A 144,179-nucleotide genomic window follows, 5' to 3' on the forward strand; every position below is an offset into this window, starting at 1 on the left:
AAGGAGGGTGATTCTTTGTTAGATTCCTATTAGGGATAGGAGTTGACATCTTAACTCTTATCTCATCTCTAGGTTTAGATCTCTTTTCTCCTCTTTGCTCAATAGTTAGCACATCATTCTGCAAATCATTTCCAATCTCAAAGAAAGCTTTTGCATTCTGTCTAACAATTTCAGAGTTATCTTCTTCTTCATCTGAATTATAATCTACATCTTTTCCTTAGTTCTAAACTTTTCATCAATCCTTACATTTGCACATTCTACTATTATCTTAGTTCTATAGTTAAAACATTTGTATGCCTTACTTTTCAATGAATAACTAAGAAACATACCTTCATCACTTCTTGGATCAAACATACCAATGTCATCATCTCTCTTAATATAAATTTTTCTTCCAAATATTCTAAAATATTTAAGTAACGATGAATGACCAAACCATAGTTCATAAGATGTATTGTATTGACCAAACCAAACTATTGTATTGACTTCATCTCTCCAAACTATCCAACACTTAACAAGTTATGCTTCAATCCATCAACAAAATAAAAATCATCAGTGTTAGTTTTACGAGCAAGAATAATGGATCCAATTCTTGTTATATGACAAGTTGAATTGTTACCAACTCTACAATAGCTCCATAATGATTCTTGAAAATAAAAAAATTATTCATATCACTAGTCATGCAATGTGGACAACCACTATTAATTATCCAATCAGATTTATTTTCCACATGGGAAACTAGAGCTCTTTCTTCTCTAATTTCTCTATCAATATCATCTTCCTTGATAGCCACAAATCCTAATTCATCATCACTTTCATTTTGACCTTTCTCAATAGATTCTTCATCCTCATGTCCATACAGAAAATGTCTATCTCTATCTCTTCTAGGCTTAAATTTTCCCTTATAATTTTTCTATCTTTTAGGACATTTAGATGTATGATGACCAAATTCTTCACAAGTCCAAAATTTAAATATTTTCTTACCATCTTTTTCTCTTCTCACAAGAAGGGCTATACCTTCCTCAATATTCTTTTCTTCATCAGATCTACTACTACCGGTAAAATCTCCATCTGTGCTTGCACTCCTTGTTAGATTAGATTAAATGTTTTAGTACACTAAAAGTTGTTTCAACTCTAGCTAGATCTCCAAACTATCTCATATCTACTTTGACATATTGTAATCTTCCAAGAAATATTTCCTTTGTGAAATCCTTAGTGCAAGGCATTACTAGCTAAATCATCTGAGCTACTTGTTTGAATGGTGGTGTCAAACTTTTCAAGATCTTCCATATAACTTCATCTTCTTCCTTGGTTCCACCATGAAACTAAATTCCTACAACATTTTTTGATATTCTACCTATATGACTTCTTATAGATTCATCTTTTATCATTTTAGCATCTTAAAATGCACATATTGAATTCTGCAATGTCATTCTCATTGCATGTGTATCATCTTCAAAAGCAGATTCTAATGCTTTCCAAATTTTATAAGATATTTCAAGTGACTTTACCTTACTATATTCATTCTTTGGAAGAATAGATAGTAGAGCTTCTCTAGCTCCCATGTTACACATGAATAGATCTCTCTCTCTACTTCACTACACCCTTCAAGTTTTTTTTCTTCAATGATTGTGTTCTTACTCTTTGTCAAGTTCCAATATCCCATACTCATGCACAATAGATGAGTCTTCATCTTCTCCTTCCAACTATCATAGTTGGCCCCATTAAATCTATGACTATCCTTTTTGAAAAAGATTCACTATTGATCTTCACAAGTTGTTAAGATTATCCTTCAAGGACCTGATGCTCTAATACCAATTGTTAGAATATATAGTCCACTGATATAATTGAGAGAGGGGGTGAATCAGTTATTCAACTATTACTACAATTAACAACCTTAAAAAAACTTAACCATATGAGTAATATAAGCTGAAACCACAACAAGATAATCATACATAATAACATTAGATATGTTAACTAGGGAAACCCTTGATTAAAGGGAAAATTGTAGGATTTGAGCAAATATGAAAATCAAATCCATGAAGCCCAAGAATAACTACATGAAGAAAACTTGTTATGAAGAAGAAAAAGACAAGAAGATGCAAGGGTTTGATATGAAAACATAAAAATTGTGTATTCAGAAGAAGAATAGATTATTCAAGAGATAATAATTACAAAGAGATCAATCCTTATAAAAGGAGATTGAAACCCAAAAAGGGTAACCTAATAAGTTACAAAGGGTAACCTAAAGGTGAAAGCTATTTAATAATTATTAAATAATTATTAAATAGAGAAAGCTAAAAAATGCATAAAGAAAAATCTTAAGAAGGGAGGAAAGGTAATTTAATAAATTAAATTAAATTATCATTTTTCTCTAATACCCCCCCTTAAGATGAGCAATAATGCAGCTACAGACAATGTAGAAAGAAAACTTGGGTCTCAGCAACAAGGCCTGATGAGGATGAGGTACCCAATCACAACAAAATCTCTATGAAATGGAGAAATATAGAAAACCCAATGGGAAAAACTCTACTCCAAACAAGAGATAGCAGAAAATCTAGCGAAGGACTACAGAAGTTTCCAACTAGAGGAATGTTCTAGAAAATAGGAACAAGGAGAAGATCATGAAAAACATCACTGAAGCATGAAGAAGCTGCAAACCCTGTCAAAAAGAAACTTCTAATTTGTAGAACCTCCTTTGAATTAGAATGAAAAGAAGAGTGTCTATATGGTAGATGATTCATCTCACTAAAATGCGTAGGTATCTAGCCACTACAATTTCCTAGTACATAGGATCAAATACTAAATGCATAGCTCACTCCATTGAACCAAGGAAGCATTAGTAATAATAGAAGAACCCCCCCTAATGCACACTAGGGTGAGGTGATAGGCAACTAAGAAAGTGGGACATCTCCTGTAAAATAGAAAGAACCAAGAACACCAAGAGTAAGGAAGAGATACAGACACCTATAAAGGCACATGTCACTGACACATCATGGAGCTAATTTCATGGAAGGTACACGCACTTGACAAAGGAAGAGTGCCTAAATGGCAACAACTATCCCACCATGACACTTTATAATATAATGTGAATACAATAAATGACAATGATGAAAGAGATCTTGAAAAGCAAGGAGTGGCACTTTATCTCAGTGTATTTGCATAAAAATGCTTACAAATGATATCAATAATGACTAGAAAGGGAAAAAATATGATGCAATAGATAGTACAGCCCAAAAGAAGAGACCCCATGCCATGAAAATGATCCCCAAACTTGAAATAGCCAAGATATCCACCATAGAACAAAAAATCCAAAAATAGGATAGAAAGAGCATGGAATAGAATTTGGAAGAAATTACATCATTTCTGAAAAGTAGGCTGAGCAAGGTTTCAAAAAATATAATGTTTTCAAAAAATGAAGATGGGACACTCAAGATATGCCCTCTAGATTGAAAAACTAAACATCTAGCTTTGATTTCCAAAATAGGCAACCAAACTACATCAAAACCAAAAAAGCCTATACCAATGTCTATGTCTTAGAACCAGCTTTCATGTGCATTTTTTGGATTGAAAAAATACATCTGTATGTTCAAGTTACAAAGAAAAAGCTAACAGGGCCCTTGGAGATACACAAAAAAAAAAAATTAAATAAAAAATTTAAAATTAAAAAACCCCCCACCACCAGCGGAGCTGCGGCTAGGTGGAGGGGTGGGTGGAGGGTCACCACAAAGCAAGGCCATGGTAGAGCCACTACAAAGCCATTGGCAGGTTGCTAAGCAATAACCGTGGCAGTTAAAAATGGCCTTTTTAATTTATTTTTTATTTTTATAAAAAACTTGCATTGGAATGTGTGCAAAGGTTGTACGACCCTACCAAGCAAAATAATTTTTCCTCCCAGATCAACATTGTCCAAAATGGACAAACTTTATATGGAAATAGGGGTTTTAATGCCTTCTAAATCCATCCGTAAAGTTTGTTTTGCCTCAAACTACTCCAAAAAATAGTGAACCCCTTATTTTCTTAGAAAATACCTGAAAAACACTAGATCTGATCCACCAAACTCTTGTTCTCCCTTTTTCTCCAAATACCAAACAAGCTACAGTAGATCTAGCTCTAATACCATGTAGGATTTGAGAAAATATGCAAATCAAATCCACGAAGCCCAAAAATAACTGCATGTAGAAAACCTGTCATGGAGAAGAAAAAGACAAGAAGAGGTAAGGGTTTGATCTAAAAACATAAAAATTGCATATTTAGAAGAAGAAGAATAGATTATTCAAGAGATAATAATTACAAAGAGATCAATCCTTATAAAAGGAGATCGAAACCCCGAAAAGGGTAACCCAATAAGTTAAAAGGGTAACCTAAAGGTGAAAGCTATTCAATAATTATTAAATAATTATTAAATAGAGAAAGCTAAAAAATGCATAAAGAAAAATCTTAAGAAGGCAAAAAAAGTTAATTTAACAAATGAAATTAAATTATCCTTTTTCTCTAACAAAAACCCCAGTGGAGTTGGTACCCACAAGATGATGTACTTATATAAATATTCCTTGTTAGTGGATGGACCCTATTAGGAGTCTATGAATACATTCAGTACATATGAGTCCCTACTAAGAGACTTTGAATCCTTGTTATGAGATTCCAACCCTATTAGGAGTTGTACCAACCCTATTAGGAGTTCTAGAAGATAGTTGGACCCATTGCCCAAATAGCTTAAAGGGAAAGACCAATAAACCCACTATCCAAATGATCTATGTATTACTCCTTGAAAAAAATAGAATTGTACTATATTGTTCCTTCCTCTTTCTCTATCCTACCAATCAGACTTTTTCTCCTAATCTTGTAACTAGATCACAAACCTCACATCCAATAATCCCTTGGATCTCTTAAACACATTCCTTAAACACTCTGCTCCTTTTTTCACTTTGTATTCCATAAAAATGATCACCATGTTTTCTACTCACAAACAAGTAAAACATCTTTCCTTTATACCATATCTTCAAATTATTTCCTTGAGTCAACCTTGAGGATTTCCTAATTAATTATAAGATAATTAATTAATTAAAATTACAATAGCATTGTTGGCTCACAATCCATACAAAACTTCACATGTGTGATACTAGGGCTTGTACATTCACTAACATCATCAGTTGAATGTCCCCTATCACTACCTGACTATGCATCCCTTCATTACATCTCAGATGTAAGATAGCTAATAAACATCAGGAACTACTTTCCCAACACTTTGTCACTGAAGTTCTCTTTATAAATTAGTTACAACTTTTGTATGTCTTTGAATTTGACTCTACTCACTTGACCAAGTCATCAGGAAATAATGTACAACTTGTCCATGATTATGCATTACCAAAGAATCAAAACATTGTCTATATTTGACAAGGGCACAACTCCAGACAAAATGAAAACAATAAGAGAAGGGAAATATTATTATCAAAAGTGATATTCTATTACATTCAATACAAGAAAATAGACTCAATGTCGTGCCCTAGGGGCTTACAATGTTGTCTGATTCTAGAGAAAAAATTCCTCTCAATACCTTCTCCCAAACTCCACCAAAAAACTGTGTTTACAATTCTAGAAATGACCTTAAGTAACTTGATTTAGGTTTACAGTAAGGAATAAATTTTAGAATATCCCATTTGGCAACCACTTCCAAAATAGAAGGTACTAGAAAATACTTCAGAATTCAGTGCAAAATTAGAAGAATCCAAAAATGGTAGTCCAACTACCAAGAGGCATAACTTTTGATCTGGGACTCTAATTGACAAACCATTTACATTTTCAAAAATCAATCCAAGTGCTCTATAGCCCTATGGATTAGATTTACACATCTCCAATTTTTTGGGCTTGTATGAGACTAATTAGTGCCTCAAATCTAACTTTGAAGCACTCTTAGGGGTTCTCCAATTAGCTTAAAACTACAATAACTTTCAAACCATTAAACCTTTTGACCTAACTCTTTTGTTGGAGTGCTTTAAATTAAAAATATAATCATCTCTCCAACTTACACCCTCTAACTATAATAATTATCTCTTATTTACAAAATAATATATTTTCTACATTAGCACATGATATCTCGAGGTGCTAAAAAACACTAACCCAAAAAACCAATAGTGGAACAATGAGAGTTGGAATCTCTATTTGACCCAAATGGGTATCTAGAAATAGAAACACATTAATAGAAACTAACACTAACCATATTTTTGGATGATACAGGATTGCCCTTACACTATTGGATGCTCCTACATTAGACACCCAAGGTAAATTGAAAATTGACCTTGTCATTTTATGGATAGTAGAGGAAAACCCAAATGGGAAACCTTCAACATGAATATGAAAGTTGAATCTTCCATTGGTCATCCTTTCCCTTTCATCGAGTATTCTTCATACTACATGTTTTTGGCACTCCGGCCAACATGACTTTCCAAAATTTCTTCAATCACTTCCTTCTCAGAAGTAGGAATTGGACATGGCTCCAACATCAACTCCTCTAAACGATCATCATGATATTCTATTAAGTTTGCAATATTAAAAATAGGAGAAATGTGAATCCCATCTAGCAACTCCACCTCATATGCATTTCCTAAATCATGTTTCTTCAAAATTTTGTAGGGACCAAATTTATTCATCTTTAGCATGTTGTAGGTACCTACTAGAAATTGCTCCCTCCTCAAGTATATCATAACCAAATCCCCAAATTGGAACTTATTATGTCTCCTCTTTTGATATGCTCTAGCCTTATACTACAAGTTCATCTTGACAATATGTGCATGTAGCTCCTCATGTAGGTTCTTGACATGTTCAGTAAAGTCTTCTACCTTAGCACTTGTCCTCTCTCCTTGCTCCATCTTCCTTAACTCTGGTGTAGTCCTTGGACTACTCCTATACACAATTTGGAATGGTGATCTACTACTACTCCTATTCATAGAATTATTGTAAGAAAATTATGCTTGTGGTAGAATTAAATCCCATCCCTTGGGCTTATCTCTTACTAAGCACCTCATCAAATTTCTTAGAGTTCTATTCACTACTTCCATTTGTCCATTAGTTTGTGGATGATGTGCAAAACTAAACTTTAATTTTGTCTTCAACTTCTTCCACAAAGTCCTCCAAAAATACCCAATAAATTTAGTATACCTGTTAGAAACAATACTTTTTGGAAGACCATGCAACCTCACCACCTCTCTAAAAAGAAAATTTGCAATATGCACTACATCATGAGTCTTGTGGCATGGAATGAAATGTTGCATCCTGGAGAACTTATCAACCACCACAAATACTAAGTTATTGTGCCTTTGCACTCTTGGTAATCAAAGAAAAAATCCATACTTATGTCTGTTAGTCTAATTTTTCATAGTATAGAAAAATTCTGAAAATTTGGGTGAAAAATCATTTAGGTCTTTGAATTAAGCAAATTAGGGTCTTCATTCCTCATTTTTTTTTAAAATTTTAGGTTTCCCTAGTCGTGCCCTATTTCATGTGCTGTCAAACTCTATTAAATTCTTAAGATTTGTCCCTTAAAGCAGGTATGAAAATGCCCTAAGTATGAAAAACTCTAGGTTTCCTTTCATATTTTTGCTTAAATTTCATCCTTTATGGTCTTACGATGTAGGGTTTCATGTAAGAGCATAGCACCATTTCCCTTTTGTTTCCATGGTCGCATTTCATAATGTAGCATAACAATGTAAAGGATTTCATGTTCTATGGGGATATGCTTTTGCTTTTCATAATAGAGGAATGGTGTCTCAAGAGGCTTCCCGACCATATGAATGGTCTTAAAGTGAAGAAGAGTAAAGGTCTATTGTGCTTTAAAGGATCTTATTATGGGGTTACGAGTAAGCAGTTTGAGCAAAAGGGTGGAGACGTTTTGAGTTATGACTTATGCATATACATTTCAATGGATACCATAAGGGCATGATACCTCGGCATGGCATAAAGCTTGATCTGAAAGGGTGTATGAAAATTTTTATGGTTCTATGGGTAAAAGGATTTCATAAGAATGAAAGTAATGTTCAAATGTGTTTATGTGCATACATTTTTGAGCTCACAGATAACCATAAAGCCTTGTTCTGGTAGTAAAAATGCCAAGTGGGACCTGTTCAAGTGTCAAATAGGCCTTGGTGCAAGCAAATCAGATGAAGACACGACATCTATTTTAGATTGGCCCAGCCCGCATGGCATATAACTTAAGGTAAGCATATGAGCGAAGGATTGTTTTATCTTTTCTTCGTGGTTACGAGTTCAATCTTAGCGTATAAGCGTAAAATGGTCAATGAAGGAAATAAAGGAAAGGGCTTTACACTTTCACGAGACAGGGTAAATGTAAGAGTGGGTGTCAATTGAGAAGGCTCTCCAAGCATACGAGGTAAAGCTGTTGTCACTTAGGTTTGCACCCTTGTCTAGAGCCTATGCATGAGGACAACCTAGTGAAACATGGAAACAACCTCCAAGCTTTGGGACTTGAACTGTGAGGTTGAGTCTCCAGAGAAGGCTGACTTCATCTTACTATCAGGGTGCACCTAACTACTCTTGGAGGGGAAAATGGAGAAGGAGAGCATGAAACAAATCTACCTAGCCTAATCTAAAGAGGCGATGCACCAAAATAGAGTGTTCAAACCAATCTCTACCCATATATGCACTATTGAACTAGAATAAAACTAAGGATATACACATTCAAACTTGCTTTAATCAAATAACCACATGCAAATCAATATGATCAAGATGAATGTCACAAGGAAAGAGAGATTCACTTATATACCATTCACAAGCCAACAGAGATACAGTCATGCAGATTACGGACTTTCACAAAACAATGGCAAAGGCAAAGAGTTCTTGCACTTTCATACCAATGGTTGAAGGAGATAAAATAGAGAATCATACATTTTAGAGGCATAGGGGAATTTACACTAGAATTGCAGAGCAATAGCAAAGAAAAGCTAGAGAAAGGTTTGACCACAACAAAATCTACAAAAGTTACCTTTATAATTCAGGCATAACTGAGATCTCTTCTAGCTGAAGTGACTTCACAGCTACCTGCCATTAAGTTCTATAGAGAACAATCAAGGGGAAATCTGATCTGGATGCAGATCCAAACACAATGATTTGGAATAGGGCCCTAAGAAGATAGAAATGATTCCATAACTGCGCTCTAACCTGGTAGATGCATCAAAAGATGGGAGGTGGAGTGTTCATCTTGTTCTGCATTCATTTCATGGTAGTTGGAATCTATCATGAAGATCAGATTGCGCAACAAAATTGATTACCTTCATTTTTTGGGTTGTGAATCAGCAGAGTCAGTGAGTCAACCTATTTTTGTAAGTAGGATGGACCACGTGGACCAATAGTCTCTTTTTATTTTGCCACCTCGCGGAAGTCCTACATAGTTGACCATCTCTTCATCACTAACCACACCAACTCCTCCAACTCCAGCTACGACAGTTACACTAATTGCCAACCGTTAACTATCAACCTTGGCTGAGCTCGCGAGACACATGTCACCAAGGTGCTATGTCGCTATGGTTAAAATTCTCATAGTTCTCCATAGTGAGATAGCGCCCATCATTGATCTTTCTCAATCTGACGATCGTGGAGACTCGTCATGTTTTGCGCTTTGCTTTTCAACTTTTGGGCCCGCAAAATGCTGTCAGCACACTTGGTATCTACCTGGCACAACCTTGTATCATCCTTGAGGTTCATGAGATAACACAGGCCCATATGACATGTGTCACTGAGGCGCTATGTTGCTATGGTATATGGTGTGCAACTTTCAATAGTGCGATAATGCCAACTATCAATCTTCTTGAAATCTGACGATCGTGAAGACTTGTTGTAATACTATGCTTGTTCTTACCCAGGCCCATCATACCTGGCGCCATCTCAGCAACTACACCACACTCAGCTGACACCTGGCAATCCTTGGCACACATACCTTGGTGAGACCTGGTCCCCTGGTCCACGTGGTGAAAGGGCGCTATGTCGCTATGGTTAAAATTCTCACAGTTCTCCATAGCGAGATAGCGCCTGTCGTAGATCTGCCTTAGATCTATGGTGGTCCACAAAATTGTACAACTGTGTCTTGAGCTGGCTAAATGGACCAATGAAAAAATGCCACTGTATTTTTACCCGTCTGACAACTGCCATGGAAGATAAGTCACTTGTTCATCTTGCAGCCCACAAGATGAAAATGGACCCACATGCCATGCGTCACCGAGGTGCTATGTCACTATGGTTAAAATTCTTGCAATTCTTCATAGCGAGATAGTGCCCATTGTTGATCTAAACTGATCTAATAGCGAGCAAGATAGATCTAACCTCTTAGTGCATAGCCAATAGGAATTGGCTGCGCGCCAACTGTCTGACAAATCCTCGTCAATATTTGACAAGGCACACTTGGGACCAACTGGACATGCGTCAGAAAGATTCTATGTCGCTAACGGTGAGAAGCTCAATTTTTTTTGTAGTGCCATGGTGCCCATCGTAGAACTGGCAAAACTCGACACTAGAGAAACAATCGAGAAAAAGGGGACCCACCGAACATGCGATAGAAGGGTGCTATGTCGCTAACGTATCCATTGTGCAACTTCCCATGGTGAGATAGCACCAACCATAGATACTCTTTAGATCTGACGATGAAAGACTTGCGGGCCGCAGAACATATTATAAGGTTTGATCAGGTATTTAAAATAATATTAACTCTACACACTAGCCGTTGGTGGGTAAAACATTTAAAATTTGAATATTGGCGGGTCATAAAAAATGATAACAAAAGCTAACCCATTAAGGTGTAAAGGATTAACAAAAGAGAGCTAATAGGTAGTTCGATGCTACGGGTGAAACTAAGAGTGTATGAGTAGAAGTTAAATTTTGAAGTCTCATGGTATCCTGGGTAATGAAGTAAGTGAAGCAACATAGAAGAATTTTTCAGGGTTTCTGCTTATGCGTGCACGTCTAAGATTAAAGGGTAAAGAGAAAGTCTTAATGAGGGTTTTTTACGCTCATACATGGAGTGGTTAAATCATAACAGTAAAGGTGTCAGTTGAGAAGGTTTGAGATCTTATGATGTATAGGGTTGCGTATAGGTGTAAAAGGTGAAGAAGTCTAAGATAAGGGTTTAAGGTCATACGGGGTAAAGGACATCATAAGAATGTAAAAGGAATTTTCAACATAGTTCCAGGACATCATTACATTCTTACGATTAGGGTATGTTGAAGCATCTTTAAATGATCATAGAGATTCATCAAAGGCACTTCTGGTGTTACAAAGATTGGAGGATTGACTCAGCATAAGAACGGGAGACCAGATTTTGAAAGGAAATTTGCTAATGTGTCATACCAAGTAAGAAAAAAAGATAGAATCACCATAGCCAAGTAAAATAAAGCATTGAAAAGTACACCTAGATTAGAATTCGCAGTTCATATACCTTGCTGACAACTTGCATTAACAGTTTCAAAGCTCGTGCATGCTAAATTTATTAAAAAAGCTAGTAGTTGTATGATTAGAATATCAAAGATTTGATTGAATGTCATCATGTTTGCCACTGTGAAGAATCTTTTTTTTTGGTCCACTCTAAAATTTGAAAATTGTACAGCTTTGTGTGTTCTGTGTTACTGTGGAAGAAGTCAAAATATAATTTGAAGAGAACATGGTTGACAAAGAAGTTGAAGAGATGCATGAAGAAGAAGTCAAAGTCAAAGATGAGGGTGATGATGTTGTAGAGGTCACAACTAAAGGAGAAAAGAAGAAATCTTCTGCTAAGATTGAGAAGAAGACAAGAATCAGGAAACCAAATTAGCATGCTGAGGATTGGTTGAAAATTCTCCAAGGATCATCAAACGCAATTTTTGCAAATGATCATATTTTTTGAGACCCATATGTTTTTTTTTGGGATGTTAAATGCCCTAGAGTGACTTGTTATGATCTTTTATGTACTTTTATCAGAATAGAATAGAAAATGTGCCAGGGTGTAACCCATGGAACAGAAACATGGAAAATTTGATATTTCCAGAAGTATTCATTGATGTTGATTTGTTGAAGGCCCTAATGAATTCCTACAATCCAATATCTATAAAATTCTATAGGCATAATGGGAGTGTATTATGCACATTGGATAGAACTTCTTTTGTTGAAGCCTTTGGATTAATAGGACAAATGGATGTACCTATTGACATTGCAAATTTACAGGGAAAGTTTGACAAGTATAAAACCTATTTCTTGAACAATGTTATGCTGCCACATATTCCTTACAGGGTAAAAAAGGTAGGGTTACTTCTAAAAAAGGTGGGAGATTTTTTGGCTCTGAGTAGGTTTAAGAATTATTTCAAAAACATAGTGTATGGGTTGCATAAGTTGTTGGGAAGTGATGATGTAGAAGATCTTGTGTATGGTTCTCTTTTTTTGATGGCATTTGATATATAGGACCCTTTCCACCATAAGGAGTATGATTATGTGGCCTTCATCATTGACAGTATACACATGCAGATTTGTGACGCAAAGAAGGGAGAGTTGAAAGACTTCAAGTTCCACCATTATTCACTATTGATGCACCTTATCCTATATAACAACATTGGATACATTAGTGGGGACTTCATTGATCAAACTTCTGATGAATTTGGTGAGTTACCTATGCAAATTTGGACTCGTATTTGGCATAAGGATTTCTATTATTCAAATGCCTTGTGTTCTTTAATTTGTTTAGTTCAGCTATTATGAGGCAAATAGATCATACTTTCTTTAGGGCACCAAATGTTTTGAAGCCTTTGCTTAGTCCCCCATTCTTAGATGAAAAAACCAAATTAGATCATAAGTGGGGGAGTATCTTTTTGTTTAAGGAGTGCACTTTAATCAAAGTATTTGCATGCCCATAACCTCCTCATCTTCTGCCTAAATATTTACCCCCTAGATTGGCTATTATTGAATTCTTTTGCAAATTTTTATTGATGAATAAAGAAATGATCCCTCCCTCTTTTCATAAGCCTACTTTTTTCTATAGAACCTTTAAAGTAGGAGATTTTGAAATAGGCAAGAACATTTTTGAGGAATTAAGTGAATATTTAGGTCAGTAAAAATTTGCTACTGGGCCCTATAGGATGTATGACCCTAACAATTACATTACCAATGAGGTCAAGGCCACTAGAGGTTACATCCTACCTCCAAGCAAGCCAATCCCTGTAGAGGACCTAATTGCCAACATAGTAGCAATAGGGGAGGCAGATGAGCTATTAAGGAAATATGAGGAAACAAGGAGAGTAGAGGAGGCTTTGAAGAGGACCAACCATGATTTTAAGGGTTTTTATAAAAAAACTTCCATATCCTAATAACTTGAGAAGAATGGTGGATAGTTTTGACCACATTATGTCACAAATGCCTCATGAGCTAGAGGGAGAGGAAGCCATTGTAAATAGAGAATCCCCTGAGCTAGATACACAATTGGAGATTGAGTTAGAAGAGGAGCAACCATCAGCTTCAGCCTGGGTGCCAAAAGGAAATAAGAGACAAAAAATAATGCAAATCCCAGAAAAGGTGGTAAGCAAAGCCCTACAAGTAATGTCAGAGAGTAGTGAGTATTTTGCTGATATTAGGCTAAATTATTTTTACCAAAGGGGTACAAAAGCAAGGAAGGCCTCTATTGATCTTCAAGTTGCAACATCAAGATTGGATGATAGGCTCATTCAATCTAAAAAGTTCATGGAAGATGATGATTTCATTAATTCATCAGAGTTTAAAAGTTTTCTTTATAAAATCAAACAAAATGAGCTCACATTGAGTCTCATGCCATGAGAGGATCCAGAGAAGAATAAGGAATTAGTTGAAAAACTATTGGCTAATGATCCTAAGAGTGAAACAATGACCCCTGCAGAAGCCAAGGAGTTGGTACATAGGAGTGGTATGATTCTAATACCACATTGGGATATTGAGAAGGCCTTTGTCCTGGAACAAATGAGAAGATAAGACAAGGCCATCAGTTATGAAGCCACTAGCAGTGAAGGTTTCAAAAGAGGGTTAGGTTTTAATGTAGACACAAAAACCCTAACAGTATGGAGTGTGGCCCCTAACACTAAGAAGCCCAAAATGATGGATATAGAGGAGACTGTGCAGGGCAATATGATTGTGTGGACATTGGAGAGCACTACTAGGAAAGAGATTTCCAATTTGATTAAATAGTTCACCCTCTTGAATGAGGAAAAAGTTGATGAAATTGAGGATAAGTTAGCTGCAATGTGCAATGAGTGCCTTGACATTAGAAGAATGTATGAAGAAGAGCTCAAAATGAGCCATGTATAGAAGCAGAGAATAGAAGAGTTGGAGGAGAAAATTAAAATTCTAGAAACAAAAATAATATCCCTCAAGGAACAACTCAAGACAGTAGTAGAGGCAAAACATCCACCAAGGCAAGAGGAAGAAAGAAGGCACAATGTAGAAGAAGAGGCCCAAACAGAAGAAATGCCTATAGGTGTAATAGTGCCTGTGCCTGTGCTCAGCATGGAAACAAAAGTTACCCAATCTGATTGTGCCACCAAGAAAAATGCCTTGATAAATGTATTAAATCATAGAATAAGCATTCTGAAAAGAATATCTCAAGATGTTTATAATGCATTCATCAATCTACAATCTTTAAAATAGGTATGCAAGGATGCAATTATATGGCTTGAGCCTATTTTTCAACAATGGGGGCCATATATGCAATTATTTGACAGGTTGATACCCTTGTTAGCCAAGAACCCAGATCTCCCAAATAAAGTTATTACTATGAAGGAAGGTATGGATAAAGTGAAAGACTTATTGCAAATCTTCACAGGGAAGCTGGTAGTAATTCAAAGCAAATTGAAAGTGCTCAGAAATGGTTTCTATTCTTTAATTTTTTCTGTTATTAATTTTGATGACAACATAAAGGATTTTAGTGAGTGGTCTAGTTCTTTTGATCACATTATAGACTTGCCACAAGTGGTATCCATTTTCTAAGATGGTATTGATGAGTGTCTTTTCAATGAACTAATTGATACCCTATTTAAGGTTGAAACTGAAATGAATAGGTTTACCATAAAAGGAAGGGTGATTACTGATGCCAGGTGGCAGAAAACTGTTGATGAATTAACAATAGTCAAAGAATGGGAATGGCAGACCAAAAGAGAAGTATTTTTCTAGGAAGCAATCATAGAAATCAAAGCATTACCAATAGAGAGTAGTTAGAGAAAAAGACAAAGTTAAAGATTTCATGCTCCAGCTATCATCTGCAATTTGTTTTTATTGTTTCTTTTTGAGTTAAGGTGTCTGGATTTCTTGTAAAGGGATAATATATTCATTTTTGTAAAAGGACACCTGTCAATCACATTTTCCCTTTTCTTTTCACAACTCATGCTTATATAAGTGAGTTTTCAAGGCAATCTAATGGTCCAAAACTTGTAGAATTTTTGTGTTTCTCAAGAAAAGTACATTCAGTTGATCCAATAGTATGCAAGTGTTTTGAGTTTACCTCCAATTGTACTTTCTAATAACATACTGAAATGACAGAAAAGGCAATCATTTCTGGGTTTTCAATTGGTTTCTATTGGTCATTGTATTAGTCATCTGAAAGGATAATACAAAGGGGTATTTACAGTATATTTGTGTTATCAATTTATGTCTCCTTTTTATGGGTTTGTCTACTTTGAAGTCATTTTAAATAAGGTTTAATTTGGTTGAATGCAATCTATATGGGTTGCATACTGATATCACTATTGCTTTTAATTCAAGGAATTATATAAATGCTTCAATGAGTGAATAGGGTTTTCGAATTTATAAAAAGGATATCTCATAAGAATAGAAATGGGTGATTGCAACTGATTAATTCATTTACAAGTTATTTGAATTAGATATCCCACCAGTAGTCAATTTTTTTCCCAATGGATAAGGCACTGGTCATATAAGTCAGAAGTGAACAAGGATAAATTTTGCTACTGCATATCAAAACAATTATAAAATCGAAATCATTTTTCATTCAATTGTGTTTAAAGTTGTAAATGCTGGTCAATACTCGTTTATATCTATTCTCTAAGTCTTAGGTAGATGCTACTATCAGGAATATTTGTAAATTCAAGGAGAAGGATGATCAAATCTGCTAATAAGGGATGCATACAAGTTTGAGAACATTAAAAGAAGTGAAGTAAACTGCTCATGTGTTAGTGGTTAATAGATGAAAATTAGAATGAAACTAAAAGAATCTTTACATAGTAGTTTATGTTAGAATCATCCCTAGGTATACCCACCTTTGTTTTGCAGAGCCTAAAGAGTAGGAAACCACCAATGGTTTTGTTCAAGTTGGTCCAAATGGTTTACTTATGTAGCTAATAATAGGAATTAGATGATCCTTAGGTTATATGAGTGATATCATTCTAGTATTGAACATTTTTTTGTTCAGTAGTTTTCAAACACCAATAAAATGGTGACTCTATTGGGGAATTACACTTAGTATTGTCATAAAAAGTGAATTATTAGAGATCTGTGTGCCCTTGGGTAGAGTTGCAGATTTTTATGCTGAAGTTTCTTGTGGATTTGGAATTTGTATATATTTTGCCCGAGATTGTCACTAAAGGATTTATTATTTGTTTAGTTCTTTTCCCATTCTAATAGAGTGCGTGGCGACTCAAAAGGTTTTAACCAGTGTCAAGATTAAGAAATTTTTTGTCTTAAATTATGGAGAATAAGAAAAATACATGGGCAAATGTGAGGAAAAATTTGGCCATCAAACTACAAACTAATCTCCCTCCTAGAGGAAGATAGAATTGGGCTATGAAGGGAAACCAGATGCAAAAAGGGAGCTATTCATAGGAGCAGGTAGTAGGTAAAATAAGTGTTCACCATTCTGCTATTGAAATAGTGCCTTTCTCCAAAGGTCTGAGATCTCATCTAGTTTTGTCTGATGACGATTTCGATAATACCCTTGAGATGATATGTCAAGAGAAGATTATGAAACCACATTTTTTAAGTTTGGAGGGTAGGACTAGTAACAATCTTTTCCAGTGTAGTACAAACCCTTTCATGTCAGATTATTCCCCTGAGAAGGTCAAACCTAGACACCTAGAACATGAAAGTTTTAATGATGAGAAAACATCTGGGTCTAAGTTCACTATCCCTAATCCTGATGAGAATTAAATTTTGAAAGCACAACTTGCTGAGAAAGAAGCTATAAATAGGATATTTCAAAAGGAGAGGGAAGAAGTGATTACAAAGAACTATGAAGAAAAACAAGAATTACTAAAGCGAATTGCTGCTCTAAAGAAGAAAAATGAGATAGCAGCTAGTGCTTGTCAGCCTGAGATTGTGGGACAAGTTGAAAAACTTAGGAGGCAAGAGAAAAATTTGCTGGAAACTTAGAAAATGAATCTAGAAGGACCTATGATATAGCAAGTTAAGAACTATAATTCTCTAGAAGCTGATAACAATAGAGTAAAAAATGTGGAACCTGTTGTAGGGGCTAAGGACAAAGGAAAACAAAATGAGATTGGTGTTAAGATCAATGAGCTAGTAAAGACAGTTCAGATCCATGATTCTATGTCATTCTTTGATATTGAATTGGAAAAGAGAAGGAAAGAAAGGGATGCTTTAGCCAAGATATTGGAGATTGCAAAAAATGAGGTGGCTATAGCTGAAATAAACATTAAGATCAAATTCTTGGAAAATACCAAGAAGCAGTTTGTAGCTCTGCCTAAAGATAATAATGGATCTAATGATGAAAATCAAAATACTATTAAGGTACCTTTCTCTTTCTTGTCTTCATCTTCATAGAAAGTAGATCTCAACAAATCTTTTGGTGATGCTAGCACTAGTAACACTACGAGTAATAATAAGAAAGATAGTGCTAATCAGCTTAAGATTGATGTACAAAGGAGACCTGTCCACTTAGAAGGTTATAGGAAAATATGTTTTGATGGGATCCCTAGTTCTCCTAATCCTATACGATAAGAAATGAGGAAAAGATTGTCTAAATTTGATGGAAATAATGCTATCTCTTGTGAGGATTATTTGAGGAGTTTCCTTGATATGATGAGCAATTATGAGGTTGAAGCTGAAGATGTCATTATGAAGTTGTTTGTTCATTCATTAACTAAAGATGCTAGAGAGTGGTTCAAGAGACTACCTGAATTATCTATTGTTGATTGGAAATATATTGAATATTGTTTTAAAGAGCAATATGGTGAGAAGAAAAATCAGAGTTATATTTTGAGTGAATTCAATAATATTAAGAGGTTGCCTAATGAATCTATTACTGTATTCAACACTAGATTCTAGAAAAGGATGTACAAGCTAATGCAAGCCATGCAGATTGATCACAAGGTATGTTTGATTACTTATCTAAATGATTTTGATGGTAAAATGGCATACCAGCTTAGGGATAAGGAGCCTAGGACTTTAAGAGATGCTTTCAAAATTGCTATTAATATAGAGAATAAATTAAGGATTTTAGGGAGGTTAGAAAGCAAAAGAGATGATCCTAGGTTATTTGGGAATAAGGGAAATAGAAAGGAAGAACATAAAGCTACTAGAGGGAAAAATAAAGAGCCTAGTGAAATGAGTCAAATTCTAAATGTTATAAAAGGTTTGAATCTTCCTCAGGTAAAGAATGATAGGAACCCTACTAAAAATAGGGTCCTTTACCAACTAAATTTTAGTAGACAAAATAGATTGCAGAATTTCCCTTATGGTGCTACTTGGAAGGATGGTCAGCCTAATGTTCCTCCCCCCAAGAACACTAATAACAAAGTGACTACTGATCCTTTATCCAAAAACTCTATAAATTTGGTAGATGATCTTGAATTCATTGTTGAACCTACATGGTGTTCTACTTGTCAACTACCTCATGTCCCTGAATATTGTGCAGTAGCTTTGTCATTTTTTGGAAATCAAAATATAGTGGAAAAATGTTAGGAATAGGAGGAAACCAATGATGATGTAGGATGTAACATGTTTGATTCACATTTTTCTTATAATGAAGGTTGTGACAAAGATGTAAATGATCAGAGATGTTTCCATAGTGTCAATCAACATCAAGTATTTTCTGATGAAAGTGATGTTGAGGATAATGTGTGTAACATGCTAGGTTCAAAGGAAGAAGTGACCCTGAGAAAACCCTCTAGAGAAGAAATTGACCAAATCACTGTTAATATGGTGGCTCAAGTTCAAACTAGGAGTATGCATGAAGGAAATGAGGGGAATAAGGTGGCTAGTATTTTTATAAAGGGGACCGACCTTAAGAAAGGGGAAATTGTAAAACCTAAATAGTCCCTTACTGTGAAGGGTAAATTTGCAAATAAAAAATGGGAACCAAAGAAAGGGGGCAACCCTGAGAATATAAAGTGCTCAAATAATATCTCCAAGAAAAGAGATGGGAAGATATCACAGAATATCATTGAGCAAGATAAGAGTCATCATAATCCCTTGAACACTTTGAGTAAGCATGATGAGAAAGGCAATGTAAACAATGATAACTTTTCTGATTCTTCTATTGATATGTTTGTTGTTTTGTCTTAGATTAATATTAAGGTTCCTCTGTCTGAGTTGCTGAGAATCCCAGAGCACTGAGATAAAGCCATCGCATGGTTGGAAAATACTGATGTAAAGTTAAGTCAAGAATGTAATGAAAATCATGTTCCCAAAAGAGTGAAAAAGGAAAAGATGAAGGAACAAGACACTGAAGTGGTGGTGTCTTAGATTTCTTAGATGTTTTTGGATAACTCTGTCAATGAATTTTTTGGAAATGTTGAACCAATTTTCTTAAGAATCCTAGTGAATGGTAAGACATTAAAGAATTGTGTGATTGATTCTGGTGCTTCTAGTATTGTTATGCCTTTTGTGATAATGAAAGAATTGGGTCTGAAGGTTGACACTACTCAAGGAAGATGTTGTGTCATGGATAAGAGGGAAGTTACAGTCATAGGCACTATTAGTGCCCTGCCCTATAGATTGACAACCTATCCAAATAAGGAACTCACTATCAACATACTGGTTGTTGACATACCACCTCAATATGGCATGTTATTATCTAGAAAATGGAGTGCTACCATGGGAGGAAGTTTACAATGTGACCTATCATTTGCTACTTTTAATATTGATGGAAATTTTGTAAAGATCAATAGAGAACCAAAAGGCATATATATTATAGTAGAGGAAGTTGAGGATGATATGACAAATTTTGTGGATACAGATGTAAATGCATTTAGAGTTGAGGTCCTAACTCTGAAGAAAAGCAATAAAAAATCTCAAATAGAAATGGAATTTGATACAAAGTCAACTAAAGGTGACTTATGGGCCATGTTCTTTGATGGTGCTTATAGAAAAGATGGAGCAAGTGCAGGTATTTTATTAATTTCTCCTTTTGGGATAACTTAAAAATATTCTTTCACATTGAATTTCCCCTATACTAATAACATAGAAGAATATGAGGCTCTGTTGTTAGGAATTAGACTAGCTTACAAGCATGGGATAAAATGCATACATGTAATAGGGGATTCTGAGTTAATTATATCCCAAGCGAGAAATGTTTATGTGTCAAAGAATAAAAGGTTAAAAAAGTATAGAAATGCAGTATAGGACATGATTGAGTGCCTTGATGCATTTGCGATAATTTGGAAGGATAGATCTAACAATAAGATGGATGATTTTCTGGCAAATATAGCAATAAAATCTAATGATATTACATTTTCTGGTATGTCTAAAATTGAAACTTAGATCAGGCCTTCTATTCTTGACAATGTCCAAAATTGGCAAGTATTTTGAGGATGATAAAGATATTTTAAGGTTCTTGAATTGTGAGTATATGTTATCAGTGCAAGAAATTGATTGTGTATCATATGTAGAAAACATAGATGGAAAAGATACTATTTTTGGACAAGAGGTTGTACAATTGAAAACAAAAAAAATACCAAAAGCTTTAGTTGTCCTGGAAACTATTTTTGACAATCATGATAGATTTCAAATGGATACTAGTGAGTATAATGCTAAGGATTTGGAGGAGATAAATTTTGGAACTAAAGAAAGCCCTAAGAAGGTGTATATTGGTAAAAAATTGTCTCCTAAGATAAGATAGGGTTTGATAGATCTACTAAGGAAATATAGACATGAATTTGCATGGTCATATGATGATCTAAAGGCCTATAGGGAGGATCTATTTCAACATGAAATCCCTTTGAAACCAGATGCTAATCCTTTCAGACAAAAATAGAGGCCAATAAATCTGACCTTGGCTCCCAAAATGCAAGAAGAGTTGATCAAGCTAAGAGATGTTGAGATTATAAAGCCTATTAGACATTCTTCTTGGGTATCTAATCTAGTACCAGTAAGGAAGAAAAATGAAGATATAAGGTTATGTGTTGATTTTAGGAATCTCAACATATCTTCATTAAAAGATAATTATGGTTTACCCAATATGGAAGCGATGTTGAAAAGGGTCATTAGTTCATAATTGATGTCCATGATGGATGGGATTTTAGGATATAATCAAGTGGTTTTAAAAGAATCAGAACAATTTAAGACTACTTTCACCACTCCATGGGGTACATATGTTTATGTCAGGATGCCTTTTTGGCTTACTAATGCTGGAGCTACTTTCCAAAGGGCCATGGATGTGGCTTTTGCTAATATTATTGATAAATTTTTGGTTGAGTATCAGGATGACCTTATTGCTTACTCCAAGGATGAAAATGATCATTGCATGCATCTAGAAAAGGTATTTATCAGATCCCTTAAATATGGAATATCTTTAAATTTGAGGAAATGTAACTTTGGTGTCACTGAAGGAAAATTGTTAGGACATCTAGTTGGTAGGCATGGAGTAAAGATTGACCCTGAAAGGGTAGAAGCAATAGATAAGATTCAAAAACCCAAGAGTGTCAAAGGCATCCAGTCATTTTTTGGATAGATAAATTTTCTTAACAGATTTGTGACAAATTTTGCCGAGATTAGTAGGCCCATATCAAAAATGCTAAAGAAAAGATCTGAGATAAAATGGGATGGTGAACCCAATATTGCATTTCAAAAAATTAAGCAAGCTATTAAAGATGCCCCTATCCTCAGAGCTCCTGAATATGACAAACCAATGCATATATTTTCTTTTGCCTCATTTAACACTGTTGTTGCAGTACTGTTACAAAAAAATGAAGAAGGTTATGAACAACCAATTGCATTGTTTAGCAAGTCATTGCAAGTAGCTGAGTTAAAGTATGATATTAATGAAAAAAAAGCATATGCATTGGTCAAAGGAGTGAAGGCTTTTAGATGTTATTTAATGGGGGCTACAGTTATTGCTTTTGTCCCTACTACTGTTGTGAAAGACATTTTCTCACAACAAGAAGTATCTGGCAAGAGGTGTAGGTGGATCAATAGAATACAAGAATTCAACATTGACATCCAGATTACTAAATTGGTCAAAGGTCAAGGTTTGGCCAAGTTGATGACAGAAGCAAATCTGGAGGCAAACCAAATTAATCAATTGGATGATAATTGTAGAGAAGACCTCTGTCATATGGACAACTCTGATTGTTACAAAGATGTGATTTATTATTTGTAGAATATGAAGTCCCCACCAAAATTAATAGATAATCAAAAAAGAGCCTTGAAGTTGTAGGCTATAAGGTATATTATAGTGCAAGGACAGTTATGGTGGAGAGACATGGAAGGAGTATTTTTGAAATGTGTAGATGAGACTGAGGCTGTGAAAATTTTAAAAGATATGCATGAAGGTGTATGTGGAGGTCATTACATGGCTAAAACCATAGCCCACAAAGTCCTTAGATCTAGTTTTTTGTGGCCAACACTTTTCAAGAATGCTCATGAATTGGTTAAGACTTGTGACACTTGTCAAAGATTTAGTGGAAAGTTAAAAAAATTTGGGAATTTTCCATTAAAACCTATAGAAGTACAGGCACCATTTCAATAGTGGGGAATTGATTTCATAGGTGAAATCTCAAACAAATCTAGTGGTGAACATTCTTGGATTCTGGTGGCAATTGATTACTTCACTAAATGGGTTGAAGCCATCCCCACCAAGAATGCAACAACCAAAGTGGTGATCAATTTCATCTTAAACATTATTGTAACTAGATTTGGTTGCCCACAAAAAATAATAACTAATAATGCTATGTGTTTTAGATCTCATGAATATAAAGAATTTTGCAGAAAATATGGCATTATAGAATATACATCTTCATCTTATCATCCTCAAGGGAATGGTCAAGCAGAATCTAGCAATAAGAGTATACTAAAGATTATTAAGAGGGTTTTGGGGGAAAACAAGAAGGCGTGGGATTCAAAATTGTCATTAGCCCTATGGGCTGATAGGGTTACTATAAAAAGGGCCATTGGTTGTGCCCTATTTGACTTAGTTTATGGTATACAGGCTAGACTTCTCCAAAATAATCTAAGGGAGATGTATAAATTAATTCAGCTATATTAAGATGACGTAATTGATGAGATGCAACTCAGAATGGATGACATTAAATAGTTAGAAGAGACAAGAAGAGATTCCTCTGTTCAGAATGCTAAACTCCAATCATAGATGAAGCACTTATATGATAAAAGGGCCATTGAGAAAAAGTTTGAAATAGGAGACATGGTACTGATGTGGAATGCTAGATTGGAAGATAAATGAAAGCATGGTAAATTTGACCCAATCTGGCTTGGTCCATATAACATTTGTAATAGAAATGGAGAAGATTCATATTTTTTGAAGGATTTAACTAGAGGTATTCTTGAATTGCGAGTTCATGGATAATTCTTGAAGAGGTACTTTTCTTGAAGTATCTATTTTCCATGAATAGTAGTTTTAGGGTCTTTGGTATTTTTGTACATTCTATATATTTTGTGAATCCATGTAAATAGTCTCTCTGTATAGTCTGGTTTCTTTGTACCTATGTGTGCTTTGTGCTCTCTAAAGAAGTTGTCATTTTTGCACCAAGTATGTGGTCTGCTCTCCCAAAGATTTTGAATTTTTGCATAGACTCAAGTAGTCTATCATCCCTAGACAGAGCCACTATTGGTCTGATTTTTCACAGTATAGAAAAATTTTGAAAATTTGTGTGAAAAATCATTTAGGTCTTTGAATTAAGTAAATTAGGGTCTTCATTCCTCATTTGTTTTTAAAATTTTAGGTTGCCCTAGAAATGCCCTATTTCATGTGTTGTCAAACTCTATTAAATTCTCAAGGTTTTTCCCTTAATACAGCCATGAAAATGCCCTAAGTATGAAAAACCCTAGGTTTCCTTTTATTTTTTTGAAAAGAGTTTGTGAAGTGCTTAAATTTCATCCTTTATGGTCTTATGGTGTAGGGTTTCATGTAAGAGTGGAGCACCATTTTCCTTTTGTTTCCATGGTCGCATTTCATAATGTAATGTAACAGCATAAAGGATTTCATGTCCTACAAGGATATGCTTTTTTTTTCATAATAGCAGAATGGTGTGTCAAGAGACTTCTTGACCATACGAATGGTCTTAAAGAAAAGAAGCATAAAGGTCTATTGCACTTTGAAAGATCTTATTACGGGCTTATGAGTTTGTAGTTTGAGCGAAAGGGCAAAGAAGTTTTGAGTTATGACTTATGCATATACATTTCAATGGATAGCATAAGGGCATGATACCCTGGCATGGAGTAAAGCTTGATCTGAAAGGGTGCACAAAACTTTTTACTATTCTATGAGTAAAAGGATTCTGTAAGAATGAAAGTGAGGTTCAAATGTGATTACATGCATACATTTTTGAGCTTGCAGATAATCATAAAGCCTTGTTTTGGCAGTAAAAGTTTCGAGTGGGACCTATTGAAGTGTCAGATGGGCCTTGGTCAATGCAAATCAGATGAAGACATGACATCTATGTTAGATGGGACCAGCCCATGTGGCATATAACTTAAGGTAAGTGTATGAGTGAAGGGTTGTTTTATCTTTTCTCTGTGGTTACGAGTTCAGTCTTAGTGTATAAGTGTAAAATTGTCAATGAAGTAAATAAAGGAAAGGTCTTTATACTTTCATGAGAAAGGGTAAAAGTAAGAGCAACGTGTTAATTGAGAAGGCTCTCCAAGCATACGAGGTAAAGCTAACCCATAAAGGCATAAAGGATTAACAAAAGAGAGCTAACAGGTATTTTGATGCTACGGGTGAAACTAAGAGTGTATGAGAAAAAGGTAAATTTTGAAGTCTCATGGTATCTCAGGTAATGAAGTAAGTGAAGCAAGGTGGAAGAATTTTTTAGGGTTTTTGTTGATACGTGCACGTGTCAGCATAAAGGGTAAAGAGAAAGTCTTAATGAGGGTTTTTTACACTCATATGTGGAGTGGTTAAATCGTAATAGCAAAGGTGTCAGTTGAGAAGGTTTGAGATCTTATGGTGTACAGGGTTGTGTATAGGCGTAAAAGGTGAAGAAATCTAAGATAAGGGTTTTACGCTTATATGATGAAAGCCTAAATCGTAAAAATGGAAGTATCAAGTGAAAGGGTTTAAGGTCATATGGGGTAAAGGACATCATAAGAATGTAAAAGGGATTTTCAACAAAGTGCCAAGACATTATTACGTTCTTACAATTAGCGTATGTTGAAGCGTCTCTGAGTGATCATTGAGATTCATCAAGGGCACTTCTGATAGTACGAAGATTGGAGGATTGACTTAGTGTAAGAACGAGAGACTAGATTTTGAAAGGAAAGTTTCTAATGTGTCATACCAAGTAAGAAAAAAGGATAGAATCACCATAGCCAAGTAAAATAAAGCATTGAAAAGTACACCCAGATTAGAATTTGCAATTGATATACCTTGCTGACAACTTGCATAAATAGTTTGAAAGCTTGTGCATGCTGAATTTATATAAAAGCTGGTAGTTGTATGACTAAAATATCAAAGATTTGATTGAATGTCATCGTGTTTGCCACTATGAAGAAGCTTGTTTTCTGGTCCACTCTAAAATTTGAAAATTGTAGAGCTTTGTGTGTTCTGTTTTACTATGGAAGAAGTCAAAATATAATTTGAAGAGAACATGGTTGACAAAGAAGTTGAAGAGATGCATGAAGAAGAAGTCAAATTTGAAGATGAGGACGACAATTTTGTAGAGGTCACACTTGAAGGAAAAAGGAAGAAATCTACTGCTAAGACCAAGAAGAAGACAAGAATCAGGAAACCAAATAAGCATGCTAAGGATTGGTTGAAAATTCTCCTAGGATCATCGAACGCAATTTTTGTCGATGACCATATTTTTTGAGACCCATATGTTTTTGTTTGAGATGCTGAATGCTCTAGAGTGACTTGTTATGATCTTTTTATGTACTTTTATCAAAATAGAATAGAAAATGTGCTAGGGTGTAACCCATGGAAAAAAAAAATGGTAAAATTGATATTTCTAGAAGTATTCATTGATGTTGAGTTGTTGAAGTCTCTAATGAATTCCTACAATCCAATAACAAGAAAATTCCATAGTCATAATGGGAGTGTATTATGCACATTGGAAAGAACTTCTTTTGTTCAAACTTTTGGATTAAGAGAATAAATGGATGTGTCTATTGACATTGCAGATTTGCAGGGAAAGTTTGACAGGAATAAAACCTATTTTGTGAACAATGTTATGCTGCCACATATTCCTTACATGGTAAAAAAGGCAGGGTAACTTCCAAAAAAGGTGGGAGCTTTTCTGCCTCTGAGTAGGTTTAGGAATTATTTCAAAAACACAGTGTATGGGTTGCATAAGGTGTTGGGAAGTGATGGTGCAGAAGATCATGTGTATGGTTCTCTTTTTCTGATGGCATGTGATATATAGGACCCTTTCCACCATCAGGAGTATGATTATGTGGCCTTCATCATTGATACTATACACATGCAGATTTGTGATGCAAAGAAGGGAGAGTTGAAAGACTTCAAGTTCCACCATTATTCACTGGTGATGCACCTTATCCTATATAACAACATTGGATACATCAGTGGGGACTTCATTGATCAAACTTCTGATGAATTTGGTGAGTTACCTGTGCAACTCTAGACTCGTATTTGGCATAAGGATTTCTATTACTCAAATGTCCTTGTGTTCTTTAATTTGTTTAGTTCAACTATTATGAGGAAAATAGATCATACTTTCTTTAGGGCACCAAATATTTTGAAGCCTTTGCTTAGGACCTCATTCTTAGATGAAAAAACCAAATTAGATCATAACTAGGGGAGTATCTTTTTGTTTAAGGAGTGCACTTTAATGAGAGTGTTTGCATGCCCACAACCTCCTCATCTTTTGCCTAAATATTTACCCCCTAGATTGGCTATTATTGAATTCTTTTGGCAATTTTTATTGATGAAAAAATAAATGATCCCTCCCTCTTTGCATAAGCCTATTTTTGTCTATAGAACCTTTAAAGTAGGAGATTTTGAAATAGGCAAGAATGCATTTGAGGAATTAAGTGAATATTTAGGCCAGTACAAATTTGTTACTAGGCCCTATAGGATGTATGACCCTGACAATTACATTACTAATGAGGTTAAGGCCATTAGGCGTTATATCCTGCCTCCAAGCAAGCCAATCCCTATAGAGGACCTAATTGCCAACATAGTAGCAACAGGGGTGGCAAATGAGCTATTAAGGAAATATGAGGAAACAAGGAGAGTAGAGGAGGCTTTGAAGAGGACCAACCCTATTTTTAAGATTTTTTATACAGAGATTCCATATCCTAATAACTTGAGAAGAATGGTGGATAATTTTGACCACATTATATGACAAATGCCTCATGAGCCAAAGGGAGAGGAACCCATTGTAAATAGAGAATCCCCTGAGCCAGATACACAATTGAAGATTGAGTTAGAAGAGGAGCAACCATCAACTTCAGCTTGGGTACCAAAAGGAAACAAGAGACAAAAGATAATGCAAATCCCAGAAAAGGTGGTAAGCAGAGCCCTACAAGTAATGTCAGTGAGTAGTAAATATTTTGCAGATATTAGGCTAAATTATTTACACCAAAGGGCTATAGAAGTAGGGAAGGCCTCTACTGATCTTTAGGTTGTTGCATCAAGATTGGATGATAGGCTCATTCAATCTAAAAAGTTCATGGAAGATGATGATTTCATTAAATCATCAGAGTTTAAAAGTTTTCTTTATAAAATCAAACAAAATGAGCTCACATTGAATCTCATGCCAGGAGAGGATCTAGAGAAGAATAAGGAATTAGTTGAAAAAATATTAGCTTATGATCTTGAGAGTGAAACAATGACTGGTGCAAAAGCCAGGGAGTTGGTACATAGGAGTGGTATGATTCTAATACCACATTGGGATATTGAGAAGGCATTTATCCTAGATCAAATGAGAAGATAAGACAAGGCCATTAGTTATGAAGCCACTAGTAGTAAAGGTTTTAAAAGAGGGTCACGTTTTAATGTAGACACAAAAACCCTAGCAGTATGGAGTGTGGCCCTTGACACTAAGAAGCCCAAAATGATGGATATAGAGGAGACTGTGCAAGGCAATATGATTGTGTGGACATTGGAGAGCACTACTGGGAAAGAGATTTCTAGTTTAGTTAAACACTTCCCCCTCATGAATGAGTAAAAAGTTAATGAAATTGAGGATAAGTTAACTGCAATGTGCAATGAGTGCCTTGACATTAGAAGAATGTATGAAGAAGAGCTCAAAATGAGCCATGTACATAAGCAGAGAATAGAAGAGTTGGAGGAGAAAATTAAAATTTTGGAAAGAGAAATAATATCCCTCAAGGAACAACTCAAGGTAGCAGTAGAGGTAGAACATGCACCAAGGCAAGAGGAAGAAAGAAGGCACAATGTAGAAGCAGAGGTCCAAACAAAACAAATACCTATAGGGGTAAGAGTGCTAAAGGATTTTAATGAGTGGTCTAGTTCTTTTGATCACATTATAGACTTGCCACAAGTGGAATCCATTTTCCAAGATGGTATTGATGAGTGTCTTTTCAATTAACTAATTGATACCCTATTTAAGGTTGAAACTGAAATGAATAGGTTTACCATAGAAGGAAGGGTGATTGTTGATGCCAGGTTACAGAAAACTATTAATGAATTAACAATAGTCAAAGAATGTGAATGGACCACCAAAAGAGAAGTATTTGTCTAGGAAGCAATCACAGAAATCAAAGCATTACCAATAGGGAGCAGTTAGAGAAAAAGACAAAGTTAAAGATTTCATGCTCCAGTTGTCATCTGTGATTTGTTTTTATTGTTTCTTTTTGAGTTAAGGTGTCTAGATTTTATGTAAAGGGATAATATATTCATTGTTGTAAAAGGACACATGTCAATCACATTTTCCCTTTGCGTGTCGCAACTCATTCTTATACAAGTGAGTTTTCAAGGCAATGTGATGGTCTGAAACTTGTAGAATTTTTGTGTTTCTCAAGAAAAGTACATTCAGTTAGTCCAATAGTATGCAGGTGTTTTGAGTTTAGCTCCAATTGCATATTCTGAGAACATACTAAAATGATAGAAAAGGCAATAATTTCTAGGTTTTCAATTGGTTTCTATTGGTCATTGTATTAGTCATCTGAAAGGATAATACAAAGGGGTATTTCCAGTATATTTGTGTCATCAATTTGTGTCTCCTTTTTATGGGTTTGTCTACTTTGAAGGCATTTTAAATAAGGTTTAATTTGGCTGAATGTAATCTGGATGGGTTGTATACTGATATCACAGTTGCTTTTAATTCAAGGAATTGTATAAATGCTTCAATGAGTCAGTAGGGTTTTTGAGTTTATAGAAAGGATATCTCATAAGAATGGAAATGGATGATTGGAACTGATTAATTCATTTACAAGTTATTTGAATTAGATCTCCCACCAGTAGTCAATTTTCTACCTAATTGATAAGGCACTGGTCATATAAGTTAGAAGTGAACAAGGATAAATTATGTTGCTATATATCAAAACAATTATAAAATCAAAATCATTTTTCATTCAATTGTGTTTAAAGTTGTAAATGCTGGTCAATAATTGTTTATATCTATTCTTTGAGTCTTAGGTAGCTTCTATTATCAAGAATATTTCTAAATTCAAGGAGAAGGATGACCGGATCTACTAATAAGGGATGTATGCAAGTTTGAGAACATTAAAAGAAGTGAAGTAAACTGCTTATGTGTTAGTGGGTAATAGATGAAAATCAAAATGAAACTAAAAGAATCTTTATGTAGCAGTTTACATTATAATCATCCCTAAGTATACCCACCTTGGTTTTTCAGAGCCTAAAGAGTAGGAAACCACCAATGATTTTGTTGAAGTTCGGTCCAAATGGTTTAGGTATGTAGCTAATAATAGGAATTAGTTCATCCTTAGCTTATATGAGTGATATCATTCTGGTATTGAACATTTTGTTTTTAGTAGTTTTCAAACATCAACAATGTCCTCCCAACACTTTGATGGAATAGAAAATGGTTGATAGAGTCTAGTATTTTGACTAAATCCCTTGGTTGTTTGACATACTTGACGAAAGTGTCCTGCCATACCTCCACTATGTTTCTCCTTGATCAAGTTCTACCTCATGGAACTCCTTGGAATACACAATTGATTGCCCTTGAACAACATACCATCCTAAATCATGTAATCTAGTCACCTAGTCCTATCTAGAGTAATAGGTCCTTTACAAGCCTTCCAAGCCTCTGCAAAGTCAGGGTTATAAGGGTATAGATTCTTGAGTTCATCAAACCCAACCACTTCAACCTTCATTTCTATCAATAACAATTCTCTCCTACTTAATGGATTGGCAACCCTATTAGACCTTTTTCTTCTATGTTTCAATACAAATGTATAGCTTTGCATGAACTGTACCCATTTCAAATGTCTTTGATTCAATTTAACTTGGCTATTTAGGTACTACAATTCTTGATGATCAGTATATAAGACAAAATCTTTTGGCAACAAATTATGCCTCCATTTCTTTAATGCATGAACTATTGTATAGAACTCTTGATCATAAATAGAATATTTCTTCTTTTCATCATTCAATTTTTCACCAAAATAGGCAATAGGTTTACCTTCTTGGTTCAACACAACCCTAATAGCATTGTCACTAGCATCGCAATCCACCTAGAATACTTTATTGAAATCAAGAACTGCCAATACATGTTGCTTTGTCACCTTCTTCTTTAGCAATTAGAAACTCCTTTTAGCTTTTGTAGTCCACTAGAACTCTTTTCTATCCCTCCTCATTGTTTTAGTTAGGGGTGCATATATACTACTGAAATTCCTATTGAACTTCCTATCAAAACCAGCCAAACCATGGAATGACCTCACCTCTATGATAGACCTTGGAGTAGGCCTTTCCAAGATTAACTTCACCTTCTTTGGGTCCATTTTGAGACCTTAAATTGATACAACAAACCCCAAATAGACCTTCAATTGATACAACAAACCCCAAATAGATTAACTCCCTTTTGACAAAGCTACCCTTCTTCAAATTAATCTAAAATTTCTCTTCCCTCAACCCTTTAAGGGCACTATGAATGTGTAATAAATGTTCATCCAAAGACTTACTAAGAATCAAAGTATCACCCAGAGAGACAATAACAAATTTTCTCAAAAAATTCTTTAGTCCCTCATTTATAAGCCACATGAAGGTGCTTGTCACATTAGTTAGTCCAAAGGACATGACTAACCACTAATATAGACCATACTTGGTCTTGAATGCACTCTTCCACTCATCTCCCTCTCGTATCCATATCTTGTGATAGCCACTCTTGACATCTATCTTTGTCAAGTATTGAGCTCCACTCAAGCAGTCCATAAGATCATCCATTCTTGGCAAAGGAAATCGATACTTTATGGTTATTTTATTTATAGCCCAAGAGCTTGTACACATTCTCTACTCTCCATCCTTCTTTGGTGTCAACACTACAAGTGTTGCACATCAACTCAAACTCTCTCAAATTAAACCTTTCCTCAATCACTCTTAAACTTGTCTATTTAGCTCCTCAATCTTAGTAGGAGTCATCCTATGAGAAACCTTGTTAGGAAAACTAGCTCTAGGGACTAAATATATTTGATGACTAATTTGCCTTGTTGGTAGCAACCCTTCTAGAACATTATCAGATATGATATCTCCATACTCACTTAATAGACCCAAAACTTCAAGTGGAACTTCACTACTACCTTCCTTATCCTTTCTAGGAATTAAAGCATAACACATGTGCTAATGTTTCATGCCATCCAAAAATTTTCTTCCATTGAAAATACATGCCCTAGCACTACAGCATACCTTTTCACCCTCCTTTATTAAGGTCTTCAATTTGTGGTGAACTTCATCCTTTGTTAGAGAGTATCTATTTGCATGAACATCATGTCTAGCATACCTATCAAACTACCATGGCCTTCCCAACAATAATTGGTAGACATCCATTGGGATGATGTCACAAAGAGCCTCATCATGGTAATTCCTAATCTTGAACTTTACCAAACATTTCTCACTAACCAGGACCTTATGATCATCCTATACCCAAGAAATCTAAGAGGGATGGGGATGTTTCTCCCTCTTGAGCTTTAGCTTTAAGACCATTTCTTCTAAACCAAGTTGTCAGTGCTCCCACCATCAACAATCACATCACAACATTTACCCTTACACTTGCACCTAGTATGAAACAAACTCCTCCTTTCTCTAGGTTCAGTCTCACCACTTAGAAAGACACTTACATTAACTAGAACCTCTCCTCTTTTTGCATCATGTTAATACAATGACTATGCATCACCATCCACATGAGCATACATTGGTTGAGCATCAGCTCTCCTATATGTCCTTCCTTGGTGTTGACAGTATTTGTAGGCACAATGATCTTCTTCATTGCAATGAAAATAGGTACCACAAAAGCCTCCTCTTCTTGAACCTTGTCCACATCATCTACCTCTTCCTCTTTGATCTCCAAATTTTTTATCATGGAAGTGGTTGAAACACTCGTTCCTTTGGTTTCAGTTGATACCCACATCTTCATTTTTCTTCTAGTTCTCATTTCGGCTTCCAAATGACCTACCACCACCCTTTCCTCCATGACCACACCCTCTTTTCCTTCCATAAAAATTTCTTTTTAACTTCTCCTCTTCTCACAAGGCAAACTAATATGCCTCTTCAATGCTAGTCATTCTAACCAGACTTAACTTCTTATGAATGCTAGGTCTTAACCCATTAAGATAATGAGCAACCTTCTCCTTGTTTGCTTCCATATGCCCCATGCTAATAAGGACTCATTAAACTCCTCTGTGTATTCCTGGACAAATTTTCCTTCTTTCTTTAACCCTTGCATCTTCTTGAAAAAACCAAGCTCGTAATCAATAGGAATGAACTGCTTCTTTAGTTTATCCACCATGCAATCCCATCTTGTGATTTTCTCCTTTCCTCTTCTATTTCTTTCCAACTAAACCTATTTCCACCAAATTTTTGCATGGCATTTCATTTTGGCCTTCACAAACTTAACCCTATCAGGGTCCCTGATATCTTCATACTCAAAATATCCCTCTAGCTCATTGATCCAGTTGATCAACTCATCTGGGTTTAGATTTCCCAAAAACATGCCAATGTCAATTTTAGGTCTTTTTCCCAGCTTGGAAATGGCCCTAAAAAGATTCTCTACCTCATTTAGGACTTCTCCATATCCTTCCCCTTCCTACACAATATTTTCTTCTTCTTCATTTTCCTCCTCACTTTCATTGCCTATGGCAATATTCATCCCTCTATGGGTCTCCTCTTGCAATGCCTAAACTTGTCTCTAGAGGGCTCTAACCTCAAGGGGAACAAATTTGGACCTTCCACCATCCTCTCTTCATAGAGACATCTTCTCACTATATCAAAATCCACAACCATGCAGTCCTAGGGCAAATTGCCTCATAGTTAGTGCTCTATCTATACATAGAAAAACCTGGCTCTGATACCACTTGATGAGGGCATAACCCAAGATAAAATAAAAACAAAAAGAAAAGTGGAATATTATTATCAGAAGTGATATGCTATTACATTTTTCACACTAAAAATATACTCAATGATGTGCCCTAGAGGCTCATATTGTTGTCTAATTTTAGAGAAAAAAATAGAAAAGCTACGTTTACAATGCTAGAAATGACCTTAAATAACCCAAATTAGGTTTAGCATTAGGAATAAATATTAGAATATTCTATTTGGAATCCACCACCAAAAAAAAAGGTTCTAGAAAATACATCAGAAGTTGGTGCAAGATTAGAAGAATCCAAAATTGGTAGCATATCTTTCGAGAGGCGTAACTTTTGATTTGCAAGTCTGATTGACAAACCATTTACATTTTTGGAAATCTCTCCAAGTGCTCTATAGCTATATGGACCAGATTTTCTTGTCCCCCATTTTTGGGCCCATACAAATCCATTTAGTGCCTCAAATCTAACTTTGAAGTGCTCTTAGGGGGTCTCCAAGCAACTTAAAACTGCAATAACTTTCAAATCGTAAAGCCTTTTGACCTAATGCTTTTTCTAGAGTGATTTAAATTACAATTGTAATCATCCCTTAAACTTACACCCTCTAACTCATCATACTTATGGCTCAATTACAAAATAACCTACTTTCTACATTGGCACATATCCTAAGGTGCTCAAAAATACTAACCCAAAAAACCAATAGTGGAATTATGAGAGTTGGAATCTCTATTTGACCCAAATGGGTATCTAGAAATAAAAAAACACATTAAACAAAAAAATTGCATAAGCATATTTTTGGGTGATATAGTATTGCCTTTACACCATTGGATTCTCCTGCATGAGAATCATCAAGATCTTCATTTACTACTCAATCAGTCTTTACAAAAGCAATACGATGTTGACATAAATGACAAACACAGTCATGAGTTCAACATGCCAATACTCTCCAATGCTTAGGATACTCCCCCAATATAGTATCATCAGCATCCATGCTAACATAGATACAAACAATGCCACTATCATGGGTGAGGTGGTATGCACTATGCACATTTAAAATCAACTTCAATCAATGAATCCAACACATCATTATTTTATTTTTATTTTTTTGCTAACTTTGAATAATAACATATGTGTTTTAACATGTCTCAATGATTATTTTTTGAAATAAACTGCTATAGTATGGATTAATAGCCACACGATATGCATAGACATTATGGTTCTCATGGGACTTCATCTTCCTGATAGGTAAAACTCATTTTTGTTGTACAAATTAGATGCAAGAAATATGTTAATGCAAAAATTTATTATGTTTTATTCTTCACTACTATTTTGAATTGATTTTAATTATAGCACTAATAATATTGTTCTCATAAATGAGTGTTGGTCATGAAAAAGGAAAGGAACAAGTAGTCCATGAGGAGCCGCAGGATGAGTAGGATCCATTTATTGTTGATTTTGCATCAATCATTGATTCTATGGTTGCACTACAAAATTTCCTCCATGCACTATCAAGAAAGTTAACTCGAATGGCATCAATTCGACCTCAAACTCCTCAGTTATAGATGAAAGAGGGTGAGTTAATGCACCTAGTTTAGACTTATATAGTAAGTATTAATGTAGTTTTTAATTATAACAAAAGTTCAATAATAGTTTTAATAGTATACTCTTTTATTTATGTCATTAAATAAAATTTATATGTATAATTTTATAGAGGATGTAGAATAGGTTAATGGGTCATGCCCTAGATACTAATACTTTAGGTGGTTCAAGTACATCACATTTTCTATCCTACACTTGTGTTTTGCTCGAACAACATTTTTTTAATAGATCTAACAATATTTTTTTTTTATGCTCTAATAATCTTATTTTTCAGCACCTAGCATTGATCTTATGTTTAGTACATTGCCTACTACAAGGAATAGAACTACAAATGTAATGTTGACTGCAATGTCAGTAACACATAGCATGGCCACAAATGTGATGGAAATCCTATTGGTAAGTAGATTCATCTTTTTCTCTCACATTTTTCATGTGTTTATTTCACTTGAACTATTATTTCTTAGGGGGCATTTTGGATTCATTCTATGTAAGAGGTGATGAGGACATTCCTGGATGTACCCATGTTAGATGTACAAGAACACTAAAGAATTGCAATCAATTGCTCGTGAGCAATGAATATGGACTTCCCCTAAGAGTAGCCCAACTTCCAGACACTTTAAATATTGATCAATTCTTTTACTATACAAGCTTATACTCATAATCAAATGCACTTACCTACTGTGTAGTCCCTTGCAATAAATACTAATCCCATTATTATTTTGCAGGGCATAATCTATTTTAATAAAAAAATTAATGATAAAATTTTGCGCATATTTGGGCTGACAATACACATAGGGTATCATATTTTGATTTCATTTCTAGATCAAATTTGCTTTGATCAATTTATTCAAGTAAATTAAAAGGTATATTCAATTCATTTATGAATGTAACAGTTTTTTTCTTTTCTTAAAAGGTGGAATTTACAAACTAAAAAGTTAAATAATAAACTCATTGATGCCATGACAACACTTTTTGGACCCAACATCTTTCAAAAACTTAGGCTCCTTGAGAAAGTGGGCCAAGATTTGAATTATATTAGGTACAAATACAAGACCCAAATGGAATGCAACCCTTATTATGAGTGGCCCCCCAATACTCCTTTTATTGAGTGGGAGAATCTTAAAAGGGATGTCACTAAGAAAAGGAGGAAAGAAGGTATAACATAATATTAACAATGAAATTTTGTACTAATTACTTTTAATACTTATGTGATCTAACATATTTCAAACTTTACATAAGTTTCCTGACATGTCAAAGGCAACCGAAGCCAAAAAACAAAAGGACAAGCAACACAAGCTCGACTTGGGTGGATATTCAAAACTTGTTGCACAAATTGTAAGTATAAGTAGATGAAAAATTATATGAAATATTTATAAATTGTAAAAAATTGGTCTTGATGAAATTGATTACACAAAAAAAAAAATCATGATACCAAGCAAAAATGTAGGCCTTGGAGTTTTAAAAAATAACTTCTAAAGAGGACAAGAAAATAGCCTATATACAAGGCTATACAGTCATGGCTAAATGAGTCTAAGCAATGAGTGAGCAAGGTTCATCTATTGGATCTATCGATGAGGTAAATAAGTCAATTAATTTTTATTTCAAATTGAGTACTTTAGCAATTACTATATTTGATATTAAATTCCAAAAATATAAGTCATTATATTTGTTTTAAGTAACGATACAATTATCAAATATTTGTTTAAAACTTCAAAGTAAATATATTTATATGTACTAAAATGAATGATTAACATTTCTCAGTATTTTTCTTGTGTTTATATGTATATATTGTTGATAAATGCTCTAATTATTTACATTGGATTGTAGCCTGTCAATCATGATACACCATCCGAGCACCATGGAGGTGTCAATTTGAATGTGCATTTTAATACTCAAGGTATATATTTCTATTCAAATTTTTATATCTAAATTATTTATACAATTAAACATTTTAAATTGAATTTGGTGTAGTAATACAAATTTAACTACAATATGTGTCGGGATTAAGAAAACATCTTGTATTGCAATTGCAAGGGATGTGAAGGTTGTTCCTGATGAGTGTGTTGAGGTTCAAGTCACTGGGCAAGATGATGTGGTTGGACAAGGTAAAGAGCACTCGCTTATGTTCTTTAAAGTCTTTAAAGTCTCAATTTTTTTTAATTTGACCCTTTTATTTGTTATTGTAGAGGACCCACCTTTGTAAAGGACAATGAGATCACATCCACTGGTGAGAAGAAATATCGATGATGAGATGGATATGCATTTGCAATAACATAGGAGAGGGAAAAAAAAGAAAAAGGCAAAAAAGAAATGATTCTCATTTATGTAACTTATTTGATAATGACTGATGTTTATGTCTTGATGTTTTAATTATGTTCTATTGAATGTTCATGTGAATGTTCTAATGAATCTTATGTTTTAATGTTCATGTGAATGTTTTAATAAAATCTCTGGGTTAATGAATTATCATGTGATAATTCATGAATGTTGCATTTTGTTAATAGAATGAATGAACTTTATATGTTACCAGGGAATTTAGATGTTGTTGGGGGTGGGGGAGTGAGGGTTGGCACTGATTAGTAGAGAATATTAAACTATTCTTGAAACTAGGTGAAGCTCAACATTATCGTATGCTTGCATGATAACTCGTTGTTTCAATCTCTTGGTTTCAAGAAATGTAGAAGGAGACCATATTTTTATATGCAATCTCAATTCACATGCATAGGACATCAAGTGGAGCTGAAAAATACAACATGTTTGCATTTTTGTTAGAGGTCTTTAATTAGGTAATTTAAGTTATAGACCATCATAAACATTGTAACATTGACTCTTATATGCAAGGGTAATGTCATTAGCATGCAAGAAAATCAAGAATATCTATGTGTTGGGTTGCTGAGGACATTCTCTTGGCCATAGAAGCTAGAGTTATAATGTTTATGATGGTCTATAATTATAAAAACATAATAGACCTATTAAATAAATGTAAATGTGGTGCATTTTTTTAGGTCCACCATTTTCCATGCATATAGAATGTGGTTTCATGTGCATTCTTGATTCAAAGTAGCATAATCTTATTTTGGATGCGAGGGAAAATTGACATACGCCAAAAGATGGGAAAATGATGTCACTTTTGTAGGTCTAGAACCTTTTTTGTTATATTTTGTCACACACATCCATGTGAATATGAATATGTTGTTACACATATCATTTAAGAACATTTTTTTCTTCATATTTTAGGTTGAAATAGGTTTATTTTTTCCATTGATAATCTTATAGTCCCTAGATAGGTGAGATAGCCCACTTCACCAAAGGACATGTGTTACAAGGTACATGTTCTAGACTATATATTTTTCATGGATGATGTAGGAATTCTTAGAGATGTACACTCTAGAAGAACTAACTTATCAATGTTGTATTATTTGGTTTATATATAGTTTCATCATTTGATGTGATATGAGAAAGACAAACAATCTCTAGATGCACATCATTTATTTTCACAATTTTAAAATAATTAAGTGGAGAAGTACACTCATCAAACATTAAATTATTCAAATATTGTAACAAAAATAAGAATGTGCCTTTTGATAGAGTAGTAGACTCATTAAACATTAAACCTAACAAACCCATCTTCAATATCTCTAGTTGTATTTAGGATAATAAGAAAAATGTAAATATATTATTAAATTTATGGTCTCATCACGATGCAAGACCATTATCCAAATTTACAACTCTTCAATTGTGTAGATGATAGCATTTTGTGTTTATGCAAAACTCTGAGTAAGAGATTTTAAATGCATTGGAAGTTTTTGACATTTATTGTTCTATTTTTGGGTCAAAGTTAGCACATCATAAAATTGAATTCCTTGTGACACAAACAAAAAATATACTTTGGTTTTAATCTAAAATTATTTTAGATTATTTTTATACATTCTCATTTGTATAAAGATTTCAAAGATGAATTAAAAAGCAATGAACACTTGGATAGAATCAAGCACCAACTTCTTCAACTTCATAGTTATTATACTTTATGTTCAAAATAGTTTCAATAAATGTTAATTAAAATTATGATCAAGAATTGTAAGCTCTTATTAAACCCCTTTTGTTACTAATTTATTGACTGTTATGCTTCAAGTTTCTGAATATTATTATGCTTTCTATAATGTTTTCAATCTAGACTTCATGTAATCTTGTGACACTAGCTCTCTTTTGGCAGCATGTTCTACCTTCCATATTTTTCTCTTATCCCCTTATTGTTTCAATTTTTGAGACTAATGAGGGCAAAATCAAAGACCAAAAAAACACAACAAGAAAAGGAGAATATTATTACTAGAAGTGATATGATATTACATTAATTACAATGAAAACAAACCCAATGACATGCCCTAGGGCTTACAATGTTGTCAAATTCTAGAGAAAAACCCTCTTACAGTACCTTCTCCCAAAATCTACCAAAAACTACATTTAGAACGCCAAAAACATTCTTAAGTAACTTGAATTAGGTTTAGGGTTAGGTGTTAGTGGTTTTTACATTTGAGTGCCAGCACACTTAACCACTTTTGAGCCGAGTCACAGCATGAGCCGAGTCAAAAAATCCAATAAGTGTCGAGTGATCTTCAGGTGCCGAGTGAAGATTAAGTGCCAAGTGACTTTAGGTTCCAAGCATGATACAAGTGTCGAGTAATATTTAGGTGCTGAGTCATAGATGATGTCGAGCAAAATAGGAATGCAACAGGAGCTGAGTGAGATAGTTCTATTATATGTGTTGAGTATTAGGAATTAGCAAGTGTTGAGTAACATAGAATGCATTTATGAGTTTGAAAAGGCACAAACTCAGATGTAAAACATTTTTATGGCCAAAATATGATGAATCTCGAAGGATCAAATAGATAAGATTGAATCTTTCATATTTCCTATGCAATCTATATGCAACCAATAAGAAAAATGGAGAAGGCATGCAACCAATAATAAAAGTGCAAGGAATGAGCAAGAAACAGATATTCAATCTGGATCGTAGATCCATATCTAGCCCTAAGTCTTTGAATATATTTATAAGGAAGATAAAATCTCATTGTATGAAGAGAGGATGAAGGAGTGCATGGGTAAACTCTAGTGAAGTTCAGCGTGAAGAGTAAAAAGACTTAGAGGAAAAGAGCAACAATTAAATATTCAGTTCATCAGAACTAAGCAAGGAATATGAATAGATATCAAATTTTAGAGAATCAAGATCAGAGAAAGAAGATCAAGTGCCTAAATTCAGAAATCAAGGATTGTAAGCTATCAGGTTTATTATACCTAATACTCTCTAGCAATTGTATTAGAAAGGAAATCCTATGTTGATAGGTTAGCTTAATAGCTAGGTTGTAGATCCTTTGAAGAGGTGATTAAATCCTTTAACAAGGTAACACTTCATGTAAAGTGTTTGTAAAGCTTTAACTAGGTCACTATTGACATAGTGTAAAGCCTTTAACAAGGCAGGTCTTTAATAGAGCAGACCATTAGAAGTGGTCAAACATTATTACTGTAGTGATTTTGTGGGTATCATCCCCACCCCATTTTTACCTTCTTATTCTTGGAGGGTTTTTGGGTTACCAAAATCTCAAGTGCTATGTGGTGATGCATAGTTGTTTCTCATGATTGCTTAATGTTTATATGTATACATGTTCATTTCAATCATATGTTATTAAGGCTTTTAAAATAGGCTAAAATCTAGTACTTCTTATTCACCCCCCCCCCCCCCCCCCCCTCTCAAAAGCATTCTTTCCATTAAGACATTCCAAAAATTAGTATCAAAGCCTAGTTTCTCTCAAGAAGAAGCCTAACAACTTGGAGGAAAAGATCTAAAGATAGAAGTTTTCAAACTTGGGAAGATCATTGAGAACTAAGTGATAGATGTGCATCTCACTCTACACAAGGCAGAGGAAGCTAGAGAGGAATTTTAAAAATCCCTAAAAAGAAGAAAGGAGATAGCCATAGCTAAAAATGATATAAACTACAAGGAGATTGACACCACACAAGTGTTTGCCAATGGAGACACTAAAGAGTTTGATGCAACAATAGTAGAACTGATGGAGAAAAATAGAGTTCAAGAAGAAGAGATAAGATCTCTCAAGATGGAACATGAATCACAGGCCATAATGTTATGTGAAATCACTGAAAAAAAGAAAAGAGTGATGAGTCTAAAAAATGCCTTCATTTTGTTATGTTTAAGATACTTTATGATACTCCGTTCATCCTTGTTTTAACACTTATAAGCTTATTTTTGATAAACCTTTGATGATTTATGGGGTAGAAAAACTATGTCATCCTTTGCCTAAATTATATCTAATATGCAGTATTTCATATAAATATCCAAATGTGCGTTCTTATGCTTGAATTTAGTTTGATAGATGTTTATTTGCAAACATGTTTTATATCATAACTAACATGATGATAAGGATTAAAGGATGAGCGGAAGAATCTAGAAGTTGGTTGCCGACAGCATTCAAGGAGAAATGAGCATCAAGGAACAACCACAAAAAGGAAGTTATAACCACTCCAGGAAACATGGCAGCGAATAAGGAGAAGTTTTTATGAGCCATTACCTTCTCTACATTTACATTGTAACAAGTGGATGCCACGACTTCATTGCTCCCTCCTTAATTTCGTTATCCTTCCTTTCCACTTTCAATTGTTCTCCTATATTCTCTCCTGCGGACTTAATTTAGGATAGTTACTTTTCTATTATGTAATAAAGAGTAGATTCCCTATATATTCGGGATCGACTCCTGTGTGTAAATTTTTTTTAGTTTTTCAGTTTTTTGGTAAGAGAAAACACTGATTCACAATTTGTTGCAGTTGTGTTTTACAATTCTAAATTATGTAATGACTGACTAATAAAATGAATTAGTTCTCTTTAGTTTCTATCTTGCGTTGGTAGATTAGAGAAGCCAACCAAGGGGGCCCACTTGGAAGGTGGATTAGATTAGAATAGAAAAGATTCATTTTACTAAGCATTAGCAGTATTTTAAATAAGACATAGCTAGTTAATTCCTTCCTGTAGCATCACACTTCATGAACGTTCCTGCAACATCTGTGAGAACAGTCTAATGGATGAGTCAAGATGGAATCTCTGTTATCTTGTCATTGTGTTTTCAACATTCATAGATTTAGTAGTTTCCTTTCTACAGTAGTAGTGTAGTTTCCTTTGCATTTTTACTTTCCTGCAGCACAAGCATAATGACTCATCAAGGTACCTAGTGCACATACTATGCCGACCATTTCAAGTATACGTCCCTGGGTTGACAATCTAAATGCACCTCATGGTAAGGGAAAAGTAGTCCTTAGCTTGAATAGATTATTCCTAAGCTAGGCCTAGTGCATGAATATGGAACACCTATTGTGAGGTGGTTCAAAGAGCAGTGGAGGATAGAGTCATGATGGAAGATGACAAAAGGAATCTTGAAAATAGACTAGAAGAAAAATGTACTAAATTAACAGGGATCTCAAACATGCAGATGGATACACTTGCCCAAATGATGAACCTTCATCATGAACTCAATAAGAAAGATATTGAGATCTCTACTTTAAGGATGCAGAATGAACAACTGCGAAATGAATTGAACAAAGAAAAAGAGATAGAAGAGAATCTCAACAAGTCAAGTGAAGCCATCAAGTACTTTGAACAGTTGCTGAAATTCCCAAGATCAGCCCATGATACATCAGGACTTGGATACAATAGCACTGAAGTTGGGGAATCATCAAAGAGTGTTGAGCAAAGAAGTGACAAAGGCAAGGTTTCTAAACCCACTTGTCATTACTGTAATAAAAAGGGGAATACCGCTAATGTGTGTAGGAGTAGAAGAATCAATCAGCCAAACAAACCCAAAAACAAGGGTTACTATCACAAGTGCAACATGCAAGGACATATGACACAAGATTGCAGGACTAAAGTCACAAGGACACAAAGATTTGATGGACATTGTCATAATTACAAGAAGTATGGACATAGAGCCTTTGAATGCAAATCAAAGCCTATGTGGACATCAAATCAACTAGCAAAAACAAAAGAAAATTACTAATGTTGGGATTATAACACCAAGTATAGCTATCAGTATTGTCATAAATATAGACATATACCTTAGAACTGCATAAGAACACATTTCAAGGGGAACTATAAAAGATGGTTGAACCAAACCACATGTTTCAGTTGCTTGAAGACTGGTCATATTAGTAGGAATTGCCCAACAAGGTCCAAGGCACCAAGTTTTGAGTTCAAAAAAGGAAAAGAAAAGGTAGGCATTGAACACATAAGAGAAGAGATGAATAAGACATGGAAGAAGAAAAATGAGGGCAGCACATCAAGTGAAGGGATCACTTCACCAAATGGGTCAAGTGATCACACTTCATCAAACTAAGAATAAGAAAGGTGCATAGGACTAATATACAAAGTTATATCATACACTAGTCCCAAGACAAAAGTACTAAAAAGAAGAAATCAGCATAAGCAAAGATGCCAAGTCATAATATGAAGATACTTATAAAACTGTCGAGTTGTCATCAGAGGCCGAGTAAAACTCTAGTGGGTGTCGAGTTCCTAACAGCGACCGAGTTGATAATTGATGCCAAGTTGAGTAATTCCAATGGAAGCCGAGTAATGGTAAAAATCCTTCAGAAGACGAGTGGGCAATTGAGCATTTAATGTGATGGAAATAGGGTATATTATTTAGATTTTAATCATTTTTCTTCATCCTGATCAAGAAGCAAAGAAGAGAAAGAGAGCAGAGTGACTTCATAGCAAAGAATCCAATGTTCCAAGTAGATTCCAACCTCTTACAACATGTTTTCATCGATCTTGAGGTATTTTCATTTGTGCTAAGCTACGCAGTCTAATATTTCTTTGTAAAGGAAACCCTAGTTTGCACAAATGGCTTTGAGTTCTAAGAAAACCCATGAAAAAGAGTCCTTCAAGGTCTAGCTAGTATCTAATGAGGTTAAGAAACCTAATTTTCATCCCATCCCTAAAGTTTCATATATGAACGATCCCATCAGAGCCCTTTCTCGTGTACCCCTGAAAGTTGTAATGGTTTAGGACATAAGGAGATGCTCTAACTATAAGATAGGAGCCATAGGAGATATGGAAATAAGGGAAGCCTATGAAAAGTTATGTGTTGATGGAGTTTTGAAGAATGAATACAAAATTGCTGAGAGGAAGGGTTTAACATGAGCTTTGAGTTTTCCCACCGTATTTAAGATAGAATGGATTAGACTTGTGTTAAGTAGAATTCATGATGGTAGTCTATGGCTAGAAGATGTTCCCACTAAGATCATGAAAAAAATCATTCATAGGATAACTAGATATCCTACCCTAGATTGGTACAAGACCTTGAGAAGTGAATCCAAAGAGGTTATTGAGAAAAACACAGGTGCCCAGTGGAATAAAAGAGGAATGACAATTCACACCATTCAAGATCCTCTTGTTGAATTTGCTATTAGAGTTATTGCCCATAAATTTTATCAATCTAGTAGACTCAACAGTGTGTCATGTATTGCAATAGATGTAGATTAAAAATTGGTGAAAAAGGATCATACTTATGATCTTGCAAAATTGCAACTACAACAGATCAATGAAAACCTAGCAGTTATAATAAGGACAAAGGGTGCCCAATGCAAATTTGGTGCAATTTTGGTTTGTGTGTTCTTCTATGTTTAGAATCAATTTCCTTCCTTTGGAAAAGTTGCATAGAGAAATGATAGAACTATCATAGCCCAAATTAATGAATATATAGAACAAATGGGAGATAATTTTGACACACTGATGACAAGTTATTTTGAAGATTTTAAGAAATCAATGAAGAAAAGACTCAAGATTTCAATTTCTCTAGTGGAGAAACATGTAAATGATGTTTTTTTTCCTATGGATATTGACTATGCCTATATTTAAGCTATCATACCAAGGGTGAGATGGTTGAGGCCTTTTAGTTATGAGATCAACATAGATGAGGCATCTGTAGCAATAACTACATTATTGGCAGAAGAAATAGATAAGAGTGCCCCACACTTTGGCACTTATGATGTAGTAGGGTCAAAGGTGAATATGGAGTTAAAGACTACCTCCACACTCAAGAAAAAGGATAAATTGGTTAAAAAGCTTAAGGAAAAACTTGGTGAAGGCATAGCAAAAGGGGATGAAGAGGATGAGGAAGCAAAAGAAGAAGAAGAAGAGCAAGAGCAAGGACCAACTGCATTAACCCAAGGCATGGGTGAAGATGCTGAAGAAGAGGAAAGTGCAGAGAAAGATGCACCCAAGGCTGAGCCCAAGAAAAGGAAAGAAAATAAGCAACCAATTGCACAGACTAAGGCACAAAAAATTGTGACAAAATCTAGCCCAGTTAAGCCAACTACAAGGGTATATACAAGGAGAACAACCCAAGCAGAAAAGAAACAAGAAAAGGAGAACACAATAGAGCAAGGTGGGCTTGCAGAGAAAAAGAAAAGAAAATTTGTTGCACCCCAGAAGTCGAAGAAAGAAGAAATAGAATTTGATGAAGAACAATTTAAGGTGGTAAGATGCTCTACTTCATCCAGATTAGAAATCATTTGTAATAATATTAGAGATAATGCAAATTTATCTAGTCTTAAGACCATAAAGTTTGATAAGTTGTCTATAGAACAGCAAAATATAGTTGAGGAATCCATCTACACTATGATGGAAAAGTTCAAGACTACTCCACTTGAACTTGATGACTCAATATCCAAGGAGCTAAGAACATTAATTGAGAATAAGTGGCATTACTACCTCAAAATGGAAAAGGAAATAAGAAAGTCAACTTTGGCTCGTGTAATGCTAGACCTTTCAAAAGGTCAAATCAGTAAGGCAAGCAAGAAATATGCATGCAAATTTGTACCTAAATATCAAGCATTCAGTATCTTGCAGAACCAAATTCAAGATGTCAAAAATTCAACACAAATATGGAAGGTAATCTATGGATTGAATAAAAGAAAGGAGGGAGAAGAGGACCCTTTTGAAGGGAGAAATGAAGAAGAAGATATTGATGAAATTGAAAAAGAAGAAGATGTGGAGAAAAATGCCCAAGAAGGTGAACAGGCAACAGCTGAGGAGCAACAATAAGAACAGAGTGTCCAAGACACTCAATTGCCACCACCTAGTCCTCCACATATTGCAACTACACCTAAAAAAAAATTAAAAATAAAGGATGTTCTTGACACCTCTTGTCATGAAAAATCCACTCACTATAGAGGATCTCAAGAAGATTCTTCACCAAACAACACTGCAATCACAATTGTGCACTAGCCTTGTTTTGGTGAGTGTAGATGAGTTGCAGAAGGTAGTAGCTGAAATTACTAAGGCAAATGTGAATCCACAAGAACCACCTTCACAAAGTCCTATAGTTACTAGAACTCAACCTAAAGAGCATGAGGTCAAAAATACAACTACCAAGGTTGACACTTCAGTAAGTACACCTACAGGAGAGATAGCAAAAGAGAAAACTTGACAAAAAGATACCTCTATATCTACAACACAAACACAAGGTGCATTGCCTAAGATAACTGTTATTGATCAAGGTAGAAAAGTATAGGACACAAAAGGGGAGATCCCTAAGGAGAAAGAGTAGTAGGAAATTCAAACTTTTGCCAACTTTTGCCAACTTCACAGTAGTCGAGCTCTGTAGTACCATTGTAGATATCTGTACCAGGCTTGAGTTCTACGAAGGTTGCAAGGGTACTTCACTATAAAGATCCTACTCTTGATGAAGAAATAGTCATTCCCAGGTATGACTATGACACCATGACCATTGCCCAAATGACTGAAGTGCAAGAGGCACTTGAAAGGAAGAAGAAGCAAGAGGTACTTAGATATGAGTACAAATAGAGACAAGCATTAGTAGAAATTAAGGATGTATTTCTAGATGCTTTCAATTTACAAGTACCTAATGAAAAAAAGCCCATAATGGAGCACCTAGCCAACATAGTGGAACGGGTACAAAGTGAAGACCAAGAGACCAATGTAAAACTCATGGAATGGTCAGAAAAGAAATTTCAAGGGAAAGAAAATGACAAGATTGCAAATGAAATAGCATTATCACAAGTTGAACTAGCTAAGAAAATTGAAAAGGTCAAACAGGTACTTGAGAATATATTCTCATTGTACAAAAAGTTGTGTGACTTCTCATATTTCACACAAGAGACCAGCCAAAAGATAATGAGCTTGGAGAGGAATCTGAATATTTCAAGCATGTAGCTACCTGAGGATCTAGCTCATAGTGAGAAGTATTTTTCTCAAATGTCACTTCACACCCAGAAAGAAGTAGTTGTGTTGATAGCAGAAGAGGCCACCATCAAGGCCAAACTAATATAGCTCCAATCCTCCATTACCCCACATTTGGAATTACTCCATAAAGAATGGGTCTATGCCGAAACTATTCTCAAGAAAGATCCTAATCTTTCTACTTTAGATGGACTTGTTCACCTTGCTACAGAGACTGCCATCTAGCACAAATCTCTTGAAATTTCTTTGAGTAATTGGGATGCTTCTCTTAGGATGATTATGGAGGTAAATAGTACATTTTTGGAAAAATATGGTCTTAACCCTTAGTACCCTTTGACATAAGTGTCAAAAAGGGGGAGATAAAGAAAAAGGGGGAGATAAAGAGAATGGGGAGATAAGATAAAGGGGAGTTGATATAATATACAACACAACATTCTGGTTACCAAGACAGCACAGTTAATGGCACAATCCACTCAGGGGGAGTTACAATAATTTTGAGGTATATATATTGTAAATTACAAAATTTTGATCAAGTTTTCTTTAACCTTTTTATATATACCAAGTAGATTAGTGAATGTACTCCTAAGGTCAGATAAATAATGCTTAGTTAAGTGTTTTTGTCACTCATGTCAAAGGGGGAGATTTTTAGTGGTTTTGACATTTGAGTGCCAACACACTTAACTACTTTTGAGCTGAGCCACAGCATGAGCCGAGTCAAAAAATCCAACAAGTGTCGAGTGCTCTTCAGGTGTCAAGTAGCCTTCAGGTGCCAAGTGAAGATCAAGTGCTGAGTGACTTCAGGTGCCAAGCATGATATAAGTGCTGAGTAATATTTAGGTGTCAAGTCATAGACGATGCCAGGAAAAAGAGGAACGCAACAAGAGCCAAGTGAGATAGTTCTATTATATGTGTCAAGTATTAGGAATCAACAAGTGTCGAGTAACACAAAATGCGTATATGAGTTTGAAAAGGCACAAACTTAGATGTAAAACATTTTTATGGCTGACATATGATGAATCTCGAAGGATCAAATAATTTTGATCGAATCTTTTATATTTCCCATGCAATCTACATGCAACCAATAAGAAAAATGGAGAAGGCATGCAACCAATAATAAAAGTGCAAGGAATGAGTGGGAAATAGAGATTTAATATGGATCGTAGATCCACATCTAACCCTAAGTCTTTGAATGTCTTTATAAGAAAGATGAAATCTCATTGTAAGAAGAGAGGATGAAGGAATGCATGGGTAAACTCTAGTGGAGTTCAGAGTGAAGAGTAAAAAGACTTAGAGGAAAAGAGCAGCAATTAAATATTCAGTTGATCATAACTAAGCAAGGAATATGAACAGATATCAAATTTTAGAGAATCAAAAACGGAGAAAGAAGATCAAGTGCCTGAATTTAGAAATCAATGATTGTAAGCTATCAGGTTTATTATACCTAATACTCCCTAGCAATTGTATTAGAAAGGAAATCCTATGTTGATAGGTTAGCTTAACAGCTAGGTTGTAGCTCCTTTGAAGAGGTGATTAAATCCTTTAGCAGGGTAACACTTCATGTAAAGTTTTTGTAAGTCCTTTAACCAGGTCACTATTGACATAGTGCAAAGCCTTTAAAAGGGCAGGCCTTTAACAAGGTAGACCATCATAAGTGGTCAAACATTATTACTACAGTGATTTTGTGGGTATCATCCCCACCCCAGTTTTACCTTCTTATTATTGGAGGGTTTTTGGATTACCAAAATCTCAAGTGTTATGTGATGATGCATATTTTTTTCTCATGATTGCTTAATTTTTCTATGCATATATGTTCATTTCAATCATATGTTATTAAGGTTTTAAAAATAGGCTAAAAGCTAGTACTTCTGATTCACCCCCCACTCTCAGAAGCATTCTTTCCATGAAGACATTCAAACATTAGGAATAGATTTTAGAATATGTCATTTGGAATCCACCATCAAAATAGAAGTTTCTAGAAAACTCATTAGAAGTCAGTACAAAATTATAAGAATCCAAAAATGGTAGTTCAACTTTTGGGAGGCATAACTTTTGATCCAGGGCTCTGATTGATGAACAATTTACATTTTTCAGAAAGCTCCTCAAGCACTCTATAGCCTTATGGACCAGCCTTGCTCGTCCCCCATTTTTTTTTCTTGTACAAGGCCATTTAGTGGCTCAAATTTGACTTTGAAGTGGTCTTAGGGGGTCTCTAGGCAACTTAAAACTAGATTAAATTTCAAACCACAAAGCCTTTTGACCTGATTCTTTTTCTAGAGTACTTTAAATTATAAGTGTAATCATCTCTCCAACTTCCACCCTCTAACTCATCATAATTATGGCTCAATTACAAAATAATCTATTTTCTGCATTGGCATGTATCCCAAGGTGCTAAAAAACTCTAACCTAGAAAACCAATAGTGGAACTATGAGAGTTGGAATCTCTATTTGACCCAAATGGGTACCAAGAAATGAAAACACATTAAACTAAAACTAAAACTAAGAAATTTTTTTGGGTGATAAAGAAGTGCCCTTACACCATTGGATGCTCCGGCATTAGACACCCAGGCTAGATTGAAAAGTGATCCTATCACTTTATAGCTAGTAGAGGAAAACCCAAATGGGAAACCTCCACTATGGATTTTTAAGTTGAATCTTTTACTTGTCATCCTTTCCACTTCACCAGGTGTTCCTCATACTACTTATTTCTAGTACTCTAGCACACACGACTATCCAAAAAAAATTCAATTTTTTCCTTTTTAGAAGTAGGATTTGTACATGGCTCCAACATCAACTCCTCATCTACATAATCATCATGATATTCTTTTAGGTTTGCACTATTAAAAATAGGAGAAACTTGAATCCCATTTGGCAACTCCACCTCATATACATTTCCTAAGTCATGTTTCTTCAAAATTTTGCAGGGATCAAATTTCTTCATCTTTAGCTTGTTGTAGGCACCCACTAGAAATCATCCCTTCCTCAAGTATACCATAACTGAATCCCCAACTTGGAACTCCTTATGTCTCCTTTTTTTATCTACTCTAGCCTTATACTATAGGTTCATCTTGGTAATATGTGAATGTATCTCCTCATGTATGTTCTTGACATCTTCAGCAAAGTCTTCTGCCTCAACACTTGTCCTCTCCCCTTGTTCCATCTTCCTTAGCTCTAGTGTAGTCCTTGAACTACTCCCATACCAAATTTGGAATGATGATCTACCTATACTCCTATTCAAAGAATTATTATAAGAAAATTATGCTTGTGGTAGAATCAAATCCCATCCCTTGCACTTATCTCCTACTAAACACCTCGGCAAATTGCCTAGACTTCCATTTACTACCTTTGTTTGTCCATCAGTCTATAGATGATTTTCAAAACTGAACCTCAATTCTATCTTTAAATTTTTCCACAAAGTCCTCAAGAAATACCCAAAAATTTAGTATCTCTATCATAAACAATACTTTTTGGGAGACCATGTAGCCTCACCACCTCTCTAAAAAACAAATCTGCAATATGAACTACATCATGAGTCTTGTGGCATGGAATGAAATGTGCCATCTTGCAGAACCTATCAACCACCAAAAATACTGAGTCATTACCCCTTTGCATCCTTGGCAATCCAAGAACAAAATCCATACTCACTAATACATTTGGCATCAATTTGCGATGGCTATGTGTTGCAACTACGACACCAATGTGTCACCACTGTGAAAGTAATAGATGTTGTTATTTTTTAGTCACAAATTATGACGTCTATCCTATGTCATTGCAATTATGATGCCTATCTGTCACTATACAACCACTTTATTGTGACATCAACCACATCACAATGCTTGTGCCGAACGTCACAATTGCGATAGCAGTTGGCGTTGTCGCCACAGTGACCCCATTGCAATGCTTGTGGCAAATGTTGCAATGGAATTTAATCAACCATGTACCTTCTCACAAGCATTGCACCAATAGTTGGTGTCATCACCACAATGACCCCATCGCAATGGCTATGGCAGACATCGCAATTGTGATGTCCGCAACAAGCATGATGACGACAGTTGAGATCATCACCATAACGACCATGTCACAATGCTTGTGGTAGACATCACAATGGAATTTAATCAACCATGTACCTTCTCACAAGCATGGTGATGGCAGTTGGCATCGTCGCCACAGTGACCCTGTCGCAATGCTTGTTGCTAACATCATCGCAATGGCATTTAATCAACCATGTACCTTCTCACCATTTTTAGTGGAAGGAAATGAAAAATTCACCAAAGGTGAAATTCTAGGTATAGCTATGTAGGGGTTACCAAGTGGTTATCTTTAGGTAGTTCAAAAAATGGTCATTTAGCATTTGTAACCCTGACATCAAACCATTTTTATCAAATAGGATATGTGCAACAAAGTTAATGAGCCAAAAATAAATACTTTCGTATTTTCCTACTCACAAGTGAGGCATCAACATCACCATTCATTCGATGCATGTAAGAATCATGCATCATGCCAGTCTTTGCATGGTGTATTAGGTAAATAGAATTACATTTATTCAAAAATTTGTGTTTTATGTCCTTGAGTAAACTTTTGGGCATGACAAAAATTGTAGACCATTTATAATTAGTTTATTTTTTCATTTACATAATTTAATGGCAAGGTTGAGGAATTTGATTAAATTTCCCATTGACTCCTATATTTTGGTTATTTTATGAACATAGGTAAATATTTTAAAGTTTATTTCAAAATGTTGCTCACTTGGTATGCAAATAACATCACTTCAGCTTGAGACATGATTTAATACCAAGATTTTTGTATGGGTACAAGAATGTTAACAAGGTTTGTAGTCAATGTGTCTAATCATGGGTTTAGACACCGCAAAAGTATGATCTTCTTGTGAAATATTACAATTTAGTTTGATGTTGTAGGTTGTAGTATGCTTTTGAATTTACTCAATTTTGTTTCGAGTCTTATAGAAGATGCTGCAAACCCAGGCTTCACACCTATATATCATAATGAAAACTAGGTTGCACACCTATATATAATAATGAAAATAATTGAAGTGTCAAAAATTATTTTTTGTTGCTAAAAGATATTTCAAGCATGTATCAAACAACTTATATGCTTGAAAAGTGTGGATTACACATGGATGTGGCTCTTCTAAATTTGACAATGTCTCACTACATATAATGGTTTAGTTTTATGTTTTATTAGATAAATTTGGTGCTTTCTTTTCCATAATTATGATGCTCACCTTTGTTTCAGGTGATTGAAAAACTTTACCAATTAAGGTGGTCTCCTGTTGATGGTGTCAGTGCTATTATTATCTCACCAACAAGAGAGCTAGCACTTCAGATCTTTAAGGTGCTACAGAAAGTTGGAAAGCACCATACTATAAGTGGAGGCCTTTCAATTGGTGGGCGAAAAGATGTAGACATTGAAAAAGAAAGGTGAATGCCCTCAACACCTTGGTCTGCACACCAGGGTGATTGCTTTAGCACATGGATGAGACTCCCCTCTTTGACTGTTCATAGCTCTTGGTTACAATTTCAAAGTTCTCTTTAGACTATTTATGACAACTTTGCAAATCATAAAGGATCACTAGTACATTAGGCCCCCATTTTTGACCAAAGGCCTATTTGGGTTGTTAAATTCATTTTTTTTGAAAAAATGGGGCACGATATGGTCCAAATTTTGACTATGGTAAAATTGTTTAAATTTTGACCTTTAGAACATAAGAAAAAAGGTCACGGTAGTGTTAATTTTGTTTTGGGGTGCACGGTGACTGCAATGGGCGAGAGTTTGGTGCAGGGTAAATAAGAGAGGAGAAAGGAGGTAAAAATTTGGTCATTAGATATCATTCTAAGTTTGTTATTATCTATCAAAAATTTTTAGAGGCGGATTCCAAAGCTATTCAATGCTTTTACATTTTCTCTTTCTCTTCTACTCATCGCAATTTAAAAAATAGAGCCACTGTTAATTCTTTCAAGTCACAAAGTTATTTTATAGATGATGTTTAGATTTAGGATTAGCATATATTTAAGTGCAAGGATGAAGCTATGGAAAATTTATGTTTTTGATATAATGCACTATTCATTTTTTGTATTTCTTTTGCATGCAGGGAATCTTGAGATGTCTTGGTGTTGGAAAACTCTGGATCAGAAACAAAGAATGTAATATGCCATAGCTGCTCCCATTTTCTTTTTCACTCAAATTAGTAGCATTACCTCTGACAGAATTTGATCCAGACCCATTCACACAGGTTTGTGGCCATTTTATTGTAGATTTCTTTGCAAGACATTAAACAAGATCTCAATCTTTGGGAGGATTGATATATTGTAGAACATTTGTATCTGCATTCCTTTCCTCTTCATTCCAGTAGTTTATTTTCATCTTTCTGTATGGCTTGCATCCACAACATGACCTTGTTGAGTCAGGAGTCTTTTTCACCACTTTATTTAAAGAAGAAAGGAAGCTTAGCTTGCAAGTTTTCAAAAGAACTTCATTGTAGAGTTTGGAGCCCCAACAATGTAAATACTATGAGGAAACTATACGAGATGCATTGTTATAAGTTATACAAGCTTTCTTGGTGCAATCTAGAAGTACCATTTTAAGGAACTGTTTCTCCAAAATAGAAAATGTAATGTAGTGATTCTAGCAGATGACGTGCAGATGGGTATGCTTGTATGGGAGAAAAAAGAAGAAGGAAAGAAGCAATTTTCCTTATCATATCTGGCTAAAGACACAACTCATACTCTTGAAGCTGTGTTATATTCTCTCATAGCTAGTCCTACTATAAATAATTATTCATTTTCCCCTCATGCTTGTGCTTTGAATGATTAGGTGTAGTGTGTATCTTGTTGGTGTTTCAAACTGTTCAAACTATCAAGCAACAAAATGCTTAATATCACAGTGAAATGACTCACACAATCTAGGGATTAGCCAATTCCCAATATCAACTATATGAATGAATCACTATAACCCAACTTCAACAAAACCAAACTATGGTTTCCTACTCTTCTAGCTCTATTAAACCAAGGCGGGTATACCTAGGGATAATTCTAATGCAACTGTGTATGAAATTATCTTAGTTTCATTCTGATTCTCATCTGTTATCTTCACATACGTACATAGCTCACTTCAATTCTTCAATGCTCTCAAACTTACACACATCCCTTATCAACAGATATGGTCATAATTCTCCTAAAATTTACAAATATTCCTGGAAATAACAGCTACCTAAGACTCAGGAATTAGATATAAATGAGTTGAGACCAGCATTTATAATTCTTGAATAGGATTAAAATAATTTTGATTTTATAAGATGACTTGATATGCAACAGCAAAATTCATCCTTGTTTACTTCTGATTTATAGGACCAGTGCCTTATCCATTAGGCAAGAAATTATCTATTGGCAGGAGATCTAATTCAAATAACTTGTATAAGAATTAATCAACTACAATAACCCCTCTCCATTCTTATGCAATATCCCTTTTATGAACTCATAAACCCTATTGATTTACTGAAGCATTTATATAATTACTTGAATTAAAAGCAACAATAAAACCAGCATACAACCCATCCAGACTGCATTTAGCCAAATAAACCTTATTTAAATGACTTCAAAGTAAACAAACCCATAAACTAGAGATAGAAATTGATGACACAGATATAGTGTAAATACCCTGTTGTATTATCCTTTTCATATGAATAATACAATAACTAATAGAAAACCAATTGAATGCCCATAATAGATTGCCATTTCTATCATTTTAATTTGCTTATCAAAAAGTACAATGGAAGCAAACTCAAAACCTTTACATACTTTTGGAACGACTGTATATGTACTCTTCTTGAAAGAAAACAAAAAATTACACAAGTCTTGGACCATCATAATGCCTTGAAAACTCATTTATATAGATATGAGTTGCAACAAGCAAAGGGAAAATGTGATTGACAGGTGTCCAAGGAACAAAACATTACACAAAAGACAAAAAGGTCACAACAGAATGCCAGGCATATCAAATATTCTTTTAGGTTGGGCTATTCCTATTACTACTGTACTTATCAACTTCTAATTTGTCTCTCATTGTTTTGAATCCTCAGAATATGTGGTTACTAGGATAGTCAATGAGGGGTGATCTTGTGATGCCTTCAGATCAGTTTGTTCCTGTGGGTTTTCACTGCTTTCACCTTGAGTAGGCACTATTTCCTTTTCACTTTCTTCTTCCTTCAATTCTAGTGTTGATGTGTCAATGACCTACACCTCATCTTCCTGTTCCCTATCATTATCTAAACTACCTTCCTCCAACTGTTGGTTTGAAGGAATATCTGCTATCCATTTGTTAAAATGTATGTCATCCGGCCAACTGAACCATAAGATATCATCTTGTTTCTTTAATATATAATCAGCCTCCTTTTCAAAACCAACAAATTCTTGCCTCAAAGAATCAAAAAATAACTGGACTTCAACCAATTCCTCTGTTGCGCTGGCCCACTAGGCATGCCCCTTTTCATTAACAACTTTATTTATCCTTATGCAGAAAAGTTCATCCAATTGTTTACTCCATTCATCCTTATTTTTCAATTGGTTCTTTCTATCCAAAGCACAAGGAAACAGATCAAATTTTTGGTTCTTGTATTTATTCAAATAAGAAACAATTTTTAGTTGCAAAGCAACTCTCTTGTTATCAAAATCTGTCAAGTCATTAGCAATATCATATAATTTTTCAATATGGTCATTTGAAGACATTATAACTAAATAACATAAAAGGGTGATTTCTTTTTCCCTTTTTCCCCACTTGTTAACCATAGGCTTGAGGATTTCATCATGGGTTTTTAGTTGCTCCCATATACTTATTACTCTTGCCAACTGATCAAAAAACAAGGGCCATTCAATCTTATCTACCAAATACATTAGGGCCTTTCTAAGCTTATCCTCATATTGTGTATTTAACTCTACATGTAAAGCCCATAGCTTTTTTTTTGTTCTTCAAAATCCTCAGCTATATAATATTCTAGCCTTTGAGGTGTGTTTGGTAGTTCTACAAGGGGGGTGGATTTAAAAGGTTCCACAGGAGGATGAGGGTATGTTATTCTTGGCCTTGTGGACTTCCCCATTACCTTGTTTTAAAGTTCAATTCTAATTTTTACCTCCCTATTATAGGCCTCAAGAAGTGTTTCATATTTACCTTGTAACTCAGACATGGCCTGTTCCTCCTTCTTTGCAGTATCCAAAAGAAACTTGGAAGATTGGCACATGTGAGGTATCATCAAATCTTCTCACAATTAAACTTCCCATCAAACCAGAGTCGTTTGACTACGATGATGTGGGTATGGATCCTCTTCTCAGTGACCAACTGACCAATGCAGCTTGATCTTCAACGAATGTAGTGCCTTGAAAGTTCTCTTTATTCTGGTCTTGCAAAGTAAATTTATTTGAAACAGAACTAAAAACTAAAGCATCATCAATATCCCAATTTGGCAACAATAAAATGTTAGATGCCTTGACCATTTTCCTCCCTTCCTCAGGGCTTATATTCTGCAATTCTTTTATCATTTCTTCTTTATTTTGGTTTTGAATGGAAGTTTCATCCATTTTTGGATGCTTTGTTTTCATCTTTTTACATTTCTCCTCAAAAATGTTCATGTTTTCCCTCCATGCAAACCGCTAAAAAGCCCTAGATTTAACAAAATTGTCATCAGTCAAAAATTTATGACTTGCCTGCTCTAACACAGGGTCCAATTCCCTGCCACTATAATCTGCTATAGTTAGATCCAAACATGGGAGGGAAGGTTCTAGAGGGTTACCCTCATGTAATTCTACTTGAGTAATAAAAATACCTCCTTGTGATCCCATCTACTCAATCTATTCACTAGTGAGATGTTCTTCTCCAATCCTCAGAGGGGATTGAGTGGGCAAATATTCCTTAACTTGAGGCCTTTCTTTTGTTATTACCTTCTGCCTCGTAGGACTAGGCTCATCAGGTCTCTCCTCTTGGGCTATACTAGTGGATCCTTTTATTTGTTTCCCCTTATCTAAAGGAACCCTTTTGTTCTAAATTATAGTATACCCAGGCCTCTTTTGTACAATTATTTTACCAGCTCCCACATTTGGTGTGAAAGCCAATCTCCTTATGACCTCTCTGGCCTTATCATGATAGGAATCAATAAAAATTTGTTTCTTTTCATTCATGACTTCCATTATTTCAAGGAAGGTATTCATGAGTTTACTTATTTTGTCAAGCGTTGTAACAACATTATCTAAAGGATCATATTTATTATCAAAACAATGAATGAATTCTAAGACCCAGGAATAAACTCTCCACTTTTCCTTTTTAGTTTCCTGCTCCTACAATGAGAATTCATTCCTTATAATGTCCTCTGGATAATAAGAATCGTGCTTGACCAGTACCAACTTGATTCTATGCCTCAAAATCTAATTGAAAAATCCCTCAGAATCACAAAAATGGGGATAAGAGACAGCCATCATATACTGCTCCAAAATTTTATGAAAAAAGAGCCATCCCCCTGTTGTAATCACAAACTAATGGGCCACTGTGTAGGTAGGGAAAATTGACCCTAATTGCCTTTTCAACAAAAACATTTCTTCAACTCCCCCTAACTGCCACAAAACTTTTGCCACTCCTACCTTCAAAGGTGCTTGGTAAGGAAAAACATGACGACTCCCTTTATGACCAATATGTGCCCTCAATGCACCTCCCTTGATTACATCCTTCTTTTCTTTATATTCATTCTCTAATTCTAGCAGATTGATTTGCACATGGTAATCTGATAATGGTTCCAAAATGAAAAACCTCTCTAATTTCTTCAAGAGTAATCAAGACCAGAGGCAGACCATCCTTTCTTCTTACAACCCTAATGGTTTGGTCATAATTCTTAGCAATGGCTTCAAGAAAATCCTAATCCATGAAAACACTTGGGACTACTAACTTTCTCAAATCAAAATTCCAGACATTAGCATGCGGGGCAAAAAACTTCCTTTCTGAAAACCACTTTTTAAACAAGATAAGACTAGTTTGAGTAGTTGTTGCATCCCTTACCCAATTCCCCTTGTCATACAGCCCATTCGCAATTTTAAGTCTAGGTTTTAAGGAAATCAATTTTTTAACTTGTGCAGGCTCTACAGTAGACTCTGGGAGTAATTCTAATAAATCATCATGGACATTCCTATCCATATAGTTAATTTGCACAGAAAATGGCTTCTTAGGAGGTATTTTGACAGTATTGAGAGAACTGGAATGCCACAGAGGTTATAGTATGAGTACTTACTTGACTTGCTGAACTTGTTCTTCTCTGAACCTCTATAATTGATCTTGAACAATTGAGGAATAGTTTTCACGTTCTTACCAAGCTTAACACGATGAAATCAATAGGCTCTTGTGCTCAAAAAATCTACAATCTTTGTTCACGTGGGACTAGAATTAATGAAAATCTCCTATATTATACTCTATTTTTTCCACAGGTGAAGCTATCATTTATCATAAACACGCAAGACAAAAAAATAGAGTGGCGTCACATTTTCTTTTTTAAACTTGCATTGTTGATCCATGAAAAATCCTACAACCTGGGAATGACAACTAGGCTAACTTAGCTTTCTTCTTAACACATTGGCAGTCAAACCAATAAAATACTCCATCTGTACCTTTCCTTCAAGGCTGGTGCTTCAAACTGTACCCACAGATGACCACGGACACGTGTCATCAACTCGCTAACTCATTATACATAACTCTCAAGCACATTTCCACAACAAGCTAGCAATAACCACTAATCTTACTTTAATCGTGTGGCAAATAATTGAAACAACCTTTAAGAACACAATGGTGGGTCCCTTGCTTGTTAACTTGCTATACTTATTTATTACACATCTCCTCATAGCGAGTTAACGAGCGTCATTGATCTTGTGGTCAGCAATTTACTGTAATAGTGGTGGGCCACCACGTGCCAGCTCACTATACAAACTTCCAAGCACTTCTTCATAGTGAGGTAACAATGCCCTTGGATCCTAGCTTGATCTCATGATCAAAAATCTTTGTACTTTATACACGGGAAGTGGGTCCACAATACCACTGTCGTTGAGCTAGCTCAACACACTAGCACATATATATATTTTTAAATCTCTGGATGACATCACATGTCTTGGGCCTCACCATGTTTATGAATTTCAGGTGGGTTGCTATGTCACTACTGGCAAAAAAACCAACAATCTAGCTAGTGACATGGCAAGCTCCGATGAATCAAAGTTTTTCAGCTCAAAGATATTTCAATAGGATGCCACCATATAATTTGATCTGCAAAGCTTAGCCTTATCACATCACTCATTCGAGGCCCACCTTTGAGGATTTTTTAGTTACATTACCATTTTTCGAGCAATTGCTACATCACTACTAGCATAAAAACCACAAATTCAGCTAGTGCTATGGCGAGTTTCGGTAAGCACTTTAAAAACAATGCCCGAAAAAAGAAACTACAAAAGATAATAACCTACAAAGCGAAAAAAGTGAAATGTGCACCATATCTTCCTTGGGATCCTCAAAATTACTTCTGATCTCAGAAAGACATCATCTTTGGAAAATTTGAGCATTCTCTATATCGCCATCGGCAAGTCACAAGTGTTTTCAGTTAGCGACTTGGCAAATTGCCGGATAAAATTATACTCCGGTGACACCACTCTAGTTTGGGACATAGTACATGGTCAATAGATCTTCCCACCAACACATTTTGTGGCACCAGACTCCACTTTTCAATATCACACATAATTCTTCAATGGTCACTACCTCACTATGCATAACACACGAGCATATTGCCATAGTGAACATGCCACAACTATAGATTTAAATCAGATCAGACGGCAAGATTAAAACCCCTTTTTCAAAAGACTCAACAATGGTGATCAAGTAGGCGGGAAAAGAATATTCGCTCCTTGTTGTTTGTTTTTTTTTTTTTTAATTTCACACCAAGAAAAACTTAAAAGGAAAAACCTAAGGCTTTTCACAGATTTTTCAAAGGTATAGAAATATACTATGCCAAAACCTAAAGCCCTATGACTTATCAAAAACTTCTCCTCTGATTTTTTTTATGATCCTAAGAAAAATTGATTTTCAAAAAATCAGACCAACATATCTGATGTACTCATTAAAAGATTAATTTGTCCTCAATTGAGGGATCATTTTTGTACAATTTAATGTGAATAGCACACAAATTGTATTGCACATTTATCTGCTAGATGTTGGGTATGTTGATTTGACATTATAAATTAGTGGCTGCTAGTTCTGACAAATTCAAACTTGTGAAAAAAATTCTAGAAAACATTTTTACTATCCAAAATAGTTAACTTGAGAAACCAACAACTCCATGGATATATCCACACAACCTCTGTAAGTTTTTTATATGCATAGCTATGGGTATTCTATTTAAATTTTCAAACTTAGTGCCATCGACTTAAGTAGTTCTTGATATGTTCGACTGATAAGTCAGTGAGTCATTACTGATAAGTAAGACATGGAAACAAATAGATTCTTATTATGGGCTGGCATATTTATTAATTTTGGGCACTAACATACTGCAGATCTTTACTTTTGCATTAGAAATATTGTGACTGTTAAGCAGTACAAACTTAATAATTTTACTACCTAGATCAGCGGGATCAAGAATGCTTTCGACCATAGATCTAGGTCATTTCTTGATTTCCAACTCTTCAACTATTTTTTGTCAAATTTTCACATAACTCTTGTATCACTTCCAGTCCTCCAATAAAATTCATGTTTACTTTGTGTTCTTGTGTTGTAACTTTTTAGGCTAAGCCAAAACTTTTTGATGTCTGGGTTACAGGCTTGCATGCTTATCTGTTCAATGAGATACATTATATGATCTTTTTCCTGTTGACATGATGAATTTTGAAGAATGCACTGGTTTAGGTCTAGCCCTTTTTCGTACTTCATTCCTGCATTTGTAGAAATGTTTCTTTCATACTATTACTTGAATTTGTAATAGTAGCTTGGATAGTTATGGACATTTTAATCTGTAAAATATATACCCCCACTTGGGTCTACTCACCATGTCATCATTCTATAAAGTTAATTTATAGCAAGGTAGTGCATTGTAACATTGTACATCTGTATTTTTGTTGTAGGTACATGTGTATTTCTATTGTAGTCGAGCAGAGGGATTTCTCTTCGAGCATATTTCCATAGGTACATGTATATTTTTGTTGTAGCTTTTTATGATAATATTGAAGATGGAAGTGAATACTATTACTATCATTATTATTTTTTATGCCAAAGTTCAGCCATTGTTGTGTAATATAAATGGGAGAGTCTCCGCTCAAGTGTTTTTTCTCAGTGATGTTTTGATGATAAGTGTTAAAAAGAGTCTAGTTGTAAAAAGAATGTAATGTACTTATTGTTTCATTTTATTGAAAGTGTATAGATGCAGATTTATCATTTGGAATGTTGGTCTATTGTAACAACTATTATACTTTTTGTTATAGTAATGAAAGAAAGGAAAGGAAATGTATATGCAGAAGTCGTAGTTGTAAAAGCTTAGAAGAAATAATCATGAATTTTATTTTGTTTTATAGATATAGTTGTGTTTTCTTGTATTTTTGTTTTAATAATACATAATTATATTGTATTATTTAGACAATAGTTTCATATTCAAAAAAAGAACAAAAAGAAAAAAAAGTTGAGTGTGTTTCTCTCTTCAACTCTAGAACAGTCAACTTAAACATCAACACATAAAGATAATAATTTGAAATCTGGTGTGTTTAGTGCTTGGAGTTGTACCCTCAATACCTAGGCCATGTGGGCTATAAAACATGATATTCATGTGATTCTATGTTAGATGATGATGATGATAATGAATAATTACCATCTACTACTAGCTCATGTAGTGATAAAAGGTCTTCAATGCACCTCTAACTACAAGTATGCCATGGAAAACTTGTGATGGAGATGACTCCTCAAACTAATAGACTATCATGGAAATTTTTTGATGAAGATGACACCTACAAATATGGACTATCCTCAAAAACTTATGATGAAGATGGCACCTAAATTTACTAGACTATAATTGAATTGATGTACTTTGGATCCTTCACCAAAAGTCTCTGTCATTTTGTTAGAAAATGATTTATCTTCTAGTTCAACCAAAAGAATCTCTCTCCTATATTTAAACATTACATTTAATGGTTGCATTGCAATTAGGTCTTCCCTACAAGGGTTTCCATTTGGATGAATAACAAACTATCATGGAAAAATTGTGATGAAGATGTCACCTGCAACTATTAGACTATCATAGAAAAATTGTGATGAAGATGACATTAAAAACTATTGGACTATCATGTGTACAAGTCACAAAATGATTCCAACATATGAAATTAAGTGTACTACATAGGATAGTGATGACTAAATTTCCATGCCCTCCAAATTTGGTGGTTGTAACATTTATACTAATTTCATTTGTGGGATACAGACTCTTGATAAGTTAGTTAGCCTTGCGACTAACGTCGATGGGGAATGTTGACACATGCAACCTAAGCATGAGTTTGAATTTGGTATTTCCTTGGGGATATTTACTTATTTGCCAAATAGAAGGTATCATCTCCATTTTTTCTGTCATGATAAGTTGTCACAAGTTTTTTGAATGAATTTATTTTCTTATGTGTATTTCTTCTCATAGATTTAACTTAGCCAAATGAAGTTGAACATGTGAATGCTTAATGACCCGGTTCAAGAATATTGTGTATATAGATGCCTTGTACATTCTAGTATAATTTCTCCCTCATATAAGGTCACTTATGGATTCAATAAAATGAAAGATGCATTTTCAAAGGGTGTCTTTTGTTAGTTTTGAGACACCAATAATTATTGAAATAAATAATTTATCCTCAACAAGATATTACTTCAAATTGTCATAATCTATGACTTTTGTTGATAGGTTTAGACATCTCTCTCACAAGTAGATCATTGAAGCTAATTATAGATGATACCAATCCAGATAATACATGCTCAAAGGAATTTTCTACTATTAACATTAGGTAGTTATTAAAACCATTTCAAGTGACGTGGTGATGGATGAACTCCCATTAAATTTCTCACATAAGCATGATTAAGATGTTGAATTGAGATCTCCAATCGAACATGTTCATGGTAGTGAAGCTTGCAGCTCCAACAAGAGTTGTCATACTGATAAATTAGGAGTACATCTAGAAAATCATCCTAGGTGGAAAGGGAGACATAATGAGAGTGAATCAGAAGGGAATTTAATGGTGGATTCTACCAAACAAAGAGATCATGGTTATCATTTCCTCTAGCAATTCTTATGTAAAACATCATTAAAATAATTTTTCCCTTTGACAACATCAAAGAGTGTATATATACAATATTTTAGAAGTCATTTTTTGCTAAATGAACCTTTTGTGATCAAGTCTTGTAAATATCTTGGTTGGTACAATTGCAAATTTCTTATTGGCTTTGTACTAGTACCCAAGATTAACATTAGTGACATTAGTAGAATTCCAAGTTTTTCTCTTGTATTCCTATTAATTGTACTTGATTTTTAAATATGTTAAAGAAGAAACAAATGCTAGTTAATTTACAAACTGGAACTAACTTGAATTACTTGATGTATTTTTTAAATGTTGAAATGCATATGCTAAGAATTTTTTTTTGCTGCAGGCCAAGCCACAGCTGACAAATAGGTCAAAGCTTCCAACTATTGTGGATCCTATGATTAAAGAGTTGCTAAACTTGAAATATCTTTAGCAAGTAAGTATATTTTCCTGTGAAGAAAGACCATGCCTGACAATATGAGCCCAGAAAAAAATAATGAGACAATGGGTGCATTGTGGGCTCAATTCTGAAGATAACCTAATAAATGTTATTTTCCTTACAAAAAGTGTAAAGGCTTAAAGAATTAAATAATTCTAATCACAACAGCCCAGAGTCATTGTAGGCAATATGGTCATGTTGAAGGGGGCCATGATTTTCGTCCATTGTTGAATGTGGATTTTCTACTGGAGGAACATGGAGGTGTGAATATCCAAGCTGAGGATAACACTCCCATGGAAGAAGATGATAATGTGCCAGAGGACATGATTGAAGAAGATGGTATTGAGGCAAGTGATGAAGAGGCTCACAATGATGGTACTAGTGAATCTGATAATAATGATGAAGATGGTCTTGATATACTTTTACTTGAGAAGGCACACGAACCCTTATATGAAGGCTCCCAAACAACTCTATTGTCGGCTATAGTGTTGTTGGTGAACTTAAAGGTTATGAATAGTATATCCAATGTAGCAATGTCACGTATGCTAAGGTATGTCATTTTTGTCATCTTCAATGTTAGCATACAATTACTATTCATTATATTAACAATGCATATTTGTTGTTGAAGGTTGATTAGTGAGTTTTTTTTACCACCATAAAACATTTTGCCTCATTCATATCGAGAATTATCTAACATTATGGATCAAATTGGAATGAAGTATCAGACAATACATGCATGTCTCAATGATCACATTCTATATCATAAACAACATGAATTTGCAACAGAATGCCCTGAGTGTCATGTTATTAGATATCGGTTAGATCAAATAACAAAAAAAGTGCCTCACAAGGTTCTTTGGTACATTCCCATTATTCCACGTCTTGAACGATTATTCAGGTGCACTAGCTTGGCACAATTTATGGATTACCATGCACGCAATAGAAGTTAGGATGACATTATGTGAATGCCTACTGATGGTTCTTCATTTAAAGAGATAGAAGAAACATGGTCACACTTTAAAGAAGAACCTCATAATCTAAAACTTTCATTGGCAGAAGACGGTGTCAATCCATATGGAGCTATGGGATCTGTTTACTCAGTATGGCCTATTTTTGTTATTAACAATAACATTCCTCCTTGGATGTCCATAAAGAAGGAGAACATAATGTTGTCAATAATTGTGGTAGATATTTTTTTATTTTATAGTTATCTAAATTAATTTATAAATAGTGCATGAAAATGGTTATAATAATTATGTAATGTTTATGTTCATTGATGAGCTATTGAAGTTATGGAATGGCATCACTATGTATGACATCTCTAGACCGATAGGACATCGACAATTTTAATTCCATGCAATGCTTGTATGGACAATACATGATGCCCCTGGGCTAACTCATTTTTGTGGTATGTTATATTGTTAAGTTTACATATTTTTGGTATGTTATAGTGCTTACACATTACTATCGAATGCTTAAGTTGTGTGTGATCATTGTACATAATCCAGTTATACATGATCTTTTAGGTCTTCAGACAAAAGGAAAATTTACATGTCCAGTTTGTGGTCTAAAGATGAAATATTGCCATTCAAGTTTAGGAAAGTAGGTGTTTGATGAGTTTAGACACTTTCTCCACCACAATCATAAGTATCAAATTGCCAAAAAACATCTTTTCAATGGGAAAGAAAAGACATCATCAAGGCCACAAAGAATGACACCTCATTTATGGAAGTTGAAATATGATCAACTAAATCATCAAGGTAATGTCCAATTGGTCATCCAAAGTTTACAATTTGTATTTTGATATTGTCTTATATTTAATAATGTTGTAACTAATGCTCATGAAGGTCATCAAGGCATCAATGACTAACTTCCTAGAGGAATGAAAAGTTATCCTACTCAGTTTAGTAAGTTACCATACTACAAGGATCTCCTAATAATGCATTTGTTTAATGCTATGCATATTGGAAAGAATGTAATAGAGACACTATGGAAAATGTTGGATGGAAGGCGTGATAGAGAACAAATTGCTAAAATGTGTACTAATATTCATGAATCTAATCATGCACTAAAAGTTTTCATTGAATCAAATAGGAATGGAGACCGCATAAATACAAGTACCCTTCCTTGGTTATTAATGGAGCAACAAAGTGATGCATTAAAAGAAGTCATAAAAAAAACAAAATTTTCAATAGGATTTGTTGCAAATATAAGCACTCTTCTATCAAAGAAAGGTGATTTTGGGCCAGGGTTGAAGACACATGATTGGCATACCTTCCTCAAGGTAATTCATGTTTTCTATTTACAGTATATTTGTAAGATTGAATGTAGTACCAGTTGCATTATTTAATAATATATTGAAATGATCATTTTTAAATGATTGCAGTTTGTCCTACCTCTATCCCTTCCACATCAATTTGACAACAGTATTAAACAAGTTATATATGATCTTGGAAAATACATGAGGTTAGAAGAGTGTTTTTTTCTTAGATTTGTAGCTTTTTATTTGAAATCTCTTAAGCATCGTAATGGAGATCCCAATGTTACGCCAATGGTACTTGATCTAATATATGGCTTAAGAGTTACAAAGGTATGCATAAGATTACTAATCATGAGACATAAGTTTAATATCAACTCACAGATCAATGAGAAGATTCTTGACATGTTTCAATAATTTTAGGTCAAACACCACAAAGCTATGTACTACCATGGCTATAAATTTTGCACAAAAAAGTTAGATGAAATGAAGAAAATGTGTGATTCTGGGATAGGTGTTGTCTTTGTGGTCACCAATATTTCATCTAGAACTAACATACATCCTCAACAATCTAAAAATCGATACTATGGCATTTTGGATGATATACTTGAGTGTGACTTTGATGCATTCAAAATAGTTCTATTTGTCATCAAATGGTTTAGGTTATGACTGAATCAAAATGATCCCGATAGGACTATTATTGAACACGATAGTGGATTTACTATGATTAATACAAGGTCATTTGACCCAGTCAGAGATGAGCCCTATGTTCTTCCAAGTCAATGCGAGCAAGTGTTTTACTTTGGTGTTCCAGAAAAACTAGGTTGGTCATTTTTTGTTAGACATGACCCAAGAGGAAGGCTAGTAAAGTATAATGTGATCGAAGAAGAAGATATTGAAGAAGCACAAGAGGAAGTAAATGATTCTCAAGAACGATAGTTACCCAGTGATGAAGAAGAAGAAGATGGTGATGATTGTGGTCATGCTAATGATAATGGTGATAATGATGATGCTGATGATGATCATGATCATGGTGATGAAGATGGTGATGATCATGGCGATGATGGTCATGATGATGATGGTGATCAAGAGGATGATGATGGTGATGAAGATGGTGATGGTGATGACGATGATCAAAGTGAAAAGTTCAATGATGATGATGATGATGATGATGATGATGATGATGACATGGATGAAGATCATGATGATCAATGAAATCTTCAGATACTATCAATGTCAACTATGATAGGGTCTTGTATGATCAAATATTTCTTTCCAAACATATGTGCACATATAAACATTAAGTATAACATGTCAAATATTTTTTTAGATATAAACATTAGTTACGCTAAATTTTTAACTTAAGAAAAATGATTTACATATAAAATCTACTTTATTATTAATATTTTTTTTGGTAAGTAGATTACTTTAATTTTTCTGCTGATTTTTAAGACTTACTAATTTTTTTCACAAGGTGATATGGATGCACCATCTCAGACACCTTCAATAGAGGTAAACATTAATTATTGTAAATTTTAATGTTAATATAGAAACAAATGTCCTATTATTATGTTCTTTTCTTTATGGCTTTGGAGTTATTTTGATGAAAGTATACGAATATTTGATGTCACAAATGATAGGAAAAAGCTACAATGATCGCTGATCAAATGCAATCTGAAATACGGGCATCATATCTACATGACATTAGCCTTAGTACTGACCCTGTATTCATCATCCAAAAAATTACACAAAGATACACTAATGAGCTTGTTAAAATTATCATCAAGGTTGACAGAAGTGAGGAGAAAGAGGCACTGAGAATAGAATTGGATTGCAGAATTCAATCTTTGAAAGTAAGCAGTAATAGAAGTTCAATAGATATTAATCTTTTATAGTATCTTATGGATCATGATCTCTAATTTTATGTGTTCTTGCAAGGTCACATGGTCACATGGTGAACATGGTCAAGATTTTTGTACAATACCTTCATGTAAGTAACACTTTATTTATTTTGATCAACATTATAACACTTACCTTTTTTTTGTGGATGTTTCTCGCTAGTATCCCATTTGATATTTATCCATTGCAAATGTCTTTGCTAACAATATTCTATTCTTTAGCTCATGATGAAGTGCGGACTCCTCCTTCAGTTGGTGGTCCACTATTGTCTGCTACATTGTTGGCAACAAGGACCATGCAAACATAATCGTCTATGCCCAGTAGAACTTGTAAAACCTTGTTTTGCTATATTTTGTAATGTGTTATATTTTGTAATGTCTTTCTACAAATTGATGAACAATGAAGTAGCATATTAGTACTTAAATGATGTCTACAGAAGCTTGTATACACACAAACACATGCATACACACACCACGCATACATACATACATACATATATATAGCCATACATAGAGAGACATGGACATAGGCAGGGAGGTAGACAAACAGAGAGTAGTACTAAATTGTCATTTAATTGTATGATGTTTTAGTTGATAGAGCAATAGAGAGTTGTCCTACTGAAGCTTATCCATTTCCTGGAGCAGTTCATGTGATTAGTACTAGTTTGTATGGTGGGACATTGTTGCTGAATAAGAAAACTATGTTTCCATTAAGAGAATGAAAGCTTCCAAGTGCCTTAAAATTGATATTATGTAAAGTGTAAATTTAGTTTACTTTTACATTACTCATTTTGGACTGATAAATCCTTTACGTTTTTGTAGGTGATAATGCTTCCTTTTAACATATTTTTCATATGACATTGAGACTATTTGGACCCACCAAACGTAGCAGGTACGTAGTTTCATATCATTGCTACATAATTTTTTTTTTCTTCTATTTAATGTAATATATTAAAGTTATTAATCTAACGATCCATTTGTTTTTAAAAAGGTGAAATTTACAAGCTATGGAATTAAAAAATCAGCTAATTGCATCCATAGAGGAGAAATTTGGGAAAAACATTTTTGACACTAGCCTACTTCTGAAAAGAGCAGCAAAGCATATAAAGACTATGAGGGATCAAAATAGAAGGGCTCTTAATGATAACCCAAAGTACAATCGATATCCTATGATTCCACTGATGGAGTGGAATGAAATAATAGAAGATGCAAAGGAGAAAAGGCTATGTGAAGATAGAGATAATGAAGCAGCATAGGGAAAAAAGAGGTATGTCATTATAGTATTAAGTACATTGTAATCATGCACTAATTATTGATATTTGTAAATATATAATCGAAGATGTTTGAAATTTTTCATAGATTGTAGGACACATCCGTGGCTACAAAAGCTAGAATAGAAAAGGTTGGCCAACACAAACTTGGCTCTGGTGGCTATATGAATCTGTAGTCTCGACTTGTAAGTAGAGAAATGAATTTTGTATTTTTTTTTAATATAATGTTGCAAATAGTTTTGTTTAATGAAACCATACATGGAAAATTGACGTTATCGAGCAAAAAATATAGGGCACAGATTTCAATGTGGAGGTCACAGATGAAGATAGAAAAATTGCCTTGAAGGAAGGCTATAAAGTTGTGGTTGCACACCTACGTGAAGAATCTATAAGCCTTGCCCAAGAATTCAATGCACCAAATGATATCTCACAGGTAAACTAGTCAGATGAAAAGTAAATGAAATTAAATAGTTGAGAAGATTATTTTTTGGTATTAGTTTTAAACGTAAATTGACTACATAACAATGTGAATAACATTTTATTGCATCCTTCATATCCTACCATAGAACTTTCTCTTGACGAAGGCCATGATGTGCATTATAGTGGTGGAGATATTAATTTTCTATTGGAAATTAATTATGAAATTATGAATACAATTTAACATCTTCAATTGGAATTTGACATGTATCCTTTTTTTGAATATTTCAGAGCATGTTGAACATCATGTTGAAGCAATGGACCATGTTTAGGCGGTGGCAGATCAAAATGTTAATGTAGATGATGTAGCATTGTTAGGTAAGAAAAATGCATTTTATGTTGTACTTGTACTTAATTACAAACTTGTAACAGTTAGAAAAAGAAAAAGAGTATGCCAATTTATCGCATTCACTTGTTCTTACAATAGAGCCCCCTTTAGTGCAGCAACCTCCTGCTCCTCCAAAAAGAAGGAGCCATCATAATTTGACATTACATGTGCCAGAAGAGGAGGAGAATGAAGTAGATATGGATGCTCCGATGAGCACTTTTCTTAAGAGAGCTCAGAAAAACCAAAAAAAAGAAATGATGTTTTAAAAATCTTCTTTGATAAACCTTGTTGGATAATGAAAGAACTTTGTTTTAAGTAATTTTGTATGAATGATGTGTATTAATAGTGAATTTTAGTTTATGTTAATGAATATTGTTATGTGTTAATGAAGTTTTGATTAGTATTATGTATTAATAAATTTTATATCATATTAATGAATGTTATGTGATTGTATTGATTGAATGTTATAGTTCATAAATGGATGAATGAATAAATGAAGTATGTAATTAAATGATAATGGGTAATTTAGATTGGTGTTAGGGGAGGGGGGTGAGGCTATATGAGCTTCCACCTTCACGTGGTTGGCCTTGTTAAGTAGAGAATATTATAGTATTCTTGAAACCAAGTGAAGCTTAAATTTGTTAAGTCTTCAAACACACATCCCAATTCTCTTTAACGAGACTAAAGTTTTTACACTTGTAATAGTCTCATTGCAGTCATCTTTTGGTTCCTTGAACATATAGTTCTTGCTTAGTTTAAATCCCAATTATTAGATATTTTTCCACATTGGAGTTAGTTTGGCATAGAAACCTACGTATTTTATTATATATATTTAGTCAACTAAAAACAATGTAGAAAGCATTCACATAGTTGATGTCTAACAAAAGAAGACAAGATGCATATACTATTTAGCATGGAAATCCTTGTAGGTGAATTGTGTGTGTATGTACACACACACACACACACACACACACACACACATATATGTATGTATGTATATAACTTCAAACAAATGTGTAGACTCAATTAGCAAGAGACGCCAACCTCAAATCCTGCAATGCAAAAGGAACTAACCTTTGAAATGCAAAGTGTTTATAATGTAGGTAGATTTTCCTTAGATCTCCTTTGAGGTCTTCAACAATAATCCACCAAGATTTGAAATAGTATTTTTCAATAAATGCTCTAAACTTGGAATATACCTCCATAAATTTTTTGCCTTAGATTTGCTCATCATATTCAAAATAAGCCTTCACATGTCTGTTCACTTAGGTCTAATTTAGGTCTTCCACAAATTTGGCTTATAATTATGCTCTTGAATCTCTTAAAATCTTCTTTGTATTCAAATGATATTTAATGAATTGATTGATACAAATTTCCTCATACTTGAATCCAAATATCATTATCATTTTCAAACATAACATAGACATAAAATCATTTTGGTTATTCACCTTTTATACAAGTTAGTCTTATCTTTTTGGTTTTCACAAGTCATGCACTTATGCATCTTTGGGATATCCACAAGCTATTAGAGATGTTTGGATGGTTCATGTCCTTTTTTTTTTGTGTTGTTTGTAGGGTTTTTGCCATGAAGTCTAAGAATAGACATGTTGGATGTTTGCGATAGACTTGTCCACCTATAAGAAAAGTATCAAATGTAGAAAAAATGCAAAGAAAAGCTTGTGAGGGTTTTAGGTGTCTTTAGGCCTAGTACAGCTTGTAAGGGTTTTAGGTGTCTTTGGCAGGGTTAGTGAAGTTATAAAACCTTTGAAAAGGTTAGTGAAATATATTAAAAGCATCTATGATTGTAAGTTGTCGAAGTTGACACTTTGTGTCAACTTAGACAACAAATTTCAGTTTATAACTAACTAGTAACAGTCAGATAGTTAGACAGCAGTGGTTGTTTACTATTGTTTGGTTATTTAGAAGGGATTTGTCGAGTGTTTGGAGGAGAAGTAGAGTTGGGGTGGTGAGACATGGCATTGTGAAAAAAATTTAATCAATAAAATAATCATGTTCTCTGCAATTTAGTCTCTGTCCCATGGAACAGTGAGTTCCTATGATGTATCAAATGCATTTTGACTAATATTTAATGTGAGAACATTTTATTATTTTTGTTATCTTGTCCACGCATTCTTTTAATTTTCATTGTGGGTTAAGTAAGGAATAATAGAATGGTGCATTCAAACCAGTGACTGGTTAGGCACAATCAACTATACTTATTCTAAAGTTTCCAATATAGATTCTCTCCTACCACCTGTAGTTACTGTTATTGGTGGGAGACAATGAGGTTGTGATAATTTATTTGTACTATATTAACCAAATTTAGGAGAGTGGGAAAACTTGGTGTAAGTGCAGTGTTGGATGGTAATTGTTGATGGAGGTTTAGCCTAGATTAGACACCAGTCTAATAGACAGTGGATCATTTCATGTTTGAAGATGTTTGGGGGGTGAATCCTTCATGTTTGGGGGGTGTCTATGTTACCAAAAATGAGACAGTAGAGCACTGCTAGTGTTATGATGGGCAAAATATGTCTTTCATTGTGATAGACTATTTCTAAGTCATCTGTGTTGTTTCTTGCTATTGTCAAGCAGTCTTTGTTTTCCTTGAGACCATGAACAAAATTATCTACCATTTTTGCTAGTGATAAACTTTTGACTTGAACAATGATAAAGTTTATTATTAATGATTATAGTGGAACAACTTTTGACTTGTTCAAAAAATTTAGTCAAAGGTCTTGGAATTGATAGTGAACCCCAAGCTCCTAGAAATCACCTACAACCAAAATGCATGTTACATCTATGTCTGAGAGAGAATATGATCCAAAAAGCATGTCTGCTTTAGTGATTTGGCTATTATTGTAGCACTAAAGATTTTCTTATAGTGTTTCTCATTTTCTTAAATAATAGGCAATTAGTTCATGATTTCATCATATCTTATAGTGGAACAACTCCAAGAATCTTGGGTAAATTGCTTGCTGTAAGACTTTCTTGTATAGGACACTCAATAATATGGGCTAAGTGGTCGGCACAAAGAGGAACAAGAAAGGATCTCTACAAGTGCATGGTGCAGTAGAATTCAAAAATGAAATTGAAGTGCTCTCATATATTCATTATAAGAATCTAGTTAGGCAAATTGTCTTTCATCTCCATTGATGATGGAACTTACAATGATGCATATCCACAAAAATCTTTAACTTCCAACAAACAAGTTAAACCTGAAGATAAGCTGTTTGAAGACCTGGTTGACTTTGCCAAGGGAAAAAGTAAAACTTTACCTAGTAAAAGCGAAAGTTTTTAAAAATTAGAGGTTTTTCTCTAGGATGGTTTTTACTAAATATCTTCAAGTAGCTTGCTATGATGGTTTAGGTGTAGCATCAGTTTTATTGAAGCCACTGTATAGTCTTTTGTTCAATTGAGGTTTAGTATTCATTATGTGTTATATTATTCCTAGTGCACTACAATTTAATTTACTTTTTGCTACTTTTTTTTCTGATATGAAATTCCTTTTGAAGATTTGTATATTGAAACAAACTTATGTTCTTGCCTAGAAGGTAAAAAATTTTGGTAACAATGCAAAAAGATCCATATATATATATATATATATATATATATATATATATATATATATATATATATATATATATATATATATATATATATATATATATATCGCAATGTATTGCTGAAGCTTGTATTTCAGATCTCAAGTAGTGTATGAGTTATTGGTGTTTCAAACTGCTGAAACTATCAAGCAACAAAATGCTTAATATCACAATGAAATGACTCACACAATCTAGGGATTAGCCAATTTCCAATATCAACTAAAAGAATGAATCACTATAACCCAACTTCAAAAAAACCAAATGATGGTTTCCTACTCTTCTAGCTCTACTAAACCAAGGCGGGTATACCTAGGGATAATTTTAATGTAACTGTTTATGAAATTATCTTAGTTTCATTCTAATTCTCATCTATTACCCTCACATACATAAATAACTCACTTCAATTCTTCAATGCTCTCAAACTTATACACATCCCTTATCAGCAGATCTGGTCATAATTCTCCTAAAATTTACAAATATTCCTGGAAATAGCAGCTACCTAAGACTCAGGAATTAGATATGAATGAGTTGAGACCATCATTTATAATTCTTGAACAGGATTGAAAATAATTTTGATTTTGTAAGATGATTTGATATGCAGCAGCAGAATTCATCCTTGTTTACTTTTGATTTATAGGACCAGTGCCTTATCCATTGGGCAAAAAATTGACTATTGGCGAGAGATCTAATTCAAATAACTTGTATAAGAATTAATCAACTGCAATCACCTATCTTCATTCTTATGCAATATCCCTTTTATGAACTCATAAACCCTATTGATTTACTGAAGCATTTATATAATTGCTTGAATTAAAAGCAACAATAAAACTAGCATACAACCCATCCAGACTACATTCAGCCAAATAAACCTTATTTAAATGAATTCTAAGTAAAAAAACCCATAAACTGGAGATAGAAATTGATGACATAGATATAGTGTAAATACCCCTTTGTATTATCCTTTTCATATGACTAATACAATAACCAATAGAAAACCAATTGAATGCCTAGAATAGATTGCGATTTCTATCATTTCAATTTGCTTATCAGAAAGTACAATGGAAGCAAACTCAAAACCTCTGCATACTATTGGACCAACTAAATATGTACTCTTCTTGAAAGAAACCAAAAATTGCACAAGTCTCAGACCAACACAATGCCTTGAAAACTCATTTATATAGCATGAGTTGCAACAAGTAAAGGGAAATTGTGATCTGACAAGTGTCCAAGGAATAAAGCATCATAAAAAAGACAAAAATAATCACAACAAAATGCCAGGCATATAAAATATTCCTTTAGGTAGGCCCGTTCCAATTTCTATTGTGAATCATCAACTTCTGATTTGTCTCTCATTATTTCAACTCCTCAGAATACGTGGCTACCAAGTTGGCCAAAGAAGGATGATCTTGTGATACCTCCAAATCAATTTTCTCCTATGGATTCTCACTACTTTCACCCTAAGTAGGCATTATTACCTTTTCCCCTTCTTCTTTTTTCAGTTCTGGTGTAGAGGTGTCAATAACCTGCACCTCGCCTTCTTGTTTCTCATCATCATCTAAACTGTCCTCCTCTAACTGCTTGTCCAAGAGAAGATCTGCCATCCAAGTGTCAAATTGTATATCATCTGAGTAGCTGAACTGTAGGATATCATTTTTCTTTTTTAAAATATAACCATTCTCCTTTTCAAAACCAAAAAATTCTTGCTTCAATGAATCAAAAAATAATTGGACTTTAACCAATTCCTCTGTTGTGGTGGCCCACCAGGCATGCCCCTTTTCATTAATAACTTTATTTATCCTTGTGCAGAAAAGGTCATCCAATTCTTTACTCCACTCTTCCTTATTTTTCAATTTCTTCTTTCTATCCAAGGCACAAGGAAATAGATCAAATTTTTTATTCTTGTACTTATTCAAATAAGAAGCAATTTTCAGTTGTAGAGCAACTCTCCTATTATCAAAATCTGATAGGTCATTAGCAATATCATACAATTTTTCAACATGGTCATTGGAAGACTTTATAACTAAATAACATAGAAAGGTGATTTCTTTTTCCCTTCTTCCCCATTTATTAACAATAGGCTTGAGGGTATCATCATGAGTTTTCAATTCCTCCCATATATCTATTACTTTTACCAACTTATCAAAGAATAAGGGCCACTCAATTTTGTCCACTAAATACATGAGAGCCTTTCTAAGCTTATCCTCATACTATGTATTTAACTCTACATGTAAGGCCCATAGTTTTCTCTTCTCTTCTTCAGATTCCTCAGCTGTATAATATTCAAGCCTTTGAGGTGTGTCTGGTATCTCTACAAGGGGGGTGGATTTAAAAGGTTCCACTGGAGGACGGGGGTATGTTATTCTTGGCCTTGTAGATTTCCCCACTATCTTGTTTTCAAGTTCAATTCTCCTTTTTACCTCCCTATTATAGGCCTCAAGAAGTGTTTCATATTTATTGTGTAACTCAAACATAACCTATTCCTCCTTCTTAGCAGTGGCCAACTAAAACTTAGAAGAATCCACATTCCAATATGTTGCCTGTACATATGAAGTGTCAGCAACCCTTCTTACAAGTGCATTTCCCATCAACCCAGACTCATCTAATTGTGATGGTGTGGCTCTAGATCCCTTTCTCAATTACCAACTAGCCAATGTAGCTTGATCTTCAATGAATGAAGTTACTTGGAATTTTCTTCTATTTGGGTCTTGCAACTCCAATCTACTTGAAACAGAATTGAAAATTAATGCATCTGCAATATCCCAATTGGGCAATAATAAAATGTTAGATGCCTTTATCATTTTCCTCCCCTCCTTAGGGCTTATTTTCTGCAATTCCTTCATCATTTCTTCTTTAATTTGATTTTGCATGGAAGTTTCATCCATTTCTAGATGCTCTGTTTTCATCTTTTTGCATTTCTCCTCGAAAACTTTCATGTTTTTCCTCCATGCAAACTGCTGAAAAGCCCTTGATTTCACAAAATTGTCATCAGTCAAAAATTGATGACTTGCTTGCTCTAGTATAGGGTCCAACTCCCTACCTCTATAATCAACTATTGTTAGATCCAAACTTGGGAGAGGAAGTTCTGGAGGGTTACCCTCATCTAATTCTACTTGAGTAATAAAAATATCTCCCTGTGATCCCATTTGTTCAACCTGTTCACCAGTGAGCTGCTCTTCTCCAATCCTCAAAGGGGACTGGGTGGTTGAATATTCCTCATCTTGTGGCCTTTCTTCTATCATTACCTTTTTCCTCTTAGGACTAGGCTCTTCAGGTCTCTCCTCTTGGGCTATACTAGTAGATCCTATTATTTGTTTGTCCTTGTCTATAGGAACCCTTTTATTCTGAATTATAGTATATTCGGGCCTCTTTTATACAATTATTTTATCAGTTCTCACATTTGGAGTGAAAGCCAACCTCCTCATGACCTCTCTGGCCTTATCAGGATATGAATCAATAAAAAATTATTTCTTTTCCTTCATGATCTCCATTATTTTAGGGAAGGTATTCATGAGCTTACTTATTTTGTTAGCCTCTACAAAAGTATTATCCAAAGGATCATATTTATTATCAAAACAATGAATGAATTCTAAGACTCGAGAATAAACTCTCCATTTTTCCTTTTTAGTTTCATGCTCCTGCAATGAGAATTCATTCCTTATAATATCCTCTAGATAATAAGAATCATGCTTGACTGGTCCCAACTTGATTGTATGCCTCAACATCTGATTGAAAAATCCCTCAGAATCACAAAAACGGGAATGAGAGATAGCCATCATATACTGCTCCAAAATTTTATGCAAAAAGATCCATCCCCCTTTTGTAATCACAAACTGATGGGCCACTATGCAGGTAGGGAAAATTGACCCTAATTTCCTTTTCAACAAAAACATTTCTTCCACTCCCCCTAACTGTCATAAAACTTCAGCTATTCCCACCTTCAAAGGAACTTTGTAAGGCAAAACATGAGGGTTCCCCTTGAAATCATAGATTCTAAAAATAGTAGAAACAGGGTAGGGGATGATATCTCCCCAATTATGTGAAACTTTCAATTCATGGGGGTTATCCATAGGCCTGATGAGACTCATTAGTACCCTAGGGATTCTGGGATTGTCACTCAATATGAGGCATCTCAATTTAGCAGCAAAATATCTATCAAATCTGACAAAACTAGCATTACTTGCATCCCAGGTCATATCTGCACTCCACAATTGGACTGGCAGTATTTCCCCATTTTCCTCTCTATTTAGTTCCATCTCATTACCAAAATATGTCACTCCTTTGAACAAAAACATATGCATTAATAGAGAGTAGTGACCAAAAAAAATTTCCACCTTGCCCTTTGCAATCCCAACTAAACCAATGTGAATTTCTTCAGCCAAAAAGGAAGCAAAATCAAAAATAACATCTACACCAAAGGAAGCAATCTGGACCATCATGTACATGAAACCAATGGGCATAAATTCTTGCTCATCTTCACCAAAAACTTAGCATAAGGTCTTGTATATCTCTACAGCCCGGGAAGTGAAAAGAATCTTCTTAAAAGGCTCTCTAGAGGCTGCAGTAATTACTGGAAAAGTTCCTATTATACCAATATGTGCCCTTAGTGCACCTCCGCTAATTACATCCTTCTTTGCTTTATATTCATTCTCTAATTCTAGCAGATTTATTTGCACATGGTAGTCTGATAATGGTTCTAGTTGAAAAACCTCTCTAATTTCTTTAGGAGTAATTGAGACCAAAGGCACACCATCCTTTATTCTTACAACCCTAATGGCTTGGTCATAATTCTTAGTAATGGCTTCAAGAAAATCATAATCCATGAAAACACTTGGGACTACTAACTTTCCCAAATCAAAATTCCAGACATTAGCATGCGGGGCAAACAACTTTCTTTTCGAAAACCACTTTTAAAACAAGATAAGGCCAGTTTGAGTAGTTGTTGCATCCCTAACCCAGTTCCCCTTGTCATATAGGCCATCAGCAATTTTAAGCCTAGGGTTTAACGAAATTAACTTTTTAACTTGTGCAATCTCTACAATAGATTCTGGGAGTAATTCTAATAAATCATCGTGGACATTCCTATCCATATAATTAATTTTCCCATAGAATTGTTTCTTAGGAGGCATTTTGACAGTATTAAGAGAATTGGAATGCCATAGAGGTTATAATATGAGTACTTACTTGACTTGTTGAACTTGTTCTTCTCTAAAATTCTAAAATTTCTCTTGAACAAGAGAAGAATAGTTTCATGTCTTTACCAGGCTTAACACGACACAATCAATCAAGCTCTTGTGCTCAAAAAATTTGCAATCTTTATTTGCATGGGATTGGAATTAATGAAAATCTTTATGTTATACTCTGTTTCTCCCACACGTGAAGCTTTCACTTATCATAAATGTGCCAAATAGAAAAATAGAGTGGCGTCGTACTTTCTTTTTTAAACTTGTTTTATACTCATCTTTCTTCTTAACACAATGGCAGTCAAGCCAATAAAAAACCTCCACCTGTACCTTTCCTTCAAGGCTGGCACTTCAAACTGGGCCAATGGATGACTACAAACATGTGTCATCAACTTGCTAACTCATTATACATAATTCTCGAGCACCTTTCCACAGCGAGCTAGCGATGATCACTAATTTTACTTTAATCATGTGGTAGACAATTTAAACAACCTTTAAGAACATGATGGTGGGTCTATTGCTCGTTAACTCACTATACCTAATTTTCACACATCTCTTTATAGCGAGTTAACGAGTGTTGTTGATCCAGACTTGATCTTGTGGACAACAATTTTACTTCAACAGTGGTGGGCCACACCTGCTAACTTGCTATCCTTAACTTTCGAGCACTTCTTCATAGCGAGTCAATGCCACCCTTTGATCCTAGCTTGATCTCATGATTAGAAATCTTTGTACCTAGTACACGAGAAGTTGTTACATGATAATGTTGTCACTAATCTGGCTTAATACATCGGCACACACACACACACACACACACACACACACACACACATATATATATATATATATTCTTATCTCTACATGATATCACATGTCTTGGGCCTCGCCATGTCTATAACTTTTAAGTGGGTTGCTATATTGCTACCAGCATTAAAACCAACAATCTGGCTAGCGATATGGTGAGTTTCAACGAATCAAAATCTTCCTGCTCAAAGACGCTCAATGGGATGCCACCATGTAACTTGATCTGCACAACTCAGCCTTATCACGTCACTCATTCAGGGCCCACTTTTGAGGATTTTCAGTTACATTACCATTTTCCAAGCAATCACTACATCACTACCGGCATAGATACCAAACAACCCAACTAGCGATATGGCGAGTTTCAATAACCATTTTCAAAATGACACTGGCTAAATAGCCACGATAATGCACCAGCTAGCCAGTGCTATTACATTTCCGTCTATTAACTATCCAGAACAAAACATACTCTGACCTGCCAAACATACTTTGACAGTCCTATTCGATCCAAACATACTCTGACAGTGAAAACGCAATCCACATTGTGATTTTAAAATATCAAATATTATTAAAATTTTGATAATGAATGTTGACTATAGAAGCGGGTTTATATATTACTACTATTTTTAATTAATAGTTTATACATAAAATGATGGGGTATGACCATTGAAATATTTAGGAAAGGTAGAGTAGATGAAACATTTCTTGTAAATAAGTTATTTAGTTGAAAAATAAGTGTGTAGATTTGTGTATTAATTTAGCCAATTCTCTTTGTAATGTTGCATGTTTTAGTTTCAATTTTTTTATAAATTATAATAAATATTTATCATCTAAGATAAAATTAATTCAATTAAATAATGAGAATATGCAATAATTAGTATTGTAATGATAAAAATGATTTTTAATTTATCTTTATATTAATTTGAGCTACTCATTTTTTTTTTATTTGAATAGTTATAAATACTATAATTTGTGTGTTTTATTTTTTTTGTAAATTGATTAATTATATATATTTATTATATATATAAACATGTATATTATCTTAGTTTAATTTATTTTCTTATAGTATTTGAATATTAAATCAATTTAAATAATCTCTATTAGTAATCTGATATATAGTTCCTTACTCCTAACATTTTCTACTAACCATTCCTAAACTATACTATAACTATCCCTTACATCTTTCTTTACTTCCTACTACCCCTTATCTAATTTTACCACTAATTCCCTATCCACTAGCCATTAACCCTTATATCCTTTAAAAAATAACAATATTTAAGGCAAATCTTTTATTTACTACATTTTACAATCTAATGCCAACCCTTATACCCTTATAATCCCAACCTAACGCCAACCTTCCCAGAATTCATGTGACATGGGGTCAAGTGAATCATTAATTTTTTTGTTTTGTGTTTGATGAAATTGACTTATTGCAGGGAGGTTTGTCAATAAATATATGATAATACTAAGTCACATAAAATACTTGAAAACTTCATCCTTAAAATCATTCACTACACATCCATCTCACAATCTATGCATGTAAACTAAAATACCAAATTAATCATAACTATTCATAGCTTGAAAGTAAATAAACATTCACACATATGACACAAGATATGATTACCCAAAAACCCTCTAATGAGAAGGTAAAACTTGGGTGGGGATGACACCCATACATATTCACTACTACATTTATAAAGTATATCCAATGAATGTTACAATGTTTGATCATGAAATATGATCTACCCTGTTAAAAGTATGCCCTATTAAAGGCTTACAAAGCCTATTATGTCTTACCCTATTAAAGGATTTCAAGACCCTATTAGAAGTGTGCCTAGTAAGAGGACTTCAACTTACAATGAAGTAAGCACCCTATTCAAGGATTTATCTCAGCATGTTAGGACTACTCTGTTCAGAGATTTAAATGATTCACCTATTAAAATGTCTCAACAATGATCTTTTGTTAGCACTCTACTACTTGATGTTAGATCACCTCTTTGCATGTATTCTTGATCCTTCTTTGATTAGATGTATCTCATCTATCCTCTAACTCCTTTACTATGTTCTCCTCTAACATATTCTATAATTCATGTCTCTAGATCACAATTCCTTAGTCACACCTTCATTCTCTTTTTGCATGCACAAAATTCTCTCTCTGCTCATCTCCTTACTTACATTCTATATTAGGGTTTACCCTTCTTATGAAGATCTTGGTGACTTAGGGTTAGGTATGAATCAATGATTGTGATTCACCTATTGCTTAATCCTTCTTCTTCTTTTTATTGGTTGTGTGTGTTGCATTGGGATAATCAATCAAGATTCATTCTTATCATCTAGGATCTCAAAATATATCCTTAAGTTGGTTCCAAAATAATTTACATAGGAGTTTGTGCCATTACAAACAACTATGTCAAAACTATATAACTCGACACTAGAAGTCCCTAATGCTCAACATCAACTACAACTTCAATTTCAGAACTCAACATTTGAATAACTCAGAATCCTTTGATTACTCAACCCTTGAATCACTCGACACTTGAGTGGATTGGCACCAACTATTTACTCAACATACACTAAGAATCTCACTTGATATGCACTATCTGACATGTTATGCTCTAAATGTATTACTTGTTTGACATGAACTAATCTTGTAAATGACTTAAGTGTATAAACACTCATATGTAAAAACCAATTTGAGATTAACAATCTCCCCCTTTGATATGAGTAGAAAAAACACTTGGTCATGCATGAATATCTTTAACTTATAAGCATAACTTAGATAATCACCATCTTTACTCAGTATAATACAAAATTTCAAAATTTCAAAATTTTGCAAAACTTGACTTTACTATCATACCTGAAAATCTTATAAATCCCCTTGAGTTGATTATTATATCTTGAATCTTGAATCAATACTATTGCTAAGTAAATATACATATTCTATACTTTTTTTATGTCTTTGACTCCCCCTTTATTTTGTCTCCCCCAAAACTGTATCTATTCATCACTTGGAGTCAATGTCACTAAAAAACTTATTATGCTCCCCCTTTCTTATTTCTCCTCCTATCTTATTACTCCCCCTTTTTGACACTTATGTCAAAGGGTTATACCTGAATAGTGTGTTTATCCAAAAAAGATTTATGGATCTCAAGTATTAGCTTCAAAGCTTCATCCCAATTATCACAAGCTGCCTCCAATGTTTTGATTTGGATGGCCAAATTGGCAACAAGATAAACTAAGCCTTCTAGTATAGAAAGATGGGGATATTTTTGCATTAGTGTCTCTACAAAGGCTAGTTCCTTGTGAAGTATTTCCATGTGTGGGGTCAACATGTATTGGATGCTAATCAGTGTGGCCCAAATATTTTCTTCTTGAGCATGCAGGTCAACCAATTGACCTTGGGAATTCATCAAATTCTTGAAGTGCTTCTAACTTTGAGCTAGAGAATTGGGTAGAGTAATACCTATTAGCTTCATTTTTGCCTCCAAATTATCAATATGGCACTATACTTCTTGTGTGAACAAATTTGTATCACACAAATTGGTGTAAAGTAAGAAAATATTCTCTAAGATTTTATTTACACTTTTAGTCTTGGTTGCTAACTCAACCTGACTAAGTGTAATAGAACTTGATACCTTGTTATTTACCTTTCCTTGAAATTTTCTCTCAGACCATTCAAGTAGTTTGACATTTGAATCTAGGTCTACATCATTAATGTGTTCTACAATGATTACCAACTATTCCATGATAGGCTTGTCTTCTTCAGGTGCTAGCAGGTTGAATGCATCAATAAATATATTCTTGATGTCTTGTAATGCTTGCTTCTACCTATGCTCCCTTCTAAGTAGCTCTTGATGCTTTTTCCTTGCAAGTGCAGCTTATAGTATGCCCATTTGTTCAATTGTGATTGTTGCAAGGTCAAACTTTGGTAGGACAATCACTTCATCCAAGTTGACATCAATAAATGATGTAACCTCACCTACCTTGGATGTACTAGACCTTGGTGATTATAATGGTGTCGCTTCTATACTTGACCTTTGAAGTGCTTGACTTGGAAGAGTAGTATATGTTGGTAAGGTAACCATTGTTTTTGTTGAAAATTTCTCCTTAGGCTTATTAGAAACAATAGTCCACCAAGATAACTGAGGGGGGGTGGGGGGGGAGGGGGTGAATTATTTATCCAATAATTAAAACACTTATATTCTTTAAACAAACTTAACCATTCAACCAAAGTAAATAGCAACAATAGAAAGATTCACATAAACAAATACACTAGATATGTTGACTAGGGAAACCCTTGATCAGAGGGAAAACCCCAGTGGGAATGATGCTCGCAAGATGATGTACTAATATAAATATTCCTTGTTAGAGTATAGACCCTATTAGGAGTCTATTACAACATTTAGTAAAATTAGTCCCTATTAGGAGACTTTGAATCCTTGTTAAGAGATTCCAACCCTATTAGGAGTTGTGCTAACCCTGTTAGGAGTTGTGGTACAATGTATGCAAGAAGATCCCATTGCCAAAACATGCAATTTCAACTACAAGAAGAGATCATTGCTCAAACAAGTAATTTACTGTTATTTATCTTCCCTGCTTGTTCTTTCCTCTATCCTATCAACAAGACCAATTACTATTAGACCTTGTAGACCAGGTCATAAATCTCAAATGCAAATACCAAACCTTGGATCACTCAGAAAAACCTTGGCAATGAAGTTTCCTTTACTTCAACACTGCTTTTCTCAACTTCACATTCCATACTCTCTACTACTTTCCAAACATTCATAATTCACATATATCCATGCCATGATAAAGGAAAATATCCTTCCTTTATACCAAGTCCATTAAATAATTCCTTGAGTTGGTTGTTAATCATTCTCAATTAATTATTATAGGACCACATTAAGAGCATGTTACACTTAGCAATAACACAAATCTTCCACCTTGCAACTTGAATAACTTTTTGTACACATAATATTATTACAATTGAGCTTAGCCATGCCATACTTAACATGTCTTATCCAAGTCCTCAATCTTGATCCTCAATATATCAAATATGCTAAGAGATATAACAAGTTTACCCAAACATGTCTCTATAAGCTCTATCTTAGAACAAACATTACCAAAACTTACATAACTTCTTCTAGACTTAGCCTTTCTACTTTCGATGTTAACTAAATATGCTAGATACTCAAATGTATCTCTCATAACCATGGTTTTTATGTTCAACTAGTCAAGCATATCAAATTGATCTTTCCATTGTTCTTCTGTCAGATACAACATAAGACATCAAACATGCTATATTGACATCAATGACAAACTCAGTCATGAGTGTTACATATTATCATCAAACCAATATTCCAAAAATCTCTCCAATCTTCCAACAAGGCTATGTAGTCAAGTTTGAATCTTCCATCTTTCCTCTTCTTTCTTTTCAATTTCAATTGCATCTTGAACTTGTGTTGTAGGTAGATGAGTATCTACCTATCTTGTTTGAACTTGTGTTCCATCATGTTCTTGAGTAGAAACTTTTGGTACTAACAAATTTTGCACCAATTTGTTGATGTTAGCCATGGTGGTTGTTTCTTTCCTTTGATACACTACAATGGGTAATGTAGGTTGCATCATAGTAAATTAAGGGGTTTTTGATGTCTCAAGTTTCCACCTCTATAAATGTCTTCTCTACCTCCTTAAGTTCATCTACACTCACCAATATAGGGTGACTACATAAGTTTTAATTGGTGGTGGTGTCTAGTAACTTATCTTCTTCATGTCCTCCTCTATTAGTGAATTAATTTTTTGAGTCATAGTGTTAGAAACATCCTTGATCTATATGATTTTAGTGTCTACTTTTATCACATGTAGTGGATTGGCACTCAATATTTGTATATCTGGTATACTCTATTCTAGTTGCTACTCATCTTCAGTTATTGCCTATTTTTGTTCCCATTCTTCAGTGCCTTCCATATGTTCATCCTTCTCAGTGTCAACTTTAGTAACCTCAATTAATTATTTCTCATCTTTATCTTCACCTACCTTAATAGGTTTCTCCTCAATTACCTTAGATGTTGTCAGCCCAGAAATTACCTTCCATATTTGGGTACTTTTCTAAACAACATCTTCAATTTTAGTTTGGAGAATATTAAATGCATGATACTTAGGAGAAAATCTCCCTGCATACTTCTTTATGGCTTTAGTCATCTTAGCTTTACCTAAATCTGGCATCACTCTTACAAGTGTAGTCTCTCTAATATTCCTTTCTATTGTAAGACTATATTTCCATCTTTTCTCAACTCTATCATATAAAGTATTTGGTAGAGAGTTCGAAATCTCAATTAGAGTCATCTTAAATGTTACCATCATGGCATATACTGACTCTTCTACTTTATCCATTTCTAGCTTTCCAAGTCTATCAAATCCAATATGTGAAAATCCACTCAAATCTATATTATTCTTTATATTTTCACATAGATCATCTAAATCAAAAGGACTGTGACCTACCACTTTAAATTGGCTATTATCATCAAATTCTATCCTCTCTTCATATGATTTAGTTGGAGCAATGTTATTTCTCCTTTGTCTCTTCTCAGACACATCAACTTGTATAGCTTTCCTAGCTTTGTTTTGTTTTTGCTTGGCTTCTTCTTGAGCTTTCTTAGTAGTAGGTCTTGTGCTAGTTTGTGTAGCTAGAACTATAGGCTTAGGTTTTACAACCTTCTTTAATTTTTGACTACTAAAGCTTTATCTTTTCTTTTTTTCTCTATGGCTATAGGTTCTTCACTAACTTCTCCTCCTTTGACACCTTCTTCAATCTCGACTTCCTCTTCTCCTTGATCTTCTCCTTGACCTTGTGTTAGGGCCAATGGTGCTTGGGCTGGTACTTCTTCTTCTTCTTCTTCATTATCATCTTCATCATCTTCCTTTGCCCCTTGACCACATTTTTCTTTCAATTTCTTGAAAATCTTGTTCTTCTTCCTTATCACTAATGTTGTCTTTAGATCCATAGTTATCTTTGATTTTGGCAACATCACAATTTACAAAGTCAGTAGCCTTATTATCTACTTCTTCTTCTACAAGAAAGGATGCAATTACTGTAGATGCCTCATCCACAATGACTTCATATCCTAGTGATCTCAACCATCAACCCTTGGAGCTACAACTTGTACATTTGTGAAATCAGTATCAACTAGAAAGCAAACAACATTGAAATGTTTCTCAACTAGTGACACTGATATCTTTTGTCTTTGTTTCATTGACTACTTAAAGTCCTCAAAATAGATAGTCATAATAGACACAAAGCTCTCTCCCATTTTCTCAATGAATTCTCCTATTTGTACTACAATGGATTTGTTTGTCTTCCATGAAACTTTTCCAAAGGAAGGAAATTTGTTCTACACATAGAAAAATATGTACATACAAGTATTGATCCAAACTTGCATTGTGCACTCTTGGTTTTCATCATGGCTCCCAAATTTTTTGATGTTGCAATTGAATCTTGATAAGATCATAAGTACAATCCTTCTTCACTATCTTTTATCCTACATCAACATTAATACAAGGTACACTGTTCAATCTGCTTGATTGAAAGAACTTATGTGCAATAATCCTTACTACAAAAGAAATTATGGGATCTATGATAGTATCCATTGTCATTCCTCTTTTATTCCACACTGCCCCTATATTGTTCTCAATAACTTATTTTGCATCACTCCTCATGGTTTTAGGTCTATCTAGGGTTGGATATCCTATTACCATTTGCACAATATTTTTGGTTATCTTGATAGGTCCATCTTCTTGCCATACTGAGTTATCATGAATTTTGATTAAAATAATCTTAATCCACTTAGTCTTTAAAATATTTGGAAAATCTAGGGCATGATTAACCATTTTATTTCTACAATTTTGTATTTCTCCTTTAGTATTCCATTTTCACACAGTTTTCCATATAGGTCTTTGATTTCCATGTCACCTATTCTACCCACCTTGCATGTGAACAACATTTCACATCTTGAATCATTAAGACTCGTGGTGGTATCATGGATAACACACCAAACAGATCTTGTTTATATGCAATATTAGGGATTGCTTTGAAATTTGGTTGTCTAATCTCATTGTTAATTAGTTGAACATTCAAGACCTCCTTTCCCTCTTTAACCTTGGTAGTAGAAGAACTAGGCACCATAATTATCACCTATGGTTTATAGAAATTCAAATAGTGTAACTCAACATACAATAAATATCATCAAAATTTTGATGAACAATATTGAATAGTGGTTGAATTCACTTTGAAAATGTTTAGAATGATCTCTTCAATTATCCTTTAGCTCTTCGTTCTCTCTCCAAATTTGAATCATGTCAAATGAGTAAAAAATTGATCATATAGACCTCAGAATTTTGTAATTAATGCCCAGTCCTGACACAACTGTAAGCTTGGCTTGAATAGAAATTTCAACTCGCTCAACTTCCATGAAGTTTACTTCTTGCTCAGAAACCACTATGAGATTGGTCAACACTATCACCTATACTAGCTCAGTATCAACTAGATTTCACTCGACAACTTAAGTGAAAATTTTCATGCTTGACAGTAACATGAAAATTGAAAAACTAAAAGATTTCTTCAAGATTCTAAACAAAACTTTGCATCTTTCTTCATGAAAATATAATCTTTTCAAAACTAAGTCCTTGGAAATAATTATGATATATTATTTAAATATCAGTCCCACACATACCTCTTGATTTCTTAGTTGGAGGTGGTGTCATCAACTGACCCATTGGGTGAAGAGATCCCATAAGAACTTGATGTGTTGCAATCTTCCTTTCTCTTCCATGTATTTTTCATTTCATCTTTGACATTCTCAACATTTGCCTTTTCTTTGCCTTTGTTGAATCACTGCTTGGCACTTTTGACCTTGTTGGGCAATTCTTACTTATGTGACCAATCTTCAACCAACTAAAACATGTAGTTTACTCAACCATTTTTTGTAGTCACTTCTAAATTGTGTTCTTATGCAATTCTTAGGAACATGTCCATACTCTTGATAGTAGTGACAACTATACCTAGTATTGTAATCCTAATTATAAGATTTTCCATTGTGATTTACCTTTGTCTATTTGTTTGATGACCACTTAGGCTTGGATCTGCACTCATATGCTCTATCTCCATACTTTTGATAGTTATAGGAGTATCCTTCAAATCTTTGTGTGCTCAAGGTCTTGGTTTTGCATTCATGTGCCTGATGTCCTTGTTTGTTGCATTTGTGGCAATGACCCATGAACTTCTACTTAGGATTCTAATTTGCAATCTTACTCTTGCAAACATTAGTAGTAAACTTGTAATAAATTAAATTTTAAATAAGAAATTAGGATATTTGGCAATAATTTTAGTATTATGAGTTGTTAATGAGTAGTATCAGATTTTAGATAGGGAAGTTTATTATATAAATTTATTTTTAAAATAATTAAATTTAATTAAATTTAATAATTAGAGTATAAAATAAGTTTATTAAAGTTTCAACTAAATATTATATCATTTTTTATTAAAAAAACTATTCACATAGATTTAGCATAGTAATTCTCCAAGAGTTTATATTAATTAAATTTTAGAAAATTTATTTCAAAAATTTCCTATTTAAAATTTAATTTATTACAAGTTTACAACTTCACTATATTAATTATTAGTTTTTTTTTTTATAAAATTTAATTGAAAATAAGAATTAATAATATTTATATAATTGTCAAAATATATTATAAAGGTAAATAGATAAGTAAATTTATTATTGTGTAAGAAGAGATAATTATATGTTGAATTTGGTCTATCAGATACAATCCTTAAAAATAAATTACCAATGATACTATTTAATAATACTAACACAACTATGCTTTTAAAGCAATTATATTTGATTCCACTAAAAATATATATATACTAATTAACATCATTTAAACTAACACTTTATTTAATACAAAAAAAACAACTCTATTGCCAAATATCCTAATTTAAAAACATACTAAAAACCTAAATTTTTTTAAAACTATCTAAAATCTGATACTACTCATTAACAACTCATAATACTAAAATTAATAAAAAGTAAAAATAAAAATTAAGACATTAACACTACTAACTTAACTTTCAAACAATAAATTTTCAATGTTTTAAAACATTTAAATTAAACTACCTAACAATTAAAATCTAAATTTTAAACTTATTTTAAATAACTAATCTATCTTTAAACTAAAACTAAATTAATTATCACAAACAATAAATCTAATTAAGAACTAATAACTAAATTAAATTTATACTAACTTAAAATTAAACTAATCTAATACTAATTTAAATTTAAAACTAATCTTAATTTAATATTAATTTAAATAATTTTAAATAAAAACAAACTAACTTAATTCTAAACTAATTTTTAAAAGACACATATTAATTAAATTATATATATATAAATAAAAACATAATAAAAACTAATATATATATATATATATATATATATAAACTAACTTATACTAAAACTAGAACTTACACTATAACCCCAAACCCCTAACACTAACCACCCATGACCACAAACTTCCAACTTCCAACCACATGTGCTCAGGGCCCCATAAATATTTTTCCCCACCCTCATGCTGCCACAGGCCTATTTAAAAGGACACAACCCAAAATCGTGTAGAGCAGTACATTTTGTAGGAGCTGATGGAAGTAAGGGAGGTAATGGCACAAGCTATTTAGCTAGTGCATTTTCGTGGCTATTTAGCCAGTGCCATCTAGGCATTCGCTATATCACCACCAAAAAATCACAAGTATTTCTCGTTAGTGACTTGGCGAATCGTCAGATAATTTTGAACTCCGGTGACACCACTTGCAAGTTTTTCCCCACATGCATTCCTTCTTGAAACTGACAGGTCTAGGACGTATCATGTGGTCATAAGATCATCCCGTGAACACATTTTGTGGCATCAGATTCCACTTTTTAGTATCACAGGTAATTTTCCATTGATCACTATCTTGCTATGCATAACATATGAGCATCTTGCCATAGCGAGTATGCCACAACCGTGGATTCAAATCAGATCTGACGATAGGACTAAAACCCTTTTTCATAAGACTCAACCATGACATCCAAACAGGCAAGAGAAGAATATCTGTTCTTCGCCCCTTTTTTCAAAAAGAATTCGTGCCAGGGTAAATTTTAAAAGAAAAACCTAGGGTTTTTCACAGACTTTCAAAGGTATCAAAATACACTAGACAAAAACCTAAAACCCTATGACTTACAAGAGGATTCTCATTTGATTCTTTTTATGATTCAAAGAAAATCTGATACACAAAAAATCAGACCAACATGAGCATTATCTTTTCTTATCATAGTATTTGTGGGAAGTAATTGCCTGTGTGGACTTCCACTATTCTCTAGTTCACAATTTGATTATGGCATTTTGTATGAAGCAAAGCTTTATAATTACAAATCGAGGATATTTTAATAGATCATTTACTTGTGTGATGGGATAAAACCCATTTTGGTGCCCTAAAATAAGATAACTATATATAGAAACTCAATCATTGAGACATTTCGTATGGACTTGAGCTATCTTGATCTAGGCTCAGATCTGTTTCTATGCATTTGCTATAACTATTTATGGGCTTTAATCTGCAATGTGAGATGCTTATTTTGTTGGCAGCTAATTTAAATAGGAAGCATTTTCTACCGCTAATGTCTGAGAGTTTGTTTTATAAATGATATCTAATTTTATTATTATCAATATGCATGAAATCTTATAATAGGAGAATATTATCAATATGCATGAAATCTTTAAGATCATACAAGATTTTCTTTCATCTAGAGTTGCATAGGTGTTGAAACTTCTTTATTATATATAGGTTGCTGCTGGAACTAACCGTTTGAAAACATCATAATGTGGGTTATTTTCATATTGCAACACTATTAGCCAATCAGAAAAGATTTAGATTTGAAATCTGTTTCACTTTTTTTTCATCCTAAATTAAAATACATCTACATTATTAATACCCATTTTTTGTGTTTTAGGTGCAATTTATCAGATAACCCCCTTTTTGATATGTCTTTTGAGCTAGTCCTTTGCTCAAACAATAAATCAAAAGATCATTTTATTGTAGGGCCCTAAAGTCAGAAGTGGAGATCTACCACAACCTATCATGCTCACAAAGGGCCAAGAGTTTACTTTCACAATCAAAAGAGGAGTGGGCTCTAAAGACTGTGTAAGCGTGAATTATGATGATTTTATGAACGATGTGGAGAAAGGAGACACACTACTTGTTGATGGTACGTTCTCTTGTGTTGGCTTGAAAATTCATTTATTAGCTGAAAATAACAGAGTTACTAATGTTATTCGCAACATTTTCATAGCTTTCTATTTCTTATCGTTATTTGAATTTCTCTAGGGGGGATGATGTCACTACAAGTGAAGTCAAAAACATCAAATTCTATAATTTGTGAAGTAATCAATGGTGGAGAGCTTAAATCATGATGACACTTAAATGTGCATGGAAAAAGTGCTACCCTACCTTCCATTACAAGTTAAGACCATTTTATCAACTCTCAGGCATGCATAGCAAATTAGATTATTGTTTCTTATTGACATGTACATCTCAATCTACTTCTTTCTTAGGGACTTTGATTTCATTGTGATTTCCTTTTTTAGTACCTAATATTCATTGATTGAAGTTACCTAGAATATAATTGAATGATATGTTTAGCAATCTTGAAATATGTGTAATATTTGTATTTTGTTGCTACTTTTATATGTGATGAGTTGTTTTGACCAACACAACATCTGAGATAGCTTAATTTGGTATTTGATAAAATCTATTTCTTGTCTTTTTTTTCGTAGATAAAGATTGGGATGATATTAAATTTGGAGTTGAGAATGACATAGACTATTATGTTGTTTCCTTTGTTAAAGATACTAAGGTGGTGCATGAGTTGAAAGATTACCTTAAAAGTAAACCTTTGAAGCAAAATTTTAACTTTCTAGTGTAATATAATCCTTTGCATATAGTATTGGGCTTGATATAGCATGTTCCCTTAATTTATATTTTAAATCAGAATTTAAAATGTGATAAAATATCAATGCATTTGTATTTGTAATTATGTGAAGGTTGTGGTGCCGATATCCATGTGACTTTGAAGATTGAAAGTGCTGATTCAATACCAAATCTTCATTCAATTCTTTATGCATCAGATCAGGTAAGTACAGTCTCCCTAGATCAAAGGTTTTAGTTGGATAAGTTGTTACTTTATGATTGGTGATATTGCTTTGAATGGGGTTAATAAATTATGTGAAGTCATGCTTGTCAAGCATTATATAGAAAGTTAAATGCACATGCTACTTTATCTGAGGCCTCGCCCCGACCCTTTGTAGCCTTGTATTATTGAATAAATCAGTTGATTCATATCCTTGGTATATTTTGTTGCATCAATCCTTTGTCTTTCTTTCAAAAAAAAAAATCCCCCCCCCCCCCTTGGTTATTAAGTCAACTGAAAATTCTTACTTAGAAAAATATAAGACAAAAAGAAAAAATGTGTCAAGAGAGCAAAAACTCTCTGGATTTTGTATGGGGAGCAATTTAAATGCTCCCCCTTGAGACAGAGAATCTATTAGATTCTCTTATTATCTTATTGCTTTTTGTATATTGTTTGTTTTAAATTAAATATAATAATGGAATAAACAAAGAAATTTTAAAAAAAAAAAAAAAAAAAAATTCCAATATAACAAATATCCTAACTTACCTAAGAAACTTTATGTCATCAATGTCTAACATCCCCCTTGGGCATCAGTTTGAGATTTTAGTAGAAAGGGGGGGGTTTTTAATTATCAAAGTCTTTTGTCATCATGAGGATGATGTCATTCACCCCTGCCCTTTCATAACTCACGCTGACTTTTGCCTTAGAGTTTAGTGTTTTAAATTTGTTAAGTTTTTAAAGCAAGTTTGTTTTTCTCCTTGGGCCGGCCATCTGGGTTTTCACCCAAGTCATGTGAGTGTGGGGAGGGGACTATCACTGACATAGGGTCAGTGTACTTGGGAAGTGCTCTAAAGCACTGATGTACTTGTGGTAAGAGTGTTTAAGGTGATGGGTTGGCATCAAATTTATTGGCAGGAAGGTTTAAAGTAAATGGTGTTTATCTTTGCTATGTTATTCTCCCTTGGTCTTAGGTAAGCGCTCCATTTTGGGAAGTGTGTGCTGTCAGCCATGGGTAGTAAGTAATGTTAGACTTTGGTGAGGGGGGGTCGATTTGACATGGGAGTAGGGTAGGATGTGAGGAGTAGTTGGTGTATGTGTTTTCTAGGGGTTAGTTTAGGTGTGTGTTAGTAGGTAGGTTTAGTTAGTAGTTTTTTAGTTGTGTTAGGATATTATGTTAGTTTAGTTTGATGTGAGTAGTATAAAATTAAATGTAATTTTAGATTCAATGTAGTTAGTAATTTAAAATATGGCTTAGTTTAGTTTAGAGTTAATTTTAATTAGTATAGTTTATCTTTAATTTTAAGTTATTTAATTGTTAGCATGTTAGTTTAGTTTAGTTTTTTTATATATATTGTTATTTTAATTTTAAATAGTTAGTTTAAAAACTTTAATTTGTTAAAGTATAATTAGTTTAATTTAAAAAAAGTTTTAAGGTTATTTTATGTTTTGTTAATGACTTCTTTTGTTATTTGTTAATAATTTTTAGTTACATAGTTTTGTTTAATTTTGTAAATACTAATTTAGTTAGTTTTAATTTAAATGTAATCTAATCATTTTTTTTTACCATTAAGTAGATTAAATTTATCGATTAATTGGCTATTTAAATAAGTTTTAATGTAGGTTTGATTGATTTGATATTGCAAGTAATTTTAAATCCGAATTCATGTACATTGTTATTTAAGTAATTTTTTTTGCATATCATTATAAGTTAATGTAAAATCATAATTTTATCAATATAAATCTAATAATGAAAGTTTCAAAATCTTAACGATGTTATCATCCTCATGTTTATAATCTTAAGACGTAACGTAGAGAACCTATACTTAAACTGTGATCGCAAAACTTATCAAACGTGAGTATTATAATAATTATCAAAATTATCTTTAAAAAATAATAATAGTTTGTGTGTTTTTGCCTCGTAGTTTGCGCATGACATTTTGTTATCAAAGCTCATGTTTCAACACTAGGAACCTTAAACCCTTACGCTTCTAAAATTTAAAACTAAACATTAAAATGTGTAGGATGCCTCCTGTTACTCGAAGCAACCCACGAGGTAGAGGTCATAGGGTGAGAGGTGGTAGAGCAGGACGGGGGGATGGACCACCTCCACCACCATCGAACCCAAACCAAGACATTATAGATGCACTTTAGACATTGATCGGTGTAGTTCAGCAAAGAGTAGTACCTGTGGTTCAGCCAGTTTAACAAATTCCAGTAGTGGAAGTAGAGGGACTCGGAGGAGGCAGGGCCAGAGGCAGAGAGAGGACTTGGAGTCCCCCACCGAGACAGTTAGAGGGGCAAGATGATCATGAAGGTGAGTCAATACACTAGAGAGGACCCCCACTTGTCAGACCTCCTAGACATATAGGAGATGATATCAGGGAATTGATTTGACTTGGGCCACCATTGTTTATAGGTTCCACTGAGGAGATAGTAGCAGAGGCATGGTTGCAGAGCCTACAACGGTGCTTTGGATTACGACCCTATGAGAGTAATCTAAAGGCACACCTACCAGTTCATCAGTTGAGAGGGGATGCCTCCAATTGGTGGCATCAAGAGGAGATCATAGGAGGAGTGAGGATGGACACCCTTACATGGGAATCATTCCTAGAAAGATTTTGGGAGAGGTACTTGTCAGAGCATTTTTGATAGAAACAGATAGAGAAGTTCCATTCTCTTTATCAAAGAGGCCTTATAGTGGCTCAGTATGACAGTAGGTTTCTCGAGCTCCTTCCTTATGTGGAATACATGAAGGATGAGAAACTATGGGTACATCATTTTATCATGGGTTTGAATTTCTCACTTCAAGGTCTAGTTCGGATGGCCTTCCCTACCACCTTCAAACAGGTAGTGGAGATAGCACTAGTGGCAGAGGATACTCAGGGTAGACAGGAATCACGGGATCGGTCTCAGAATCGAAACTCTACCTAACAGAAACCCCCTTGGAAAGGGAATCAGAATTATACACCAGGGTCCTGTAAGGGCCAACAGTCTCAGCAGTAGCAATAGGAACCCTCACAGGGTTATCAGGGCTCTAAGCCCAAGCAGTGGCAGTCACAACAGGATTAGAAAGTACATACCCCACAGCCACAGTCAGTACAGACTCAACAGTCTTCTAGGGGTGGATACAGTGGGTCTAGTAGATCAGGAGGCCCACAGCAGTCAAGATCACAGGATACACGATCTTATACCTGAGGGCCATGCTATAGTTGTGGTGGCATGGGTCATATAGCTAGAGAATTTCTATAGGGGCAGTCATCCAGTAGTCAGAGAGGGGCTTTTTCAGAGCCGATAGTTGGAGACATGGGCAGGTCCCATAGAGTTTTTATAGCGGTTGACAACTGCCAGGCTGAGCATCAGGCTATAGATATTGGGGCTATAGGTGGATTTGGTCAGCCAGTTAGTGCTAGAGACTATCCATATTATTGCTCGACAGACCCTAGCTCCTCCAGGTCGAGAGCTAGACCAAGTTAGGGTCTAGCAGGAATGTTATGATGAGGTCACGATTCCTTTGGAGGATGCAGCACGGATGCAATCTCTATACCCTTATCTTTTGATGAACTCCAGGAGGAAGTTCATGCCTAGTGGGGGAGGATGTGAGGCCTCGCCTCGACTCTTCATAGCCTTAGATGTTACTTTATCATTTTGATACTCACGACTCGAGATGTTGAGACATTATCAGATACTTGAACATATCATAGTATTTCATATTGTGTGATGTTATTTTTTAGATATTTGGGTATCCGTCATTTAATGCTTTATGTATATGTATGTTGATGAATTAAGTAAAATGTAGGATTAACACATTAATTTTGGAATCTTTATGATGAAGGATATAGGTAGGATGCAAGAAACCCTGATTGATGTATGTTTCAATTTATGTGAATTTCTGATACGTATATATGTACATGTGATTTTATGGGACTACTGATGTGTGCAATGAGTGTGCAGATATTTAGCCGAGAAACCCTATGGAGGAACAGAATTGATCTCTGTGTGCTAATTTTGGAAACCTTGTTGTTCGTAATTCACATATTGTTTTGTGAGATATATGTATGTATCTTCTTGTTCAGTGAATGTTAATGTTCATAATTATGTTCTTTTAGTGTCGCTTGACACTCGTAAATTGTTTATGTGCTTTAGTGTGTTGTTTAGGGTTAGTTGTTTAACCTTTGGACCCAAGTTGGTTTAGTTGGTGTCAGTTTTCTTTTGGGTTCTTAATTGAGGTTAGTCTTCCCTTAATCCAGATTAGTGTTTAATCTGCAATGATAGAGTAGTTAGAAGGTCCTATTTTATTCCTGGCTTTGTTTGGTTCTAAACCTATTCCTAAGGCTTTAATTCATGATATAATTATACCCAAAGGGTATGGGTATGGGTTAGGGGTATTTTCCAACCCCTAAGCCCCTTTTATTGACTTTTGAGGTCACTCAAAAAGTCTCTTTTTGCCTTTGTGCGAAAATTGCAAGTGGTTATCTTGAGTCACCTCACCCCACCTCCACTTAGTGTTTAACCATGGTGTGGGTTGAGTTAGGAGTTTCTAGAATTGCTAGTGGGTGGAAGTAGTTATCGCTCTTTTTGGGTGGTTGAGTTGGAGGCTTATTTAGAGGCCTTCATTGGACTAGTTGAGGTTGTTACCCAATCTCTACATTTAGAGAGGAGTTCTTGAAGATTGAAGGAAGGAAAGGGAAACTCTACTCAAACTTGTTCATTGCCATTGCCTCTTGTGAAGGTAGGAAATTCTCATCTCCCTTGTTCAGTTTCCATGTTTGTTTCATGCTTATGCTACCCTGTTGTTGTTTCAATGATTGTATGTTTTTGGGTATGTTGGGAAGGTTTGAAAAACATGTTATTTTTGGATGATTTCCTTTCATGTTTATGTTTGAAATTTTGAGATTTTTCTTGCATGGGTGTTTTGTTATTACTCACCCTTGGAGAGGGCAGAAGTGACCAATTTTGGGAAAGGTCTGTTCAGTCAGACTCCAACCAGTGTAGAGTCTCTTCTCAGGATGAGAAGAGGGAGAAAGGGTAGGGTGTTATGGGCCCCTACCTATCAGCACAAACCTTGTATGATTATGGTATGTTGAAATGGAAGAACGGAAGTTCTTGGTTTATAGCCCGAATTGGGCATCTGTTTGGTGTTGTGCTTGACTTCTCCTGGTTGGAAGAATCCACCTTTCTCTAGTTTTGATTCATTGTGAATCCTATTGTGTAAACCATGTATGAATATGTATGTTTGATCATCTCTTGGTTATGCTTGGATGTCACCCGATCAGATTTTGTTCCCTCCATGGTTCTGGAAATGTGTTGTAGAAATTGTTATGAATCCCTTGATGAGGGTCATGGAGGAAAAAATTTAATTAAATGGTTGTAATTTGGGATTGAAATCCTATGTAATTGTTTGTTAAAACTATGTTGTAATGGCAACAACGCCAGGTTTTCTTCTTGGTTCTTTCCTAGATAAGCCTTTGAATCAGGTTTGCCAATAAAATTGGTGTTGAGTATAATTGTTTATCTTGTGATTTAATCATAATTTCAAATTTCATGGATGCACATTAGGAATAAGATGATTTAATGATGGTTTAATTGAGCAAATTTTCAAGTTTCTTATATGTTAAATATGAAAATTATGTTGAGAAAAGAAAATGATTAGAGTTGACGATTCAATTTAAGTTGTTTGAGATATCAATGAATCTTGTATGAATGTGTCACAAGGATTAAATCTATGTTTAAATCCATCAAAAAAAAACAATAATAAGGAAATCATATTATGAATGTAAAGTAAGCTATCATGATTATCAAATCAACCATTCTTGTATTATTGAATAAATCAATTGATTCATATCCTTGGTATATTTTGTTGCATCAATCCTTTGTCTTGCTTTCAAAAAAAAATTCCCCCCCCCCCCCCCCCCCCCCTTGGTTATTAAGTCAACTGAAAATTCTTACTTACAAAAATATAAGACAAAAAGAAAAAATGTGTCAAGAGAGCAAAAACTCTCTGGATTTTGTATGGGGAGCAATTTAAATGCTCCCCCTTGAGACAGAGAATCTATTAGATTCTATTATTATCTTATTGCTTTTTGTATATTGTTTGTTTTAAATTAAATATAATAATGGAATAAACAAAGAAATTTTTTTTTTTTTTAAAAAGAAGAAAATTCCAATATAACAAATATCCTAACTTACCTAAGAAACTTTATGTCATCAATGTCTAACATCCCCCTTGGGCGACAGTTTGAGATTTGGTAGAAAGGGGGGGGGGTTTAAATTATCAAAGTCTTTTTTCATCATGAGGATGATGTCATTCACACCTGCCCTTTCATAACTCACGTTGACTTTGGCCTTAGAGTTTAGTGTTTTAAATTTGTTAAGTTTTTTAAGCAAGTTTGCTTTTCTCCTTGGGCGGCCATCTGGGTTTTCACCCAAGTCATGTGAGTGTGGGGAGGGGACTATCACTGATGCAGGGTCACTGTACTTTGGAAGCACTCTAAAGCGCTGACGTACTTGTGGTAAGAGTGTTTAGGGTGATAGGTTGGCGTCAGATTTATTAGTAGGAAGGTTTAAAGTAAATGGTGTTTATCTTTTCTATGTTATTCTCCCTTGGCCTTAGGTAAGCGTTCCATTTTGGGGAGTGTGTGATGTCAGTCGTGGGTAGTAAGTAATGTTAGACTTTGGTGAGGGGGGGTCAATTTGACATGGGAGTAGGGTAGGATGTGAGGAGTAGTTGGTGTATGTGTTTTCTAGGGGTTAGTTTAGGTGTGTGTTAGTAGGTAGGTTTAGTTAGTAGTTTTTTAGTTGTGTTAGGATATTATATTAGTTTAGTTTGATGTCAGTAGTATTAAATTAAATGTAATTTTAGATTCAATGTAGTTAGTAATTTAAAATATGGCTTAGTTTAGTTTAGAGTTAATTTTAATTAATATAGTTTATCTTTAATTTTAAGTTATTTAATTTTAGCATGTTAGTTTAGTTTAGTTTTTTTATATATATTGTTATTTTAATTTAAATAGTTAGTTTAAAAACTTTAATTTGTTAAAGTATAATTAGTTTAATTTAAAAAAAGTTTTAAGGTTATTTTATGTTTTGTTAATGACTTCTTTTGTTATTTGTTAATAATTTTTAGTTACATAGTTTTGTTTAATTTTGTAAATACTAATTTAGTTAGTTTTAATTTAAATGTAATCTAATCATTTTTTTTTACCATTAAGTAGATTAAATTTATCGATTAATTGGCTATTTAAATAAGTTTTAATGTAGGTTTGATTGATTTGATATTGCAAGTAATTTTAAATCCAAATTCATGTACATTGTTATTTAAGTAATTTTTTTTGCATATCATTATAAGTTAATGTAATATCATAATTTTATCGATATAAATCTAATAACAAAAGTTTCAAAATCTTAATGATGTTATCGTCCTCATGTTTATAATCTTAAGACGTAACGTAGAGAACCTATACTTAAATTGTGATTGCAAAACTTATCAAACGCGAGTATTATAATAGTTATTAAAATTATCTTAAAAAAATAATAATAGTTTGTGTTTTTTTGCCTCGTAGTTTGGGCATGACACTTTGTTTACTATTTAGTCATGCATGTATTTTTTTGGATGTTGGTGCTTTTCCATTGTTGGTTTTTGATGGTTTTTGTACGACTTTGATGTAAAATACAAATATAAAAGCTTTACTTGTGAATATGTTATAATCTTCTTTAAATTGTTGGCAAGGACTATGAGCTTCAGTAAAGATGTTTTTAAATCAATTTTTTTGATTGTCTATCATTCAATGAAGTTAACTAGAATGAGACCATCATTTAGCTACCTGACTGATTCCTAGCTATTGAGTTTTCAGATTGTAGTTTCCTCATAGAGCTTAAGATGGTTCTGTCAAGAAAGGAGAGAGCAAAACTTAAATGTGGACAGTAATATCTAAATTGACACTTTGAAGGGAGGGATAGATATATTCTTTATGCTATAATTTTCATATGAAATAAATTAATGTGATTTTTTTCCTGTGTGAGTAAAATCTATGAGGCCATATAGCCTTTGGAGATTTTTCTAAATGCGACATAAGTTGGTTAAAATGGCATAACTCTCAACTGTGAAAATCTTGACATCTTCCTTATTCTGAGACTATTTTCTTCTAATGGGCATTTTTATGTCATCACAACTTCTCATAATTGATTGTACTAGGTACATTCCCATGCAAGACTTGTTGGTATCTTATGCTTATTTAATTTTAGTGTATGTATTTAAACATGGCATTCTCTTCAGATTCTACTGTCGTAATTCATAAATTTGACATTAGTTCAATCTCATAAATTATGCCTTTGTTACCTTTGTCCTCTCCATCTTTTAGCTTCACAACAAAGGTCTTAGAAGTTGTGAAGTGTCAAGAAACATTTTTCTGTGAGAGGAAATGCACTTTTCCAATTCCTAACAGAGATTTTGTGGCATTCAAGGGCTATGGCTATTTTTGTGTAGCTGTCATACCATGCATGGGAAAAGATCTTCTATTTTCCATAATTTTTGTCAGTGCTTCTTTGAGAAGAATTTAGGGTTACCTTTAGGTTCATTCTAGCTCTAATTCCATCTTTTCACCTTTTGTTTGGGTATGAGATGCCAGATTTTGAATACATAGAATACAAGCTGGGCTTTAAAAGCTAAGAAACATTGTCTTACAAGTTAGATTTCAACAACTAAGAAACAATGATCTTATTGTTTTGTTAATTTTTACCTTCTTTTGAACTTGGTATCTAAGATTTTTTATGTTGTCTCTCATAAACACCACTTAACAGTATTTGGCTAGTCTCTAGCATATCTCACACACCTAAATATTCAATCGGCTCAGTTGAGGTTGAAAGATACCACTTAGAGGACTAACCAAGACAGTATCCCAAATAACAACACCCTTTCCTTTTGTCCCTATTCAGGTAAATATTTAGCTTTCTAGATGTCTAGAGTCCATATAGCAGTTTATATGTCAATCTGATTAAACTGTGAATGATCATGCATCTCTTAGTATTCAGGGCTCCACTATTTTTCCAGACACCAGTGTCAAAGTGTAGAATTGTCGTGGAGTAGTATTTCTACAAAATAGTTTGTGTTCTCGATTTGTAGGATCTCCATTGTTTAGTACATGTGTCTAGTTTTGTGATTTGTAGAGGTAAGGGCACCATTATTTAATGCAAGTGTCCATTTTTGATGGCCATACAAGGTTGGAGCACCCAAATATTGTGCAAGTGACCTGTAGTGGTGAATATAAGTTGTGTGTCTTTGTCCTAGTCTCTGTCCTATAGAAGCATCCATCTTGAATGCTAGTGCTCCATTTGATTCTCCAAAATAAAAGAATTATTGGATCCTTGCTCTTGTGTTTCTATTCCCTTTTCTTCTATCTGCTACTACCTACAATATATGGTTGTATAAGCTTATAGTTTTATGAAAGTACTTCATTGGAGGTTTTTTGATATTTATATGCTAGTGGTCCCTTAGACATTTTTGAATGTTTTCTTTCATTTAGTTTATTTATGACAAGCATTTACACACTGCTTGCATGCGAATGGTCATAGCCACCTTCATTTTTAGCGACACTCATTCAAGTTATGCATGTATTGATTTTTTTATGGTATTTGTATGTTGTTTAGGATTCTAACAGTTGTCTCTTCCTTCCTCTTCTTTAGGCTATGGTAGCTCAAGGGGATCTTGGAGCAGAGCTTCCTATCGAGGAAGTTCCTTTACTCCTGGTAATTTTATAGAGTTTTTTATCATCAGTTAAAATGTTACACATATCAATGAAATTCATTTCTTGAATTTTTTGTTTGCAACCATTCTTATTGAATTCCTTGTTTACTACCCAAGATCAAGCTAATATTTCAAATCATACTGGGTATGATGTAGTCTTCCATGCTGACACAAGTAGTGTTAACTTGGAAGGGCTTTCTATGCTTCCCTTATCACAAGGTGCACCTTCTTCTACCATGGAAGTCCAACTAGATGCTCTTGGGCTTGGAATTCAATTAAGCTTCTTGACATTATTCATCTTACTTTTTAATTATTTGCAAGCCAAAAAAGCAAAGATGGAGGCCAATTTCAAAATGCCCTCTAATTTGTCATCTTGCTTGGTTGTTTAAGAACTTTTTTATCCTTCATTGTACTCATAATGCAATTTCCTAAATAGAATTTAGTTTTCACTTGCTTGATTCGATAGAAGACAAGAATTGGGTCTAGAAGAATAGAATTTAGTGTTAAATTATTAATTCAGCCAGCTGAAGAGAACTATAGATTACTTAGCAATTAGGTTTGGAAGCCTATCATTGGATCCATGATGTAACCTACAAGAGTGAATGGTGGATTTAGCAATTAGACTTTGATCTATATTTTAATTTATTTTTTATAATTTCTAGAATGAAAACTACTTTTATCTATTTAGTATCTAAAGTTTTGATATTTTTTCATAGCAAGTTAAATTATGATACTTCTAGAACTAGAATTTAATTGTGTAGTTTTTCAGTTAAATTTGTTGGTCTATTTTTCAAAAGTAATCAGTGATAAGAACCCACTTAACTAATCCATAATAACTCATCCACTTATTGCCTTCCTCTTTATTTCTCTTTTTATTGCATCCATCTACTACCATCATTCTCATGAGAGAGATTCTTGTATATAGCTATTCATCAGAAATGAGTTCATAAATTCAACTAAAAAGTCATAGATTTTTATATACAGCCGATCATTTATTCATGTAAATGAATCAATAGATTGGATTCAAAAATTATATAATTGAATCCTAATAATTGTCTTATAGTTGGAATATATTTTTTCAATTAAATTTTTTGGTCTATTTTTCATAAGTGATTAGTGATAAGAACCCACTTAACTGATCCATAATAACTTGTCCATTTATTGCCTTCCTCTTTATTTTTCTTTTTATTGCATCCATCTACTACCATCATTCTCATGAGAGAGATTCTTGTATACAGCTACTCATGAGAAATGAGTTCATAAATTCAACTAAAAAGTCATAGATTTTTATATACACCCGATCATTTATTCATGTAAATGAATCAATAGATTGGATTCAAAAATTATATAATTGAATCCTAATAATTGTCTTATAGTTGGAATATATTTATACATAAGTAGAAAACATCAGTCCATAGTAAATTGGTACATATGAAACTGAGTTTAACTATGAAAAGCTTTGTGATGCACAATTTGTTTGTTAAATTAATATGTACTGAGAATTGTTCTTTGTATTTCTTACTAGGCTAGTCTTTGCTTGAGAGCGGCAGGGGAGATGGAGGAAAAGCTCATGGAGAACATCAATAAGCTAAAGGTAGAAATGGTGAAATTGGAGGAAGTGGGACACATGGCAAAACTAAGAGATTATAGAAACAGATGTGTGAGGATGAAGATTGTATACTATGATGCCTTCAAAGAATTGATTTTCAAGGAACAAAAAGAGAAGCTAGATTATCATGCCAAGCTTAGCAGGCTTAACCTTGTTGCCTTTTATGATAAGTTAGAAGATATGGTGGAAACCCATCATCAAATGGGGATTATGAGTCAGACCAATGGGGATAAATATGATGGGAAATGGCTTGATGGGTTGAAGCATGGCCATGGAGTCTACAGATGGGCAAATGGGAGTTGTTATATTGGGACCTGGAGTAAGGGGCTCAAAGATGGGAAAGGTACATTTTATCCTACATGTGGCAATCAGACTAGGCTATGCCACCTTTTGGAATCCTCGCCTTCCAAAGTGGATCAGCATGACAATCTCTCCATTGATGAGTAATCTTTTTGGAAGGAGAGAAGCTCTTCTATGTCTAATTTTGAGGTTTATTTGAATACTTCTTATGCCCCTAGCTCTAAAAAAACATCCTCAAAAACCCTTGAATCCAGAATAGTAAGAACATTTTCCTTTGATGGGATAAGAAGCTCAAGTAGTGAGGAATTTGATGATAATGACGAGGGTGTCAGAACTTGCAATCCCAAAACTTTTCCTCTGCAATCTGCTGTCAAGAGAGAATATGTTCAAGGAGTTTTGATTAATGAGGTATCCAGAATAAATGTGCCTTCCAAGGTTGTGAAAAGAGGGCATAAATGGCAGCCAAATGAAAGTAAGAGACTAGATGAAATTATCTATAAAGGGCACAAAAATTATGACTTAATGCTCAATCTGCAATTGGGAATTAGGTTCGCATATTTATTTTCATATTCACGCATATGACTAATGACTTGCTCAATATTTTACATTTATATGGATATGCCTTGTAATGTTTATTGATTTTGCTAACAATAACTTCAGAGTCAGACTAACAAGAGAATGAAAAATGTGTATGTGTAATATTTGAATGATGAAAACAATATGATTTTAAAATGTGTATTTATTTTTAGTCAATTTCTTGTTATTGAAGAAGACTGTATTGAAATATACTATTGAGTTTGTGTGTTTGTCCCTAGACATATTGGATTCACAAAATTTTTAATTTGCCACACTTGGTTTTGGGTGTACAAGAGATTTACATTTTAAACACCATACATACTAATTTAGTCTCATCTATGCAATCTTTGCAATTAGTCAAAGAAAGTGGGAGTTATTGTTCTTAGTTTATTTGGCAATTTTTGTTAGCATCCTTAGAAATTGATGCATCTTTGTATCTTAAGATGTTAGTTGTAACTAAACGAGTCTTTTAAGCTGTACATTTAGGTGTGGTAGCCAACTAATGCTAGTTGGAAGGTACACAAATTTTATATTGTTGGATTCCTCAATTTGCCTTAATGTTCCATAGGGTTTCAGCATCCTATTGTTTTTCTTTTCTTCATTGTTTACCAGTGTGACCATTTTATAGGTACTTCTTTGTATGCTGCCAAATTACTATAATCATGTTCAAACTTATGAAAGCACATTGATCACTAAATTTTTTGGTCTACATAGTATCAAAGCAGTAGGAGGACAAAAGTTATTTTCTATACCTTCTTACTCTATTTTCCATTTAATCGTTGATATAATATGTCAATTTTTGGTAACTAGACATTATTTCCAAAATTAAACATGGTGAGTGGGCTTAAAGTGGCAACTTGGTGGGGCAAGTTGGCGAGCCGACTTAGCGAGGCCACTTAGCGACGCAACATGGCGAGCTAACTTGGTGAGGAAGTTCAATGAGCAAACCTCAAGACTAACCTTGATGAGGCACTTTGGTGGGGTGAACTTGATGACTGAACTCAAAGAGTCAACTTGGCAAGCATACTTGCACTAGTACATTTGGGTTCAATTTTTGACCTTTATTGGTCGAATTTTCGATCCAAATTTTGACCAAATTCGACCAACCCATTGGTGAAAATTGTTTTATTTGAAATTTTGACCAACTCACTAGTACATGATTTTTCTCAATTGTATAACTAATTATATATTCTTCATATTAGTTATTGTTGATGTTTTTGTAGCATTCTATAAAACAGTTCACATGTCTTGCCTATGATATGACATTTTACATGCATCCTACTCTCTCTCATTCGGCTAATGATGGATTATGAAGAGTGATCTGAAACCATGATGCTAAAAAACACACAATCAAATCTAAAATGAACTTGCACTACAAATGGATTGTGGAAATATGATATTGGTAAAATTGCACACATGTCTATGAGGACAATCACAACTTAAACATATATTTGTCTTGGTAGGCATGCATGTAAAATTAACAATATCAGATTGCCATAATCCATTTGTCGTGCAAGTTCATTTTGGATTTGATTTTGTGTTTTTTTTAGAATCATGGTTTCATATCAGTTTGCGTAATCCATCATCAACTGGATGAGAGAGTGTAGGATGCATGCAAAATGTCGTATCATAGGCAAGACATGTGAACTATTTTATAGAATGCCTGAAAAAAATTTACACCTTCTTGGTGGAAATTTCCACCTTCATTGGTCGAAATTTCCACCAATGCTTGGGTTTTTTTGACCTTTTTTGGTGGAAATTTCCACCAACACTTAAATTTTTTTCTACCTTTGTTGGTCAAAATTTCCACCTTCATTGGTCAAAATTTCCACCAACGCTTAAATTTTTTTTCTACCTTTATTGGTCAAAATTTCCACCAATGCCTCAAATATTTTCCACCTTTGTTGGTCAAAATTTCCACCTTCATTGGTCAAAATTTCCACCAACACCTAAAAATTTTTCTACCTTTGTTGGTCAAAATTTCCACCAACATGCAAATTTTTTCCTACCTTTGCTGGTCAAAATTTCAACCTTCATTGGTCAAAATTTTGACCAATTCCTACATGACCTTAGACAATGGCTTGTTGGGTTTTCAACCAATAGATTGGTCAAAATTTTGACCAACTAGTGAGTTGGTCAAAATTTTGACCAAAAAAATATCAACCAATGGGTTGGTCAAATTTGGTCAAAAATTGGGTCAAAAATTTGACCAATAAAGGTCAAAAATTGAACCCAAATGTACTAGTGGATAAACAAAAATATTTGATTGGAAAGTTATTATATTACTGTGATGGGGATGAAATTTAAATAATTAAAAATATTGTATATGTAATTCTAGGCAGGGTTGTACTTGTGCAGCAAACATGTGAAGGCTCACTGTATGCGTGTAATGACCAAGTTGCATGATAATTTGTTGAATTTAGGAGTTACACAACCTGCTTTCTAATTAAAGTTGCATACAAGAAAATGTTGCAATTTAAAACTTTTAACTAACATCTCTTTATCTTTACAATGAGTCTATTTTGATATACACTATACTATTTGTGGTTAACAATAGGTGTTGGTGTTTGGTGAGGCAGATCGCATTTTAGATTTGGGATTCTCAAATTCATTGAATGCAATCCTATCACAACTACCAAGAAAATGCTAAAATTTTCTATTCTCTGCAACTCAGACACAACTAGTGCAGGATCTAGCAAGGCTTAGTTTAAAAGATCCCGAGTATATAGTTGTCTACATTGAGTCTATAGTAGCTACTCCAAAACACCTACAACAAACTGCAATTATTGTTCCTCTCTCAAAAAAATTTGATATGCTATGGAGTTTCATTAAGAGCCATCTCAATTCAAAGATACTGGTATTCCTTTCAAGTTTCAAGTAGGTTGGATTCGATAACTCTTTCTTGCACTGCTTCTATGATATTTGGTTACCTAAATATTTGTTTGGGATAGAGTATGAGAGCTTAATATAGGTAACAGTAAATGATGTGATTTCATTCGAATAATTTGATATTTGGTATAGGTTAAGTTTTTTCACGAAGCTTTTAAGAAGTTACGTCTTGGTGTTCTAATAAAATGCCTTCATGGGCGCATGAAATAGACTCAAAGATTACTAGTACTCTACAAGTATACAGAGGAACAACATTCTATTCTTTTTGCAAATAATATTGCTTCAAGAGGCTTGGACTTTCCATCTATTGATTGGGTTGTTCAAGTAAGTTTAAGGTAGAGGTGTAAATGCCTTTCTGCCATTTATCTATGCTGAAGTGAAATGCTCAAATGATATTATAATCCTACTGTATGCTGCATTCTATGGCACTAATTTCTTTTTTTATTTGTAAATTTAAGGTGGATTGCCTAGAAGATGTACCATCTTATATTCATTGTGTTGGTCATATAGCTCATTTCATAGCTAGAGGTCATTATGTTGCATTCATGATGCGTTCAGAATTGAAAATGCTGAACTAGCTCCAAGTAGCTAAAATACTAATTAAAGTGATTAAGGTACATTGTTTATGGTGGAAAGCTAAAAGTAGTTTCCCATAGAATTCATCGTCAGACTTCATGTTTCAAATGTCTACATAATATTTTCAATGTTATACATCATATTGAAGAAAATGTGTTGTTTATCTATTTTGGGTGACCATGCAAGCAAATGAAAGCAAGTTGCAGTCTATATTAGGTCCACTAGCAGGAAGTTTATCAAAAGATCAAGATCTTGAAATACATGGCACAGTGGATATTTTTGACATATTTATGTTCCATTCATTTGCATTCTGATAAGGAAATTTTTTATGTCTCTAAATTACCCATAGAGGACTTATTTGTCTCTTTGGGTCTCCCAACTACTCCTCGAATCTGTTTCTTAAAAAGAGGTGGAAAGAAACCAAAAAATATTGGGGCGAACTTGAAAAAGAGATTGAAGAGGGAGAGGGAATTGGCAATGATTATGGCAGTGCAGATGATGGCGATGAAGAGGTCTTACTAAAGGTAGCAAGTGGGAACCCAAAAATTTAAAAAAGTCATTCCAAGTTGGTTAGGGATAAGGATGTTGATACTACATCTGTGGAGTATGATGAATTGATGTCCAAAAATGAGGATAAAGGGGATAATCTATTCTTGACCCAAAATGGACTAGTTGAAGATGGAGACACCAAGGCTATGAGGTATGCAAAATGGATATAGGTTAGGTCAGGGAATTGTAATTACAATTTTTGCTTGTACTTTGACACTTACAAATGTGCTTAAATATTTTACAATCTGGCAACAAGGGTCTCAAAGTAAAAGAAACTCAAGATCAATGTCAATAAACTAGTTGGCCAGTGTATTGTCTTTGATGATGAAGGGAATTCAATGGCCCCATTGGTAGCATTTGCAAACAGGCAAGATGGTGGTGTTCACGAAAACTAGATCGTAGGTGTGATTTTTAATTTTATCAGCATATCATTTAAGATATTACAGATATCGTTTTGAATAAGTGAAGTTTGGCAAGTTGTAGAGTACATCATACCAATTTGATTTTTTGATTTGGTATGATTTTTCAGAAGTCAACTACATAGATTTTGGTTAATTTACATTTTCCCACATTTCATTGGATCAAATAAACATGGTTAATATAGATGGAACATAGTTCATAGATATTCTCTCATGCTTTAACTTTTTTAGGGAATATAGATAAACATTTTCCTTTGAATACTTGAAACTAATGGAATTGATATGAATCTTGCTTAGCATACATACTAACTTGGGATTGTTGAATACATACAACTACTGCATATAATTGTCTTCTGGACATGGCCCAAAAATTGATATCAAAACTAAAAAGAAAATTTATGCCAAGAATGCACTGCTGGTATACATCAGAAATCTTCTCAACCTAATGCACTACCTCCAGAACCAAGTAAAATTGGAGTTTGAACAAATGAGCTTAGGACAAAGAAGTTATGTTTCCTTTGTAAAGAGCCATGAACTCTTTGACCATAGATGCTTGGGTGAATGACATATACATTACATTGAAGTGGTGTTAGATAAAGACTTGGACTCAAAGGATGAAGTTGTGGTATTTGAAACGTTTGTCAGTCATATTGTTGAAGGAATAAGAACATGAAGTCACAAGGAAGTATGCTTGCTGATCTCTTAGGTGCCCCTAAATATCTTCCCTTCAAGGGTTTGACATTTATGGAGTGCTAGCAAGGGTGGGGATGACTATTTTATTGATGGCAGGGCAACCCAAAACTTTATTGGTGAAGGTGATATGGAAATGAGATCATCGATATGGATGCAAACTAACATCTTAAATTTTCCTTAGCATAGTATTGGAACACAAATAGCTATAGTCCTGATAGGAGAGCTGAATGCTAGGATTCTATTCCTTTCTTGCAATGGAATTGAGATTGTAAAGTGTGTGTGTATGAGATCTAGGGCTAATGTTAATAACATGATAAATAACAATAAACTATTTTTAAACTAGATTTGGGATAGCTATATAGAGAGGAACCTGGATCTCAAAAAATGAAATCTGAAGTGTTGGACAATGAAAAACTATGAAGAGGAAAACATAATTCTAGGCTAGATTTGGGATAGCTATGCAAAGAGGAACCTAGATCTCAAAAATGGAGTTGAAAGTGTTGGACATAGGTGTTGGGTGCCCTAGTTTGAAGGTATCTAAAACTAACATAGATGACCTTTATTACTATAAGAGGCTTGCAATGATGTCCCCCAGAATTTCAACCCAGAATAGTAAGATGGGGATTCTGAGTAAATTTGTTCGAGCTTTTTGGCTTTTTCAAAGTTTGTTGCAAATTGTAACAATCTTCTTTGTGCTGTTGTAACATCTTTGCTATCAGATTTGAACCTGCACTCACAAAAAAAAGGGGAAAGATAGTCATGTTCCATGGGGGCTTGCGTAAGTCAAATCCAATGTTGGTGTTCCCACCTCCACGATAGCTATTATGATGAAAATATGTGTCCTAGGGAGGATAGAAACAAAGCAATAATGAAATATTGAAATGAAATGATTATACCATACATATGAAACCCTCCCATGGAGTTTTACCTGAAGTTGTGGATGTAATGCTCTTTATGGAAGTCCTGCAAGTGTTAATGCAATAGCATGTCAAACATGAGTCCATACTTAAATGGAGAATGCTTGTAGGTTTCTACTCAATATGCAAAAATCACGAATGGTGGAGGTTGGAACTCACAAATCTAGTAATTTGGACCCCTTTTGGAGGGAAATGAACCAAAAGAATGGGTCATGATGTGTTAGGGTTTGAAACAAAATACTTAGGCTTAGAATTAACATTTGATGATGATGAAGTTGCATGTTTAACAATTAAATTATAGGGTAACATAGATGGTAAGTGGGTTTAAAATGATCTATAAAGGAAAGCAAACTAAAGTACGTGTCAAATAGAGTGTAAAGTTGTGAAGGGTATACAATTTATGACACTATAAAAGGTTTGGTGAGGAAGAAAATCTTGAAGATAGAAGAATTTGAAGGTTTAAATGCTAGTCATCCCATGCACCAAAACTATCAAGCAACTCAACATTATAATGATTACATTCTCTAGGGTAGTATTCAAAGAAATATTGAAGTATAGAATTTAATTTCACAGATGATGGAAATGAATGTCCTCAAAGGGATCTCAAGTGAGCTATACAAGAGGTGACAACAAAGAGGATGGAGAGAATCATTTGTTGTGACCAACTATAATGTCTCTTCTAAAACAAAAACAAGTTCAGATTCCACAATGCCATTGCAAAAACTAGGGTTAGAAACTTATCTTACCAAGTAGGAAATCCCTTTCATTATGGTTGAATATAAATATTGCAACCATGAAATAAGTATAAATGTATATAAAGCTTAATTAAATTGTTAATAACTCATGTATAAATAAAAAGATATGCAGATGCATTATGTACTTAGACATATGGTAAGTAAATATTTGTAGCATAAAAACTATTATGGGCCATAACTATAGTGAGTGATGAATAAGAAGATATGATGAGGTGCCCTTTTTGTCATAGCCCTAGGCCTCAAGGCAGATACTCTCTCCCTTGGCCCCATGCCTAATCAGGTTGGTGTACCTAGTGGAATCATTATGCCATTCTCCTTCATCATTCTATCTTAGTCCCTCCACTATGGCTAAGGTCCTTTAGCTATTGTATAAACCCTACCTTATAGGTTAGGGAAAGACTAAAATAGGGTGCCCTAACTCAACCCTAGGTCCAGGAATGGAACCTCTCATTCCTCTTGGCCTCATATTTTAATGAAGTGGTGTACCTAGTAAAGCCCCACCATTCTCCCTTATTGCCCTTTCCTCCCACCCCATGATTATTGTGATTGGATTGATAAACATACTTTCACATCATACAAGTATAGATCACAAATATTGAATATATTAACATAGATCTAATTATAATATGTGAATTATGGTCTCACTATATAGCATGAATATCTAACACAAAGTGCTCTGTATCTTTATGTCTATATCTTGTAGATGTGTGTGTGTGTGTGTGTACTCCATTTGATTAGTATGCAAACACACTTTAATATTCATACATTTTATCCAGATTGATATCAGATCAAGTGAAATAATTTACACACTAGATACATTTATGTGTAGCCCTACATATAAATAGCAATTTGAATAACTTGTGTTCAAATTTTTGAACAGTAATATTAAGATCCTATGCTCAGAAATCTCAAAATTAGTCTTACCTTTTAGCAATCTTCCTCAGACTTCCTCCCTGTCATGGTCTGCTACTAACTTCCTTTGATGCCAATAGAGGTGGATATTTCCAATGCATTTATACTTCCTCTTGGTTGGGGAAGAGTCACGTCCTTTCCCATGGGGCTTTATTTAATTACACCCTTCAAAAACCATATTCTTCGAATTGTTGTGGTTCATATCATGTACTTCCCTAAGGAGATCAACCTATATAAAATTGATTAACATAAATAAACCATGATCATCAAATAATCATCAAGTGATTTCATATGTATATAAATTGTTAAAATGATATAATGAACAACTTACTATTGGATGATAGTGATGCCCCCCTTCAATGTGACCATTCTCCCTACAATGTCTCTTAACTATTTTGATTAGCAGTCTTCTACAGTTTAAGCCCTTACAAATTTTGCAAGGACAATAAAATTTTCCATCACCTTTTCTTTTCAAGTTAGACCACAATCTATCAATTTTCTCCCTACTTTTTTCTTCGCTTATATTATCTGACATGATTGTTCTTCGTAGGAAGCAAAAATTGGGCTATGAAAACTTTAGTCTACAACTTTCACAAACTAAGAAAAACTGTCGAAACTACACAAATCTTCTTAGACCTAGCTAAATACTTTAATATTTTAAAAATACTTTCTTTGACTTTATTCCTAATAAATTTAACCCAATCACCTTTTACAACATTCAGTCAATTGCTCTAGGAAAATTTGTGGATAAGATTATTTCTAAAACTTTGACCAACCACCTGAAGGTCTTGTTTCAAGAGACCTTACAACATTAAGCCACTAAAAGCAATTTCAAAACATATAAGCTAAAATTCTAGTTAAAATATACATTAGATTAAAAAATATACAATTTTCATACCCAAGCGCGCGGCTATAACTCATGCAACGGCCTTCTTGCTTAGCTGTAGAAGCTCTCTAGCAATCAAATTATACAATCTACAAGGCCTAACAGCAATTTCAAAACATATAAGTTACAAGGCAAGACATATTACATGACATGGAAAAAGGAACAAAATTTAAAAGCTTTAGCAAGACATATTAAATGACATCATAGTGCTAGAGAGATCACAATTATATGAGTCAAACATAGTCATGAAAAAGCACATAAATTATCTAGTTATTGATCTGTTGACATATTGCTGTTGATAATGCTTTGTTATTATCTAGTTTAGAGATTTGATATATACTCATTGTTGCTATTTAAATGCATATATTTAATTACATTATTATTATGATGGTTTAAATGGTGATCAGATATGAAAGGGTCAATGTCCTAACATTTGAATATATAAGAATGATTACGCCGTCCAAATGCCCCTTTATTGGTTTCAATTTTTGGATTATTTGCATTGGCACTTTGGCTATTTTATATGTATTTATTATTTAATGTCCACTTCCAAGTGATCTTTAGCAGAGAAGAAATATCTAGCCTTTTCCATTCCCTAAGGCTAGAAAAGTGATTGAATAGTAAGGGAATGAGTGAATAATAAAATATTAGCCCAAAAAGCTAAAGTCTGTTTGCAATATATTTAATTTAGCCAATAGGCTATTGTGAAAGATTTCCTCCCAGAATTTAAATAGTTGACAGAAAAGTTGTCAGTATGCCAAAAATTTCTCAATTTTTAAATTTTTTGGTTGCTAAATCGATTAAATTTAATGCATGGTTAAACTTGAGTAAATCTTTTGTCTACTACATGCAATATTAATATTATAATTAATACTATAATTTTTCTCTATGTAGACAAAAGTCCACCATAAGATGACCAAAGTTCTCCTATCGGTGAATTCATTGCATCCACAAAAGCATGCAACTGCTAGTTATTCATTATGTATAATGATGAAGCCACAGTAATTAATAAATATGTAATTGAACCTTGGGAATTATGCCTAGTTGCCATTTTGAATAATCTAGAAGAATTTAAACTTTTTGGAAGGGATGGGGTTATTATAAGAAATGTTGATGCCTTAAAAGACTTATTCATTGATCATTAATGTTAATTTCTCTTCACCAATAATTGAGTTCTCTGCGATTTTCAATCTGTCACAGAATGAAACCCGTGTGAGCTACCTAGATGTAGCCCCAGTAGCCGCAAAATTTAAAGAGTGGTGAATTATGCCAGGAGAGACCTAGACAACTTTCCCAAGGTGAAAGTTTGAATTTTATAGAAGGGTTTAAGGCTATCTGCTAATTGCTAGAGTCTTCCCAAAGGAAAGTGTTGCACCCTTAATCTTCCATATTGTTCACAATGCAGCCCAAAACTAGTCTATTTTCTAACAGCAATGATTCACAACACCATCAGCCCTTAATAGCAATCACCTTCATCAAGGTGTGCTGATATAAATAGAGCTTTTATGAACTAAGAATTTAATTGTTACTAGATGCCTATTTATTAGTGCTTAAGCAAGAAGGTGGATTTGATTAGCATTTATATTGAAACAAAATCTTCATTATCTATGATAAGAAATTAATTTCTAGTTCCATATAGCTAAATCATTGGTTAAAAATTGTTTAATTGGTGAGCAACTACACTTAATGTGTGTTGTAGTGATGGCAGGTACTTGACATCAACTCCAACTAGCTTCATAGGTCTACCTATGTCTATATCCCTGACAGTGGTTAGAGGAGATAGTCACATTGGCCCTTCATAATCTATAGCTATTATCATTTTTGTTTGGATCAATGTATCTTTGTTTAACTAATTGCACCTCTGATTATTATATATAGGTAAAGTCCATATCAGTTTTTTTAATTTCTAAAACTAGTTTTAGGCCATGAATGGCATTTTCTTAACACTGGATTTTGGGCATTTTGATATGTTATCCCCATGTGGAGCATTGGGTATAATTGTTGTGAAATTTTCATTTCAGGTGCATTGGGATCTGAACTCTCGATATAGAGGTCGATTGAGTGTGCATATGTGCATGATTGGATATTTGTCATTTTGAGGTTATAATCTTTGTGGTAATACACTTAAACTTTACATGTGCTATTATATGGCTATGTGATGTGAAATGTACTTTGGATCACTTAGGGATTCATACTCTTGGCTGAGATGCCCACTAAGTATGCTTGTTGCACATTGCCTTTTCTTGTAAAAGGGGATCTATGCGATGTTGTGGATATTGTGATTTGGTATATTAATATATTGGGATATTTCTTGGTAATGTGAGATCTTATTGAGATCCTCCCTCTTGGCATGTTGGCCAATGGAGTCATGTTATTATATTGTGTGATCATCTTGGGACCTGAACTCTTGGTGAAGACCAATCAAGTCTTTTGAGTTTATATTGTTACCTTCTCTAAAAAGTTTAAGCCATAGGATTAGGTGCTTTGACTAGGTATGGAAAATAAAATAATAGAATCCATGAGCATGTTAGCACTTTCACAAGGCTATGATGACTTGTGAGGGTAGCTCTACGATTGAATCTATGAGCATGTCATGGGTAGTTTCTCTAGGTTGTGGGTGACTTGTGAGGATAGTACACATAATAGAATCCCCAAGTATGACATACATGCTTTTACAAGGCTATGGGTGACTTCTGAGGGCAATATGCATAATAGAACCCCTGAGCACACCATAAGCAGTTTCTCAAGGCTATGGCTAAATTGTGAGGGTAGTTTCACAATTAAATCCCCAAGAATACCAAGAGTGCTACCTTAAGGCAATGGGTGACTTGTGAGGGTAGTTTCACAACTAAATCCATGAGCATAATACCATGAGCACCTCCTCAAGGCAATGGGTGACTTGTGAGGATAGTTGACACATGTATGGGCATGTGATGACATTCCCTATGTAGTGTAGTATGAATAGCACCTCTTGGGTATTGGTTGATTGAGTGTGTTTAGATATTGCATTGTGGCCATTGCTTCATGTTGTGTTGTTCCATGTTTTCTCTTAAATAAGCCTATGATTTAGTTGCACTCTATATACATTGATTGGTGTGAGTATGCTTATGCCTCCTCGTATGCCTTGTGTTCTTGTTTGGGCTATGTGACTATCTCCACAAGCATAGTGAGGCAAACCTGAGAGTACCACATGATTGAGTGGTGTGACAAGGCACTATTGGGGACTGGTGTACAAGTATTAAATTGGATTTAGTGGCACCTACATGAGTTCCTTCTGCACCTCTCTCTCTCTCTCTCTCTCTCTCTCTCTCTCTCTCTCTCTCTCTCTCTCTCTCTCTCTCTCTCTCTCTCTCTCTCTTCCAATTTTAGTAAGATTCATGCATGTATTCATGGATATTGTAATGTAGAAAATTGATGTATATGTATGTTGTTATACTCAAGTGATTTTTCCTTGACAATCATGTTATTAGACCCTAACTAAAGAGGATGTTATGTATTCATCCATATGTTGGAGTTAGCACAGTCTTGGGTGAATATTAACTTAGCTTGTGGGAAAGTTTGCTAGATTAATGTCTCCACCAATATTTCAACACATACATTAATCAGTGCCTCCAACTGGTAATTGGCACCTTCATCCCTATTGGTCTAATAATAGGCCATTTGTGTCAAGAAAAACAATGGAATGTGGGAATTTCATTACAATTGTTTAGTAGAGTGTCAGGTGACCCTTGGAAGTGTGTCAAGACTTCTACTTTTGCACAAGCACAAAATGATAGTGATTTTTTGTTCATTTTTGTTCATGTTGTTAGCATTGTTGTCCTAATTAAGTGTGTAATAATGCAATTACTTTAACAAAATCCCCTACACTTTTTACGCTTAGTTCCAAGGGTTCCTTGGCGGGGCACTACATAGCCAGTACAACCAAAATACTTTCAAATAGAAACTATTTAGTAACTAGGACACAAAATTCTTCTAATAGAGAACACTACATAGAACTAGATCTAAGACACTATAATGCATAGATTTGAATGTTATGGTTGTGATCTTCTTTTCAAATCTATGCAGCACAAAACATTATACTTATGTGTATAGACACACTTCCTGTATGCAATCCAAAGCTTGTATGTTATCAAGTGTGTCCAATGATGGGGAGAGACCTCCATGCAAGTAGAAGATCTGCAATGAAACAAAAGAAAAGAAAAAATTATTATAGTAAGAACAAGTTTGTTGTGTTGCACAGGGTACCAACAAAATAGTGTATAATATCTTTTTCTTTACTTGGCTTTCAATAAGGGCTATCAGTGGCAAGTAATCAAAGAGATCTGTAAAATACTTCCATACATTTGCATTTCCATATTTTCTTAGACATTCATCGTAAAATCCATACCTGAAATTGCAAGAAAACAAAATAATTCTTGAACACAGTTGAAAAATTAAGATAAATTACAAATAGATTGACAAATTTTGGTCACCTTTCTAATCTCCCCATTTAGATACTAATATTTTGCGTCCCATAATTTAGATATAGCCTCAAATGGCAAACAATGTATGTGTCTGCTTTAAACATGAGCATGAATGTCTTCTGACCTTAATTCCAATAAGCCACGTGGCTTTAAACTCTTCTCACATTGATGACCTATGCGGCACAAAAATTTGCCAACTTCTAAGCCAAAGATATTTCTTTAAAAAAAAAGATTCCATCTAATTCGCAAAAGCCCTTAAAACTACCAATGTCTGGAGATGTGGGGCATGGATTTCATTGATCATGAAATAATAATAATAATGATTGGAGAAAAAAGGATTCTAAGAGTAATGGGTTTGTTTGTTTTCCACCTTGCCATCATCCTCCTCCGAATGTTGCCTTGGCCCTTTCGCTGTAGAGATCCTTGTGTCGATTTCAAATGAGCAACATTTTTTTGGTTTTTTTTTTCTCTTATATCTCATTAGCATCACAATTGCGACTTTTTTGAGTTATAATTGAAAAAAAAGGCCAAAAACACATAACATTTTCTGTCATCGCAAACTTCGCTCACAATTCCACTCCAAATTTATTGGAGTTAGGATCGCAATTGCGATGTCATTGGGCTAAAATTGAAAATAAAAAAGGAAGCCAAAAACACATTACATTTTCTTGTCATTGCAAATTGACCCCTAATGTATTAGTGACTTATGTCCTTGCAAGACTTTGATGGAACAGGCAATGGCTGATAGAGTCCAGCATTATGATGAAATCCTTTGGTTGTTTAACATACTTAACAACACTACACAAACTTCTTCACATCCTATGATAATTGAGGCCAAAAATAATGTTCTCTAATAATAGAAATGGCTTTATCTTGACCAAAGTGTCTTACCATTCCTCCACTGTGCTTCTCCTTGATCAAGTTCTCCCTAATGAAACTCCTTGGAATACACAATTGACTTCCCTTGAACAACATACCATCTCGAATGATGTAATCTAGCCACCTAGTCCTTTTTAGAGCGACAGGTTCTTTACAAGCCTTCCAAGTCTCTACAAAATCAAGATCCTCAAGGTATAGATTCTTGAGTTCATCAAACCCAACCACTTCAACTAGCATTATCGTCAACAAAAACTATCTCCTACTCAATGCATTTGCAACCTTATTAGACCTTTCACTTCTATGTTTCAATACAAATGTATAACTTTTCATGAACTCTACCCATTTCAAATGTCTCTAATTCAATTTACCTTGGCTATTTAGGTACTACAATGCCTAGTGATTAGTATACAAAAAGTATTCTTTTGGCAACAAATAATGTCTCCATTTCTTTTAAGGCCTGAACTATTGCATAGAACTCATGATTATAAACACAATACTTCTTTACATCATTCAATTTTTCACTAAAATAGGCAATAGGCTTACCTTCTTGGGTCAACATAGCCCCAGTAGTATTGCCACTAGCATCGTAATCCACCTAGAACACTTTATTTGAAATTAAGAAGTGCCAACATAGGTGGCTCTATCACCTTCGTCTTCAATAATTCAAAACTCCTTGCGGCTCTTGTAGTCCACTTGAACTCTTTTCTATCCCCCCCTCATTGTTTCATCTAGGGGTGCAAATATACTACTGAAATTCCTAATGAATTTCTTATAAAAACTAACTAGACCATGGAATGACCTCACCTCAGTGGTAGACCTTGTGTAGGCTATTCCAAGATGACTTTCACCTTCTCTAGGTCAATTTTGAGACCTTCAGTTGATACAACAAACCCCAAATAGACTAACTCCCTTTTGAAAAAGCTACACTTCTTCAAATTAATCAACAATTTCTCTTCCCTCAACTTTTTAAGGACACTACAAATGCATAATAAACTTTCATCCAAAGATTTACTGAAAATTAAAATATCATCCAAATAGACAATAACAAATTTTCCAAAAAAAATCTTTAGTGCCTCATTCATAAGTTGCATGAAGGTGCTTGGCACATTGGTCAATCCAATGGGCATGACTAACCACTCATATAGACCTTCCTTGGTCTTGAATGTATTTTTCCACTCATCTCACTCTCATATTTGTATCTAGTGATAGCCACTCTTGAGATCTATCTTTGTGAAGTGCTGAGATCCACTCAAGCAATATATAAGATCATCCATCCTTGAAAAAGGAAATTGGTACTTGATGGTTGTTTTATTCATAGCCTGAGAGTCTGTACACATTCTCCACTCTCCATCCTTCTTTGGTGCTAGCACTATAGGTACTACACATGGACTTATGGTCTCTCAAATTAAACTTTTCCTCAATAGCTCTTAAACTTGTCTATTTAGATCATCAATCTCAGTAGGAGTCATCCTATGAGTAGCCTTGTTAGGCAAACTAGCTCCAAGGAATAAATCTATTTGATGACTAATTTTCCTTATTGGCAGAAACCCTTATAGCACATTATCATAGATGACATCTACATACTCACTTAATAGACTTGAAATTTCAAGTGAAACTTCATTACTACCTTCCTTATCCTTTTTAGGAATTAAAGCATAACACATATGTTGATGCTTCATGCCATCCAGAAATTTTCTTCCATCAACAAGACATACCCTAGCACTATTGTATACCTTTTCACCCTCCTTTATCAAGGGCTTCAATTTGTGGTGAACTCCATCCTTTTTCAAAGAGTATGTATTTGCATGACCATCATGTATAGCATGCCTATCAAATTGCTATGGCCTTCCCAACAATAAATAGTAGACATCCATTGGGATGATGTCAAAAATCTTTAACTTTTCCAAACATTGCTCACTAACCAAGACCTTATGATCATCTTGCACCCAAGAAATTTGATAGGGTTTTGGGTGTTTCTCCCTCTTGAGCTTTAGCTTTAAGACCATCTCCTCTAACACAAATTTGTTAGTGCTTCCACCATCAACAATCACATCACAATATTTACCCTCACACTTGCACCTGGTACAAAAAAAACTCTTCCTTTGTCTAGGTTTAGTCTCACTACTTAGTAAGACCCTTTCATTTACTAGAACCTCTCCTCTTTCTGCATCCTTTGAATGTGATGACTATGCATCATCATCCACATGAGAAGCGCTTTCTTGACCATCAGCTCTCCTATCTATCCTTCCTTAGCATTGAGGGCATTCATAGGCACAATGACCTTCTTCGTTAGAATGAAAATAGGTGCCAAGTAATCTTCCTCTTCCTAAATCTTGTCCATGTCCTCTACCTCTTCCTCTCTAATCTCCAAAGTTTTGATCATGGGAGTAGCTAAAACCCTCATTCTTTTGGTTTCATTTAGTACCCACATCTTCATTTTTCTTTTGGTTCTCATTTTGGCCTCCAAATGACCTGCTACCACCCCTTCCTCCTTGACCACACCCTCTTTGCCTTCCATCAAACTTTTTGTTTAGCTTTTCCTCAACTTGCAAGGAAAACTAGTATGCCTCTTCAATGTCAGTCATTCTAACCAAACTTAACTCCTCCTAAATGTTAGGCCTTCACCCATTAAGGTAACAAGAAACCTTCTCCTTGTTTTCTTCCACATGCCCCACCCTAATAAGGACTTAGTAAAATTCCTCTGTGTATTCTTGCATAGATTTTCCTACTTACTTTAACCCTTGCATCTTCTTGAACAAATCAAGCTCATAATCAATAGGAATGAATTGCTTCTTTAGTTTGTCCACCATGCGATCCCATCTTGTGATTTTCTCCTGTCCTCTTCTATTTCTTTCCAACTAAATCTCTTCCCACTAGATTTTAGCATGGCCTTTCATTTTGGCCTTCACAAAATTAACCCTATTAGGGTCCCCGATATCCTCATACTCAAAATATTCCTCTAGCTCATTGATCCAACCAATCAACTCATCTAGGTTTAGATTTCTCAAAAACATGCTGACGTCAATTTTAGGTCTTTTTCTAAGCTTGGAAATAGCTCTAAAAAGCTTCTCCTTCACTTGGTTTATGACTTCTCCATCTCCTTCCCCTTCTTGCCCAATATTGCCTTCTTCTTCATTTTCCTCCTCACTTTCATCACCTACAACAATATTCATCCCTCTACGGATCTCCTCTTGCAATGCCTAAACTTATCTCTGGAGGGCTCTAAGCTTAGAAGGAACAACTTTGGCCCTTCCACCAGGCTCTCTTTGTGGAGGCATCTTCTCGCTATATCAAATCCCACAACCACACAGTCCAAATACAAACTGCCTCATAGTCAACACTCTATCTACACACTCAAGAATACCCACTCTGATACCACTTGATCAGGGCATAATCCAAGAGCAAAATGAACACAATAGGAAAAGGGGAATATTATTATCAAAAGTGATACACTATTACATTCAGTATAATGGAAACATATCAAATGGCATGCCCTAGGGCTTACAATTTTGTCTAATTCTAGAGAAAAAAACCTCCTCCAGTACCTTCCTCCCAAACTCCACCAAAAACTACATTTACAATGCCAAAAATGTTCTTAAGTAACCCAAAATAGGTTTATTCATAGGAATACATTTTAGAATATTCCATTTGGCATCCACCACCAAAACAAAAGGTTTTAGAAAACTTGTCCAAAGTCAGTGTAAAATTAGAAGAATCCAAAAATGGTAGTCCAACTTCCTAGAGGCATAACTTTTGATTTGGGACTCTGATTGATGAACCATTTACATTTTTGGAAAGCTCTCGAAGCCCTCTATAGACCTATAGACAAGCTTTGAATGTACCTTATTTTTAAGGATTGTACACATCCATTTAGTTCCTCAAATCTAACTTTGAAGTCCTCATAGGGGGTCTCTAGGCAACTTAAAACTGCATTAAATTTCAAATTGTAAAGTCTTTTGACCTTATTCTTTTTCTGGAGTGCTTTAAATTACAAGTATAATTATCACTCCAAATTACACCCTCTTACTCATCATAATTATGGCTCAATTACAAAATAACTTATTTTCTACATTGGTACATATTCCAAGGTGCTCAAAAACTCTAATCCAAAAAAGTAGTGGAATTATAAGAGTTGGAATCTCTATTCGACCCAAATGGGTACCTAGAAATGAAAACACATTAAACAAAAACTAAAATTAAGCATTTTTTTGGGTGATACAAGATTGCCCTTACACCATTGGTTGCTTCTGCATCAAAGACCCTATTTTTTCAATTTGTTTTTGCCTATTTATAAAACTTCAATTCTATTGATATTGCTCTCATTAAACCAAAAAAAAATAGCTCTAACATGATATTCACCAACATCATCAAGTACTTGATATTCGACAATTTCATTATGTTCATGTTTGTTGAAAAATATTGAATCAATTCATCTTCTTTAATACCTCGATTTGTCACTTTGTTCTCAATAGTGAATTTATTTGCCATAGTCTCTTTGGAGGTTTCTACTGTAGAATCATGCTCTATTTTAAGTGTTAACCCCATTGAAAAAAAATCCATGTGACTGCTAGAAACTAAAATAGGGTTTGTTTGTTGTTCCTCATCTTCTCAAATTGTCTTTTCTTTTCTTCCTTTACTTTTCCAAGCCAGTGAGTTTGGTATATTATACCTTCTATAGAAATTTATCTTCAGTTTACCAAGTCATTTATCCCACTATTTCTGTCACTCTATTTATTATAGTGGATAATATGTGATTTCTCTACTCATCCATTATTTCTCATCTCACTTGTTTATGTATTCTCTTTGTTTGTCCAATGATTCTTTGACCTTTTTTCGAGTACTCTATCCAAATAGTGGAACTATTAAATGTTGTTAGAGTAATTATTTGTTTACACTTATTAATTAAATCACTTTGATTTAATTAAATAAGTTTCCTATTACTCTAGTTTTCTTAAGCTATCTCTTAGGTGCATATAATTAATATTTTATATTAATTATAATGTGCAACCTAGCTTTTTTAGGCCTTAGGTTACACTTTTTGGTTTTTGATCTCCTTTTATAAGGATTGATCTCTTTTTAATTTATTAATTCACTTTTGATAATAACAATCTATCTTTTTGCTCATCAAGAATGTCTCATCTATGGGTCTGGCAATTTCTGCCTCCATAGCTTTTTGCTTCTCTTTCTATGATAGGTGTTTGCATGGAGGTGATTCTTGGGAGCTGTGAGGTTGATCTTTCATCAACTTCAACAAATGCCACTTTTTTTAGTAGTCAAGGATAACTTTAAGAAATGCCCCTTTGTAAAAATCTATAAGAAATTGGCGAATTCAACATTATTTTAGGGGGAGAGTTTATTTTATTTTGGTAATTTTTTCCCAAAGTAGGAAAAAAATTAATCTTATTGGCGATTTTTTTCCAATCCTAATGAATTTCTATAAAATGTTGGTGAATTTTTCATTATTGAAGAAAATAAAACTAATAAGCCATAAGTGCATAAGCACACATACCTAGAAACTATTATTACATTATTATTATATACATATCCTGATTAATTATCAAACTTGAAGGATAAATGAGCCTAAGTTAATATTATATTGTATAACATATAAAAATTATATTTTTATAACCATTGGATGATCCTTAATCAATGGTCCAAATCCATTTTGCGAAAAAAAATTGAAGGGCACCTAGTTTTAGGGAAAGTTTTTGAAATAAAGACATGTGTCTACAATAATTAGGGATAACTTTAGTGGCAAATCTCACTCACTTAGGACCCCAAATTTGGCAATAAAAACTGCACTTTTAGGGTTAAGTGTTCCAACTTGTTGGTTCACAAAGTGGTCACATGCACAATAACTCAAAATTTTGTGCAACTTGTGCACGAAATTTGAATTTCAATTATTTTTGGCTTGGTAAAATTGAGCCTCAAACAAGTAATAAAATGATCCTCATAACTCGTGTATGTTATGAAGAAGAAGAAGTTTTTTTTATTAAAAAAAAAACATTTGAAAGCCTAATTTCTCATAACTTGTACAACTTTTGTAGCACTAAAAATCATGGTTTTAGTTCTACATATCCCACATGTGTTATGTAGAAGTAACAAGGAAGAGGGGAGAGAGAGAGAGAGAGAGAGAGAGAGAGAGAGAGAGAGAGAGAGAGAGAGAGAGACAGAGACAGAGAGATGGGGGGAGAGAGAGTGTTTGAGAGAGAGAAAGGGGAGGGGAGGAGGAGGATAATTCAGGTACAAAATAAAAAGAGGCATTAATAGGGGAAGAAAGTTAAGAGAGAGAGGAAATGAGAAGAGTCATGCATCACACACACACACACACATATACATAGATACATACATATAGAAATGCATGTATACATACTTAGATACATTATATTTGTGAATCTATAAATATCTATAGAGTATGCCCAATTTAGAAGCATTTGTTTTTATGTCTTCATAACCCATACAAATTATAAAGAATTTTAAAATGTACTTTGAATTTCATAATTGGTAAAAAAAGGCAAGAGCTCACCAGTAGAATTTGGGCAAATAAATTACCATGTGACTAAAACTTTTAGTCATGAGACTAAAAAAATTATTCACGTGATTAAAAGTGGTCAAATTTGAATAATATTTTCTAATTTATAAGTATAAGTGACTAAATAAATGACTAATTTGGTCATTGTGTAAAATCACAAGGTTAGACAAAGATAAGTGACTAAATAATTGGTCACTAATAATTAGTCACTCAAATAAGGGCATGTGCATTGTCGAGTTGATGTGAGGGCAAGTTGAAGGTCGTCTCCTCTATGCTTCTATGCCCATATAGTCATCTAATATTAATCTTTTGTACTTGTGTCTGTAGAACAAGATCTAGTATGCAAAGAACATTAACAATAAGAGAAACATTCACAAACTAAAACTAAATTCACATATATGCTTAGACAAAGAAAGCAAACAAGAAATGCAAACCTCAAAAGAGAAAACACTCCATGCTTCCTTGATTTTGTAGATGTGTCCTTTGATGTGGATGTATGCTCAATTGCTTGCCCAATTGCTTCAATTGTGGAGATGGGTAATGGCAAATTGGTAGCTTTGTGAGCTCTCAATTTGGCATTATAAGGGTAAGATTGATGACTTTGGTTCTCAAAATAGCATGGTAACTGTAGCTCAAAGATTGTTGATGAAATGGCTTGGGATGGGATTCAATTTATAGGCCAAGGGGTAGAGGGATGGAGGGCTTAGATGCAAGGATGGGGAGATGGTTAAGGAGGGATAAGATGCACTCAAAGGGGAGCACATGGATTGTGCTTGTTTAGCACCAATGGAAAGGTGACACTTGTCACAAGGAGGATGAGTTTGAGAGGGTAGGGTAAGGGGTTGGTTAAAGCCATGATGAGTGGGGTTGAGTATGTAAGAGAGATGTAAGAGGAATAAGTGTGGAAGAGGGAAGAGTGTGGAAGATGGATGTAAGAGTCATGAGTGGGCTTGTAAGAGTCTTTTATGTTTTGTAAGAGCACTGATGACTTGGTGGTTGGGATTTTTCAGGGGAGACTTTGATTTGGTTTAAGAAAGTCTTAAACTTGTTTAGGGAATGTGACAACATTAGCGGGTGTATTAGGCTTGGGTTTAGGATTAGATTAGGGATGTTAGAGATGTGCAAGTGGATGGCATTAATGGGAGTGGGTGAGTTAGTGGCTAAGCTTGGTTAGTATGGGTGGATGGGGTGGATTAGGCTAAATGGAGGATTAGGGATAGGTTAGGGATTTTTGGATTTGAGCATTTTATTTATCAAATAGACTTACTTAATAAATGGGGATTTTTGGAATTAGATAGAAGAATAGGATTTAATTGATAAATAATAGGTTATTTGATTTATCAATTAGGACTATAGATGATTAATTAAATTAATCAGCTAGGGATGACAAAGGATTAATTAAATAAGAATTTAATTAATGGTGCCTTTAGAGATGGCTAAATTAGATTACCAAAGTGGTGTAATCAAATTTAGGTGTCTACAGTGTCATACAAAATCAAATTGTATTAAATGTTGGTTGTGTTGCCTAAAGTTAGAATCTATGGAAAAATAGTAAGGAGTTTTAGTCAATATATAATATTACTATATAATATATAAATTATTTTAAGGGTTATTAAATATTTTTTATTAATATAAAGAAATATTTTTAAATAAATAATTGTTTAGTAATATAAATTCTTTTATTATTATTTATTTAATCATTAAAAAATAATTTAGTCATATTTTAACTTTTAGAGTTCAAATTAGCAATTGTGTTTAAGTATTAATGAAACAAAAATTTGAGTAGCACCTAGATCCAATGAGTGCTAAGTATTTCATTTATTCTCATAAGAGATAGATTGATGTGAATCAATACTCATGAAACATGAGTCAATGAGTTTGACTCAAATACTACATAGTTAAATCTTGATAGTAATATAACAATATATTATATTTAAAAATTTCAAATAAGTTAATAAAAATATCATAACATACAATTAAAATGAATATTAGTACAAAATACAAATCCATAAACCCTTATAAAAAAAATTTAAGTGACATTTCTTAGAAAGTGGCTCAATTTTGGGTGGCAATGAGTGAAATCACAAAGAAACAGTGTGCATGGAGTAAATTTATAAGAAAATGATACAAGTTTTGAGAAGGAAATTACAAAATAGGTATGATGCAAAAAAAAAAATTTATAAAAAAGAAAATAAAGATAACTAGTATAGATATCTTAAATAAATCTATCTAAAGAAATGTTGATAGATATCCACTACAAAATAATAATAATTTAATTTACTACATCTAAATTAATTTATATATTCTTTATCTCCATTTTTTATTTTTATTTCTAAAAAAATGGATGATTTATATCTCTGAATATTATAATTTAAACAAATATTTTATGTAGTATATATTAAATTATTTTTAAAAGTATATTTTGATTTAAACTTTTGACATGTTGATGGTTAACCTAAAAGATTAAAAGTTAACATTAACACACTCACACCATCCCACTCCACCCATTCTTCCATTGTAGAATGCTTGTCAACATTAAATGTATTTGTAAGAACTTTGACTTTCTAAAAATTCTAAATTCATAAAATTGTTCACTTCATAAGTAATTTATGTTGAAAATAATAAACAAATATCTACCATGTTTCGTTAGAAACCATAAGGAAAGATTCTTCATCATTAGAGTAATTCATGATATATATTCTAACACTTATCAAACAAATCATAACTAGTACTTTATAAGTGAAGGAATCAAGTGGAAGTTTAATTTTCAAGCAATTACATTGTAATTTTAAGATTGAATTAATTATTAGTGTATAATATATCAATCTTAATTTGTAAATTCCCTTTTAAAATTTATTTTATTTACTTTTTATTGACTTCAATTCATTTATAAGAAGATAGAAAATGTCTATTGTCTTAATTTATTATTTTCTTATTAATCATACTTTTTATCAATAATACATTTTCTTAATTTTGCATATTTAAAAATATAAATTATAGAAATTTTTATTTTTGATGTAGAGGTAAGGGTGGTGGACAAGATTTTAGTAAATGAATGATTCAACTTCAAAGTTTCTACACTTCAACTATACTTGAAAAGACTCAATTAATGAATACACCCTTCCCAAAGGAAAACAATGGTAAAATATATCTATTAACACTGTGTTGGCATAAAGTTTTTTTCCATTAATGAAAACACTCACAGTTCTAACTGAGCACCGAGTAATATAGTTCAGACCAAATGATGGCAACACAGTGCAAACCGAGTAATACAGTTCAGACCGAGTGATGGCAACATAGTTCAAACCGAGCACTGAAGACACAGTTCAAACTGAGCATCAAAGACATAGTTCTAACCAAGTGGAGAAAGACTTAGTGTTAACTGAGTGAAGATGCACTTAGTGTTAACCGAGTAAAGATGCACTTAGTGTTAATCGAGTAAAGATGCACTTAGTGTTAACCGAGTAAAGATGCACTCAGTATTAACCAAGTGAGGAAGCACTTAGTGATGACTGAGTAAAGAAGGACTCAGTGATAAGTGAGCTCAGGAGGTTAATGAAGAAGTTAGTTTCTACCGAGTGACACTATATCTACCGAGTCATCAATGGTTACCGAGTTCCAGGCAACATGGTATGACTAGTATGAACTGAGCCCCTACCTCTACTGAGTGCATGATGATGCCGAGTAACGTAGTGGATGCCGTGTATCAGAAGGTCATCAAGTCTGTCTGAAGAACCCAAGTTTATTTTACCATTTGGCCGACTCAGTTATTTTTTTTTTACTTGTATTTGGCCGACCTTGCATAAATAATTATTGGAATGGTATATATATGTAATGTATTATATCATTCAACATACAGATAGATAAAAAGTAAGATACACAAGATATAGAATATTGCACAAAAGAGGGACATAAGATATGATATGTGAATTCATCAGCAGTACAGAATACTCAGCAAGGTCTACTAGGAGCAAAAATGATTTCATCAATCACAGAAGGTGATCCACAATAAAGAATACAGTCAAATTGTAAATTGATCTGTTGGTTAATCCTAATAGGTGAATCATTTCTGTAAATCCTTTAATAGGGTAGACTTAACCGTCTTTATTCAAATCTCCTAACAGAGTGCATACTTGTAAAGTATGTTTGTAAATCCTCTAACAAGGTGGATCTAGCAATTCTCTGTGCTCCTAATAGGGAAAATCATCAGAAGTGATCATTGTAAGCCTTAACTAGCCAACTTCATACTGCAGTAACGAAGCTTTGTGGGTATCATCCCCACCCTAGTTTTACTTTCTATTTTGGAAGGTTTCTGGGTCACCAAATCTCTGTGCATATATGGTTTAAATGTTTAATAGTTCTTTATGCAGCAGGCTAGATGAGTAAATGTTGTATATGGTTATTCTGAATTGACTTAAAAAATTTATTGTTACTGATTCACCCCTCCCCTCTCAGTAACCTATTATATCTCGAATATTTTCAACAATTGGTATCAGAGCTTTTTGGTTCTCAGGACAAAGTTTGACAGCTTGAGCAAAGATCTAAGTTATGGAGATATTCAGACTGGAGAAAGTTATTGAAAATGAAAAGTTAGATCTAGAAATGGCCATGGTTCAACTCAAATAAGCAAAGGAGCATCTTTCTCAATCCCTAAAAATAAGAAAGGAACTTGCAAGACAAATGCATGACTATCACTATGTTGAAGAAAAGATTGAAGATTTGTTACCATCAAGTAGTTCAGAAGAAGCTGACAAAGCAATCAAAGAACTTCTAGAGAAGAATGGATCTCTGCAAGAAGAGGTAAGAAAGCTTAAAAGAGAACAAGAATTACAGACAATTAGGCTATGTGAAGTTTTGGAACAAAGAAACAAAGCATAAGAAGAATTGGAAGATAAAAGCCATAAAATGCATAATCAATCCCATCAGCATGAAGACCTTATAGACCAACTCTCTAATGCAAATGAAGAAATCAGGATTCTCAGAGTACAAAATGAAAGTCTACAGAATGATTTAAGAACTAAGAGACAAATCAATGAAAGCTTGGAAAATGATCTAATCTCTAAAAGGCAAGTCAATGAAAGAATGATGAAATCCCAAGCAGATATGAATCAATTAAATCAACAAAATGAGGAAAATCTTTATAGACATAAAAGCAAAGCTGGTCTTGGATACAAAGAAGAAGGAGAATCCTCCAAACAAGGTGAACAAAGGAATCAAAAACCCACTTGTAATCATTGTGGCAAGTTAGGTCATACATCAAACAGATGTTGGAGCAATGGAAAAGCAAAATTCAATGGTAAATGCTTCAATTGCAATCAGCATGGTCACAAAGCAAATGAGTGCAAAGAAAAACCAAAATTTGAAGGCAACTGTCACAAATGCAAAAAACATGGTCACAAGGCATTCCAATGTAGATCCAAATCATTCAATCCAACTGAACAACTTGTCAAAGCCATATTTGGATGGGACTACAACACCTAGTGCAGATGTCACTATTGTGGAGAATATGGACATACTGGCATAAATTGTGCAAGACATCACCTAAGGAAGAAGGACACTACTATAAGGTGCTATACATGTATAGAGTTTGGTCATATAGCTAGAAATTGCATGAATATAGAAAGAATTGAAGATGAGAAGAAAATCAAAGCAGACAACATTTGGAAGCAAATGAAGCAGCAGTGGATTCCAAAATCTACTGAACAAGATAAGTCAAGCAATGGCAATATCACTCAAGAAATGAGTGACTCCACCATTTCCAATTAATATTCATAAAAGAAAGTATGGAACTGCATCCTCCAAGAACTATCCTAAATAGTTCCACAAGAAGAAAGATGATCAAAACAGTATTCAGATACACTTTGATCCTAGACTTAACCGAGTTCAATCGGGTGCAATAAAGTTTCATTTACCAAGTTATATCAACTGAGCAAGGTCGGTTCGTGACCTTACCAAGTTAGGTTGGTACATCAATGTTTTCTTTTGATCACCGAGTTCATAGTATCTACCGAGCAAGTGGATGACAACTTGTCATTTCATCTACCTTCATACCAAGTATTTATGATGAATGTTTTGTCAAAAAGGGAAAAATTTTATCTCATTCTTCACTACAAACTTTGAGCTAAGTTATCTTCTGCGATTCCAGAGCAAGCTTAAAGCAATTTCGAGAAAATTTCAAAAGGGCAAAGAATCTATTCAAAATTTCTCTTCACTTACCGAGCAGCAATGGCATCCGAAAGTAGCAGCTCCAAGACAAAGAGAGGCTTAGAAATGTTGGTTAAGGGTGTGGAATGGAAGGCGCCGAACTTCAAATTGGCACCAGCAATTGCAGAATCACTTGACCCTAACGGTGCTCAGTCTCGAATTCCTCCAAATGTACTCCTTATAAATGACATTTGCTCTCATTTCAAATGTTCCATTCAAGAACTTGGAAACCTAGAAATTGATAATGCCCTAGGAGAAATGAGCATAGATGGAAATTTGAAACTCGACCATAAACATCTTGAAACAAAAGGGTTAACCCACATTTCACATTTTCCAAGGAATTTTCAAATTAAATGGGTTAGGTATGTACTCAATCGGGTTCACAACGGGAAATTATGGTTAGAGCAACCAGTGCTTATCACAAAGAAAATGATTAACAAGATTATTGGCCTTCTCATGTTGAGCAAAGCTAAGAATACCAAAACCCTAGGTCGGGAAGAATTGCAAAGGCTAACCCAAGCAGAATGGGATGGTAGATGACTTAAGCTCAGTATAGTAGCTGACGTTGAATTAAGATTTGGTATTCACATCATTGCTCATAAAATTTATAATTCGAGCCGTCCAAACAGTGTACCTTGTGAAGCAATAGATTTAGCATATAAGGTAGTAAAGAAGAATGTTGAGTTTGATTTCACTGAATTGCTTTTGTCTCAATTTAACAAAAATATGGAAAGCATAAGGACTTCAAAGAAAAAATCTTGCAAATTCAGTTCACTTTTGATCTGTTTATTTTTCTATGTTCAAAAGTCTTTTCCATCAAAAGGATCAGTAGTATGGAGAAAAGATATTCTCGTTCTTTATCAAATAAATGAGTTCATTGCAGAGTTAGGTGAAAATTTTGACAGTGTTTTGGATAATTACTTTGAAGATTTTAAGGAAAGAATGAACAATAGGTTCCAAATTCCACCTAAACTAGTTGAGGAATACAAAGAAGATGTATGCTTTATGGTAGATTGTGATAAAGTATACATACAGGCAGTCGGGCCCCGAGTTGCATGGGTGAAACCTCTTCCTTATGAGGTTAATATTGATGAAACCAGGGATATCATAGAAGCACTGGTGAATGAACCAGTAGACCCAAAGCAACCAGTCTTTGGAACTTATGATGAAGCTAAAGCCAGAATTGAGCTTTCAATCAAAATCCCTCAGGTTATTAGCAAAGGAAAGAGGAAGATTGCAAAGCTAAAAACAGAACTTGGTCCTCTAATGATTACTGAAGGGAAAGGAGAAGATGATGAAGAAGAAGAGGAAACCGAGTCAAAAAAAGAAGAGGAGCCTCAATGGAAGAAAGGTAAGGTGATTATCACCAAACCTAAAAAGCAAGCTACTAAAGTCTTCTCCAGAAGAAAAAGATAGGGGAAGAAGGAACCTGTACTTGTCAAGCCTCCACTCACATTTGAGGCAAGGTTGAAGCAATTAGAAGAAGGTACTAGCTTCACAAACTTCAAACCATTGAAGTTTGAGACAAGAACAGAACAAGAGAAAATGCAGATTGAAGAACTGGTATTGAATAAAATGGGAAGATGGAAATACTCTCCGGATGAGATTGCCTCTCATATCCCTAAAGAGCTATTGGAGAGGTTGCAACCAAGATGGGAAATTGCAATCAAAACTATCAAGGATATCTTTGAGAAAACCTTGAAAAATCTCCTGCTGAGTCTCACTGATGTAGAAGTAAAGAAATCACTGAAAGATCATGAAGAAAATATGATGATTAGATTCCACACTTGTTTGATACTAATCAAAGACATTGAGCATGTTGTAAATGATGCAACAAAAATGTGGAAACATATCTATCATCTACATAAATCCAGTGAGGATATTGTTGAAATCAAGGACAATGACAGTAGTGACGATGATGATATTGAAGATATTCCAGGGGATCTGCATTCAATGATGATAAATGTTGAGGAAGAAGATGAAATGGAGGGAGAAGACAAGGAAGATGAAATGGAGGAAGAAGAAGATGAACAAGCTAAGGAGGAAGATGGTAATGTAAAAATTGCAGCCAAAGTCATTGCATCTCTTCCTCACTCTCCACCTAAAGCAGCTACATCAACTGTGGAGATAGCTTCTACTGGTGAGATTGTGTGCACAACAGCTTCATTAATTTCTCAATCTTCACCTGTCTCCTCTCAGCTCTGGGCACCATCTATGCAAGTGTCTACCACTTCATCAACTAACCTATAGCCATCTTCATTGACTGAGGCATCATCAACTACAGAAGTAAGTTCATCAAGCATATCAACTTCTACTACAGTGTATAGTAAATGTACCCATTGGTACTTCAATTTTGACAATTTCATCTGCTCCAATTTTTGCATCTGATAGTTCTCCCATTCCAACCTGTACATCAATCTTGGGAGGAACATCAATTTTTGATACTGTTAGCACTTCTCTCAGTCTTCCTCTAGTTAGTCCTATTCCAGTTTTTTCAGCCAGTCCAGCCTCATCAACTATTGTTTCAGTTTCAAAGGGAAAAGGTGAAGTCACTGCAGGAAAAGAAAAGAGATACATGTTTTCCAGCAAGGCAGTGGATGAGGAAATAGACTTGGATAAGGACATTTTCATTCCTAAGATAGATCTGGATAATGCATCAGTTGATGAAATGAGAATGATCAGTTAGCTATTAGATCAGAAGGAAAGGCAAAAACAACTGAGGCATGAGAGAGACCAAGAATATAGTATTATTGAAAGTGCTAAGAATATTCTAAGAGAGGCTATAGGTGTTGAAGTAGATTCTACTCAACACATTTTGATTCAGTTAGAGGAGGTTGTATATAAATTTAATGAGGATACCTCTGACCAAGAAAAATTGATTGAAAAGGCAGAGAAGAAATTTGACAATAAGGTGCTTGAGCACATTGCTCAGCATATTGCATTAAAACATGTAGAATTGTCTACAATTTTGAGTAATTTTGAACATTCTTTTAATAATGTAACTTCACTTTTTGGAAAACTTTGTGATGTTACTGAGTATACTAAGGAAATCAAAGAAAAGTTGAATAAAATTGATGAGGATATGAAGGTTAGTGCACAAATGTTGCAGCTTGACCACAGTTCAAGTTCATCCCATCATCTCAGAATAAGATTTTTGTTAGAGAAATAGGCAGAATTGTTGAGAGAGGAAGCAAGGATTAGGTGTACTCTGATTGACATCCAAAATATGATCCTTCCTATCATGGACACAATGTAGAAGCATATTGCCCACTCCAAAACATTGATTCGTGACAAAAACTTCTCAATTGTAGATCATATGATTAAACTCTCTACAGAAGTTCAAATAGCACTCTCCACCAGCAAACTCTTACAAGAAAATTGGGATAAGACATTGGCTTTTATTCTCAAGGTACATTTTGAGTTTATCTCTCATTTTGGACTCTCTGTGTAAATATATATTGTTTAATTTGGCATTATTTTCAAAAAGGGGGAGATAGTACACTCCAAGAGATAATTGTGCAAGAAGTATGTGTAAATGACTTGTAAATATTGTGCATATTGTATGGGGGAGATACATGTAAGAAAGATATGTGTAATAAGACTTGCAAAGAGCAATTTTGAAAATTCAGAACTGTATATTTTTACACATAAACTTTGAATCATAATTGTTTTTGTCACTAATGCCAAAGGGGGGGATTGTTGGCATAAAGATTTTTGCCATTAGTGACAACACTCACAGTTCTAACCGAGCACTGAGTAATACAGTTCAGACTGAATGATGGCAACATAGTTCAAACCGAGTAATACAGTTCAGACTGAGTGATGGCAACACAGTTCAAACCAAGCACTAAAGACATAGTTCAAATCGAGCATCGAAGACACAGTTCTAACTGAGTGGAGAAAGACTTACTGTTAACTGAGTGAAGATGCACTTAGTGTTAAACGAGTAAAGATGCACTTAGTGTTAACCGAGTAAAGATGCACTCAGTATTAACCGAGTGAGGAAACACTTAGTGATGATCGAGTAAAGAAGGACTCAGTGATAACTGAGCTCAGGAGGTTAAAAAAGAAGTTAGTTTCTACTGAGTGACACTATATCTACCGAGTCACCAATGGTTACCGAGTTCCAGGAAATGTGGTATGACTAGTATGAACCGAACCCCTACCTCTATCGAGTGCATGATGATGCTAAGTAATGTAGTGGATGCCATGTATCAGAAGGTCATCAAATCTGTCTGAAGAACCTGAGTTTATTTTACCATTTGGTCGACTCAGTTATATTTTGTTTACTTGTGTTTGGCCAACCTTGCACAAATAATTATTGGAATGGTATATATATGTAATGTATTATATCATTCAACATATAGATAGATAAAAATTAAGATACACAAGATATATAATATTGCACAAAAGAGGGACATAAGATATGATATGTGAATTCATCAGCAGTACAGAATACTCAGCAAGGTCTACTAGGAGCAAAAATGATTTCATCAATCACAGAAGGTGATCCACAATAAAGAATACAGTCAAATTGTAAGTTGATCTTTTGGTTCATCCTAACAAGTGAATCATTCTTGTAAATCCTTTAATAGGGTAGACTTAACCATCTTTATTCAAATCTCCTAACAGAGTGCATACTTGTAAAGTATGTTTGCAAATCCTCTAACAAGGTGGATCTAGCAATCCTCTGTGCTCCTAATAGGGAAGATCACCAGAAGTGATCATTGTAAGCCTTAACCGGCCAACTTCATACTGTAGTAACGAAGCTTTGTGGGTATCATCCCCACCCCAGTTTTACTTTCTATTTTGGAAGGCTTCTGGGTCACCAAATCTCTGTGCATATATGGTTTAAATGTTTAATAGTTCTTTATGCAACAGGCTAGATGAGTAAATGTTGTATATGGTTATTTAGAATTGACTTAAAAGTTTTATTGTTACTGATTCACCCCTCCCCTCTCAGTAACCTATTATATCTCAAATATTTCCAACACACTAGACTACAAAGGATTCAAATGGATATTGGGTTTACGACAACACCCAACACTCCAATCTTGAGCAATCTTCCCGAAACTCTTCTTCTAGAACAACCAAAAACATTTGTTATCCCAACCAACTTATTAAGAAAAACCTTTTGAACACCCAATCATATCAATGTATAACCTTTCACATCCTTTTGGTTCATTAATTCAATCTCAGAAAACAAATAAGCCAAAATACACCACCTTGCTGCCCTCTAGATAGACCTGTGGACAATCGCAATAACTTTTTAACCAGACCAAATTTCTTCAATCCTTCTAGTGAGTTTGGGTGTAATTAGTTTTTCTTCATTCTATCCAAAGCACATTAAAATCCAACAGTTTCAATCCCAAGATATAGCCCCAACATCAGACTGCATTTTCTATAACCTTTATTTTTGAACTTTTACCCTTTCTCCAAACCGTGATCACTCTTTCTTATTGTTTCTACACATCACTTGTTAAATATATATAATACAATTTTATACATCAACATCCCATGAATATTAGGCCTTTATACTCATGGAATGCACATCATTTTAGTGAAGCTCTACTATACAATAATTTAGAACCAAAAAGTGCAAGTTCAAAATTAACGTGACAATGATTCAGTATAAAGACAAACTCATTCAAAATGATCTACAACTTATTGGAAAAAGACTCTCAATGCATTATATGGTCCAGTAAATATGCATCAAGTATATACACACACCATGAATCTTTCATCAAAGCTTCATTTTCAACCTGCAACAAAATCTAGAATAACAAGCATGAATTGGAGAAACAAAAAAAACAAAAAAATGTAACTCCTAAACTTAATTTTGAATTAGGTTTAGGAATGATGGTTTGGACAAAATTTTGAGAAATAGAGATGAGAAGAATGCTAAATCACTTTCATTGAGCTCTTGAATCCAAACCTGCAACACAAATAAACAAGAGCAAGAAACAATAATGAATAAGAACAACATGCATTAGGGTTAGAATATGAAAGGAGAAGAAGAGAAAATAAAAGAAACAAGATTGAAATGAAAATAATGAAAGAGTAGATTTAGGTTTCTTTCTATAAAAAATTTTGGAGAACCCTAATTAGGTTGTTATTATTTTATTTATTTCCTTGTTGACTTTTAATTTTCTATTGGAAAGTGAATTTAAACTTCAGATTTAAAATTTAAAAAAAGAAAGTGTTTTCATTTTAAATGTTGAAGTGGGCTTTTAATAAAGATTTCTTTCTAATTTCAATATTAGCAAGTTAGTAAAATAGTGAGCTTTTAATCTAAAAAGATTTCTTGCTAAGTTCAATATTTAAGTGGTGTAAAGTGATTTTTTTTTTTTTTATTATGAGGGAAACATGATTTTTCTCTTTTAGTAAATAGTAGAATTTATAAAGTGATTTAAATTTAATAAATCCAAGTTTTGTTTCTAAACAACATTTTAGAAATTGAATTTTAAATTTAGTATTATTATAATAGTAATTAGTAAATTAAAGAGAGTAATTAATTAGAATATTTCATTACTATCTTTAGTATTTCTTAAATTTAAGAGTGAGCTTAACAAGGAGGATTGTTAGATTAAATATTTGTGTCCATTTAATTAATAGAATTAATAATGTTGTTTTAAAATATTCATTATGATGTTAAGGAAATAATTAATAGTTTATATACAATAATGTAATGGAATTAATTAATCCATTTAGATATTAAGTCATTAAAATGAAAATAACATTGGGGATTACAAAAAAATTATATATATATATATGATTTCACTTTAATAAAGTTAGTCTAAAATCAATAAATGAAAATTTATTGCTATGTTGTAAAACAAAGTGAAGGGGAGCTACCAATAAGGAAATAATATAAAGTGACCTTGCAAAGAAGTAGCATAAATGGCAACCTAGTTGTAAGTTATATTTTTTATACATACATATGTATTGGTAATTTAATTGTCTTGAGCATTCATTTTATTACCTGGTTAAATAATAATAGTTATCATTTTGTCACTTGATTCTTATGGGTTTAAATGACTTTGTATTGATAATGCATAGAACATTTGAATTAATGGTTGAAGGGATTGTACTATTAGTAATCAACCTATGCCATCCTTATATTAAAGAGGGAACAATGAAAGATTTAGAATTTTAGTGTTTTTTAAAGAAAAAGGGGGCAATAAGTTTATAACTAATGGCATCTCATATTGGTTTTAAAGAAATACAGCTCATATTATGTCGAATGCAAATATTTTGCTTAGGACATTTTATCTTTTGGTTTATCATTTACTTTCAAAAGTGAAATTAAACTCAATAATAAATAATTAAATAAATAAATAAAATTGGTAATTAGATAAAAATAAATAAAATCCTATATTAAGTAATAGTTGGAAGAGAAGACACTGGATGTTCAAGTTTGTTCGAATTTTAAGATATTGAATGTTGTATAATTAGTCAAGCGTGAATTTTATTAAATTGTTTTCTTTGAAATAAAATCTTGGGATTAATGTTTTAAGAATAATCTTATACAACAAAAGGGTAGTTTAAAAATAACACTGTTATATTCAAGCAACTACTGAATATAAGATTTCACATTTAACCTACGAGATTATCAAAATTAGTAAATATCATGAGAACTCTAGTTCAAATGCTAAAAGTCTAAACTATGAGAGACAAATCAAATTTTTATGTTTTTACAAAGAAACATAATCTCAAGGAGTATAATTGAATTAGGATTGGTACATTTAGAAGATAAATAAAGTTTTGTGATGTTTACTTGTGATAGATATAAGAGGGTACTAGACCAAAGGGTCAAGACTATAGAAAACTGACATCATTTTTAATAGTCATTCATAGTTTTTAAATTTTGAAGGATGTAATAAGAAACTTCTTATAGGAATTAGATTGCTAAATGTACTTAAAACCTTTAGTAAGGCCTTAGTATGAGGATAATCGATACCTATAGAGGAATTGAAATATAAGTTATATATCGTTTTCACTCTCAAATCTAAAATTAGTGATATACCATGTCATTTGGTTAATTTTCTCTTTTTTTTTTTTTCCTTGCTTAGGTGTGTATTCAAAAATTGAATGTTTATGTGTACCATCTTATATTAGTGATTGGAAATGTTGATTATGCAAGTTCCCAATAGATGCTCCTTGCTTAATTTAAGGTATGTATTGTAAGAGAAGAAAATTTATATGTATGTGGATAGCTTGTATGTTATGGTAATGACGATGTGAGCTATTTTGTTCAATAATAAACTAGTGGATGGAATACTGAGTAGAGTAGAGATCCAATGAAAAATGAAATCGTGAAATGATGTACATGGGCTAATATGTTCTTGTGTTGATAAGATTTTTTTTTTATGTTGTGGGAATATCTTATGTGGCTATAAATATTGTTTGATGTCCTCATCTAGGGAAGATTAGATGAGCATTGTGGTTAATGCTAATATTACATGTGGTTATGTAGATGCAAGCGTATGGGTTCATGAAGCAATATAATATATCATACCTTCCTTTATATATGTTAGTAACCTATGTGAAGCCATGACTCATGACATCTTGTGTTTCCTCATCCATGTGATTAAACTAGTGTTGCCATTTGTATTGAAGTGTTGTATAAAACCAACAATTATCATGTGTGCCCAGTTAAATTAAAAACAAATGTTCTTGGAAATTATGTTTGTACATAAGTATGTGGAATTCATACCTTGTATGAGTTATTTCTTGGTTGTAACCCTACTAAATACCACCTTTAAGGATGTTTACAAAGGATAATGTTGTTACCTATTCCCATAGTTGAAAACAAAATACCAGTACTTAGAATAAGACTCCTTAGACATATTTGTGTATATTCTCCTATTAGATCCAACATGTGGAAGGAGGATTTTCCCATGTTGTGATAGATACCATTTTCGCACATGTTTTGACATGATGCAATGGGTAATGATGTCGTGTTTTTGATGGTAGCGAGCCGAGTTCGAGAACATGATGTCACGTATATAGTTACATGAAGGCGCTATTGTTTTTGTATGTTTCAATTCCCACTTGATGCAGAGCATATAGGAGATGCTTGCATTCTTGTGGAGGGGTACCCATGGATGCTCGGTCATGTGTACTTGGAAGTGCATATGGGTGGACCCTAGCCATGTATACCTCTGGCTACGGTGATGCTTACATGAGATTGCTATGCGGAGTGTGTCCTACACATGAATTCTCTGTGAGGAACACTGCCATGCGACATACGACTAGAGTGGGTGTTCTCCACCTAGTGTATGGTCATGCCGGGTGAGTCAAAGTGCTTAGTCTGTACCACTCAATGCGAGGTGTTGCCGAGGTGAACACCCCATGCCATGTGGTTAGTGCACCTAGAGTGCCCACATGAAGGGATACTGCGCTAGCCAGACGTTGTTCCCTCCTTCCTCGTGAGGTGGCTAGATATAGTCACATAGTGATGTAATGTGGACTTTATGATTTATTTTGTTGTGTAGACCATCAAGTTTATTTACTTTGTCTTTGATAGTCTAGCCACAACCTTAATCTTCATTTTTTTTTTTTTTTTTTTTACATAGCTTATTGTTGCAATACATTGAAATTTTCTTGTTTTATTGTTGTTGAAATATATGATTTAACTTCTTTCATTGGAAATTTTTTTTGTGGCTAGACTAGTTTCCTTGGTGTTTGTGGATGTTGGTCTTGTGTTGTAATGTGATTCCTCATCAAGGATGATGGAGATGAACTTGATGAGTGTATATGAGGAAGCAGACGCAGGGAACCCTCAAGGATGGGGGTATGTGAGGTTGTTATGCAGCTATTATCCACTACCTTCCTATGTGTGTGGTGTGTATTCCTTGGGGGCTAACCACATTACATAAACAAGGGATATGACACGTGGTTTCGTATGGATGACCTCTTGTGTGATGGGTCTGTTTACCATCGAGCCACCAAGTGAGGCTTGAATCACAGATTATTGATTTTGGACTATGGATGTGGGTTCAGACAGTTATATGGTATAGTGCACTTCAGACCCAGATGAGATTAACATTTTACCTCTTGACCATTCATGAACCTTGTGATGTGTTTATCCCAGTGATGTGGCTTGTGTATGAGTGTATACGATGTCAATGGGTGTGAAGGGTTCACTTAACCTTGGGAGGGAAGAGATGCCTTGGGTGAAGGGCTTAGTTGGGCTCAACATTGAAGTTGAGAGATTCTCCTCCTTGGAGAGCCCACCTTCACCCATTGTTTCATGATTCCAATGGTGAATCATTGTGTTAAACCTTGCAAGGGAGTTTATGTGTTGTTATGATACGTTGTATGCCTTGTTGGTGCTTGAGTGTAACTCATTTGAGCCTTGTTTCCCTAGTTGAGTGTTTCAATTTTGTTTAATATATAATGTTTTATGTATGCTCATACAATTATAAATTGCTAAATGTTGGAAAGATCACTTACATGAGTAGGAATTGATAGATAGAACAAAAAAAAACAAAAACAAAAACAAAAACAAACAAACAAACACTGGTGACTTCCAGGAGGAAGTCAAAGACTAGTGGAGGGGAATGTAAGGTCCCATCCAAGTAAGGACTAGAACGATTGTTAATTTGTCTACATTATAAATTGATTAGTAGTAAATATTAATTTTGTCATTAGAAGAATATTATAAGACTTATGCAATAACATGATTAGGGAGAATCCTTATGTGACTTGCTATGTTTAGTATTGTTTAAAAAAGATTGACTTATCATTCGTAACCATCTAAATATTAGGTGCAAATGTGTATGTGATACTTTGTATAGAAGAATTCTACTTATTTAATTAATGTGCAAATTTAGACTCAACTTATGATCAACTGTGGATTTTGTTCATACAATTGACAATAATTATAAATAGAAATGGTCGGACCTCTTTACATATGATACGATAGTTTAGATAGTTTATGAGACTGTAAGCATTAGAACTAATTCACACTATGATGAATTGTGTAATTTATGTTAAAAATCTTGATTAGCTAATGTGAGTTACCTTATGGATAAATAATTTATATTATTCATCTTATCTCATCATGATAATTAGATAGTTTTAGTAATTGAAATTATGGCCAATTGAATTGAATAGATATTGTGTTGTGGTAAATGCATTCTACATAAGGTGACTTTGAAAATGGAAATCAAGTTTGCGTTATGTGATTATTGTTTTGAAGAAAATTATGTATCATTTTAATTCAAAATAAAGAAGTACAAAAATGAATAGAATATAGATAACACAATGAATACTAGTGATGCTTGTTATGTTATTCTAAGAGATATTATGATTTGAATCCTATAATTAGTGAGAGTAAGTACTTATGCTTGATAAATTTGATTAATGTATGTGTAAGGTGTAAGGTGTTTTGATACATATGCTATGAATTATTAATGTGGTTATTATTCTTGAAAAGTTTGTAATTAGAGAAATTAAAGTAAAAAGAATGATACTTATTTGTAAATGAATTTCATATGCAAATGATTCTGAAGAAATGATGTTGGAATATGATATTGATCTAATGGGTTGATCTATGGTTAATTCAAGGATATGTATTAATGTTTACAATCTTATATTTATATGTCTGAGTTACTGATGTTAAATTTGAATTTGTACAGTGGATGATTATGAAGACCTAATCAAATGATTATGAAGACCTTTGAGAAAACTATGCCAACTCTTGTACAACAATCAAAGTTGACCTCAA

The 144,179-nt window shown here is 34.0% G+C and overlaps 1 pseudogene; it reads left to right on the forward strand.

Annotated features, from left to right (window-relative positions):
• Nucleotides 1-45,709: 45,709 nt before the first annotated feature.
• On the forward strand, nucleotides 45,710-110,180 carry LOC149537687 (DEAD-box ATP-dependent RNA helicase 32-like; annotated as a pseudogene).
• Nucleotides 110,181-144,179: the final 33,999 nt, after the last annotated feature.

The sequence above is a fragment of the Cupressus sempervirens genome, chromosome 9 (genome assembly GCF_028749045.1).
Source record: "Cupressus sempervirens isolate cs-2001-9-10 chromosome 9, ASM2874904v1, whole genome shotgun sequence".
Classification (NCBI taxonomy): Eukaryota; Viridiplantae; Streptophyta; class Pinopsida; order Cupressales; family Cupressaceae; genus Cupressus; species Cupressus sempervirens.